Source organism: Ascidiella aspersa, chromosome 8 (genome assembly GCF_963924565.1).
Source record: "Ascidiella aspersa chromosome 8, kaAscAspe10.2, whole genome shotgun sequence".
In the NCBI taxonomy this organism is placed as follows: Eukaryota; Metazoa; Chordata; class Ascidiacea; order Phlebobranchia; family Ascidiidae; genus Ascidiella; species Ascidiella aspersa.
In genome coordinates, this window is record NC_139454.1 from 21,332,230 (window position 1) to 21,452,139 (window position 119,910).

The following is a 119,910-nucleotide window of genomic DNA, read 5'->3' on the forward strand; positions in this document are numbered from 1 at the left end:
ATGAATTCCATAATTTTAAAACTTATGTTGCCTTCTGTCTATGGTTCCTCTTATCCCGGATTTCTCACTCCTAGGAAACTGGATTAAAAAATGAAAATTTCCGGAATCCCGACAAAAAAATTGTACCTAATTATGTCATTAAGTAGTTTAAAGTTATTTTATATTAGCTCCAAACATTTATTTAAGCTCAATATGTTCTGTAAAATTGCTTCAGCAATCATACAAGACCTTCCATTATTAAAGGCCCAGGTTAGAAAGTAAGGCCTGTACGGGGGATAAATCCCGATAAATCCCCCACGCAGTTTCCGGTCAGCCACGGTCATAGTCGCGCATTTTCAGTAAAATCAACGTAAAATACGGTCAGCCGTGAAAAAACACGAAAAACTTACGTCGCGCTAACGGTTTTCAGTATAGTACTCCATTTTCAGCTGTGAAAATTGTACAAATAATGTTATCACAGCCGAGCAAATTTCTGCCAAAACGTAATTACAGCCGCGCAATTTTAAGCGGCAAAATCGTCTCCCCCCCCCGCAAAATCTAAAGTTTCCAATCTGGTTAAAGGCTACACCCTTATTTGTTTTTGTTTAAAAAAAACACATGCAGAAATTGCGGGGCGCATTTTTATTGGTAGAATAAATTTACTCAAGGTATTCCGCTGGTAAGCGAAAATAATGCAACTCAGGCAACGAAGTTTGCTAATATTTTTCCTTTTTTAAAGCTGTCTATGATATTTTTGATGTTGTCTATTATCGATCAAAATTATATTTCAGAGGTGTGTTGCCCATTTTTAGCTCTGTTGGTGTGCCGCAACTTAAAAAAGGCCCCACATTGCCCACTACAAACCTAAAGTGTGAATTCTATGGCAGGTGCACACACAAGATTTTTTTAAATCAATTTGTATGCACACTTGTATAAGTGCCTTTTGCCCACCAAAATTCCAGAAAAGTTTGATTTGTTTTACATTTCTGAACTTAAACTTGATTGCACACATGCACTCCTCAAAATTTGGTGAGCTGTACACCAGAGATTGTGGTGTGCACTGCCATGAAATGCAGACTGGAGCCAACCTACTGTTTAACCGAAAAAAATATATATTCAACTGTATTAATGATAACTATGTTTTTTTAGCACATTAAATATGTTAAACCACAAAATGAGGAAAAAAACTAGCAGCAGTGTATTAAGCTAGCCTTAAAACAATTAAGCCCAGATTTAGATTAATAAATTCCAACTTTAAAACCTTCAAAATTGTGTTGAAAAGATGCTAAAGCAGCTTAAAAATGAAAATGTGCTTCAGTAATGATGTAGTAGTTTCTGCTAAAAATTGGTTTGCTTCAAATAAATTTTACTGAAAACTGTAATCAAAGCTTTTTGTGTTCACTGGCCTAAACTTACCCACCTGAAAGAATTTTACATTGTTTCTTCACAAAACTCTTTGTTATATTTAAAAATAATACCTTAAAATATGTTGTGTCAAGCAAACATGGTCAAAGAACTACGCAAATAGACAAACATGCTTACAGTTTTTAGTACACATTTATGTACAGTTGCACAGATTCTAGAAGTAATTTCTCCACAGCCGCACTATTTAAAGCTGCTCATGCGTCTCTTCACGCAATATCCAAAGTTTCCATCATGTCTAGTTTATGTGCCAAAAGTATGAAATATTTTATATGTTGTTTGTGCACACATTGTACTTCTGCATTAATTTTTATTTATTTGAACTTTTTAAAGTATTATGTTTGCAAAATACTATTTTGGTAAAATATATTGTTACTGATAGGATTTTAAAAGCATGTCTTTTAAATTTGTAAAAAAACTACATCCTTGTATATTTAAATAGATGCTAATTATTCTGCCGTATATAGCTTTTTATTGCAATATTTGAGATCTCAATATGGGAAAGCAATCTGTAGCTGCTGTAATCTTTGAGTACATGAAAAGCCAAAACAGACCTTACAGTGCCACGGATGTGTTCTTGAACTTGCACAAGGAGCATGGAAAAACTGCTGTTGTCAATGCAATGGAAAGCCTTGCACTGGAGAAAAAATTGCTGGAAAAAAATTATGGAAAATCAAAAATTTACGTTGTTCATCAGTCTGTGTTTCCAAGTGTTGACGATGCTGAATTAAAAAAGCTAGACAATGATATTGCATCCTTGAACGATAAGCTCACAAATTCACAGTCACAGTTAAAGGTGTGTCAAAAAGAAATAGCTGCATTGCAATCCTCACTGACAACCAGTGCACTAAAAGAGACAGCTGTAAATTTAAAAAAGAAAGTTGAGCTCCTGGAAAAGCAGTTAGAAGTTTCTCAATCTGCTGCCCAAAACTTTGATCCCTCCACAAAGAACAAAGTGGTGGAAAGCCATAAAATAAATGTTACGCACTGGCGCAAAAGAAAAAGAATGGCTTCGGACCTAATAAATGCTGTTTTGGAAGGGTATCCAAAATCAAAAAAGCATTTTTTTGATGAAGTTGGAATTGAAACTGATGAAGACATGTCTGTTAAAATTCCAGAACTAAAATAATGATTCATATATATTTTTTTCTAGTCCTGACACTGCCATGCCAGTTTAACGCACTGATATTTCGTTTTCTAATTTTCTTGTTTTTACGCTTTTTAACTTATTTTTGCTCTTTTAAGAAATGTTTGTTTATGGTATTCTATTTTGAAGGTTACTAGTTTTTTAATGGATGGTCATCAGGACTTGATTCAGCCTCAAGTCAGCAATGCTGGCATTGTTGGCCTGGAAGAGCAAAAGTCCGTCTATAGCGTCCTTGCTACATACTTCAACAATGCAGAAAAGCACGGAATGTATGTGAAAGGTTATGTGGACGGCGAGGACACCTTCGATATGTTCATGAAAGAATATAACGATGTCTGTAAAACTAAGTTCATTATAAGAACATCCTGGCGAAAAAGCGCCTCCAACTTACCTAGACGAACAAGATATGGCAAAAGTGGTATGTTCATGTCTAACCTTATTTAAGATCTATCTGCTTTCTTTAATTGTCATAACGTTTCGGTAATAAGTTATGTCATCATGAAATGTAACTAAAATATAAAAATTTTATTTAGAGATTTCATGTGCATTTATTTAGAGATTTCACGTTCAAGGTGTGTCGTCCGCCCAGCGCAAGTTTTGAGTTTTTATTTTTCAAGTTTTCTCCGTATCGACGCTTGATACAATGCACACGCAAAATAGAATAGTAAATAACGTTACCGGATTTGGGAAAGGATCAGCTTTGAACCACAAGTGGTTATACAAAGAGGCCGACCCTTTCTATTTTAGCAACATATGAGTTTGAATTGGCGAAGAAAAAAAGTTGCGACATACATAGCAATAACATATGTAATGTGTGTTTGGCAATGTTAACCAGAAGGCAAATTTTTAATTTATGTCACGAAATATGACAAAGTTGTCCAAAATGTTTGGTATTTCATTAATGTAAACAGGAGTTTTTTGTTTGAATTTTGAGCTTTTAGCTTTGATTTTTCAAAAACAAATACTAAAATGCCTCAAATGTTAAGATCTGGTAAACTGCCCCATATATGACAAGATAAATCTCCATTAATGTATAACCTAATTTATGTTCAGAGAGAATTTATTGGGAGTACAATTCCGGAAATCTTGAAGTTCCATTTACCGGTGTTCCATTTGTGGTCAGAAGCTGTCTCACCAAGCACTGTCAGTATGGATCACATTACTACAGGACAACTGCTGAAAGAGTAGCAGTAAGTAGAAAAAGTTTTTTGTTGGGTTTTTATTTTTTACTTTGAGGTTATTTGAAACATCATTAAGCAAAGCCATGTTCAATGTTACACACACTTTAGGAAAGGGCTTCCCAAACTGGGGGTCGCGCAATGAGTTTAACAGGTCACTAGTAAGTTGGTATAAATGTTTGAACAAAGTGTTACATCTGTAAAATTGTTATATTTTGTTTGATATGCTAATGGCAAACTTAATGCAAAACAACACCCTTAAAAGTCTACTTCAACAAATGCATGCCAAAGCAGACAACAAGAAACGTTATGTTTTGAACTGTTAAACCCCAGGGTTTGCGGAAAATTTTAATAAACTATAAGGGGTGGTAAACTTGGAAGTTTGGGCAGCCCTGCTTTAGAAGATATGTAATTTTTCTGTACAATTCACTTGAAATTTATTCACAAGGGCATAATTGTTTGCATTTTTTCTGCATGTTAAAAAGTGATATCTGTCTATAATAACTGCATCCTTATTTCAATCATACGAGCTTCTGTTTGTTTATTATTAAGAAACAAATGCATGACTCGCAATTCGATCCGAGCATTGCCCCGCCCGAGATGAAGAAGCGGCGCAACAAGCCGACGAAAAAGCGCGACTGTCCGGCCATCATGCACATCCGCGAGGTGGTCATGTTCCCCGACTACGCACTCGATCTGGAGCGAATGTTCGACACAAAGTACCACGTCCGGCAGGAGAAGACCAACCTCATCGTGAAGCTGAAACAAGCGATAGCGAATGCGTCCGGCGACGCACCCACATCAGGACCTCTCAACGGCCTGCAACGCTTCTATGTCAACCTGCCCCTGCCAGAGGTCCACATTGGCCACCCACAGGTCTGTGGCGGCCTGGGGCCCGACATTCACCCCTCGGTCTCGGGCAAAATCGACGAGCTGGTGTCTCTCGGCATTTACGACGCGCGGCATGTGCGCGTGATCGTGCACGACTTTGTACGCGAAGTGCTATTCAAGCAGCCCGACGCAATGTACAGCTACAACCAGGTGGTCTATCCGAGCGAGCACGAGATCGCTGACTACATCTACATTTCCTCCATCACTGTGAAACCGACCATAATCGTGGAGAACGACGATGATTCGACGTACACGGGCGCTGGAGCCGGCGCCGATACGACCGGTGGTGGTGGTGGCGAGCCGGGGCTTAAGGGCGAAATGGAAGGCAGCATCAACGAACTAATGGGCCTCATACAAAATTGCCAGGACGGCGACGCGCTGCTCAAAGCCAAGGACAGCATGGACCGCATCATCAAGACAGTGAAAAAGAAATCGGACGAGCCGCCGAAGAAGCGAAAACGCGCCGTTGCCGCGAAGCAGCCGCAGGATTCCGAACTCGTTCAGCAAAGCGACGTCGATGCGGGCGCGCAAGCCGACGTCACCGAAGTTGTGATTTATCAAAATAACGAGGCTCCCGAGTTCGAACCCCGGCCGAGCGTGGCGCTGACGTAATTGCGCCAACGGTGCATTTGCTTTTTTGTTTTTTTCGCTATCTATCCCGGCGCCCCTTGCCGTTCGCGTGCTCGTACCTCGAATTGCACAAGTCAGTTGTTGGACGACTAATAAATTAAACTATACGACCGAGCGCTGCCGCCACGCTAATCTACTTTTCTGGAAAAGAGCTCGCTCAGTAAGCGTTGACCTGACCTTAAACTTAGCGAAATATCACAGATGATTGTTTATTTCTATATAACTTTTACACTATTTCACCTTTTAAGGCAAACAAATATTGCCCTGAATTTTTTTGTAACAGCTAGTCGAAGTCAATCACCAAATCGGGTCATTCGATATTATAGCTTGGTAGCGCTGTCTTACATAATTAATTCCGACTGTCAGTAAGCATAATCAACACAGTCATATTTTTTACCAGTGTTATAAACAGGTTATTTTGATGACTTCAGTCCAATCAGGTCATTAGAAAATAACTTGAGTCCAAATCAAGTGTATTCCAAAAAGCTGTGAGTAAAGTCATCAGTTGGTTGTCCAAGTCAAGTCATTATTTGAGCAAGTCAACTTTTTTCATTTTCATAAAAATAAAACGGTAAACTAAACTTTGTTAACTTGCCCATGTATGAACAATATCTTAACTAAAAAAATAATAAAAACGCAACATGTATACGAATTGTTGTACGAGTACAAACTGAGATAAATAACCATGTTTTGTTTAAAAAAAATCGATGTGTCCTATCAAGTAATTTTGATCAAAAGACTTACGCCAAGTCAAAGAAAACAGTAACTTAAGTGCACGTAAATCAAGTTACTGACTTAAGTAATTAAGCTACAACATATCCAAGTTTACGATTCTAAACTTTGTTCGATATCGGATTGCGCAACCTAACTTTATACAGTTTGCAAAGGTTTTTAAAATCCAAATCTAGGTACCGTCACTCCTGATAAATATAATTCCTTTAGATTTAGAACAGGGGTTCTTAACCTTTTTTGTATATTTTACCCTTTGAACAAAGATGAATATCAGATTTACCCCCAATATATAAAATGATTGTATTTTTTTTGCCGCGAAGTAGCAAATTATATTAGTTATGTTGTAACAATAAAGTCACTAAGAGATAAGAATGTTGCCAATTAACTAAAATAGCTATCATCACAAAAAATAACGTTACTGACACTAGATGATAAAGAATTAATAGGCTCATATAGGCTAACTTCGAATTAGCAGTTAATCTGAACTTGGAAAGTAGGCCACCAATACCTATGGCTTGCACACTTTTTCTGTCCTGACAGCTGATGTGGATATTTTGATTGATAGCTCATTTACCCCTTGGGGTAAATTTACCCCAGGTTAAGAAATGCTGATTTAGAATGTCTTAACAAATGTGACGTGAACTTGTTTTCACCTAGCAATAACGAACACCGAAAACATGTATCTGGATTTCCCGTGGGCTTTGTTCACACATAGTTATCGAGCAGCATGATTAGCATTTGTGCAGCAGCTTCGGACCGAATGTTTATTTTAACAATAAGGCAGCGTGATGGTAGGTTGATCTGCAAGTATAGAATTTTAAAATTAGGATTGCCTACTGGTGTAATTATTTGCATATAAAAAGTAAGAAAGCCTAATAGTAATAATTAAAACTACTATTGTTTAATCTTAGGCACGTTCGGTAGTTAGCGAACGCTTACAAATGGGTTTTTAATGTCTTTCAAAGTTAAAACTTTGTTTTTACAAGGTCGTCGACGAAAATGACGAAGCTCGTTGGTTTTTACGCGAAGGACAAGAGATAAATAGCGAAACAAAGATAGTCGGTGATGTTCGACTCTGGCATCTAATCGCCCTGTGTACCAGCGGCACCATGATACTTGGTAAAGAGTTGATAAAGTTTGAAAATTTAGTCCTGAAAGGGTTACCGAAAGTTCGTTTTTGCCTTTACTTAACATTTGCGCGATTCACGCGACCAATCTGCCAACAAAAGGCTGTTTAGTTGTCTACTCATCTGCTATTCTATGCAGACATTGTAGACAAGACTTCATGTTTCACTCATTTGTAAAATTGGGAATAATGCTGACCTCCTGGGTCGGCACTTTAGGTAACCCCAACTTTTTTATCTTGAACATAAGGTGGCCATTTATTGTTAAAAGTGGGAGATGTGATTTTTGCACTGAGCTATCAACGTACCGGTAACCAAAAGCATAAAAGTGTGTCAAAAAACTGAAATTTAACACTTTTCCACCGAGCTTGTTTCCAATGAACTTATTTTACTTCACAGTCATCGCCTGTTGCTGCGTCTGCAAATGCCGCATCCCGAGAACCAGGCAACAAATAGAAGAGGCAAGATTAAAGAAGCTTTCCGCCTACAACCGATTTGCAAGAGCTGGTAGCAACAATAGAAGTGGTGGCTCAGTTCAATCTCAAAGCAGACGTAAGCCTGACTAGTGTTAAACCTTGAAAAACAGTTATCTAACTTTCCCGTTGTGCAAATTCAGGACAGTCTATTCGAGGAAGAGATCTCAGCCGCGAGTCGATCCGTCGCGAATCGATCAGGCGTGTGTCGTTGCCGAAATCCGTCATCGTTTCCTTGTCTGATGACGATCGTACTTACAGCGGTTTATCTTCGATAACAGAAGTTAAAGTCCCCCTTTAAAACAGTTAATCGTCACAAATGCGATTTCCTAATTTTGTTTTTTGAGATAAAAATCATTTATTATTGCTGTTTGTTAGTTTATGGATGTTTACAGAGTAGGATATGACTAGTCTTAAGGTGCCCCCATCTAGTCTAATTTAAAGAACGATTTTAAAGTTACCTGGTTTAGCTATTTTTGTTTTAGGTCATATTTAGACGATTTCAATCTTATTCTGTATTCCCTATTACTGCGTATTTGACTGTATTACGTCGTAGGTCTAAACAATATGGTTTTATAGATTTCTGCTTTAGGTATTGTTGCATTTTAGGTCTTATTGTGTGTTCCCGTTGAACGACCACTAGTGGTGTTTTGTAGTTCAGTCACTCCCTCAATACAGTCCGCTTGAAGCGTACAATTTTTAACACATGTTCTAACACAGACGCTTCAAAGTCCCGAATTATCCTAATACGAGCGCTACAAGCGTCGAAAACAAATCGAATCGAGTGAAACAATAATCGCTTTTTTACGTCTATTTGGGCCGTTATTTTCACCATTAAAACATAAATATTTTCACAAATAACTATACTGTCGACTTAAGGCGCCTATTATAATATTTTGCTGGTTTCATTTCAGTGAGATTAAAGTGCAACATGTTAGTAAGTTTTCAATTTTTAGGGCTGCCCATGCAAAGAAGCACGATACTTGTTTAGGATTATTACCATGGTTCCTTTTTTTTTTTTTTTTTTTTGGTTCGCGAAATCGCAAACATTTCCTTGTTTAATTTTACCTGGGCGTTGTTTGACGAACAAAGCCTTTTTTTCGGAAAAAAATACGTCTACTGAAATATTCTTTTAAGGACAAACTTACTTCAATACATGTGATGTGTAATGTAACTATCAAACGTTAAGCATCAGCATTACTTGTACACCAGAACTTTTTCTGATAAAACACTTTTGAAGCACAGTAGGCTACTTGCCTATGTAAACAAAAGGTTGTAATCTTCTATCAAATCCTCGCAATGACACCTCCATATTATTGTAATGGTCTCCTGGAAGCGACAACCCTAGGCAGCAGTCTTGTAAACAAGTTTTATTTTAAGATAAGTCAAAGCCAGATACTAATTAACTTAAATACAAGTCCATGCCCTAGTCAAGTCATTTGCATCAAAAAGATTTTTTTTCACTTTTGTAAATTAATTACGTCTATAAATAAGGTAATTTGTCCAAAAGACTTAAGCCAAAGTAATTTGAAAACAATGACTTAAGTCATTAGATTAACACTGTATAAATAATTATTACCACGAGCAATTTCATTTTTCGAATACGTATCACTGAGACAACTTGAAACTAGTGAAGTCCAGTCTTAATAGGACGAAGCGCAAACAAATTAAGTTTATTTGGTTTGAACTGAGGCTAAGGTGACATGACGCATCGGACACGTAAAAAAGTGATATTTCACGATATATTGTTTTTTTATCAAGCTGGTGTGACAACATTTTAAAGGCATTGAGTTCTCAGTTGTACGGCTGTATAAAAATCACGTAAAAATCTCGCCTAAAGAGCAAAAACTAAACATTGCGGTAGTTCTGTTTTAAAAGGTCTATAATGGCACACAATGCAATGACCATATTGCAAAAACTTTATGGATTCACGCTAAAATCAAATTAGCCAGGTGTTGCGCCCCCGCCGCGACCTGCGCACTGGGGCCTGACCCCATACAGTTGCCCGGCGGGTCGCAACCGCGTGAGTTCTTGTTGTTTGCAAAGGTTTCTGGTCAGATATGCTACCTGTCATAACCACAACTAAAATTCCAATCAAAAGTATATTGTTACAACGAATTAAAACGTTATCAAATAGCATTAGTGAACGTTATTTTCAAGTTAATGTGAGACAGACAGCCACCGCCTATTGCAGCGACTGTCGGCTAAAACTTCGCAAAAGATTTCTCTAGAGAAAAGCTCGGGAGTAAGAGGTCAGCAAAACAAGTGGCTTGTTTTGCAGAACGTGAGAATATCGCCCACAAGACTGACAGTTATAGATTACGAGATTAAAGGTTACATGTCAAGTTTGAAACGAGGCGAACTAAAGCAGAAAAACTTAGGAATTTTACACACAACAATACAGAAAACTTTACATCATCAAATATGATATTATTTAACTGAAGAACATATTTGGCAAACGAAAGCTGAAACGCGTAATCTAAAACCCTATTTATCACATCGTAAAATCACTTAATGAACTCTAAGATTTGGCTTATGGCAATTAATTAATTTGGGTGTTTAAGTGTTGATAAACACGTAACACAGGCGCCGCCTGTTGTCGTATATAAAAATGGTTTAAAAATACGTGGGAAGGGGAGAATTTTTATGATGGATCTAAGTTGACAAAAACTCTAATTTGAAAACGCCAATAAACTTTCTAAGAAATGTTTATTTTGAATAAACAGAAAACATGCAATGGTATATTCAAAGAGACTTTGTGCGAAAATGTCAACAAAACAGGACAAAACAAAACTATAAAACAAAAAAGCGCAAAGTATTTTTGCAGTTCTTTAATAAAATTGGCAAAAAAAGGTTGATTGAGGGGTGGCATAGTGCCCAACCTCTGTGCAGACTTAGATTTTTATTGTTCTAACAAAACATAGGCCAAAAAAAACAGAGAAACTATTAAAAATTATATACATGAATCATTTATTCAGTTGCCCAACAACACAATTATCACACAATTTTTAATATCTAAAAGCATAGGGCAGCTTAAAATCAGAATTAACACCAAACAAAATATGAAACTAACAAAATCACTATAAAAAGTTCAATATTGTAGAAAGCTCGCGCCCCCCTAAAAATGGTTGACTCCTAAAACTCCTAGACCTAGAATAACCCTTTCTGAGAAATTTTAAAGTAACAGTTTATGTAGCATTGAACTACTTACAGCTTAACCATACAAAAATGTTGCCGTAATTGTCAAAGGTTATAAACTGCGTTCTAAAGTTTGCCGACGTCTGGTATAAAATATTGTTCGTGTAAAAAAATATGCACATTTAGAGCGTTTCAGGCCTAGTCGGCCAAATAATTGGCAAGATTAATCGCGACTTTATTGGCGATATTCTCCGTACAGATTAAATTATTTAAACCTTTCGTGAGTTTTTGGAAATCGCGCAAGGCACGATTTGATTACGTTTCAGAAGATTAAATCTATTTCAGTTGATCCTTCGACCTGCGCAAAACACATATTTGAACTCTTCAATATGCAATCATCGAATCAATTTCAAAATTGTCTTAGTAAGCGATTTCACGTGTTAAAGAAGAGCTTTATTGTAAAGCACTGTTTCGTCGAACCAAGACTCGGCGTAATAAGCAGCCTTGCCCGCCAGAATGCTATTTCGCCAACGGCGCTCTATTTCTATATACAATATAATGGTGGGACAGATTGAATCTTGAAACACACCGGTTTATTGAATAGGCGACAGCTGATGTTTCGGTTTTTGCAACTCTTAAAACATGTCGCGCTTCACACGAGTAGTCGTAAAACCGCCGGTTTACTTTATAACAGTGGTTCTCAAATTATGGGTCGCGCAGGTTCAAATAATGGGTCGCGCTCTATGGTGATTCAATCCTGTGCAAACGAACTTTTTTCACTTCATTTTTCAAATATTTCCAATTCAATCATAACTGTATCATTGCATTATAAGCTTTTCACGTGGCTTCAAATCTGTAACCTGGATTATTGCATCATAAGTGGTTTTATGAACGTTTTGATGGGAGCCAGCTACAGTATATAGCCATATAGCCAACTACAGTAGCTGCTAAAACTAGATAAGCTTTTAGTAACCAAACAAGCCAAGCTGATATTATAAAGGAAAAAAATTAGTTTCACCACTCACTCTAAAATAAATCATTCATTTGTTTGTAATCAATCATTGTTTCATAAAACTGTGTACTACATCTGGTTGTCTGTGTCTTTTTCTATTTCATGCATATCAGAAAAATACCTTTTTTGATGTTTGAGGCTTGGGTCGTGAGATGCTCATAAAACTCAGATTTGGGTCGCGCTCAAAAAAGTTTGAGAACCACTGCTTTATAACAATGAGGTTTTTGACGCGGGGACTAATTAAAAACCTATTATATAGGAAATTTGCCGTTGCTGCATAACATACGTGCGCAAAAATCAAAATATATAGTCGCAGTAAAAATCCTCTATTCACAACGATACGAAATAAACCAGTTTGGTGCAAAGAAATATAAGCAAACTTTAGATTGCACCTTACAACTTTTCGCACGAGATTTAAAAATATTTCGTTTTTATTTACAATAAAATACTGTACTTGGTGCTAAATGTGACGAAGTGCTTTATTGAAGAATATAGTTGGCACAAACTATTAAAACGGCCGAACGTTACGGCACATTCTCTAGACCATCTAAAAGTTAAAAACATTTAGTTTAATTGCCAGAAATGCACGCAAATCGCGTGACTTTAAAAAAGGTAAAACTTGCGAAACTATTGTCAAGTACAGTACAACGCCTAACTTATTTTATGCAATTCACTCACAACTGACCCTACTGTTGTGTTTGTTGAAACCGTCATTGTCGATTTTAGAACCTGGATGCGCGTTTTTTTGTCATAACGTTTTGATTGGGACTCGGCTAGTCTGCAAAGATTTGATTTTACAAGACCCTGTAAAAATGTCTAGGGAAATTTAGTCAAATGGTAGCTTTATTATAACTATTAACGTTGATTTTATACCAAGCATTTGCATTAAATAACAAACAACCTTGAATAATATTAGATCAAACTTAGTAAAACACTAAATTGTTGGTTTATCGCAGTGTTGTAAACCAGTCATGTTAAAATGATTTTAGGAATTTTCAAAAACTAACAAAACAAGTCTTAGTCTAAGTCAAGTAATTTGTCCAAAAGACCTAAGTCAGGTCATTTGAAAACTTGACTTAAGTGCACTTTTTCGTTTTTACAACACTGATAAAAACACTAAATTCAACCAAAGTTATTTGACTCAATGACTTAAGTCCAAATTAAGTTCTTTGTCCAAAATACTTAAGTCAGGTTAAGTAATTTTACCAAAGCGACTTAAGTAATGTCTAATTATTTGAAAACAGTGACTTAAATTCACTTAAGTTCATTGGCTTAAATGATCACAGCATTGAAACACTGGTTTATCGCCACTGCAAGTAAGCTAACCGAGTTGAAAAACAACAATTTCATTTAACTTGCAAATTTTCGTCCCGTGAATCAGCGTGCTGAACAAAACGCAAAATTTGCAAAAAGCACTTGTTTATTTCAACCTGGCGGCGGTCGTCTGCGGTTGATAATAAACGTGCGTAGGCAAAATATCTGATTTATGCCTACTGGACGAATGTCGCTTAATGGAAAACGCCAAAATCAGCAATTCGAGTTTCACGAGTGGTTTTATCCGGAAAAACTTGGCCGGCTCCTATTGGACGAGCCGAGGGCTGGTTAACTATAAAGAGTGGCGGAAAAATGGAATTCGTTACCATTTTCTTTTCGGAGGAAACAAGACAAGTGAGGAAAAATGATGAAGTTTTTTTGTTTTGTGGCGTTTGCTGCAACATTTCTATTGTCGGCGTCAGGTAACGATTGTATTTTTTTAGTGCAGGGGTTCTTAAACGTTTTCTGCCGCGGACCACTAATTGTGTTTTTGCTTTGCGTGGACCACTGTAGGTCAAAAAAAAAAATCAAAAATGACCTCATAAATTGACGTCACAATACAAATAGACTTCAGAAATCTGCCAGTTTCGGTCCAAACATGTGAAAGTGTAATGAATTCTACATTCAGTGGAAAACCGTTTTAATTTTAATCAAAGTTATTTTAAAAATTGTTTACTTTCTGAATATACACTACTATTTCTTTTGGGCATTCATGGACCCCCTAAAACTAGTTGAACGACCCCAATGGGCCCATGGACACCAGTTTAAGAACCCCTGGTTTAGTGTTTTGCACGAGTTGAACCAACTAACGGCATTACAAAGATAATTGACTTAACATTTAACCAAGTTTATCTTGCGTAAACGTTAAAAAAAATAAATTTATCCATTTACTTAAAAATATAAAACTACTTTGCCGCTTTCATCCGAATGCCAAAAAACAGGCGTATTTGACGTACATTTTTTTATTTTAGCTTTAAAATGCTTGACGTGCATCAATGCGAAGACCAATGAAGAGTGCAACACACAAGGTGAACTGAAAAACTGTCTGGCCAATGAGGTAGGTCCTCTTGATATAAACTTTTAGTTTAAAGCTTTAACGACAATGTATTTTATCACGCGTTTGAGCAAAGATTTTGGATTTCTTGTAAAATATAAAAATAGGTCTTAGTCGCCACAGAGACAATAATCAAACCATATATATTTTTGCAGCAAGCATGCCAGAGCGAGCTTAGGACCGTCGGCATACAAAACTTCCTTATTACCAAGAATTGCAAGCAGGCTGAAGCTTGTGACAATAACTTCAAACAGGCAAGTTTTGCAAGAAATCGCCCAAAAAGGGTCCTCTTTAAAATCTCCTATCTTAATCGCTGTCCATAATAATCGACTGAAAACTTTTAAAGACAAACTTTTAACAGAACACATTTCCCATAGTCGCAAGACATCACAGGTTTATAACCCCGTTGGGAACTTTTTGACAAAGAAATTATGTGTAACTTTGGGTATTGATCTTCAGCAATTCTGTAGACCCTAACAAATGATTTTGTAAATTTAAGCACGTAGCTTGTATGCACAAATGCACGGGAAAATTTTGGCAGAAACTTGAAAAACAAATTGCCCATCCGTCGGTGCTATAGATGCACAACTTAACTATAAGTTTAACTGTACAGTCGAGCAACCGATATGTCGTCCATGCGTATTCATTAAAAACGTTTTTATCTGCAGAACATGCGCCCTGCTTGGTATCCAACCCAGTGTAACATCAAAAGCCCAAGCTCAGTGTGCCGATGTTGCTGCAACACGGATGGGTGCAACGCTCCGATGCTGGGTTGCCTTGGCAGTAAGTGACAAGTAACTGTGTTGTACTGGGTTTAAACCGGAACAAGTCTAACCTTAGCGAAATGAGTCTAGTTTTTAACTATAGACGATAAATTAAATGGTAAAATGACACATCGATACATTTTGCTGTAAACGTGCAATAACATTCCAGTTAAGTTGGCAACTTTAACCTGAGTAGATTGTGTGAACTTATGCGGTAGGTGCGAGCTAATTGATTCTGTATTATAAATACAGTGTAATGCGTATTATTACGTCTATGAAGGCATAGATTAACAAAACCGACAGCGTTAAAATAATAAAAATAAGTTCTTCTGGTATACATTTGTTAAACCAACGTGAAAGCTTTCCGAACCGAAACGTTGGTTTAACAAATATATACCAGAAGAACTTATTTTTATTATACTATGCCTGGTAGCAACAGCATATTTAACGCTAAAATAATTAGGGCTAATGAAACTATTCAAGACTGATACCCTAAAGCAGTATAGTTCTTAACCTTTCATGAGTCCTATTCCTTTTGTAGTTCCCCAATCATAGTATAACCAACGATATAATAAAGCCAAATACGCAGTAATATAATCAAGTCCTAATTCCATCGGAATAAGGCCCAGAATTTGGCATAGTTACATAGATCGGAATAAGGACCGGATTGTTTGCCCCTGTTTGCGCTTAGGGTTATGGGTGAGGTTAGAAATTGGGTTTAGGATTTAAGTTATTAGGAGATGAAAAGTTCGTAAGGGCCTTATTCTGCTTGTATAGGAATTAATGACAGTATAATATGCACCACTTAGATATTTGCATACTAGTTCTGTAATCACGCGGTTTATTTGCAGTTTTATTGAATAATAAATGGCATACCTGAACGCTGCTCTTAATACCACAAACGCCTCTGGGTTGATCGTAAAGCCTTAGCTTATAGTCGAATATGCACAACCGTTTTCTCTTTAAAAATTACAAACTTTGTGTTATGTTTGAAACAACAATGCTTCGTTAATAAGCTTCTAGGCTTACAACTTGAAAAAAAAAAACAATTTTTTGATCTCTAATAATTCGCTAAGGTAAATTAGAAGTTTATTGAGGTGAATTGCGAGAAAATAGAATTTTCAGTTTTGTGGTATGGTGACGTTAAACTTTAAACGATCATCAGTGACTGGCAGTAACATCCCAGTTACGTTCGCGTTTAGGTTCGCTTGCTACTCAAGTTCGCCAAAAGTATCACAAAATATAGGTTAAACTTTTTCAGCAATTTACTGATATTTACAAAAACGTGTCCATTTAATGCTACCAAAACGTGAGTTAAACAAGCAACTTTGCAATGCTAAAATTTCCGATTTAAACCTATCCTGCGTTGTCAACTCCTGCAGGGCTGGCCGGCGCGGGTCACAACCGGTTCTGCAATGAACAAGCTATTCCCTGTCTACAATACCTTTTTTTGTCACTTTAAACACAGTTTGTTGAGACAACTATAATAATTAAAACGCGATCCCACAAAAACAAGACAACCGGGTGACTTCAAAATCTCCAACAGTGCCAAGCACGGCTCACGTTCTAAATTACTTTTCGTATTATTTGCGTAAATTTTATCCCAACCCTTCTTTGATATCAGCGCACCCCCCAAAAAGAACACCTTATTCATTAAAAAAACATACTTTGGCCACTTCAAAGGCGTTTGCAAATATTAGCATTATTTAAGCCAACCAGTGTTTACAGAATTCACAACAACTTTTTGAGATTATTGTTCAGTGCGCAGGACTTCACAGTATATTGTTCCTAGGTTGCTGTGTGCCATGAGCGCACCTAGAAAAAAATGAAAAGAAACAACTTTCGTGACTTCAAAGGCGTTTGTGACTAATAGCCGCATTTAGGCCAACACGTGCTTTACAGAATAGACAACAACTTTTTTAAAAGAGATTATTGTTCAGTGCACAGGACTTTACAGTATATTGTTCATAGGTTGCTGTGTGCCATGAGCGCACCTAGAAAAAAATACCGCATTCACTTAAAACAAACAACTTTGGTGACTTCAAAATCGTTTGTAACGATTAGCCGCATTTTGACCAACACGTGCTTTACAGAATAAACAACAATTTTTTTCATAGAGAATAGGCTATTTTTCTGTGCACTTACAGTATTTTGTTTACAGGTTGCTCCGCGCGTGTTAATCCCATGCACGGGCGAGTGGTGTGCTCGGATGGAAACAACGACTTGAGCTCCTGTACTTACTCCTGCTCGCCTGGCTATTTGCTCGTGGGAGAAATCAGTTCGACGTGCAATGTGATCGACGACGTGGCCTCGTGGAGTGCCCCTCCTCCGATTTGTCAATGTGAGTAAATAAAGTTATTTTTCTTGCGTTTCGATTCGATGCTAAAGCTTCTGGACGCTTTGATGCGAGTTTTATATTCAGGGTGTCCAACACAAACATGCCGGCCGCCGGCGTGCCAATTTTTATCCTATAACTTCTTCCCGTGCCAAAGTTTAGTAACTAATTCTTTCTAATAATAAAAGTTTTTTTTTTTTAAAATAATAAAAACGTGTAGTAGCGGTGCGCATTATTGCATCAAAATGTCCGTCGGTAATCTGACTTTTGCTTCTTGTTTTTTTTCACACCAAACTTAATAGTTGTGTGAATGCTATAGTCTCCACTACAATATAATGTTATAGTATCAGAAGTAATTGTTAGTTGTCGTGATTGCCGCGATTGTTTTATATTCTGACTAAAGAATGACAATTTACTTTATAAAAAATTTGGTATTTTTTTACAATTGGCTGAATAACAAATTAAGTATTTTAGGGGCTTGCGTGCCATGTTTTATTAGGTCGCTTGACACATTTGGCACGCGTGCCGCTTGTTGAACACCCCTCGTATATATGAATTGATCAGTTGTATTTTTACCCTTGTCGTTTTACAATCAATAACAGCCAGCTGATTTGTTTATTGGAAGAAATAGACTGCGACCAAGTAGGATATTCAAAGCCCCCACAGAATGTTAACGTTATAAACACGGCCTTTCATATTCCCCCTTCGTCTAACTAAATCCTTCAACTATTAAAGTCCAAAAACAGTTTTCGTCAACTTTTAAAAACTTGGCCGAGTGACTTAGGAAAGTTTTGTTCTTGTTAGATAGAATGAGACGGGTTGTCCGACTAACTTATAGTATAAGTAGCACTATCAACCCCCCCACAGAATGGTAATGTTATAAATACGGGCTTTCATATTCTGAATTTGTCTAACTAAGTTCTCCAACAAATAATTTCCAATATGTGTTCTCGTTAACTTTTGTGACTTTAAGTTAAACAAAATACCATACTCAAGCAGATAGTATATAATCATTTTTGTAATATTTAGGCGAAGTACCCTTTTTCGTGCAAAATTACCAATACATTTTTAATGTTTAGCGACGCCGTATTGCCCGCCGCAAATACCACCAACGAATGGAGGAGTTTCTTGCACGAACGGAGACGACGTTGGAAGCACTTGCACTTACACATGTGATCCATCATACGTCATGATCGGACCAGACACCACAATTTGCCGTGAGCGCTAATTATATAAGAGTTTGGTTTGCGAATCGTTCGTCTTATGCGCCGTGCCTTACCAGGCCTACATAACAGGACAAGTCGCCACGCCAAGAAAAATACTATCTGACTATACTGTCGCAATACATCGCAAAAAATATCATTAGCGCCATAAAAAGCAGTGTTGTAAAGACTTAAGTCAAGTCATGTCGCTGTTTTCAAATGACTTGACTTGACTGGTTTTCGTAAAAAGACTTGATTTCAGACTTTGGGACGAAATTGACTTGGACTGAAATCATAGAGTCAAATAACTTTGAAATTAAGTATTTTCGTTTAAGATTTTGTTATCAAATTGAGCTATTTATATCAATTTCAACACGTAAAACGATTATATTGCTTCTTGTTAAATATGCTGTTGCTACCAGCCAATCCGGAAAGCCTTCGTCAGGGACTAACACACACAGCTAATAGGGCGCAAAGTAAAATCACACAAAGAAAAAAAAGAGATAAAAAGGTGCGAGACGCGTTTGTGTGGTTTTACTTTGCGCCCAGTTGGTTTTGTGTGTTAGTCCCTGACGAAGGCTTTCCGGATAGTAAGCCCAAACGTTGGTTAAAGAAATATATGCCAAAAGAACCTATTTTAAATATTGCTACATGTTGCTTTTTTTGCTATTTTTAGTTAAGTTATATCTCATAATAATCGGACGACATAATCGGACGAGATAATTTTAATTGTTGATTGTTTTATCTTTATATCAGTCACTCATATTGAAGTTGACTTGCTCTAATAATAACTTCTTGGACTTGACTCAGCAACTGACGACTTACTAGTTAAAAAAACTGATGACTTATTAGACTAGAACTAGTTATCTTTTGTATTTTTTTCACTTGACTTGGACTTGAGTTATTCCACAAATGACTTGACTAGGGCTCAAGTTATTTCACAATTGACTTAACTGGGAGTTAAGTCATTTAAAAATGACTTGTTTACAACACTAATGAAATTAAAAAAAAATTACCGACACATGCAAATCTTCGTAACTTTCACAGAGGACGACCTGACTTGGAGTAACCCGGTGCCAACGTGTCTTCTTGTCGTCTGTCTTCCACCGCAAGAGAACTCCTTGGTCAACGGCAATGTTGACTGCTCCGATGGCGATTTTCTAAGCAGCGTTTGCAGGTGAAAAAGGAATACTACAACTTCCATCAACGCTTTGGGGATACGACAATTATCATGTCACTTGCAAATATAAAGATAGGATGTGATTCCTAGTATCCCGATAACACGAAATATAAAATGGTTGATCAACTTTGTTTTTTTAGAAAGCCCTCTGTACAAGTAAGATTTTTCGATTAAATTGGATCAGAGACGATACCCGATAAGTATTATGGGTACTTCTGGCCGTCAAGTTGATACAGATTAATAAATTAGATCTATAATTCATAGAGATGCTACGTGCAGAAGTATAGGCTGTTTGGTTATCAAACATTTGGCCAACATTGAGTCGCAATTATCTTTCCTAATTTCAAAAAGCACGTTTTATGAAGCGATCAGTGTGACGTTCATTATTCCATAGAGGTCAAAAAGTAGAAAAATTGTTATTACAACATTCTTCTTGTATGATAGTTATTTCTGCATCGACGGGTACAACCTTGTGGGCAACATTACGCGAACATGCCAGGCCAACTCGACCGGGTTTGCTGGAGAGTGGACAGGCACTAGTCCGGAATGCGTTCGTGAGTATTTACTTGGTTAGCCACGAAGAGGCCTGCGCCAATCCAAAAGGTCAGCTAAGGCTCTCTAAACTGTAGTTTAACCAGACCAAGGGGGCCCTGCGTATTATAGCACATTCGAAAATAATTGTTGGGAAAAATTAAACCATATAAAGGCGTTGCTTCCGCCTTACGCGAAATCTTTGAAATGTAGCGTTTGTATTGAAAGCAGCAACCCTCGAACTTTAATATAAACGATCTGTGCGGTCTTCTTAGGGTTATTTCTTAATAACGTCACATTTACATGTAACTTGCAACGCAACGTTTCATTGTAACTTTATGCATTACGCTATGACGTAAATGTGTGACGTCATTCCTGATTTTTGCCAATGCCCGTCCACAAACAAAAGTCCTAGTTTTTTTAGCTAAAAAAAGCTAATTTTTAGCTAGAGCGGCCAGGTTAAAAATGTACCCTTTAGTTGGTTGTAACAAGAGGATTTATTTTTCCTATTTCATCGCAGCCGATGTTTGTCTACCACCGCTGGAGGCGCCAGACAACGGAGACGTAGTTTGTACAGATTCGAACCTCTACCTCAGCGAGTGCACTTTTACATGTGCTGATGGTTACGGTCTGTCTTCTCCTGGAGTATTGCGATGTCGCTATTTCGAAGGAGCAGTGGATTGGGCGCCGCAAACAGTGCCAACTTGCATCCGTGAGAATACGCTGCAAAACTTAAGCGTGGAAACTATGGCCAAATAAATATTTCATCTATAGGGAACGCAGTTGAAAACAGAAATCATGCAACTTTTTAGCAAAATTGAATAACGGGATTGAAACAGAATTATTAAACCCCAATTAAATCAAATAATTTGTTTAAAATAAGTTTGGTAATTTCTTTCAAGGCAACGTATTTGTGAAATTCGTTCGTCAATAAATCTTCTAAATTTCATAGAACCAATAAACAAAACCAGTTGCCTATAAGATAGAAAAAGAGAAATGGTATATTGTGACAATTATGTAGTTTGCTAAAGACAGCATTTTGTTCGTTTTCCAGGCATCACTTGTGAACCACCCGCACCGGAACCAGCGGATGGATCTGTGGTTTGCACCAACGAGAACTTTGAAAACAGCGTTTGCACTTATTCGTGCAACGACGGGTACGTTGTACAAGGTGGTTCAGAGGTCACCTGCTTGTTTACTACGAGTACAAGTACTCTGGGAAGATGGGATCGCGCTTTCCCAACTTGTGCACGTAAGTATACGCCAAACAAGTTTAAGCCACATGGTTTAAAACTTATCTTTTAACATGTTGCGGCATCTTTAACTGATCAACCTTATGGAGCGGCTAGCCGACAACTTGCTCTCGTAAGATAAGGCACCTAATATACAGTAAGGTAATGACTTAAGTCAATGACTTGACTTAAGTGCGGTTAAGTCACTGTTTTCAAATGGACAAAAGGCTTGACATAATTAGGTTGACCTCTTTTAAAGAATAACAGTGTTGCAACAAATAATTACGACATGACTGTAAACCAGTCAGGATATTTGCAAAATGACTTAAGCCCCAATCAAACACTTGCACATTAAATTAAGTACAAATCAAGGCGTTTTCAACAAATGGCAAGACAAGTCCCAGTCTAAGTCATGTATTTTTATGAAAATGGGTTATATATCTTAATTTTTCTGCATAAAACAAAAAGCTTTGCTAAACTTTTTTTCAGTGCGCAAGGCAATGTCAAGTAACAGCATTAGCATAAAAAATAATATTGAACTTCTCAAAATGGTGAACACGTTCCATTCTGATTAAAATCAAACAGCAAGTTGACATCTTTTTAATTTAACAATCGGCCTAATTAACCTAATTTTACTAAAAATATTTAATTAAAGCACCTTAATATCTGTCTTTTTTGTAAATGGCTAAAGTATAAGTTAAGTTAATTGTACAAATAACTCCAGTGAAGTGAAGTCATTCTACCCAAAACGACTTAAGTCAAGTCAAGTCATTTAAAAACAGTGACTTAACGCACTTGAATCAAGTCATTGACTTAAGTCGTTTCAACACTGAGCAATAATTAGTTCTTTTCGTTTCAGGGTGCATAGATTATAGTGAATGGAAAAAACAGGTTACACGTATTATTCTGGACACCAACTGAACGAACACTTTTAGTTTAAACTTATTTACCTTGATTAATACCCGAAATGAATAGGCCTAAAATAAGAGGGGTGAATGTAATAAGGACGACAAGGTGCTATGTCTTAAACGCCATTTGCCGAATACTGTTATGACTTGGCATATGTGGTTTGCTGCAGAATCAAAACGTAACCTTCGTCTCGCGTTTACTAAGCTAAAGTGTTAAAGTAGTGATAATAATTTACGCTTTACAGCCATTACTTGTCAACCCGAACAAGAGGCACCAGCCAACGGCACACACGTTTGCACTAACAGCAACTTCCTGGACAGCGTTTGCACCTTCACGTGCAATCTTGCACACGCTCTGGTTGGCTCGCCAGCAACAACCTGCATTTCAGCAGGCGACGATCAACCGATTGGAATCTGGTCCGGCAACACGCCACGGACCTGCGTCGGTAGGCATAAGTTCCAATAGTTTGTTTACACCAGAAGAGAGACTTATATTATTGGTATTATTTTTTTAATATAACATAGTCTTTTTTATATACTTTTTCAGTATATAACCTGGCTAGCGCATTCTCGTTTTTAACCCTGGTGAGGTTAGCTGGTATCTGCTGCCGAAACGTCGGTTTATACTTCGTTTACCCAGAAAAGCGATTACAATCTATTGATACTATTATTTTAATCTAACATAGTCTTTTATTTCATACTTTTTCAATATATAACCTGGCTAACGCATTCTCTTTTAATTATTATTAACCCTGGTGAGGTCAGCTGGTATCTGCTGCCAAAACGTAGGTTTATAACTTACTTTACCCCGGAAGAGCGATTTCGCTATACTGATATGATGCCTGCCGGAGCAAATTCCATATTAACACTTAAAATACATTACGACGCTAAAACCTATAGGGGCAGTGCCCTTAAAATCTGATTGTGTAGTACAGTATTTATTAGGTCATCAAGCGAAAGCCATGTTTCTGATTTGGCTTACGTTAGACTGCGCTTTTCGTCAGACTGATTCAATGACTTACTATGCTAAGATGGTTGGTGACACAATCCAAGCTTATAGGTGTACTACTACCATAAGACCGAAATAAGAACAACATTAATGTCGGAAAAACCTACTTCGGAATCAGGTCGGAATGGCCAGAAACAGCCTTATACAACATTTTACCTAGCCCAAAACACCCCACCTAAGTACAGCACCAACTGCCCTAATAAATAGTTTGTTTACATTTTGCGGCACCCCCACTAGAATTTTCGTTGAGTGATTTACTGAAATGTCACTACAAATGGAACTGGAACAAAACAATCAACTTAAAATTTTAAGGAAAATGTCATTTGATATAATGATCTCTAATCGTACACAAATAGTCGTATCAAAAAGCTTACCAATTGAGCAAAAATCAGATTCCTAAAAATTCTCAAATACCTATCGGCACCCTTGAGCACTAGAAATGTCACACCAGGGCGCCGCGGCACCCCGGTTGAGAACCACTGCTTTACCTGACCAAACGCCTTTGTTTTGCTTGGCTCAGCTATCAGGTGCAACCCCGAGCAAGTGGCGCCGGCGAACGGCAGCGTTCAATGCTCAAACGGCAACTACCTGGGAAGTGCGTGCGAGTTTTCTTGCAACGCCGGTTACAGTCCCAACGGAATCACGACCACGGTTTGCGAGGACGACGGCAACAGCGAAGCGTTGGGTGAATGGTCGAGCCCCAATCCCCCCACCTGCGACGGTTAGTTATTTATTACAAATTGTTAAACATTATAAAAAACTTTCTAATAATTTTATATTACGAAATCGCAAAATTGTTAACTATTTTATACCTGAAAGGTCAAACAATCTCTGGAGGGTGAGATTACTTGGCGGCCTGCTTCAAAAAATGAGCCACAAAAATACTGTGATACGTTTTGGAACCAAAAAATAGCTGGCATCAATTTCTCAATGTTGTTTTTTCCCTATTGCTGTCAATTAAACGTACTAAACCGCACAGGCAAAAATATGTTTCTTGGTTGGACATCATTACTATCACCTTTCAAAAAAATTGCACTTGGTACTCAAGTTAAGTGAGTGGCGTGTTGTTTGCCCTTATAGTATTTTATTGTGTTTTCAAATTAAAGGCGCCTATCATGTTTCCACATTTTCTCACAGCCATGAGCCATGCATCAACTGAGATGCAACCTCTGCCAATTAAGTTATTATAGTTTATGTATTTTAAGCGGTTTGCACAAATGTAACGTCTTTGTAATATGGCGACCGTATCGTGAGTTACACCAATATCAAACTTTTAAAACAAGTTATAAACCCATTGTATGTTTTATTGCGCTTGTGAAGATTTTAACGTGGTTTCGGTCTATGAAGCTCTTATACATCATGTACTCATATTTGGCAAACCTCCTTCTAACATACCGTAACATTCGGCAATCTTTTACCAATGAAAGCAAAATTGTGGCGCTTCGAGCACTTAAACTGATTCAGTTGCATATTTGCAACTCGACCACGAACTCGCTTCCAGCAACTGTGAAATTCATGACCAGGATCAAACCACAGTTGCCCGAACAAATTTTCACTCTTTATTTTGCAGCAATCGTGTGCGTGCCGCCGCAGTCAGACCCAACCAACGGTGACGTGTCTTGCACAAATGAGAACTTCCTCGACAGCGCTTGCACTTTCAGTTGCAACCCAGGCTATATATTAGATGGGCTCGACACAACAACTTGCGTCCTGGTCGGAGATAACCCTCTATGGGACAGACCGGCGCCAAGTTGCATCGGTATATTTATTTTTTTAATATGGTTGTCTTCATATTTACCAATGGGGATTTGAAAATGGCAAATGTGAACTTTATTTTACAGTAGTTCTGATATAAAGAGAGAGCTATGCTGATTAAGCATACATACTATACTCAAATCTCAACACCCAATAGTTTGACCCGAATAACATATAACGTTGAACAAACATTGCCAACTATATTGTCAATGTCATATAAGACATCTTTAAGTATTGACCGAAAATATGTGTGAACTTCGTCAGCCTGGACTGATAAAGCGCATGCTTTACAAACATGATACAAAAACCAAATAATAAACTAAAAAAAAATTGGATGTTTTTGAGGTGTTTATTGCAAATTGAAAACCAATCAGTAACCGGGCAATATAGAGATTATAGACTAAAGCTTAAATCGAAACATATGGCATGGCGTCTTTTTTTTGATAAAATAATCTATAACAATTTATCATCCTACTCAACCTTACTGTGAACCTGCAAATAATTTCAACGTACCCCTTTCTTTTAAAACGGTCAGCAATTGAATTTTCGTTTAAGTTGAGACGTGTTTCGTGATTGCGAACCCGCAAAACGGGGTGGTGACCTGCACGAATGCGAACAACGACTTGAGCGTGTGTGACTTCGAGTGCGATCCCGGATACATTTTGATCGGAAACACTCAAACAGTCTGCCGTGACTTTGGGGGAACTGGGCGATGGGATGCGCCGTTGCCGATATGCGAAGGTACATTTTCCTTTCCTATTTTAATTTTTTCATATATACATGTAACCTGTCAGTTTATTGATATACATCAGGGGTGGCCAATACTTTAAACTCCATCGATCAGTCCATAGACATGAATAAACTCAGGCAGCACAAGTAGTGATGTTAAAGTATGTGTTGGTCCGTATAGGGTACCAGCTTGTATCAATATGCATTATCCTACCGGTTACCTGACGGCTTTGGCATGTCGAAAAATACTGGTCACGTTATTATAATAACTGTTGTACACCTGAGAAACAATGCAATTGTTGTTGGTGGCCAAGCGTATTATGACTTAACAAATTTAACTTCATCGCTGGCTTGGAATGTAGGCTAACAGAAGTTTGTCCTTTTACGCAGCAATTTTGTAAAGGTTGATTATTTTTCGTTTTAAAAGTGCAAAATAAGTCACAGAAAAAAGGGTGCACCGTAATGTTTGTTCCTGTGACTTTTTGAAGTCTTTAGTTTTTTTTCTTTCAGTAGATCGCAATCAAACGTAAGTTGGCCACCCTTGATATACAAATTCCATAAAATAATTTTACTGCTAAATATCTTTTTTACAGGTAGTTTTTGTTTGGTTAGTGACCTTGTTGAAATATTGTTCTAAAAAGAGCAACCATTCATATTTGTTTAAAGTTATCTTGTTTTCATGAGTTAAAAACTCCACTGATTCTATCCCACGCTAAACTTGTTTAATCTTGGCTTTTCAGCGCTTTTTTGTCCAGCACAAGAGGCTCCTGAAAATGGAGGAGTTTCCTGCACAGACGACAACAATGTCGGCAGCCTTTGTAGTTTTTCGTGCTTACCTGGTTACAGCATGACCGGAGATAATAGCACAACCTGTCGTAAGTAGGCCTTCACAACACATAGCGTGACTAAACTAAAAAGCAAAACCGGACACTGTTATTTCGAAAAAATCTTTACAAAAAGAAATCTTATAGGCGCAAAAAAAAACGTATGAAAACATGTGAAACGTTGCAAAATTGTGCTTTTAAGTTAACGACTCTGGTCAAACTCTAACCCAGTGGTTCCCAAACTTTTTGGGCGCACAGCACACTAAAATTTTTTTAACTTTTCGCGGCACACTTTTAACAGAACAACAATAGAGAAATTAACACACACGACAAACTATATTTGAATGTCTTTAAACTGAAAATTCGTATTAAATCATGCGTAATTAGTTCGAAAATGCTTGCGTGTATGCCTATTGGGAATACAAACACTCTCTTTTCCAAAATTACAAAAAAGTTTCGCGGCACACTTGACAATCTCTCGAGGCACACTACTGTGCCGCGGCACACAGTTTGGGAACCACTGCTCTAACCTGATGAAACACGGTTGTACGAAATTTCGGTCAACTTAATAATACTTTGTCAACTGTACTACATGTTTTTATTACTTAAATAAGACTAAACTGACTTTTAACCAAGATTGGTAAAAATATGTATTATTCTCTGTTGTGTTTCTAACCTTTCTTTGCCTTGCCGGTAAAACAACAGAGCCCAAAGTAGGAAAATGTTTAATTCGAATGGAGATAAGACAAGAAGGGCACGAGCATTTATAGGCGAGTAGTCGCGTAATTCACATTGCGATACGATCAACGCGCAACACAGAATAATTAGAAACACGTGTCGGAAAACCTCTCGCAGTAGAACCACAAGTTCACTCGGTGACATTGTCATAAAAACAAGTCGAATGATCGACAAAAAAGATTTACTTGCACACAGAGATTGACGAAACTTGGAGCAACCCTCGCCCGACCTGCCATGCAATCGTTTGTCTCCCAGCACAAGGAGCTATTCTAAACGGCAATGTAAGCTGCTCCGACGGAAACGGACTGACCAGCGTGTGCAGGTGAACATTTTCTTGACATAGCTTGGACTAACGATTACAGTCTTACGATGACACCTTCTTTAAAAACAGTGTTTTTTTTTGTTTTTTTTTTAAGTGTCGTTTTAGGTTAGTACAGAACATTCAAATGGTAAAAATTTCTGTCGGCGGGATCACACATATAATTACTTTAATACATTTTTATTTTGGAAATAAATGAAAGGTAAAAATGTTACGTCGCCAGAGCGTAACTCTTCGACCGGGTATACTAGACTTTTTCCGGTTTCGCGCGAACGCCTTCCCTCACTGAATATATTTCGTCTCGATTTCTTCAGCACACGTGCATACGAGTTTGCCGAAAACTGGAAGTTCTCAAGGTTTTTTGTTTTGTGGCGTCAGGCTGTGTATAAAGATGTGACGACATCTCCCATTTTTTTTTCATGTCTCCCTCTACTTGTAGGGTATACGAAATATTAAAAACTTGTAACACAACGGGGAAATAGGTTAAAGAGAAATGTGCTAAGAAACAAAAATTTCATAAAGACAACATTCAATTTAATCAGCGTGTATTGAGGTCCACACAATTAGTAGAATTTAAGTAACGAAAAAGTTCTAACTTACGATAACTAACAATTAACCATACGGTAAATAAATATGAAAAAACAAATGATTTTCTGTTTGTATGAGGTTGCATACTTTTTGTTTTCGCACCGATTTATAACAAAAAAAATTATAACCTAAACCAAAAAATGTCATAGCTTAAAGGCCCGTTTACACTACAGCTGCCCTGAGCTGAGCAAAGCGTAATTTGCATTTAAATTCTATTGTGGCGAGCGTTTCACGCTTTGCTAAACTCAAGCCCCGTGCTGCTATAGAAAAACGTTACGTTTGGAGCGATTTTTACGCCCAGCTCGGCTCAGTGCAGCTGTAGTGTAAACGGGCCTTAAATATCGTTATGCGCTGTTCAGCTTTATAACAAAATATGTAAGTCGTTCGTTTGTTTTAGTTTCTCGTGCGTGGACGGCTACGTTTTGGTAGGAGACAGCACCCGGGAATGTGAGTTATCTGATGGCGGCGATATTGCAGAATGGACTGGCGAAAGACCAACATGTGAACGTAGGTTTGAAGTTACGCAGTTGTAGGTTACAACTTTTTTAGGTGATTTTTCGTTTTGGAATTTAACTCAATTGCAGATATAGCAGCACCTGGTGTTTAGCGGATCAGGAAAGATTTTAAAATAACGTGATGTTCTTAAACTGTTCTTTTAAACACTAATACACTGTTGTTTGAGTTGCAATACTTTTTTGTGATCTGCACCATCTTTTTTTTCTTTTTTGACTTGAGCCGTTGTTTTTAAAGCATCCAGATTAGCCTATATATTATTTTTTGTTTGAAATCCATTTTATGTAAGAGAGTCTTTTTGCAACTCAACTTTAAGCTTTTTCGTTTTCCAGGCATCATTTGTGAACCGCCCCCACCGACTCCAGCGGACGGATCTGTGAATTGCACCAACGAGAACTTTGAAAACAGCGTTTGCACGTATTCTTGCAACGACGGGTACGTTGTGCAAGGTAGTTCGGAGGTCACCTGCTTGTTTACCACGAGTACAAGTACTCTTGGAAGATGGGATCGCGCATTCCCAACTTGTGCACGTAAGTATACAGGCCAAACGAGTTCCGTTTGCTCTTGGTTGCAAATGTAATAAGGAGGACATGCTTTTGTTTCTGAAATACTAAGAATTGCCGAATACTGTCACGACTTCCCCTTTTGCTGGTTTGTTGCAGGTATAAACGCAACATTCGTCTTGTGCTCACGCATAGATAAAGTTTTAAATCAGTGATAATTTAGACATTTTACAGCCATTAACTGAAACCTGCGACGGTTCGTTGCCGTTTTTGTGCTCTTTAAATTGACTGCCTTTGTAAAACTTGTCCTTTTTTATTTTAAGTGTTGATGTTTACTTAGTTGAAGCTACAATTAAAGCAAATGTTAAATGGTAATAATTCAGTTATACTTATCTAAAAAAAAACAATCCTTAACGCATTTTGTTTATAACAACGACAGAATCACAGAATGCCAAAGTAGTTCCTTTTGAATGGTAAAACTCATTATTTGTTTCATCTGTACTTAGACATGAAGGATGATACCTGGAGTTTGAAGTTAGACTTTCCAACATGTTTGCGCTACCCTGATTCATAAATACACACACACACACACTCAGCAACGTAACAAATCATGCATAGATAAACACATGACAAGTATTCCACGCGAATCTTTTTATTGTGGCGGTGACTGACATCCTAGAGTTCTACTTCAAACAAAACTGCTTACATCAAATCAGGTGCTATTTTTGTGGGCGGTAAAAATATTGGTAACTATGGTTAAAATTGAGCACCAAACATCCGTTCAAACTGTATGGTAATTGATCAAGAAAAATCTATCAGTATGTCAAGGTATACTAAATACCAAATTAGTGAAAACGTCTTTGTCAACGCTAAACTAACAATATGCTTAAGGCCTTAAGGTGCCGTTCATAAATAAATACTACTGGATAATTCTACAATAGCGAGTGCACTTTTACATGTGCTGACGGTTACGGTCTGTCTTCTCCTGGAGTATTGCGATGCCGCTATTTTGAAGGAGCAGTTGATTGGGCGCCGCAAACAGTGCCAACTTGCATGCGTGAGATATTTCTGTGGAAACCTGCTTTATTTTAGACTTTGTACTCACACTTAACAAAATACCAGCGCATTTTATACAAGACTAGGCTTTTTTAGAAGCCGCGATTTATCTTATAGATCGAGGAGCGAGATGCCCAGAGCCACATTTCTTACTTGGTTAATCGCAAAGAGCCTTCAAAAGTGGTACTAATAATAATACAATGGCCTGAGGCAAACCGCCTAAGTCGAAACCAGCAATAATTCATAACTTAACCAAACGAAATCGAAACATTTTAAAAACTAAGTGCAACATGGACGTAAGAGCCGCTTTAAACTGTGTAAAGAGCCGTATGTGGCTCGCGAGCCGCGTGTCGGCCACCCCTGTTATAGATTATTCAATTTAGGTATTTTATTCGTTTTCCAGGCGTCACTTGTGAACCGCCCGCACCGACTCCAGCGGATGGATCTAGGGTTTGCACCAACGAGAACTTTGAAAACAGCGTTTGCACGTATTCTTGCAACGACGGGTACGTTGTGCAAGGTGGTTCGGAGGTCACCTGTTTGTCTACCACGAGTACAAGTACTCTGGGAAGATGGGATCGCGCTTTCCCAACGTGTGCACGTAAGTACAGGCCAAACGAATTTAAGCGATCTGTTTCGAACATGCTCTGAGTTAAAAGCGAATTTCTAAACATGCGAAAAATGCTATGCTTTATAACTATATATATATATCCATTTGTCAAGTAACCCACAATCAGCATGAACTTAAAAGTCAATGAAAAATGTTATGACTGATTTAAAATTAATGTACTTCATATATATCATAAATATTGACAACAACCTACATAAACGCTTCTTATTTGTATTTGAACAATAATCCACTGGTCATTGTTATGTTTCTGTATTACAAACGACCGTTTAAAGTTTAAAAACTACTTTTCAGCTGTAGCAATAATAGTGCTAACTACCAGGACACTTTTCACCCAAATAAAATTTTGTACGTGATGTTTCTCTCTGAATAACCCTTGATCATAACTGTCTGACATTTTTTTTACGTGATAATAAGTTACACGGCGGAAGAAGACCCACGAGAGATAAAAGATAGCGATATACGTTTAAAGATGACATTTTTTTACGTGATAATAAGTTACACGGCGGAAGAAGAAGACCCGCGAGAGATAAAATATAGCGATATACGTTTAAAGACTGGCCCATTCAACTCGAAACGCTGCGAGATTTTTTCCTAGCGCAACAAGGTATTTTGATTTTTTTACTGTTTTAACCATTATTAGAGAAGGCAAAGTTTTGGCGTATTGATATCAATAAATCACAAAGCGAGCACAAATCAGCAAACAGTTTAGCAAATCATTTTCATTTACACCTGTGTGACATCTTGCAGAAATTGAATGCGAGCCAAAGCAAGTTGCACCGTTGAACGGCGGTATGTCCTGCACGAGAGACAACAAAAAGGGCAGCGTTTGCACGTTCGCGTGCGATCACGCCTTTGCAGTTAGCGGGGCAAAGGTGATCACCTGTGACGAAGACAAAGACAATTTTCCGACTTACGGAACCTGGAGTGATGACTCACCCACTTGCACAGGTATATATTTCAAAAGTCTTGTAATGACTTAAGTCAGTGGTTCTCAAACTGGGGTCCGCGGTCCTTTTGGGATCCGCGAGACAATTTTCTGGGACCGCGAAGCACTTAACAAAATATCAACACGACGCTACTGAAGAAGAATATTTTTTTGTGCAATAAAATTTTCAGGCAACTTACTTTTCCAAGCCAAGCTGATTATTATCATTAGTTGTTCATTCACGTTATTGCACGCTTCAAGTTGAATTGTCCATTGTGACGTCATAGAGTTGCGTTGTGCTAATCAAGTCAAGTAATTGAAAAACAGCGACTTAACGCACTTGAATCAAGTCATTGACTTAAGTCGTTACAACACTGAGCAATAATTAGTTCGTTTCGTTTTTAAGGGTGCATGGATTATAGTGAAAAAAAAAACAGGTTACACGTATTATTCTGGACACCAACTGAACGAACACCTTTAGTTTAACTTATTTACCTTGATTAACACCGGAAATGAATAGGCTTAAAATAAGTGGGGTGAATGTAATAAGGACGGGTGCTATGTCTTAAACGCCTTGGCATATGTGGTTTGCTGCGGATCCCAACATAACCTTCGTCTCGCGTTTACCGAGCTAAAGTGTTAATACAGTGATAATCTACGCTTTACAGCCATTACTTGTCAACCCAAACAAGAGGCACCAGCCAGCGGCTCACACCATTGCACTAACAGCAACTTTATGAACAGCGTTTGCACCTTCACGTGCGATTCTACGCATGCTATTGACGGCTCGCCAGCAACAACCTGCATTTCAGCAGGCGATGATCAATCGATTGGAATTTGGTCCGGCAACACGCCACGGACCTGCAACGGTAGGGATAAGTTCCAATAGTTTGTTTACACCAGAAGAGAGACTTATATTATTGGTATTATTTTTTTAATATAACATAGTCTTTTTTATATACTTTTTCACTATATAACCTGGCTAGCGCATTCTCGTTTTTAACCCTGGTGAGGTTAGCTGGTATCTGCTGCCGAAACGTCGGTTTATAACTTACTTTACCCCGGAAAATGATTTCGCTATACTGCTATGATGCCTGCCGGAGAAAATTCCATATTGACACTTAAAATACATTACGACGCTAAAACCTTATAGGTGCCGTTATCTCAAAATCTGATTGTTGTACAGTATTTATTAGGTCATCAAGCGAAAGCCATTTTTCTGGCTTGGCTTACGTTAGACTGCGCTTTTCGTCAGACTAATTTACTACACTAGGAAGCTTGTTGACACAATCCAAGCTTAGGTGTACTACAACCATAAGACCGAAATAAGAACAACATTAATGTCGGAAAAACCTACTTCGGAATCAGGTCGGAATGAGATCTAAATGGCCAGAATAAGGCCTATACAACATTTTACCTAACCACAAACACCCCACCTAAGTACAGCACCAACTGCCCTAATAAATAGTTTGTTTACATTTTGCGGCATCCCCACTAGAATTTTAGTTAAGTATTTTGCTGAAATGTCACTATAAATGGAACTGGAACAACACAATCAACTTAAAATATAAAGGAAAATGTCATTTGGTATATTAATCTCTAATCGTACACAAATAGTCGTATCAAAAAGCCTTGAGCATTAGAAATGTCACACCAGGGCGCCGCGGCACCCTGAAAACTGATTTACCTGATCAAACGCCTTTGTTTTGCTTGGCTCAGCTATCAGGTGCAACCCCCAGCAAGTGGCGCCGGCGAACGGCAGCTTTGAATGCTCTAACGACAACCTTCGGGGAAGTACGTGCAAGTTTTCCTGCAACGCCGGTTACAATCCCAACGGACTCACGACCACGGTTTGCGAGGATGACGGCAACAGCGAAGAGTTGGGTGAATGGTCGAGCCCCAATCCTCCCACCTGCGACGGTTAGTTATTTATTATAAACTATTAAAACATTAAAAAAAAACTTTCTGATGATTTTATTTGGCAAAATCGCAAAATTTTTAACTATTTTATACCTGAAAGGTCAAACAATCTCTGGAGGGTGAGATTACTTGTTTGTTAAAATCTTGATGCTTCATGTTGGGTATTTTACAAAATATTTGTGCCAAACAATTTAACTTTGATGCAGGCAAATGGTATTTCACAAATATTTCGTGCTCTATTTTAAATGCCCGCAAAGGCGATGGCTTGTGTGCCGGCTCGGCCACCTGCTTCAAAAAATGAGCCACAAAAATACTGTGATACGTTTTGGAACCAAAAAATAGCTGGCATCAATTTCTCAATGTTGTTTTTTCTTTTTTTCCCTATTGCGGTCAATTAAACGTACAAAACCACACAGGCAAAAATATGTTTCTCGGTTGGACACCATTACTACCACCTTTCAAAAATATTGCACTTGGTACTCGAGTTAAGTGAGTGGCGTGTTGTTCGCCCTTATAGTACGCAATTGTGTTTTCAAATTAAAGGCGCCTATCATGTTTCCACATTTTTGTTTGTGTCCCTATAACAGATATGAACCCTGCATGAACTCAGATACAAGCCAAGTTACTATAGTTAATGTATTTTAAGCGGTTTGCACAAGATATAAACCCATTTGTATGTTTTGTTGCGCTTGTGTAGATTTTAACGTGGTTTCGGTCTACAAAGCTCTTATACATCGACTTATCTACTCTTTTTGGCAAACCTCCTTCTAACGTACCGTAACATTCTGCAATATTTTATCAATGAAAGCAAAGTTGTGGCGCTTTGAGCGATTAAACTGACTCAGTTGCATATTTGCAACCCGACCGAGGTTCGCTTCCAGCAACTGTGAAATTCTTGACCAGGATCAAAGTTGCCCGAACAAATTTGCGCTCTTTATTTTGCAGCAATCGTGTGTGAGTCGCCACAGTTAGACCGAGCCAACGGCGACGTGTCCTGCACAAATGGGAACTTCCTCGACAGCGTCTGCACTTTCAGTTGCAACCCAGGCTATATATTAAATGCGTTCGAGACAACAACAACTTGCATCCAGATCGGAGATAAACCTCACTGGAACAAACCGACGCCAAGTTGTATCGGTATTTTTATTTTTTGAATATGTTCGTCTTCATATTTACCAATGTGGGTTTGAAAAGGGCAAATGTGAATTTTATTTTACAGTTGTTCTGATATAAATCGAGAGCTGTGTTACTTAAGCATACATACTATGCTTAAATGTCAACACCCAATAGTTTGACCCGAATAAAACTGCATTATGTTACGATATCAATATAAACAGCGCTTCGGACAAAGGTGCGCTTAAATGTTCAACTGTGCAATTATGATTTTTTTTTAAATTATCTCTCTTGTAACGCATACACCCACAAATCTTGTTTTGAAAATATCCCACCATATGCTATTCTACTTTTGATGGTCAAATTTATAGTTTGCGGCCTTGTCTGTTTTGAAGGGAGTTCTGCACATGCACATTCCGGACTATAGACTCGGGTAGACTAGCGTGGTCCCCGAGCAGTATGGCGGCACAAGTTTAATTTTAAACACTGTCGGTAAATACGAATTGGTTTTGAATGTGGCAAAGAGACGATTAGTCGGGTTTACAGATGGTTTATTCTAACGATCAAAATTATCCTAATAAAAAGAAACAAAACAAACAGTATAAGAAGTACTGTCAATAATGTGAAACACGCGTATGAGCTTTACGCATTTCGGCGTATAGTTAACTATAATTAATCAGAAAACTTAGTAGACGGATAGGCTATTCTGTGTGAAAAATGTTAGGATTAACTTATTGGCGTCTTATCCATTTTTGTTAGTATATATACAGCACAGCGATATAACTGGGTTGCCTGGTTTTAAGTCGGTGAGGTAACTGGTGCCAATATGTATTTCGGTTTCGCAAGTTTAAAAAACTGCCGACGCTTGCAATGAGATACTACCCTCCGGCAAACACACTCATGACGTCAGTTGTCTTGCAAATTACCCGGCAAGTTTATTTGAACTATTTGGTTTTGGGTCGGCACCGATTCAACCCTATAGTATCGGACGAGTAGCGATACCACCACTTGACATCGAACATCCAGTTCGATCCAATATTATCAGACATCCTTACACTATTTAGTTAAAATAAATGCTGTCTTTATAAGGTTTATTTGACCATAGTCTTATAAGCTCTACTTTTAACAAAAGCATTTGTTTTCTAGGAATCCTAGATACGTCGCTTTAGCAATTATTGTTAACTTTGCAAGGCTATATGCTTCCACCATCTGGAAACCTTCTGGAATCGAAGAAAGCTAACTCTATATGTAGCAACAAACTATATCTCATCGAGCAGCTTCATTGTAATTCTATTGTACTTAACAATTAAATTTTATAGTTAACGCTGTAAAACTATCTTTATCTAGTCTAGCGCAAAACATTTGTTACGTGCCTCGATCGGTTCCCGTTCGAAGAAACTAACCGGCTTTTGCGCTTGCGAATAAACAATTCTAACATGCAATTAAGTCTCTTGGTGATGTGCGAGCAGCCACTTTTCGTTCAATATAAAGAAAGCTACAGAATACAGCAAAAACAGCCAAAGCAGAAGAAGTGGTTAAAAATCACGTTAGAAAAGTAATTCCAATGGGTAACAAAGTGGGTCTGCAGGGACGATTTATGATATAAATAAGACTATTGTTAATCTATAAATGAACTTTTTATTGTTTTTTTTGTTTTATTCTTATACATAAATTGCCATTTTGATGAATTCATGTGAGAACATACAATAAGAAATTTATAGAGCAACAGTATCTTACAATGACTATTTCTATTACAGATAATTATTAAGAAAAGCGACATTAATCATAAACTGTTTGTTAAGAAACTACTAAACTCACTAAAATCTAACCTTGCACACTACTTGTCACGATTTGTGGTCGCGAGATGTTCAGAAAACTGACCGCCAATCCAATAAAAAATATTTTTTACACGTACGCCGGGCCACAATTTCCTTTCATACCAATTCTTGAATGCATTTTAACTAAGATTACAGTTGTATATTTTGTGCATAACAACGAACGATAACGCCAGGTTACTTGTTTTGGACATCCCGGTATTGCGCAACATTATGACGTCCCCTCTCATCATTTTCATGCGTTCCTGTAAGAATATTTTTATCGTTGCAAAAAGAAAGTTATTCTACTTTCACCCTATACACTGCGTTAGAAATACCTTTACAGCTACCACTAAGGTGCTAGAAGATTAGCATTAATGTGGTAACGTTTGTCATGGATTTCAAGCTTTATATACATTAAACGTGTGTTAGACAAATCTACAGTGCTTTTATTTTGTATTTCGTTTGGTACCTAATGATTAATACATCTTACGTTATTAAATATATATAGGCCGCAGTGCGCAACTATATAGCACTAAATAGTTTGTTTTTGGCGTTCTAAATATCGTTTCTACGCGGTTCGCAGCTTATTGTGTTTAAAAGGAATAGGTTGACTAAAAACGTTTAACGAAATTCTATATTTTTATGAAAATAGACAACCGAATTCTATATTCTATTAGCTATGCATAAACTGCTATGAATATTCTCACGTAAATTATTAACTGACAAAGTAGCCCAAACTGTTCCGAGCAGTATGGCGGCACAAGTTTAATTTTAAACACTGTCGGTAAATACGAATTGGTTTAGAATGTGGCAAAGAGACGATTAGTCGGGTTTACAGATGGTTTATTCTAACGATCAAAATTATCCTAATAAAAAGAAACAAAACAAACACTATAAGAAAGACTGTCAATAATGTGAAACACGCGTATGAGCTTTACGCAATTCGGCGTATGATTAACTATAATTAATCAGAAAACTTAGTAGACGGATAGGCTATTCTGTGTGAAAAATGTTAGGATTAACTTATTGGCGTTTTATCCATTTTTGTTAGTATATATACAGCACAGCGATATAACTGGGTTGCCTGGTTTTAAGTCGGTGAGGTAACTGGTGCTAATATGTATTTCGGTTTCGCAAGTTTGCAGTTTAAAAACTGCCGACGCTTGCAACTCCGGTAAACGCACTCATGACGTCAGGTGTCTTGCAAAAATAACAATGTCTCGTAATAAGTGGAATAAAACTGATCAGTAAGTTGTCAATTACGACAATATTCAAACAAACATTTTACATTTGGCATTTAATGAGCTAGTTTTTGTTAATATTTATTGCACTTTCAATTATACCTGAAGTTATGTAAATTGCTTATACGGTTGAAAACAGATTTTTTCTAGTCGTAAGATGATAATAAAAAATGTGAATAGAAAAGTCCTAACGATTTGTACGTCGGCTACTCGAACTGTGCGTTTGTCAGAAGGTTTAATCTCAGCACAATCAATTTGTGTTTAAATATAGACTATATGGAAATCTCATAAAAAATTAAATTAATTTTATTCTTATTATTAACTATTATAGAACGTGATACAAAAATTAATGAAGTAAAATAAATAAGATCGAACGCGTTATTTTGAACCTTTTCAACTTTTAGTAAAATTAACAATCTGTTTTATAACGTTTTATAAGTCCATTATCCTGGCTGAAGCTCCTTCGTAGCGGAAATGTTATTATAGCAAAGTGACATCAAAACAATACCTTTCCCAGTCAAGCGAAAATTTTAGATACATTAAGCAAAATAAGCACTTGTTTAGAGCACCAAGAGATGGGGACACCACAGAAACTTTCATAGCCAAATTTCCGAAGGTGCCACAGTGTTTAATGAAATATTTTGAGTTGATCAGACGACTCAGAGCTTAATAATGGCCCGGTTGAAATACATTTTTTGCAAGTATTATATTAAACCTCTCTATATCTTCGATGTATAATATCATATTTGGTTTATTGTGTTTATATGTTGAAGGACACGTACTAGGGAATCAAAGTTTTACGTGATTAAGTCCTTTAAGTCTAGAAGGTATGATCCGGCCCAAAGACAACAGCGTGCAAACTTATAACAATGACGTTTTGCGCGTTCTAAGAGGTTTGACACGCTTCTGTAATGTACAAACGTCGTATGGACAGTACACTACTGTTACGATTGTATAATTTATATTTTATCCTGTACAGCTCTATCCTGTGTGGAAATAACAACGTGCCAAAGAAACGAAGTAAATCAGCCTCAACTTTGTCAACAAATTTAAAGGCTAACCGGCAAAATCATCTAAAATAGATCATAACTTGTAATTGATGTGAAAGTTCAACCATATTTAAACCAGTGAGAGATACACACATGTATGTGTTCATACACTGTGATCTAACGGTTTCTAAACCCTGTGAAGCTTTTGTTGTACTATGATACGAAAGCTGTAATCTAAAACTAGGTCTAAAACTAGATTTCGAGGTGCAAGATCACTGTGGTAACCACATATGTGTGTGTTTTATCATTGAATGGTATGGTTATGTAGATCCCCTCGATGTGAGCTTGTTTGTACTAACAGAATGTAGCAAGCATATAGGCGTCATTATTGATTTTGACCCGCTCCCCTCTAAGACTCTGTAGCCTATAGTTGGTAGGGCGACGGTGCCGGTATGCATGGAGGTCGTAAGTTCGCACCTCGTGGCAGATTATAGTTGTTTTTCTAACCTGCCTTGCTTGCATCGTTGATCGACAGATTCGTTAAGTCTGCGATGTCATTCGGTGTATATTTAAACCACTGTTGTAAAGTAATTAAATGGATAAGTTGCATCACAAACGCCGTGTGGTGCAGAGTTGGATCAATTGTAAGTGATGTAATTAATTACAGGTTTTAATCTAATTGTAATTGTAATGTAATTGAAACATTTAAGGAAGTAATTGTAATTGTAGTTGAACTGAATTAATGTTATTGATCCAACTCTGGTGTGGTGCTACGATGAATACTAAAAAAAGTTTTTTTTACACACAGCGAGCGTGTGAAAACGATTTGAGAAGAAACGGTAAAGAATTCAGTATCACTAAACGCTGCAAGCAAGCAACCGCGTGTGACAACAATTATGTACAGGTAAGTTTCAAACAGTAAAATCGGGATCACCAAGCTGTCGAAACATCGAAGGCAAAATTACTAATGTCGATTTACGGTGAGTTATTGTTAAACCAAGAACTTGCAAGTAAAATTAATTATTATTTTCAATGTCACGAACAGTTTGCTCACTGTAGCCGCTATTTAGCCGGTAATTGTGGTTTAGTAGCTGTTTTAGAGTTGGGAACCAATGATAAAAAATCGAACAAATTTAAAATGCAAGTATATACGTGGACTGATTTATAGGTATTTTTTTAAAACTGTGTTTTTAACTCATATTTTACTAGAGCTACCTTATTTGCAGAACATACGACCAGCCTGGTGGCCGACCCAGTGTAACTTCGATCATCCTTACAGTACCGTGTGCCGATGTTGCTGCAACACTGATAAATGCAACGCTCCTTTGCTGAGGTGTCTTAGAGCAGGTAAATGTATAACGCTCCAACGAGTAAAATGAAAGCTATATCGAGACCATTAAATGGTCGATTTGGTCTTCAAAATCGGAGCTTCCAAATGCTCCGAGTAGAAAAGTATGTAGATAGGAACTTTATATTATGCCTTAGGCTTATTACACAAAACTATCACAAGGAGTGGAACTTCCAAGACCATTGAGCCGTGATTGCTAATTTATTCATATAGTTTTAGAATGAAAATAAATACGAGAGATCTGATTTTTTGAATATACAGCCACCGGCGTCGATTAACAATACGATAATCACTAAGCGCCACTTATTTTGAATAAACATAAAACATGCAATGGTATATTCAAAGAGACGTTGTGCTAAAATGTCAACAAAACAGTATATAGTAAAAAAAAAAGAGAAACTATTAAAAAAGAAAACTATTAAAAATGATATACATGAATCATTTATTCAGTTGCCCAACAACACAATTATCACACATGTGTAATTTTAATACCTAAAGCATAGGGCAGCTTGAAATCAGAATTAACACCAAACGTAATATGAAACTAACAAAATCACTATAAAAAGTTCAATATTTTAGAAAGCTTGCGCCCCCCTAAAAATAGTTGACTCCTAAAACTCGAACAAACCCTTTGTGAGAAATTATAAAGTAACAGGTTATGTAGCATTGAACTATCTACCGCTTAATTATACAAAAATGTTGTCATAATAAGTCATTAACAGTTAGTCAAAGGTTATAAACTGCGTTTTAAAGGTTAACGACGTCTGTTATAAAATGTATATTCTGCAAACAAATATGTACCTTTAGAACAGGGGTTCTTAATCTGGGGTCCATGAAGGTCCGTGAACTAACTTTAGAGGGTCCGCGAAGGCCAATTTGAATTATTAGTGTCTATCTAAGACAGTGGTTCTCAACCCTTGTTCTTTCGTAGCCATTTACGCTGCAAAAAAATCCGGGACCCAATAGAATTTTTATGAAAGAAAAAACTTTAAAATAGGTGTAGAACAAAACACAGCAGAACATATTTCAAAACAGAATATTTATTCAACCGTGCATTAGTGAGATACTTGCGACTAAACAATAAATTTACATTCCTTTTTAATTCCTCCCCAAGCCATTATTCCTGTAAAATTATATATAATGACATAAATGAAACTAAAGCTAGCTTTTTTAAATTGGTCTGTGGCCCACCTCAAATGTTCTTATGGCCCAGCAGTGAGCCATGGCCCACTGGTTGAGAACCGCTGATCTAAGAAGGATTCAATTTCCGCGATACAAAAAGTTTAATAACCCCTGCTTTAGAACGTTGAAGGCCTTATCGGCAAGCGAATTGGCAAGATTATTCGCAAATTTGTTGGCGATATTCACCATACTAATTAAATTATTAAAACATGTAATAAGTTTTTGGAAATCGCGCAAGGCATGACTTGATTCCCTTTCAGAAAAAAAGTTTTGATTAAATCCATTTCAGTTTATCCTTCGCCCTGCGCAAAACACTTATTTGGAACTATTGGAAGATTTTACGTCGTGTGCAAAATCGCGCTAAAAATACAGGTGAGAGTTGAAAAACACTTCCGCGAAGTTAGAAAATGTCACATATCCGGCGGCAAACCAATTAAAGAAGAGCTTTTATTAGGAAGAAAGAGCTTTATTTTTTAGTTCACTTGCTTCCCGCAACTGCCTCTATCATATTTGCTTATTCTGATACCAGGAACTTTCTAGTTCACTTGCTTCCAGCAACTGCCTCTATCATATTGCTTATTCTGATACCAGGAACTTTCTAGTTCACTTGCTTCCCGCAACTGCCTCTATCATATTGCTTATTCTGATACCAGGAACTTTCTAGTTCACTTGCTTCCCGCAACTTTTGTCGAACCAAGACTCGGCGTAATAAGCAGCCTTGCCCGTCAGAATGCTATTTAGCCAACGGCGCTCTATTTCTACATAGAGTTCAATTAGTGGTGGGACAGATTCAATCTTGAAACACACCGGTTTATTAAATAGGCGACAGCTGGTGTTACGGTGTTTGCAACTCACAAAACATGTCGCGCTTAACACGATTCAGTAGTCGTAAAATAACCGCTTTACTTTATAACAATGAGGTTTTTGACGCGGGGACTAATTAAAAACCTATTATATAGGAAATTTGCCGTCGCTGCATAACATACGTGCGCAAAAATTCAAAATATATAGTCGCAGTAAAAATCCTCCATTCACAACCAAATACAATTAACCAGTTTGGTTCAATGAACTATAAGCAAACTTTATATTGCACCTTTCAACTTTTCGCACGAGATTTAAAAATATTTCGTTTTTATTTACAATAAAATTATAAACTTGGAAAAATACAAAACCAGTTTTCAACAAATTTTGCTTGTAAGCTCTATCGTAATGCGGAAGCCTAATAAAACAAATAAAAATAAAAATAAAAAAAATAAAAATAAAAAAAAATAAAAAAGCGAATGTCCGTCACTTGATATTTCATTCCGACACAATTGCACAACATTTTGAACAAAAAGTATAGGACCGTAAAAGCCGATCAAAAATACGTCATTACTCTATGATTATTTTTACTGTATCTTGGTGTTAAATGTGACGAAGTGCTTTTTAAAAGAATACATTTGGCACAAACTATTAAAACGGCCGAACGTTACGGCACATTCTCTGGACCATCTAAAAGTTAAAAACATTTACTTCAAATGCCAGAAATGCAAGCAAATCGCGTGACTTTGAAAAAGGTAAATCTTGCGAAACCATTGTCAAGTACTGTATAACGCCTTACTTATTTTATGCAATTCACTCACAACCGACCCTACTGTTGTGTTTGTTGAAACCGTCATTGTCGATTTTAGAACCTGGATGCGCGTTTTTTTGTCATAGCGTTTTGATTGGGACTCAGCTAGTCTGCAAAGATTTGATTTTACATGACCCTGTAAAAATGCCTAGATAACTTTAGTCAAATGGTAGCTTTATTATAATTATTAACGTTGATTTGATAGCAAATATTGGCATTAAATAACAAACAACCTTGATAATATTGATCAAACTTGGTAAAACACTAACTTGTTGATTAAGCGCAGTGTTGGAAACCAGTCATGTTAAAATAATTTTAGTCCCAATGAAGTATTTTCAAAAACTAACAAAACAAATCTCAGTCTAAGTCAAGTAATTTGTCCGAAAGACCCAAGTCAATCATTTTGGTAAAAGGATGTAAGTCAAGTCAAGTCATTTAAAAACTTGACTTAAGTGCACTTTTTGTTTTTACAACACTGATAAAAACACTAAATTCAACACAAGTTATTTGACTCAATGACTTAAGTCCAAGACAAGTTCTTTATCCAAAATACTTAAGTCAGGTCAAGTAATTTTGCCAAAGCGACTTAAGCAATGTCAAATCATTTTAAAACAGTTACTTAAGTGCACTTACGTTCACAAAATATCGGGTTTATGCCTACTGGAAATAACCAACCTACAACAAACACGCGAAATAAACGTCGCTTAATGGAACTTGCGCAAAAAGCAGCAATTCGAGTTTCACAAGTGGTTTCATCCCGAAAAACTTGGCCGGCTCCTATTGGGCGAGCCGAGGGCTGGTTAACTATAAAGAGTGGCGAAAAAATGGAATTCTTTACCATTTTCTTTTCGGAGGAAACAAGACAAGTGAGGAAAAATGATAAAGTTTTTTTGTTTTATGGCGTTAGCTGCAACATTTCTATTGTCGGCGTCAGGTAACGATTGCATTTTGTTTGGTTTAGTGCAGGGATCCTTTTTCTATCGCGGACCCTTAATTTTTTTTGCTTTGCGTGGGCCACGGCAGGTTTTCTGGTTCTGTGTTTTGAAGTAGTTAAAAATATAAACTACTTTGGGCGCTTTCATTTGAGTGCAAAAAAAACAGGCGTTTTTGACTTAGATTTTTTTATTTTAGCTTTGAAATGCTGGACGTGCGTCAATGCGACGACCAATGAAGAGTGCAACACGCAAGGTGTACTGAAAAACTGTCGGGCAAATGAGGTAGGTCCTCTTGATATAAACTTTTATTTTAAAGGTTTAACGACAATGTATTTTAACATGCGTTTGAGCAAGGAATTTTTGACTTGTTGTAAAATATAAAAATAAGCCTTAGTCGCCACAGAGACAATAATCAAACCATGTATATTTTTGCAGCAAGCATGCCAGAACGAGGTTAGGACCGTCGGCTTACAAAACTTCCTTATTACCAAGAATTGCAAGCAGGCTGAAGCTTGTGACAATGACTTCAAACAGACAAGTTTTGCAAGAAATCGTCTAAAAAGGGTCCTCTTTAAAATCTCCTATCTTAATCGCTGTCCATAATAATCGACTGAAAACTTTTGAAGACAAACTTTTACCAGAAATTATTTCCTATACTCGCGAGACAACAAAAGTTTATAACCCCGCTGCGAACTTTTTGGGACGTTTCTCTTAAAAAACAAATTAGGCGTGACTTTGGTTATTGATTTTCTACATTTCTGTAAAGATCCCAACAAATGATTTTGTAAATTTAAGCACGTAGCTTGTATGCACAAATGCACAGGAAACTTTTGGCAGAAACTTGAAAAACAAATTGCCATCCGTCGGTGCTAGATGTACGACTTAACTATAAGTTAAAGTGTAGAGTCGAGCAACCAATATGTCGTCAATGCGTATTCATTAAAAACGTTTTTATGTGCAGAACACGCGCCCTGCTTGGTTTTCGACCCAGTGTAACATCAAAAGCCCAAGCACAGTTTGCCGATGTTGCTGTAGTACGGATGGATGCAACGCTCCGATGCTGGGTTGCTTTGGCCGTAAGTGACAAGTAAATGTGTTGTACTGGGTTTGACCTTGGCGAAATGAGTCGACCTTGGCGAAATGAGTAAGTGTTTAAGCTATAGACGATGGATTAAATGGTTAATTGCCACATGGATACATTTTGCTGTAAACTTCCAAGTTAAGTTAATAACAACCAAGTTAAGTTCGCAACTTGAACAGTAATTGAATTCAAGTCGTAATTTCATCGGAATAAGGCCTGCAATAAGGCATAACGTTTGCTGAAAATTAAACTTATATTTTGTCATATTTTTTTGGCGAACTTCAGAGGTTAGCGTAAGCCTAGATAACCTTGGTTAACGAGGCATTTGTTGTTTTAAAATAACGCTAAGTTTGTAATTTTTAACAAGAAAACAGTTCATATTCGTCCAGATATGCCATTTAAAACTGCAAATAAACCGCGTGATTACAGAACTAGTATGCAAATATCGAAGTCATGCGTGGCTGACCGCCCCGCGTCACAACTGCCAACACTGATTAAACCGGTTTCGCAATGAACAAGCTATTCTCTGTCTAAGATACCGTTTCTTTTGTCACTTTAAGCATAGTTTGTGAAGACAACTATAATAATTAAAACGCGATCCCACAAGGCAACCGGGTGACTTCAAAATCTCCAACAGTGCTAAGCACGGCTCAGTCGGCTAACGTTCCAATTTTTTTTCGTATTATTTGCGTAAATTTTATCCCAACCCTTCTTGACATCAGGGCAACCCCCAAAAAGAATACCTCATTCATTTAAAACAAACACCCGATTCGATTTGTTTTCAACGCTTGTAGCGTTCGTATTAGGATAATTCGGGGCTTTGAAGCGTCTGTGTAAGAACATGTGTTAGAAATTAGACGCTTTAAGCGGACCGTATAAGAACAGGATACAGGCGAACAGCGAATGCGCAGACTAATCATGCATAACGAAACGTTGCCAAGCGATGCAGACTACAGATTTTTTTATCTTGTACAGTTTTGACCACAATCATCCTGCCAGGATTTTTTTCATTTTTTGTCTTTTTCAAAATGATTTTTTCGTTTAAATGTTTCCAAATATTTTTGAAAAAATTAAACATGATGTAAAATAAACAATAAAAATATTTTACTTGTAAACCAATTTAATGATGCACTACATAGAATTTTCAACCTTTTGGAATTTCTAAAATAAATTTTATTTATTGGAACGACAAAGTCTAAAAAGTGACCCCATACCTGGTAACCCCAACATAATAAACTGTTCGTGGCCTATTTCCGCTTTTTTCATATTACGAGTTTTGGACGTAAAAAGAAGGCAATTTTTAAAAACTTTCCGAACAACAGATTTTTTTCAAACTTTCGGCATTTCTAGAAAAAATGTTCCTTATTCAAACGACAAAGTCAAAAAAGTGACCCATACCTGGTTACCCCAACATAACGATTTACAAGCGGCCTATTTCCGCTTTTTTCATATTACGAGTTTTAAGGGTAAAAAGAAGGCAATTTTTTTTAAATTATAAAACTCTATGGACTGGAAAGTTCTTAAAACCGTCGTTGATTTGACCCTCTAAGACGCTGTTTTGAAAAGTGATAAAACAGGCCAAGCTTAAATCGTTCAGCTGGGCGTTCTAGCTATGGGGTCATCAAAATGATTATCCAGCATTGTCGACTAAGATGTATTCTGACAATACTGAATAATTAAAAAAAATCTATTGCCCGGAAAGTTATTAAAAATCGCTTTGATTTTGACGAAAATTTCCCAAAAAATAAAACGACATATCTTGAAGTGTGTAATACTCCAAAACTAGTTTTGGCGTCAGTTTTTAAATTGTTCGCTGTTATTTTTTAAGTTTGATTATTACTATGCTGAAAAAATTATAAAACTCTATGGACTGCAAAGTTCTTAAAACCGTCGTTGATTTGACCCTCTAAAACGCTGTTTTGAAAAGTGATAAAACAGGCCAAGCTTAAATCGTTCGGTTAGACGTTCTAGCTATGGGGTCATCAAAATGATTATATCCAGCATTGTCGACTAAGATGTATTCTAGCAATCCTAAAAAGTTAAAAACAATCTATTGTACGGAAAACTATTTTATTTGTCTTTACTTTTATGCTGCAGAACCAAGTTATGCCAAAAAATATTATTTTAAATCACAGAAAAATCCTTCCTCGTCTTCCCCTGTAAATATAACTATTACTACAACCGAACATTAAATTCTGGCCGTGCTGCTTTTGAGCAAACAAATAACTTAACTTCAAATGAACTATGCTGATCTGCGTCGGTGACGTTGAATAACAATACAAGCCGCGTAATGCGAGCGGTGGTTACCCCTATGACAAAGCGTCTCGGCGGCGTGTGGCCCAGCGGGATATGCGCATAGAAAATGTCTAGCGAAGCGCCTTGTTGCATTCCTTCAACAATGTAGAACTAAGTTTCGCCAATTTATAAAATAGGCCACACTTAGACCGTTCAGCTGGGCGTTCTAGGTATGGGGTCATCAAAAGGACTTTACAGCATTGTCGACTAAGATGTATTCTAGCAATACTGAATAATTGAGCGGTGGTTACTCCTATGACAAAGCGTCGCGGCGGCGTGTTGACCAGCGGGATATGCGCACAGAAAATGACTAGTGAAGCGCCTTGTTGCATTCCTTCAACAATGTAGAACTAAGTTTCGCCAACTTATAAAATAGGCCACACTTAGACCGTTCAGCTGGGCGTTCTAGGTATGGGGTCATCAAAATGACTTTACAGCATTGTCGACTAAGATGTATTCTAGTGTGTTAAGAATAAAACCAAAGAAAAATAATAAAACATAAAAACTTGCATCAGGCAACCTATCAATCAATCACTATCGCTACCATGGTGTAAACGAAGTTATAAATCGTCTGTTCGGCTGTAATATTGCATCAGCACCTAATCACTAAAAATATTGAAAACCAGCATACGTTAACCAACTTATATAATTGTGAAATAGTTAAATGAAAAAGACTTTGGATTAGAGATGGAAACAATTGTTGCTGAAGTATAAGATAATCTGTGGCGCGACGGGCCATCCGGTTAATTTCGAACAATAGGGTTTTATCAGTCAGCAACAGCGACGTGTAGATAGCCGGAAACGACGAACCCTTTTTGTAAAAGTGCGGTTTTAGGGTTCTAGGAGTTAACAATTATCCCAGTTAATTCCGTGTCGAAGTACAAGCGCATGCTCTGGCAGAGTCGACCTGCTAAAACCTTCACTATTACTTTTTCTTCAAAACCTGTTATGTAGAGAATAACAACCAGATGTTAACGTGATCCTTTGGTTGTTATACCGCTTGGATGGCCTGTTGGTGTTAATTTAAATAACTAATCAGTTTTCCGTTTTCCTAAACCGTTTTAGAAAACCACAAAATTTAGATTACTTCAAGATGTTATCACAAATTACATTTTTAAAGTTAAGTTTATTGTTCAATTTTGGCACCCTTTGCAAAAAAAGAGTTTTCGGCGACATATTTTATCATGCTGGTAAATTATTCAATAAGTTTGAAGCCAAAAAATTAAATAATATTAGATATAAGCTGAAGAAAAGAGATATTTTGTTTTCTTTATATAAAAATAAAAATTGCTCGTTAAGTAATAAAGGTTTTATAATGGGTGGGTGGAATAAAATAAAACAAACCAAAATAAGGAATAAAAATAGAAATATTTTTTTCTTAAAAAAAATGCCTATAAACACTTTATGTGGTATGCGCATCAAAAATCAATTTAAAAATAGGCAAAATTTGAGCGGAATAAATTCCAAAAAAATCCTGCCAGAATGACAATGGTCAGTTTTGGATATTAGAAATGCAAAAGAAAGTTAATGCGATGTTTATAATTTTACCCAGTAAATAGAAGGTTGAAAGCTTTTATTGTTGCTAAAGCCTACCTTAGCGAACATTATTTGGGTTAGGGTGTGGGTTAGCGTGTCGGTTTGGGTATAAGTTAAAAGCAATACTGTTTCACGCTTTCCTAAACTCAAGCCCCGTGCAGCAGCTGCAGCTAGCTTAAAGTTACGCTTTGCTAAACTCAAGCCCAGTGCAGCTATAGAAAAACATTACGTTTTGTCGCGATTTTTACGCCCAGCGCAACTCACTGCAGCTGTAGTGAAAACAATTCCACGCCCAGTGCAGCTCAGCTTCGCTCAGTGCAGCTGTAGTGTAAACGGGCCTTAAAACTGCACATGGTAAAATAAACAGATTTGGAAAATCATATCCAAAATGGCCCATTGATTGAGTTATAGTTCCTAACAGGCCGTTTAAAATACCCGGAATGCGATAATTTATTGAAAGATTTTATCGACTACGTATGCTACATTTATTACGCACCACATTGTGCAATTTTGGAAAAACATATTAACAGTTTCCTGCTTTAGTACACTCTGATTATGTTTTTGTGCCTTGTTTTTAGCTATTAGTGCTTTAAATGTGAGTTTAATAAAATAGAAAACAACGGTTATGTGTTCCAGTGTTGGTTGACTACAAAAATAAGTCCACTTACAAATAACAGTATTTTTGTTAGCTGATTTTTACGCATTTTGCGTTTCGTCCTTAGTATTAAAAAAAGAGGCCGAAAAGTGTATTAAAATAAATAATTTTATTAATTACTACATTCAAATTATGTCCGTGTTGGGTCGTTCCTAGTTCTACAATTGACGATTAAAAATCAAGCAATATATCCACCGCACAACGCAGTAAATCAAAACGTGAATTGAGCACACATTTTTGTAGTGGTTTATCGTGATATTTATTGATTCGATCTATATTTGCCCCTATGATTTCGTTGTATCTGGTAGGACTCCAATGGTCCAGCCACAAGATCAAAATATATATTTCGGAATAAAACAAAAATCGGACTAGGACCTTATAATCGTAATAACGTATAAGCGGAATACGTCGGAATAAGACTTAACTTGTAAGAACCAAGCTTACACAAAATTTCACCTAACCCCGCCCGTAGGTACATCACAAACCCTTCTAATAATTTCAACTCTGAAAACAATTTTCTAACCCTAAACAGGGCCTAAAATCAATGCCAAAACAGCGGAGCCTTAACGGCGCCGCTCCATCTAGGGTGCCCAAGCGTCGATACCAAAACAGCCGATGGCCCCTGATCGTCCCATACCCTCTCCCTACAGTTTCAGACGTTATTTTGGCCATCAAACGCCCTGTTTTAATGAATTTAGGACTTTCCGGCGGGTATGTGTGTTATTTAGGCGATTTAGATCTTATTCTGTCGTGGAAATTAGGCCTACTGCGTATTTGGCTTTATTATGTCGTTGGTCTTCATACTATGGTATTATAGATTTTTGTGCTTAATGTATTTTTACTTTGTAGTTATTATTGTATGTTCCCATCTGATTCCTATAAAACTGTCTTAAATGGTGCCAAGGTGTAATAACTGCTAGCGATGGATACAATCGTGTTTATACTTTTAATAGCTTACGTTACAACATGTTGGTCACCTCGGACAAACTTCCAACGTCAACCTGGTTTTAAAATGGCCATATGTCTGAAAAAATCCATCTCTTTAGGTTTTAATACTGTTAGCACTGCTGTATTGAGGCATTGTTTTAAATACGTGTGACGAAACCAAACTAAACAATTATGGTTTGTTCAATGAGAACATATTATTGACTTGCGTCGAAAAGTTGTTCACAATATTTGTCAAAAGTTAAAAAGCTTAGAACTAATGCACATTTTAACATACTAAACCATGCCTATTAAAGATTTTCATCCTGGCAGCTGCACAGCCGACAATTGTCTGCGAGAGCCTGTGGCTGTTTTAATTCTCATGTACACGTCTTGAGTATACCAGTACCCAAAGTGTACTTCGGTTAAAAATGAGTAACTTTTACAATTGTAGAAGAAAACTGTTTGTTTACATTTCGTACCTTGTCCGTAATTTTAATTTTGCGCTGACTGTTGCAAAGCTAACTTTCCCACGGTTGTACCTTTTAAATGCCTTTGATCCGCGCTAAGTACAGAAAAGTTTTTCAAGTTGGAAAATTAAAATAACACATTTGTGGGAGAAATATAAACTGAGATGTTTGGTAAAACAACTGTTCGTTTAACTCTTTTCGTTTGGCAGTAATTTGATTGCGCGTTAAAGTACGCTAGGCTGACTTTTCACACAGGGTCGTGGCTTATAAATGCTTATGAAGCGCGCTTAGTACAGAATCATTTTTCAAGTTGGAAAATTAAAAATTACACATTTGTAAAATACATATAAACTGAGATGTTTCGTAAAACAACTGTTCGTTTAACTCTTTTCGTTTGGCAGTAATTTGATTGCATGTTAAAGTTCGCAAAGCTGACTTTTCGCACAGGGTCGTGCTTTATAAATGCTTATGAAGCGCGCTTAGTACAGAAGCATTTTTCAGGTTGGCAAATTAAAAATTACACATTTGTGGGAGACATATCAAATGAGATGTTTGGTAAAACAACTGTTCGTTTAACTCTTTTCGTTTGGCAGTAATTTGATTGCGCGTTGAAGGTCGCAAAGCTGACTTTTCGCACATAGTAGTGGATTATAAACGCTTATGATGCGCGCTTTGTACAGGAGAATTTTTCAAGTTGGAATATCAAAACTTACACATTTGTGGGAGACATATCAAATGAGATGTTTGGTAAAACAACTGTTCGTTTAACTCTTTTCGTTTGGCAGTAATTTGATTACGCGTTAAAGTTCGCAAAGCTGACTTTTCGCACAGGGTCGTGCTTTATAAATGCTTATGAAGCGCGCTTAGTACAGAAGCATTTTTCAGGTTGGCAAATTAAAAATTACACATTTGTGGGAGACATATCAAATGAGATGTTTGGTAAAACAACTGTTCGTTTAACTCTTTTCGTTTGGCAGTAATTTGATTGCGCGTTGAAGGTCGCAAAGCTGACTTTTCGCACATAGTAGTGGATTATAAACGCTTATGATGCGCGCTTTGTACAGGAGAATTTTTCAAGTTGGAATATCAAAACTTACACATTTGTGGGAGACATATCAAATGAGATGTTTGGTAAAACAACTGTTCGTTTAACTCTTTTCGTTTGGCAGTAATTTGATTACGCGTTAAAGTTCGCAAAGCTGACTTTTCGCACAGGGTCGTGCTTTATAAATGCTTATGAAGCGCGCTTAGTACAGAAGCATTTTTCAGGTTGGCAAATTAAAAATTACACATTTGTGGGAGACATATCAAATGAGATGTTTGGTAAAACAACTGTTCGTTTAACTCTTTTCGTTTGGCAGTAATTTGATTGCGCGTTGAAGGTCGCAAAGCTGACTTTTCGCACATAGTAGTGGATTATAAACGCTTATGATGCGCGCTTTGTACAGGAGAATTTTTCAAGTTGGAATATCAAAACTTACACATTTGTGGGAGACATATCAAATGAGATGTTTGGTAAAACAACTGTTCGTTTAACTCTTTTCGTTTGGCAGTAATTTGATTACGCGTTAAAGTTCGCAAAGCTGACTTTTCGCACAGGGTCGTGCTTTATAAATGCTTATGAAGCGCGCTTAGTACAGAAGCATTTTTCAGGTTGGCAAATTAAAAATTACACATTTGTGGGAGACATATCAAATGAGATGTTTGGTAAAACAACTGTTCGTTTAACTCTTTTCGTTTGGCAGTAATTTGATTGCGCGTTGAAGGTCGCAAAGCTGACTTTTCGCACATAGTAGTGGATTATAAACGCTTATGATGCGCGCTTTGTACAGGAGAATTTTTCAAGTTGGAATATCAAAACTTACACATTTGTGGGAGACATATCAAATGAGATGTTTGGTAAAACAACTGTTCGTTTAACTCTTTTCGTTTGGCAGTAATTTGATTACGCGTTAAAGTTCGCAAAGCTGACTTTTCGCACAGGGTCGTGCTTTATAAATGCTTATGAAGCGCGCTTAGTACAGAAGCATTTTTCAGGTTGGCAAATTAAAAATTACACATTTGTGGGAGACATATCAAATGAGATGTTTGGTAAAACAACTGTTCGTTTAACTCTTTTCGTTTGGCAGTAATTTGATTGCGCGTTGAAGGTCGCAAAGCTGACTTTTCGCACATAGTAGTGGATTATAAACGCTTATGATGCGCGCTTTGTACAGGAGAATTTTTCAAGTTGGAATATCAAAACTTACACATTTGTGGGAGACATATCAAATGAGATGTTTGGTAAAACAACTGTTCGTTTAACTCTTTTCGTTTGGCAGTAATTTGATTACGCGTTAAAGTTCGCAAAGCTGACTTTTCGCACAGGGTCGTGCTTTATAAATGCTTATGAAGCGCGCTTAGTACAGAAGCATTTTTCAGGTTGGCAAATTAAAAATTACACATTTGTGGGAGACATATCAAATGAGATGTTTGGTAAAACAACTGTTCGTTTAACTCTTTTCGTTTGGCAGTAATTTGATTGCGCGTTGAAGGTCGCAAAGCTGACTTTTCGCACATAGTAGTGGATTATAAACGCTTATGATGCGCGCTTTGTACAGGAGAATTTTTCAAGTTGGAATATCAAAACTTACACATTTGTGGGAGACATATCAAATGAGATGTTTGGTAAAACAACTGTTCGTTTAACTCTTTTCGTTTGGCAGTAATTTGATTACGCGTTAAAGTTCGCAAAGCTGACTTTTCGCACAGGGTCGTGCGTTATAAATGCTTATGAAGCGCGCTTAGTACAGAAGCATTTTTCAGGTTGGCAAATTAAAAATTACACATTTGTGGGAGACATATCAAATGAGATGTTTGGTAAAACAACTGTTCGTTTAACTCTTTTCGTTTGGCAGTAATTTGATTGCGCGTTGAAGGTCGCAAAGCTGACTTTTCGCACATAGTAGTGGATTATAAACGCTTATGATGCGCGCTTTGTACAGGAGAATTTTTCAAGTTGGAATATCAAAACTTACACATTTGTGGGAGACATATCAAATGAGATGTTTGGTAAAACAACTGTTCGTTTAACTCTTTTCGTTTGGCAGTAATTTGATTACGCGTTAAAGTTCGCAAAGCTGACTTTTCGCACAGGGTCGTGCGTTATAAATGCTTATGAAGCGCGCTTAGTACAGAAGCATTTTTCAAGTTGGAAAATTAAAAATTACACATTTGTAAAAGACGTATAAACTGAGATGTTTCGTAAAACAACTGTTCGTTTAACTCTTTTCGTTTGGCAGTAATTTGATTGCATGTTAAAGTTCCTAAAGCTGACTTTTCGCACAGGGTCGTGACACCCCTGGTATATATGAATTGATCAGTTGTATTTTTACCCGTGTCGTTCTACAATCAATAACAGCCAGCTGATTTGTTTATTGGAAGAAATAGACTGCGACCAAATAGGATGATCAAAGCCCCTACAAGATGGTAACGTTATAAACACGAGCTTTCATATTCCTATTTCTCCAACTAAATCCTCCAACCATTAAAGTCCAAAAACATATTTTGTCAACTTTTAAAAACTTGGCCGAGTGAATTAGGAAGGCCGTTTGAATTGTTGTCGAATGTGACGAGTTGCCCGGCTAACTTACAGTATAAGTAGCACTATCAAATCCCCCACAGAATGTTAACGTTATAAATACGGGCTTTCATATTCTCAATTTGTCTAACTAAGTTCTCCAACATATAATTTCCAATATGTGTTCTCGTTAACTTTTGTGACTTAGAAAAGCCATTTGTCTTGTTATTGTATGCGACGAGTTGCCTTGCTAACTTATATAGTGTAAGTTAAACAAAAGACCATACTCAAGCAGTTAGTGTATAATCATTTTTTTTTGTAATATTTAGGCAAAGTACCCTTTTTCGTGCAAAATTACCAATACATTTTTAATGTTTAGCGGCGCAATGCCCGCCGCAAATACCGCCAACGAATGGAGGAGTTTCTTGCACGAACGGAGACGACGTTGAAAGCACTTGCACTTACACATGTGATCCATCATACATCATTAACGGACCCGACACCACATTATGCCGTGAGCGCTAATTATATAAAAGTTTGGTTTGCGAATCGTTCGTTTTATGCGCCGTGCCTTTCCAGGCCTATATAACAGAACAAGTCGCGACGCCCAGAAAAATACTATCTGACTATACTGTCGCAATGCATCGCAAAAAATATTATTAGCGCCATCAAAAGCAGTGTTGTAAAGACTTAAGTCAAGTCATGTCGCTGTTTTCAAATGACTTGACTTGACTTGACTTGACTAGTTTTGTAAAAGACTTGACTTGATTTCAGTCTTTGGGACGAAATTGACTTGGACTGAAATCATAAAGTCAAATCATTTTGAAATTAAGCATTTTCGTTTTAGATTGTGTTATCAAATTGAGCTAATTATTTTAATTTCTACACGTAAAACGATTAGATTGCTTCATGTTGTTGTTCTTTGCTATTTTCAGTTAAGTTATATCTCATAATAATCGGACGACATAATCGGACGAGAGAATTTTAATTGTTTATTGCTTTATCTTTATATCAGTCACTCATATTGAAGTTGACTTGCTCTAATAATAACTTCTGGGGCTTGACTCGGCAACAGACGACTTACTTGTTAAAAAAACTGATGACTTATTAGACTAGAACTAGTTATTTTTTGTATTAGTTTTTCACTTGACTTGGACTTGAGTTATTCCACAAATGACTTGACTAGGGCACAAGTTATTTCAAAATTGACTTAACTGGGAGTTGAGTCAATTAAAAATGACTTGTTTACAACACTAATGAAATTTAAAAAAAACTACCGACACAAGCAAAACTTCGTAACTTTCACAGAGGACGACCTGACTTGGAGTAACCCAGTGGCAACGTGTATTCTTGTCGTCTGTCTTCCACCGCAAGAGGACTCCTTGGTCAACGGCAATGTTGACTGCTCCGATGGCGATTTGCTAAGCAGCGTTTGCAGGTGACAAAGGAATACTACAACTTCATTGAACGCTTTGGGGATACGACAATTATCATGTCACTTGCAAATATAAAGATAGGATGTGATTCCTAGTATCCCGATAACACGAAATTTAAAATGGTTGATTAACTTTTTTTTTTAGAAAGCTCTCTGTACAAATAAGATTTTTCGATCAAATTGGATCAGAGACGATTCCCGATAAGTATTATGGGTACTTCTGGCCGTAAAGTTGATACAGATTAATAAATTTGATCTATAATCCATAGAGATGCTTCGTGCAGAAGTATAGGCTGTTTGGTTATCAAACATTTGGCCAACATTGAGTCGCAATTATCTATCCTAATTGCAAAAAACACGTTTTATGAAGCGATCAGTCTGACGTTCACTATTCCAGTGAGGGCAAAAAGTAGAAAAATGGTTATTACAACATTCTTCTTGTACGATAGTTATTCCTGCATCGACGGGTACAACCTTGTGGGCGACATTACGCGAACATGCGAGGCCGACTCAACCGGGATTAATGGAGAGTGGACAGGCACTAGCCCGGAATGCGTCCGTGAGTATTTACTTGGTTAGCCACGAAGAGGCCTGCGCCAATCCAAAAGGTCAGCTAAGGCTCCCTAAACTGTAGTTTAACCAGACCAAAGGCGCCCTGCGTATTATAGCACATTCGCAAATATTTTTTTGGGAAAATTAAACCATATAAAGGTTTGTTTTCGCTTTAAGCGAAATCTTAAAAATGTAGCTTTTATATTAAAGCAGCAACCCTTGAGCTTTAAACATAAACGATCTGTGCGGTCTTCTTAGGGTTATTTCTTAATAACGTCACGTTTAGATGTAACTTGCAACGCAACTTTTCAATGTTACTTCATGCATCACACTATGACGTAAATGTGTGACGTCATTCCTGATTTTTTCCAATGCCCGTTCGCAAACAATATTTCTAGTTTTTTAGCTAAAGAAGCTAATTTTTAGCTAGAGCGGCCAGGTTAAAAATGTACCCTTTAGTTGGTTGTAACAAGAGGATTTATTTTTCCTATTTCATCGCAGCCGATGTTTGTCTACCACCACTGGAGGCGCCAGACAACGGAGACGTAGTTTGTACAGATTCGAACAACTACCTCAGCGAGTGCACTTTCACATGTGCTGATGGTTACGGGCTGTCTTCTCCTGGAGTATTGCGATGTCGCTATTTCGAAGGAGTTGTCGATTGGGCGCCGCAAACAGTGCCAACTTGCATACGTGAGATTACGCTTTTAAACTTAAGCGTGGAAACTATAGCCAAATAAATATTTCATCTACAGGGAAAGCAGTTGAAAACAGAAATCATGCAACTTTTTAGCAAAATTGAATAACGGGATTGAAACAGAAGTATTAAGCCCCAATTAAATCAAATAATTTGTTTAAAATAAGTTTGGTAATTTGTTTCAAAGCAACGTATTTGTGAAATTCGTTCGTCAATAAATCTTCTAAATTTCATAGAACCAATAAACAAAACCAGTTGCCTATAAGATAGAAAAAGAGAAATGGTATATTTTGACAATTATGTAGTTTACTAAAGACAACATTTTGTTCGTTTTCCAGGCATCACTTGTGAACCGCCCGCACCGGCACCAGCGGATGGATCTGTGGTTTGCACCAACGATAACTTTGAAAACAGCGTTTGCACTTATTCTTGCAACGACGGGTACGTTGTGCAAGGTGGTTCGGAGGTCATCTGCTTGTTTACCACGAATACAAGTACTCTGGGAAGATGGGATCGCGCTTTCCCAACGTGTGCACGTAAGTATACGCCAAACAAGTTTAAGCGACATGGTTTAAAACTTATCTTCTAACATGTTGCGGCCTCTTTAAATGATCAACCTTATGGAGCGGCCAGCCGACAACTTGCTCTCGTAAGTTAAAGCACCTATACAGTGAGGTAATGACTTAAGTCAATAACTTGACTTAAGTCCGCTTAAATCACTGTTTTCAAATGGCTTGACTTGACTTAAGTAATTTGGAAAAAAATGACTTGACTTGACGTAACTAAAGTATTTTGGTAATATGACTTGACTTGACTTAAGTCATTTGGGAAAAAGGCTTGACATAATTAAAGTCTTTTGGTAAAATGATTTGACTTTACTTTACTTAAGTCTGGACAAATGACTTGGGTTAAAATAAAGTGTTTTTTTATGAAAATGGGTTATATATCATAATTTTTCTGCATAAAACTTTTTTTCAGTGCGCAAGGCAATGTTAAGTTGCAGCATTAGCATAAAAAATAATATTTAGTTCTTTTCGTTTCAGGGTGCATGGATTATAGTAAAAAAACAGGTTACACGTATTATTCTGGACACCAACTGAACGAACACTTTTAGTTTAAACTTATTTACCTTAATTAACACCGGAAATGAATAGGCTTAAAATAAGAGGGGTGAATGTAATAAGGACGACAAGGTGCTATGTCTTAAACGCCATTTGCCGAATACTGTTATGACTTGGCATATGTGGTTTGCTGCAGAATCAAAACGTAACCTTCGTCTCGCGTTACCGAGCTAAACCGTTAAAGTAGTGATAATAATTTACGCTTTACAGCCATTACTTGTCAACCCGAACAAGAGGCACCAGCCAACGGCACAGTCGATTGCACTAACAGCAACTTCCTGGACAGCGTTTGCACCTTCACGTGCAATCTTGCACACGCTCTGGTTGGCTCGCCAGCAACAACCTGCATTTCAGCAGGCGACGATCAACCGATTGGAATCTGGTCCGGCAACACGCCACGGACCTGCGTCGGTAGGCATAAGTTCCAATAGTTTGTTTACACCAGACAAAAGACTTCTATTATTGATAGTATTATTAAAATTTAACATACAGTCTTTAATTTTGTATTTCTTTTCCGTATATAACCTCGCTAACGCATTCTCGTTTTAATTATTAACCCTGGTGAGGTCAGCTGGTATCTGCTGCCGAAACGTCGGTTTTGCTTCGTATACACCAGAAGGGCGATTTCGATCTATTTATATTAATATTTTAATCTAACATAGGCTTTCATTATATACTTTTTCAATATATAACCTCGCTAACGCGTTATCGTTTTAATTATTATTAACCCTGATGAGGTCAGCTGGTATCTGCTGCCGAAACGTCGGTTTATAACTTACTTTATCCCGGAAGAGCGATTTCGCTATACTGATATGATGCCTGCCGGAGCAAATTCCATATTAAGACTTCGAATACATTACGACGCTAAAACCTATAGGGGCAGTTTGCTTAAAATCTGATTGTAGCACAGTATTTATTAGGTCATCAAGCGAAAGCCATTTTTCTGATTTGGCTTACGTTAGACTGCGCTTTTCGTCAGACTAATTTAATGACTTACTGCTCTAGGAAGCTTGTTGACACAATCCAAGCTAAGGTGTACTACATACATAAGGAAAAACATTCTTCGAAATAAGATCTAAATGGCCAGAAACAGGCCTATACAACATTTTACCTAACCACAAACAACCCACCTAAGTACAGCACCAACTGCCCTAATAAATAGTTTGTTTACATTTTGCGGCACCCCTACTAGCTTACCAATCGAGCAAACATCAGATTCCTAAAAAAACTTCAAATACCTATCGGCATCCTTGAGCACTAGAAATGGCACACTAGGGCACCTCTCACCCCGGTTGAGAACCACTGCTTTACCTGACCAAACGCCTTTGTTTTGCTTGGCTCAGCTATCAGGTGCAACCCAGAGCAAGTGGCGCCGGCGAACGGCAGCGTTCAATGCTCCAACGGCAACTACCTGGGAAGTGCGTGCGAGTTTTCTTGCAACGCCGGTTACAGTCCCAACGGAATCACGACCATGGTTTGCGAGGATGACGGCAACAGCGACCCGTTGGGTGAATGGTCGAGCCCCAATCCTCCCGCCTGCGACGGTTAGTTGTTTATTATAAATTATTAAAACATTAAAAACAAAAACTTTCTATGATTTTGTTTGGCAAAATCGCCAAATTGTCAACTATTTTATGCCTGAAAGGTCAAACAATCTCTGGAGGGTGAGATTACTTGCTTGTTAAAATCTTGATGCTTCATGTTGGGTATTTTGCACAATATTTGTGCTAAACAGTTTAACTTTGATGCAGGCAAATGGTATTTCACAAATATTTCGTGCTCTTTTTTAAATGCCCGCAAAGGCGATGGCTTGTGTGCCGGCTCGGCCACCTGCTTCAAAAAATGAGCCACAAAAATTCTGTGATACGTTTTGGAACCAAAAAATAGCTGGCATCAATTTCTCAATGTTGTTTTTTCCCTATTGCTGTCAATTAAACGTACTAAACCGCACAGGCAAATATGTTTCTCGACACCATTACTATCACCTTTCAAAAAAATTGCACTTGTTACTCAAGTTAAGTGAGTGGCGTGTTGTTTGCCCTTATAGTATGCAATTGTGTTTTCAAATTAAAGGCGCCTATCATGTTTCCACATTTTTGTTAGTGTCCACACTCACAGCCATGAGCCCTGCATCAACTTAGATGCAACCTCTGCCAATTAAGTTACTAGTTAATTTATTGTTTATACGGTTTGCACAAATGTTACGTCTTTGTAATATGGCGATCGTATCGTGGGTGGCACCAATATCAAACTTTTAAAATAAGCTATCAACCCATTGTATGTTTTGTTGCGCTTGTGTAGATTTTAACGTGGTTTAGGTCTATGAAGCTCTTATACATCGAGTTATGTACTCATATTTTGCAAACCTCCTTCTAACATACCGTAACATTCTGCAATCTTTTATCAATGAAATCAAAGTTGTGGCGCTTCGAGCGCTTAAACTGACTCAGTTGCATATTTGCAACCCAACCGAGGTTCGCTTCCAGCAACTGTGAAATTCATGACCCGGATCAAAGTTGACCGAACAAATTTTCACTCTTCATTTTGCAGCAATCGTGTGCGTGCCGCCGCAGTCAGACCCAACCAACGGCGACGTGTCTTGCACCAATGGGAACTTTCTCGACAGCGCTTGCACTTTCAGTTGCAACCCAGGCTATATATTAGATGGGCTCGACACAACAACTTGCGTCCTGGTCGGAGATAACTCCCTATGGGACAGACCGGCGCCAAGTTGTATCGGTATATTTATTTTTCGAATACGTTCGTCTTCATATTTACCAATGTGGGTTTGAAAAGGGCTAATGTGAACTTAATTATACAGTTGTTCTAATTTCAAACGAGAGCTGTATTACTTAAGCATACATACTAATCTCGATACAGCAATACCCAAAATTTGACCCGAATAACATAAAACGTTGAACAAACATTGCCAACTATATTGTCAATGTCATATAAGACATCTATACCCAAAGTATTGATCGAAAATATGTGTAAACTTCGTCAGCCTGGACTGATAAAGCGCATGCTTTACAAACATGATACAAACCAAGTAATAAACTAAAAAAAAAAATTGGATTTTATTTAGGTGTTTATTACAAATTGAAAACCAATCAGTAACCGGACTATGCAGATTAGATTTGAAGCTTTAATCGAAACATCAGGCATGTCGTATTTTTTTTAATATAATAATCTATAACAATTTCTCATCCTACTCAACCTTACTGTGAACCTGCAAATAATTTCAACGTTCCTCTTTCTTTTAAAACGGTCAGCAATTGAATTTTCGTTTAAGTTGAGACGTGTTTCGTAATTGCGAACCCGCAAAACGGAGTGGTGACCTGCACGAATGCGAACAACGACTTGAGCGTGTGTGACTTCGAGTGCGATCCCGGGCACATTTTGGTCGGAAACTCTCAAATAGTTTGCCGTAACTTCGGGGGAACCGGGCGATGGGATGCAGCGTTTCCGACATGCGAAGGTACATTTTCTTTATATATTTTTTTCATGTACAGAACCTAGCAATTTATTATTATGCATCAGACCCAAGGGTGGCCAAAACGTTGATCGCGATCGATCAGCCCATAAACTTAAATGAACTCAAGCAGCACATGTAGGCCTAGCGGGGATCATAGTATATGTTGGTCCGTAGGATACCAGCTGGTATCACTATGTTTTATCATACCGGTTACCTTACGTTTTACGGCTTTGTTAGGTGGAAAAATACTTATCATAGTAACTTTTCTACACATGAGAAACATTAAAATTGTTGTAGGTGACCAAACCTAATGAAGCGTATTATGACTAAACAAATTTAACTTTCATCGCTAACAGATGTTTGTCGTTATACGAAGCAATTCGTAAATGTTGATTGGTTTCGTGTATTTTCTAAGTGCAAAATTAGTTACACAAAAACGGGTGCACCGTGACGTTTGTTCCTGTGACTTTTAGACTCTTTTAATTTTTTTGCAGTCAATCGCAATCAAACATAAGTGCCACCCTTGATATACAAATTCCATGAAATAATTTTACTGCTAAATATCTTTGTAGCGTTTGTTTAGTTAGTGACCTTGTTGAAATATTGTTCTAAAAAGAGCAACCATTCATATTTGTTTAAAGTTATCTTGTTTTGATGAGTTAAAAACTCCACTGAATCTATCCCACACTTAACCTGTTTAATCTTGGCTTTTCAGCGCTTTTTTGTCCAGCACAAGAGGCTCCTGAAAATGGAGGATTTTCCTGCACAGACGACCACATTGTCGGCAGCGTTTGTAGTTTTTCGTGCTTACCTGGTTACAGCATGACCGGAGATAGTAGCACAACCTGTCGTAAGTATACAACACATTGCGTTACTGAACTAAAAAGCAAAACTGGACACTGTTATTTCGAAAAAATTTTACAAAAAGAAAGTATGTGTCAAAAAATGTATGAAAACAAGTGAAACGTTGAAAAATTGTGCTTTTAAGTTGACGACTCTGGTCAGACTCTAACCTGATGAAACATGGTTGTGCGAATTTTTGCCAACTTCATTATACCATTTTTCAACCGCGCCACTTCTTTTCAGTATTTGAATAAGACAAATCTGACTTAAAAATGTATTATTTGCTCTTGTGTTTCTAACCTTCGTTTGCCTTGCCGGTAAAACAACAGAGCCCAAAGTAGGAAAATGTTTAATTCGAATGGAGATAAGACAAGAAGGGCACGAGCATTTATAGGCGAGTAATCGCGTAATTCACATTGCGATATCAACGCGCAACACAGAATGATTAGAAACACGTGTCCATAGAGCACGTGGGTCATGGGCCGCGGAAAACCTCTCGCAGTAGAACCACAAGTTCACTCGGTGACATTGTCATAAAAACAAGTCGAATGATCGACAAAAAAGATTTACTTGCACACAGAGATTGACCAAACTTGGAGCAACCCCCGCCCAACCTGCGATGCAATTGTTTGTCTTCCGGCACAAGAAGCTATTCCAAACGGCAATGTAAGCTGTTCCGACGGAAACGGACTGACCAGCGTGTGCAGGTGAACATTTTCTGTGACATAACTAACGATTATAGTCTTACGACGAGACCTTGTAACAATTTTAAAAAGAGCGCGACCAAACATATAATTCCTTTAATACACATTTCTTTTAATAATAAGTACAAGTTAAAAAAACGTGACTATACGCTCGGGCAGTGGTCTTCAACCGGATCTACTGTATACTCAATACCTTTTAGCCTTAAAGCACTATATTCTTTAATAATGTTTAATCCAATTTAAGAAACACAATTATTTCGCGCTCCGCACGTATATTTCACGTCTTTACATCCGTATTTCAAATCACATCTATTGATCACTTGGACTACATAAAAAACACGATATCGCGTTTCTGAACGTTTTTATTGCACATTTTAGATATAATTATAGTTAAGACTTAACACTTCAAATTCACGTATATTAATCTCATCAATGCGTTATTAACACTTCTACAACGTCAATATTTAAGTTAAACGCATTTTATTTTGCACTGCGAGTAAACCTTATATGATCAATATGCGAGGTCTCCTCTTAATAAAAAAAAGAAATTTTAAAACTAATAAAAGCAATTTTTACCCTCATTGAATGTATTTTGTCTCGATTTCTTCAAGGCATTAGCGTACGAGTTTGCCGAGGACAGCAAGTTCTCAAGGGTTTTTGTCTTTTGTTGGGCAACGTTATGGTGTTAAAGTGTGACAACATGTTACATTTTTTTTCATGTTTCCCTCTACTCGTAGGGTATACGAAATATTAAAAGCTTGTAACACAACGGGGAAAAAGGTTAAAAAAACTGTGCTAGAGATGCCAATTTTATAAAGCCACATTCAATTTAATCAACCTATATTAAGGTTCAGATAATTAGTAGGATTGTTATAACAAAAAATCCTAAATTTCGATAACTAACAATTAATCACAAGGTAAAAATATCAAAAAAACAAATGATTCTCTGTTTGTATGTGGTTGTTTACTTTTTGTTTTCGCACCGATTTATAACGAAAAGATTACAACGTAAACCAAAAACAAGTCGTATAGCTAAAATGTCGTCATGTGCTGTTCAACTTTCTGACAAAGTATGCATGGCCGTTTGTTTGTTTTAGTTTCTCGTGCGTGGACGGCTACGTTTTGGTAGGAGACAGCACCCGGGAATGTGAGTTATCTGATGGCGGCGATATTGGGGAATGGACTGGCGAAAGACCAACATGTGAACGTAGGTTTGAAGTTACGCAGTTGTAGGTTACAACTTTTTTAGGTGATTTTTCGTTTTGGAATTTAACTCAATTGCAGATATAGCAGCACCTGGTTTTTAGCGGATCAGAAACGTTTTATTTTGAAATAACATGATGCTCTTAAGGTGTTCTTTTAAACAGTAATACACAGTCGTTTAAGTCGCAATAAATTTTTGTGATCTGCACCAATTTTTTTTTTCTTTTTTGACTTGAGCCGTTGTTTTTATAGCATCCAGATTGGCCTATATATTATTTTTTGTTTGAAATCCGTTTTATGTAGGAGAGTCTATTTGCAACTTAACTTAAGACATTTTATTAGGCTACATAGTTTGCTGCAAGATAAAAAAACAAAACAGTGAAAAATAAATGAAATGATGCGAAGGTAATTCGACACCATCACCACAGACTCTTCGAAGTGAGCGTTCTCCTTACGTTACACGATTTACCAAATTGCCGAAAGGTGTCTGTACTGTGTTTACAATCAAACCGTTCACGGGTTGACCTCTTTAAAAAAAAGCATTAGTTCGTTTTAGGGTGCAGGTCAAACTAAAGGCGTTTGGTTGGTTTCATTGGTATAAAGCTACAATCAAATACCTTTCTACAAAACTGATATGTCGCCCATTTTAGTTTACAACGACAGGATCACAAAATTCCAAAATAGTTTCTTTCGACTTGAAAAACTCATAATTTGTTTCATCTATACTTCGATATGAAGGATGATACCCGGAGTTTGAAGTTAGACTTTCCAACATATTTGCGCCACATTAATTTATAAATGCACACGCACACTCACCAACGTAACAAACCATGCATGGATAAACACATAATAAGTATTTCACAGGCAAATATTTTCATTGTGGTGGTGGAATCCTTGAAATCAACCTTAAAACAAAAACTATGCTTAAGGCAATAAGGGGCCGTTTACAAATAAATTATACTGAATAAAAAGCGTAAAGGTAACTTACATTTTGTCGCCTGAACAAACCAAAGTACACATTTATTAAGCTTTGCCTAAAAACGCTTTACAAAATATTGATTGCAAAAATTTGTTTTATTGCAGCCGACGTCTGTCTACCACCGCTGGAGGCGCCAGACAAGGGAAACGTAGATTGTTCAAATTCGAACTTCTACAATAGCGAGTGCACTTTCACATGTGCTGATGGTTACGGTCTGTCTTCTCCTGGAGTATTGCGATGCCGCTATTTCGAGGGAGCAGTCGATTGGGCGCCGCAAACAGTGCCAACTTGCATACGTGAGATATTTCAGTGGAAACCTGCTTTATTTTAGACTTTGCACTCACACTCAACAAAATACCAGCGCATTCTATACAAGACTAGGCTTTTTTAGAAGCCGCGATTTATCTTATAGATCAGGGGAGTAGACAGCCAGCGAGATGCCCAGAGCCACATTTTTACTTGGTTAATCGCAAAGAGCCTTCAAAAGTGGTACTAATAATACAATGGCCTGAGGCAAACCGCCTGAGTCGAAACCAGCAATAGATGAGGTACTTTATTCGTTTTCCAGGCATCACTTGCGAACCGCCCGCACCGGCACCAGCGAATGGATCTGTGGTTTGCACCAACGAGAACTTTGAAAACAGCGTTTGCACTTATTCGTGCAACAACGGGTACGTTGTGCAAGGTGGTTCGGAGGTCACCTGCTTGTTTACCACGAGTACAAGTACTCTGGGAAGATGGGATGGCGAATTCCCAACGTGTGCACGTAAGTATAGGCCAAACGAATTTAAGCGATCTGTTTCGAACATGCTCTGAGTTAAAAACGAATTTCTAAACATGCGAAAAATGCTATGCTTTATAACTACATATATATCCATTTGTAAAGTAACCCACAATCAGCATGAACTTAAAACCAACAAAATATGTTCTGACTGATTTAACTTCATATATATCATAAATATTGGCAACAACCTACACGTTTCTTACTTGTATTTGAACAATAATCCACTGGTTATTGTTATGTTTCTGTATTACAAACGACTGTTTAAACACTACCTTTTAGCTGTAGCAATAATAGTGCTAACTTCCAGGACACTTTTCACCCAAATAAGATTTTGTACGTGATGTTTCTCTGTGAATAACCCTGGATCATAACTGTCTGACATTTTTTATTTATTTCGTGATAATAAGTTACACGGCGGAAGAAGAAGACCCACGAGAGATAAAATATAGTACATAGTAAGAAGCGACAGATATACGTTTAAAAACTGGCCCATTCAACTTGAAATGCTGCGAGATTTTTTCCTAGCGCAATATGGTATTCTGATGTTTTCACTGTTTTTACCATGTTCTTGAACATTACTAGAGAAGGCAAAGTTTTGGCGTATTTACATCAATAAATCACAAAGCGAGCACAAATCAGCAAACACTTTAGCAAATCATTTTCATTTACACCTGTATGACAACTTGCAGAAATTGAATGCCAACCAGAGCAAGTTGCACCGTTGAACGGCGGTGTGTCCTGCACGAACTCGAACTACAACAGCAGCGTTTGTACCTTCGGGTGCGATCGCGGCTTTGCAGTTATCGGTTCAAGTGTGCTCACCTGTGACGAAGACAGCACTAATGTTCCGACTTACGGAACCTGAGCTACAATCAAATACTTTCTACAAAACTGATATGTCGCCCATTTTAGTTTACAACGACAGGATCACAAAATTCCAAAATAGTTTCTTTTGACCTAAAAAACTCATAATTTGTTTCATCTATACTTCGATATGAAGGATGATACCCGGAGTTTGAAGTTAGACTTTCCAACATATTTGCGCCACATTAATTTATAAATACACACGCACACTTACTAACGTAACAAATCATGCATGGATAAACACATGATGAGTATTTCAGGCAAATCTTTGCATTGTGGTGGTGGAATCCTTGAAATCAACCTTAAAACAAAAACTATGCTTAAGGCAATAAGGGGCCGTTTACAAATAAATTATACTGAATAAAAAGCGTAAAGGTAACTTACATTTTGTTGCCTGAACAAACACAAGTACACATTTATTAAGCTTTGCCTAAAAACGCTTTACAAAATATTGATTGCAAAAATTTGTTTTATTGCAGCCGACGTCTGTCTACCACCGCTGGAGGCGCCAGACAACGGAAACGTAGATTGTTCAAATTCGAACTTCTACAATAGCGAGTGCACTTTCACATGTGCTGATGGTTACGGACTGTCTTCTCCTGGAGTATTGCGATGCCGCTATTTCGAGGGAGCAGTCGATTGGGTGCCGCAAACAGTGCCAACTTGCATACGTGAGATATTTCAGTGGAAACCTGCTTTATTTTAGACTTTGCACTCACACTCAACAAAATACCAGCGCATTCTATACAAGACTAGGCTTTTTTAGAAGCCGCGATTTATCTTATAGATCAGGGGAGTAGATAGCCAGCGAGATGCCCAGAGCCACATTTTTTACTTGGTTAATCGCAAAGAGCCTTCAAAAGTGGTACTAATAATACAATGGCCTGAGGCAAACCGCCTGAGTCGAAACCAGCAATAGATTTAGGTACTTTATTCGTTTTCCAGGCATCACTTGCGAACCGCCCGCACCGGCACCAGCGAATGGATCTGTGGTTTGCACAAACGAGAACTTTGAAAACAGCGTTTGCACTTATTCTTGCAACGACGGGTACGTTGTACAAGGTGGTTCGGAGGTCACCTGTTTGTTTACCACGAGTACAAGTACTCTGGGAAGATGGGATGGCGAATTCCCAACGTGTGCACGTAAGTATAGGCCAAACGAATTTAAGCGATCTGTTTCGAACATGCTCTGAGTTAAAAGCGAATTTCTAAACATGCGAAAAATGCTTTATAACTATATACAGATCCATTTGTCAAGCAACCCACAATCAGCATGATCTTAAAAACCAACAAAAAATGTTATGACTGATTTAAAATTAGTGTACTTCATATATATCATAAATATTGGCAACACTCTACATAAACGTTTCTTATTTGTATTTGAACAATAATCCACTGGTTATTGTTATGTTTCTGTATTACAAACGACTGTTTTGTTTGAATACTACTTTTTAGCTGTAGCAATAATAGTGCTAACTTCCAGGACACTTTTCACCCAAATAAAATTTTGTACGTGATGTTTGTCTGTGAATAACCCTGGATCATAACTGTCTGACATTTTTTTTATTTCGTGTTAATAAGTTACACGGCGGAAAAAGACCCACGAGAGATAAAAGATAGTAACACCTATAGTAAGAAGCGACAGATATACGTTTAAAGAATGGCCCATTCAACTTGAAATGCTGCGAGATTTTTTCCTAGCGCAATATGGTATTCTGATTTTTTCACTGTTTTTACCATGTTCTTGAACATTATTAGAGAAGGCAAAGTTTTGGCGTATTTACATCAATAAATCACAAAGCGAGCACAAATCAGCAAACACTTTAGCAAATCATTTTCATTTACACCTGTATGACAACTTGCAGAAATTAACTGCCAACCAGAGCAAGTTGCGCCGTTGAACGGCGGTGTGTCCTGCACGAACTCGAACTACAACGGCAGCGTTTGCACGTTCGGGTGCAATCGCGGCTTTGCAGTTATCGGGGCAAGTGTGCTCACCTGTGACGAAGACAGCACTAATGTTCCGACTTACGGAACCTGGAGTGATGACTCGCCCACTTGCACAGGTATATATATTAAAGTGTTGTAATGACTTAAGTCAGTGGTTCTCAGACTGGGGTCCGCGGTCCTTCTGGGGTCCGCAAGAGAATTTTCTGGCACCTAGAAGCACCTAACAAAAAATCAACACGACGCTCCTGAAGAAGTTGAATTGTCCATGGTGACGTCATAGAGTTGCGTTGGGCTAATGAGAATTACGTTTTTACAGTTTGCTGACTTTATCTAAGTGCACTCAAGTCACTATTTTCAAATGATTTGACTTGACTTAAGTCGTTTTGGTAAAATGAATTGTCTTGACTCAAGTCGTTTGGACAGATGACTTGAGTTGAACTTAAATCTTCGAGTCAATGAACTTGGGTTGAAATTGAGCGTTGTCGCTCAACATTTTATAATAACCTATTTATCTCAATGCTTGCAAGTAAAACGATTTAATTGCTATTTAATTGTTTTTTCGTTTTAGTTGAGGCATTGCTCATATTTCGGAGGTTCGCCACCACGTTTTCAAATGTCTCTATAGTTGCACCCTGATGTATAAAATGTTAGGGAACACTCGGTTAGGATAAAGAAGGCTTTCCGTGCAGGGACGGATCCAGAACGTTAGGTTGGGGTCGGGTTTCCTAAACTTTTGGCCCCACCCTCCTTTAACAATATATCGAAACTCTGGCCCACCCCTCACCGAATAAAATGTTTCATACAACAAAGCCGATGTGTTTACAGTCTGCATCATGCAGACCGTGTTACGATATCAATATAAACAGCGCTTAGGACAAATGCGCGCTTAAAATGTTCAGCTGTGCAATTATATTTTTTTTATAATTAGCAAAACGTTAATTACGGAATGTAACGCCTTAAAAATTTTGGCAATTCAAACGCTTTAAGTTATTCGATATGAAATAACTTAGCGTCTCCTTATTTTTATATTTGCGAATCGTCCGCAGATACAAGTAATACAAAATCCCTATACCTGTAAAATGCTTTTCGAAGGGATTACGTGGAATAAAACTGGGCAAAATGACGTATTTTGCTTTTCAAGTTGAAGCTTTTAAGGCTATGGGTCATCCCTTACCATTCTTTTTTTTGTTTCCTGTGCAGCCATCACATGTATACCAGAACAACAAGATCCGGCAAACGGGACTGTATTCTGCACAAACGACAACCTGATGTATAGCGTTTGTTCATTTTCCTGCGTCGCAACACATGCTCTCGTGGGTCCATCTGCCACCATCTGCAATCCAAATGAAAACGCAGGGCCGATCGGGGTGTGGTCAAATCCAGAACCACCAGTATGTCGCCGTAAGTATACTTTTACTCAAGCCTGCCTTTAGTCATTTTTTTCGAACTAGCTTCGACTCTACAGCATGGTTTTAACACATTTACCTAACTTGCATATACAGAAATACGTTGAAAGGTATAGGGTCATATATTTCATCAACCCACAATTCTTGTTTGGAAAATATTCCGCCATATGCTATTCTATCTTCACAGGAAGAAATCACAGTTTGCGGCCTTGTCGTTTTTGAATTTAGTTATACGCATGCGCACTTTTGCCCCAAAGTCATACGTATAGTTTGTCTCGAGTCCAACTCGAGCGAAATAAACCGACTTCATCGAATCCTGAGTCCCGAAACCAGCTTCAAATCAACAGCATCCAATCAACCGATTTACTTAACTTGCATGCACAGGAATCCACTAAAAGGAAGGGTTATGTACACTATCTACCCACAATTATTATTTGGAAAATATCCAGCCATATATGCTATTCCATCTTTACAATTCCTAGTTTCGAAATTTTGGCCTTCGCAATGCGCATGCGTATACCGCAAGGTCGGAACTCGGGTAGTCTTATACGTGGTCTTACTCGAGTTCCGAATCGGACCCCAGCGAAATAAACCGACTTTGTCGAATCCTAAGCCCCGGGTCAGACTTCACCGCCCTAAAAGTAACTGAGATAAGTTCTTCTGATACAATATTTAGTAAAAGCGACTAAAAACATAAACCACTTTTTCTTCGTTTTTTGCAGCTATTTTCTGCCAACCACCACAGGAGAACCCGGTGAATGGTGAAGTGACATGCACGAACGGCAATCTGATCTTCAGCACATGCGAATATTCCTGCAATGCAGGATTTGGATTGGTCGGCGAATCAACGACTGTTTGCATATACGATGGCAACAGTGATTTGATCGGAATTTGGTCCAATCCCACTCCACCAACTTGCGAAGTTGTATAAACTTCGTAAAGAGAAACTAAGAGTACAGGTCCGTCGCATATAGCTTTAACTGTGCCAACGCGTCATCTATTTTTTGCAAGTATAACAGCTAGAGCCGATTTTGAGTTGTATGTTTTTACTAGTAATGTCAGATACTTGACATTTGTTCCGACCCCGATACCTGATATTTTGGATAATAAATTCTTGCGATCAGATTTGAGATTAAAAGACGCCACTACTATTATAAAAACAAACAAAATAAACAAAATGTAAACTGTGGATAATTTTATCCATGTCATTAGGCCAGAATTTGCTTAACCTTTTATAATTTTAGATGTGTTCAGTTGTTTACTTAACCTTTTCTGAAAAATTTTGAAAATTTATTTTTGCATAGTATAAATCGCTGTGTAGAATTGCAAAACTTGCTTAAAATTATTTTAACTATTCGGATTCGGGTCGGCACCGATATAACCCTATAGTATCGAACGAGTAGCGATAATACCACTTGACATCCAGCATTCGGCCCAATCCAATGTTATCAGACAACCTTGTACTATTTAGTAAAAATGCATGCTGTCTTTATAAGATTTATATTACCTTAGTCTTATAAGCTCTGCTTTTAACAAAAGCAATTTGTTTTTTCTTGAATTCGTCGCTTCAGCAATTATTGTTAACTTTGCAAGGCTATATGCTTCCTGACCTTCTGGAACCGAAGAAGCTAACTCTATATGTAGCAACAAACTATATCTGACAGACTATTTTATTTCTATTATATTTAGCAATTAAATTTTATAGTGAACGCTGTGAAATTATCTTTATCAAGTCTATCGCAAAACATTTGTTACATTTCTCGATCATTTTCCGGTCGAAGAAACTAACTGGCTTTTGCGCTTGTTAATAAACAATTCTAACATGCAATGATGCCTCTTGGTGATGTGCGAGCAGCCACTTTTCGTTCAATATAAAGAAAGCTACAGAATACAGCAAAAGCAGCCAAAGCAGAAGAAGTGGTTAAAAATCACGGTAGAGAAGTAATTCCAATGGGGAAACAAATTAGGTCTGCAGGGACGATTCATGATATAAATGAAACTAATGTAAATTTATAAATGGAATTTTCTTAGATATAAATAGCCATTCTGGAGGAATTAAACAGTAAGACTTTTATAAAGCAACAACATCTTACAATGACTAATTGTATTAAAAGTAATTATTAAGAAAAGCGACATAAATCAAATACGCAATATTATCTGCCATACTGGACATGACCTTGTAGTAGCCACTTCGTCATATTGTGTTTACACAGAGAATTTTTGTTTTTAATCGATGTGTCGTAACGGAAAATTTTCAGTAAAAATCTATGGCCTAAATTCTTTGCAACCACATTGTAATGTTTGCGTTACTCCTTGCAGCCAATGTGCAAACGATAAGCGGAAAGTTTTCGGTAAAATTCCGTTACGTAGATTTCTTGCAACCACATTGTAATGTTTGCGATATATTTGCAGCGAATTTGCAAAAATTCAAATTGCTGACACCAATTTTTATGCGTCAAGGTATTTACATCCGTTTTTTTGTATGTTTCAAAACACCGCGGTCTGAACATTAGTCGGTTTCCCCGGTCGTGTGATTTTCAAACTGTTGACATTTAACTGGAGTCAGAGGCTGTTTCGCAATCGCATTTTGACGTAAAATTTGTATGTTTCGCGTCAGAAATAAGTGTGAAAAAGGTTTAGACCACGCCTTGTTATCACGTGATATTTTGTTAAGTATTATAAGAATTAATGACGTAAATCTTTCTTCGTTTGCAGAAATTTTCTTAACTGATTCTCGTCTATAAATAGCGTGTTCAATCAATATAAAATAGAGAGGCTTTTACAGCTTTGACTGAAGACAGCAAAAATTGACTGTTCATATATCTGAACTAAAGAAAAGAACAGGACCTGAATGGCCTCACGAAGACAGGCCATCTCAAATCTTGTAGGAGTGTGGTCGATTCATCTTGGCAATTATATAAATGAAGACTCATTAATCGGACCCATACCCTACAAATTGATGCCCACGTGTGACGAACGAAGCTCAAGTAAAAGTTGGACCTCAAATCGAACAAATACTTTGCAATCGACGACGCGGACCACCTACAAGCGACCGCCTAAAAACTGTCATGTTTGGAACTTGCAAGAAGCCAGCTTTAGAAGAAATTAATCTCATCGAAAGATACGTGAAGAGACGCTCCATAGCGTCAGCAAAGCATTTGCTTGGAATTCGAAACACGAAATACAAACAAGCGTTGCCGATAAAGAAATCACCACCGTTTGGAATCATGGAAAACGAAACGGAATTATGGATTTCACAATAACTGATTCTGCCTAGTTTATCAGGTGAAAAATCTATTATACATTTAAAAACAAAATTATATATATAATAAGTAAAAATATCGACTGAAAGGTCTGTAAATTGTTTTAATGCGACTTTTTATTAAACCATTATGTATCGCATTTCGCAAATTATGTATAGTCTATATCTATGAAGTCTAAGATTAAACATCGATCGCACGATATTTTGATAAATGTTAAAAGAGATTAATTTTGTGCTTGGAGCTCAATAGTTTGAAATCAACGCGTTAAACTTGTGAATCACGACTTAATTTTGTTGTGCACGAAATAATTTTGTGTTAAATTTCCGAATTCTTTTAAACATTTGGTACGGTTTTGGGTTTTAGTTTAGGGAACTCTCGTCATACGCAGCCGCGTTTAGTTAGGTAGTTAAAAAACAAACACGAGTCTAAATACCTCGAAGAAAAGCATAATGATTTTTCCACACGCGAAATATATGCTTCAAAATCGTGTAAGTCTATAAACACGAATTAGGGATAAGCCCATTACCTGCCTTTGTTAAAATTAATAGTGAAAAAGCAGCAATTTCAAGGCGTATTTTCTTGTGATGCGTCGTTATTTTAAAACTTACATTGAACGAATTGTGCAAACTAAAAAATGCAAATTTTTAAGGAAATGTTGCTCGATGTTAAAAATCAATAGAATTTAATTTTGTATTGATTCGCAAAAGATGTAACGTGAGTAATTACATATTGCAGTAATTAATTGTCTCAAACTTTAAAAATCATCTAAAGCGCCTATATGTATAAATATAAATATGTGTGTCTATAACCAAAATAGAAATAACTTGAATACTGAGTGTTGCTATAGATAATTTCGAACACACATCTGCCGGAAAAATATTTTGAAATTTCAGAAAACAAACACAACAAGCGTTGGACAAAGCGATAGATCGAGATGCAACGCGCAAAACAACGGCTTCCTGGTGACGTCAGAATTGCAACGCACCGCGCAGGGATTTTCTCCTGCAAGCCGCACAGATTTCCTGAAAAGCAAAAAGCCACAGCAAACTGCTCTGGCGTGTCGATGAAACACATTTCAAGCAACCAGCGAACGCTGACATCAAAATCCTCGTTGCCAGTTCAGGCACAAACGAAAATTTTCTCGAGGAATCAGGAATTGAACCAAAAACAATTGCGCAAATGCGTTAAATGATCGGACAATTTCGCGTCCACGTGTCCACACACATTTCACAAACAAATAACCAGCTTTTAATATGCAAGCTGTTCCAAAATCTAGCGTGGGAATATTTGTAGTAGCCACTTCGTCATATTGTGTTTACACAGAGAATTTTTGTTTTTAATCGATGTGTCGTAACGGAAAATTTTCAGTAAAAATCTATGGCCTAAATTCTTTGCAACCACATTGTAATGTTTGCGTTACTCCTTGCAGCCAATGTGCAAACGATAAGCGGAAAGTTTTCGGTAAAATTCCGTTACGTAGATTTCTTGCAACCACATTGTAATGTTTGCGATATATTTGCAGCGAATTTGCAAAAATTCAAATTGCTGACACCAATTTTTATGCGTCAAGGTATTTACATCCGTTTTTTTGTATGTTTCAAAACACCGCGGTCTGAACATTAGTCGGTTTCCCCGGTCGTGTGATTTTCAAACTGTTGACATTTAACTGGAGTCAGAGGCTGTTTCGCAATCGCATTTTGACGTAAAATTTGTATGTTTCGCGTCAGAAATAAGTGTGAAAAAGGTTTAGACCACGCCTTGTTATCACGTGATATTTTGTTAAGTATTATAAGAATTAATGACGTAAATCTTTCTTCGTTTGCAGAAATTTTCTTAACTGATTCTCGTCTATAAATAGCGTGTTCAATCAATATAAAATAGAGAGGCTTTTACAGCTTTGACTGAAGACAGCAAAAATTGACTGTTCATGTATCTGAACTAAAGGAAAGAACAGGACCTGAATGGCCTCACGAAGACAGGTCATCTCAAATCTTGTAGGAGTGTGGTCGATTCATCTTGGCAATTATATAAATGAAGACTCATTAATCGGACCCATACCCTACAACCTAAACTCGTGGGGATAGAGTAGGACTAAACCTGTCACAATAAATACGAAGCTAAACCATCGGTATACGATCTAAATAGCGCCATACCTTCATAAAACTGTGTAGGGAGAGTACTTGTTTATTGCGATTGGGCGCCGCAACTCAGGCATAGACGACAGACGTCTATAGTTTGAACGGTGCCATTTGGTCACCGGTCTTCGCCAGTGTTGTAGTGACTTAAGTCTATTGACTCAAAGTATACTTATTGTGTTTAAAAGGGGTTTGTTGGCTACAACGGTTTAACGAAACTCTATACATTTGACTCAATTGATTTAAGACTTTATTGTCCACTTCCTAAGACGCATTCATAAGAACAGAGGCGGGCAACTTCACCAGACGGCTTTCTGGATATTGTAAAATAAAGTAATTGCCGGGCCGTATTCCTGAAACGATACATTGGTCGTGTATTGACCCACCTATACAAGGAATAAATCGTATTTTGTTGTAATCTTTAAACACGGCAACACTTTAATTGCACAGCAAACATACTGTTCTTTGCCGAATTGAGTGACAATGTATTTTTAGGCATCCAAACCTTAAAGTTTGCGGCACTCCTTTAAGTTTCTTGGCAAAGTCCATGGCAAAATATTAATTGTAAATTCTAAATCTATAGTTAACTCAAAACAAAGAAACTTAAAACACAAAGAAAACAAAGAACTAAAGAATAACTAACAGTCACTGTTTTTGACGTGGTAAGCAAGTAGTGGGGGATTACGGCAGACTGTGGACGCGGGCCGCATTATCATGTAAGACCACAAACTGTCTGCGATCCCGGCGCGGGCCGTATATTGCCCGCCCCTGCATGAGAACGTTTTCAAGGTTCGATTGACTTAAGTCCTCTTGATCACTGTTTCCAAATGACTTGTGTTAAGGTCTTCTTGGTATATGACTCGACTTGACTAAGGTATAGTTGGGTTTTAGTAAGTTAAGGGTGGGGTTTGGGGTTACGTAAAATGTTGTTCAGATTGTATTTAGGTCGCTTAGTTCTTATTCTGATGGGCTTAAAGTAAATCCGATTTAGACTTTACTACGACTATTCTTATAAGTTAAGTCCATTCATGTCAAACGCTTTGTTAAATCATGTGGTAGTTTACGAAACTACCTTGAAGCTAAACAGCTCGGTAAAAAGGCCAGTGAAATAAAACGCCAATCACATTTATTATAAATTGTTTGTTAAAAATCTGCCAAATTTACTGAAATCCAACATTACATACTACACACATTTTCGGGTCGCAAAATGTTCACAAAAAAAAACAGATTATTGAGGGTCACACTTGAAAAATTGAGAACCGTGAGTGGTAAAAGTTATCCTGAAATCTTCGGGCCGGCATTCCGATAAAAAGTTTAAAAGGAATGGGTTGACTAGAAACATTTAACAAAACTCTAAATTTGTATAAAGATAGAGAACTGAATTCTATATTCTATTAGCTATTTCATATAATTAAATAACTGGTAAACCAAAAGTAAAACTTATCGTGGTTCGTGACCCGTGTGAAAGCGAGAATTAAAGGAATGCCGTTTATGAGTCTTACCCCATGGTCATTCGCTATAGGACTGCTATGAACATTCTCACGTCAATGATTGAACTGGTTAAGTACCGGTAGCCCAAACTGTTCCGAGCAGTGTGACAGCAAAAGTTTAAGTTTAAACAAATGTTTGTAAATTCAAATAGCTTGACGGTTTATGTTAACAATCAAAATTACTCTACTGAAAACGAACAAAACAAACAGTATAAGAAAGAGGATCAATAATGTGAAACACGTCTACGGCTTCCGACGCTTGCAATGAAATATTCCCCTCCGGCAATTGCACTCATGTCGTCAGGTGTCTTGCAAATTGCCCGGATAGTTTATTTGAGCTGGGTTCAAGTACGAACCGGAAAAACGGCTTTTTTACTTGAAAAAATGTTTATGGTTAAAACGTGCAGCTTCACAATTGGACAATATAAATTTACCAAGCTTTAAGACCATTTCGATCGACGTACTCGTCATCCACTCCTGTCAGAACCACAATACAGTATCAGTATCAGGCACCTCAGAAATGAAGATATTCGTTTGCATTGCGGTAGCGGCCTCCATTGCCGTTTCGGCTTCAGGTATGTAGTTTTTGTGTTTTAATTTGATTTTACTTCTGCAAAACATTTCCGATGAGTTTACCTACTTTTGGTGCAACTTAATTGAAAGAACATCTTAAAACAACTTAAAAAAAAACAATGTCTTATAATAAGTGGAATAAAACTGATCAGTAAGTTTTCAATTACGACAATATTCAAACAAATATTTTACATTTGGCATTTAATGAGCTAGTTTTTGTTAATATTTATTGCACTTTCAATTATACCTGAAGTTAGGTAAATTGATTATACGGTTGAAAACAGATTTTTTTTAGTCGTAAGATGCTAATAAAAAAATGTGAATAGAAAAGTCCTAACGATTTGTACGTCGGCTACTCGAACTGTGAGTTTGTCAGAAGGTTTAATCTCAGCACAATCAATTTGTGTTTAAATATAGACTATGGAAATCTCATAAAATGATAAATTAAATTAAATTTATATTTTATTATTATTTATAGAACGTCATACAAAAATTAATGAAGTAAAAAAAATAGGATCGTGCTGGTTATTTTGAACATTTTCGACTTTTAGCAAAATTACCAATCTGTTTTATAACGCTTTGTAAGTCCATTACTATCCATGCTGAAGATTCTTCGTAGCACAAATGCTTTTATAGAAAAGTGACATCAAAGCAACAACTTTTTTTAAGTGAAAATTTTGCACACATTAAGCAAAATAAGCACTTGCGTAGGGCACCAAGGGAGGGGGACACCACAGAAACTTTCATAGCCAAATTTCCGAAGGTGCCACACTGTTTAATGAAATAATTCGAGTTGATCAGACGACTCAGAGCTTAATAATGGCCCGGTTGAAATACATTTTTGCGTATTATCTTAAACCTCTCTATATCTTCGATGTATAATATCATATTTGGTTTATTGTGCTTATATGTTGAAGGACACATACTAGGGAATCAAAGTTTTACGTGATTAAGTCCTTTAAGTCTAAAAGGTATGATCCGGCCCTGAAGGCAACTGCATGTAAACTTATAACAATGACGTTTTGCGCGTTCGAAGAGGTTTGACACGCTTCTGTAATGTACAAACGTCGTATGGACAGTACGCTGCTGTTACGATTGTCTTATTTATATTTTATCCTGTACAGCTCTATCCTGTGTGACCTGCCAAAATGCCAAAAAAATGAAGATTGTACGGAAATAACAACGTGCCAAAGAAACGAAGTAAATCTAGCCTCAACATTGTCAACAAATTGGCTAACCGGCAAAATCATCTAAAATAGATCATAACTTGTAATTGATGTGAAAGTTCAAGCATATTTAAACCAGCGAGAGATACACACATGTATGTGTTTATACACTGTGATCTAACGGTTTCTAAACCCTGTGAAGCTTTCGTTGTACTATGACGAAAGCTGTAATCTAAAACTAGGTCTAAAACTAGATTTCGAGGTGCAAGATCACTGTGGTAAACACATATGTGTGTGCTTTATCATTGAATGGTATGGTTATGTAGATCCCCTCGATGTGAACTTGCTTGTAATAACAGAATGGAGCAAGAATGGGTGTCATTATTGATTTTGAGTCTTTGGCCCGCTCCCCTCTGAGACTCTGTAGCCTATAGTTGGTAGGGCGACGGTCCCGGTATGAATGGAGGTCGTAAGTTCGAACCTCGTGGCAGATTATAGTTGTTATGGTTGTTGAATTTTAACTATTTTAATCTTAGTATTTGAAGCTAAATACGTCATTTTAAAGCGAATTATAGTGCTTATTTTATTTTATTTTTTACGACTAGCTCGTTAACACGGTTTTCTCTACATACGTAAATAGAAATATTTTCTCTTTTTTTGGAATAAAACATAAATATATACGGATGTGTTCATAAGTTTAATGGTGAAAATAACGGCCCAAATAGACGTAAAAAACAATCACCCGATTCGATTTGTTTTCAACGCTTGTAGCGCTCGTATTGGGATAATTCGGGGCTTTGAAGCGTCTGTATTAGAACAACTGTTTCGGTCGCTTTACTCGTTTCCCGTGGAGGTCCACTGATCCACTGGTGGGGTATGTTTACTGCTTTATGCGGATAGCTTATTCCACTCGCTCAAAGCAGTCACGAATCTCCGTGAATGAGATTTACTGGCAAGCGGCTATAGAGAAAAGCAACATTTTGTTTTTTTATTACACTAAGGTAACGATTTAACCCGAAAATTATGAAAAAATAAACTACTCAAGTAATAACGCATAAAAACAGCAAAAAATATCTTTAGTTAACGAATAACTAGGAATCCTCCCTGATCACAACAATAAAATGGGGATTTCCCCTGTGATGTTTTTTGCAAGAAATAAAATTTATGTAAGGTTGTCTTCAATTATATAAAGTTGTGGAAAATACTTTAGCCAAATGTTGAGTCCAAGGCAATATAAGGTTTGACGTAATGCATAAATTATAATGCAGCTACCCTAGGAGAAACCAAAGGGAAGTAAGCAGCTCGAAATTCTTTGCGCAATATCTCCGGAAGTAAACAAGATATCGATTAGAAATGTTTACACATTACTCAAAGCAACCTAAGTAAGCTAGCAATCAGACTTTTTAAAAAATATAATAATTTGATTATTTACGAATATTAATATTCATATTTAGGAATATTAATATTCAGTCATATTCGGCCCTAAAATTAAAATGTGCCCTAAGTGACTTACATAGGGTGATAGCTTAAGCTACGAGTCTATACTCTTCAAAATGAGATATGACTCGACTGCCAATTATTCGGGGATAAGTTATTAATATTTATTCAAAAATTCAGAAATGTCGATCATTTTTTAGGAGAATAAATGTAATAATAACAATGACCCACCCGAAGTGTCCATCAGTTATTTTCCCCAGCTTGTCGGGTTAATTGCCTCTTTCAGTAACAAATCATGCAGTAATACCTTGAAAAAAAAACTACTTGTTGCCTATAAATAATAACAGTCTTTAATTTTTATGCTTGTTTTGTCCCTTTTCAAAGCTCATGTTTAATATGTGGTGGTAAAACAATTTATGATGAAAACTCAAAACAACTTTTGACAGTAATCTAAATTTTTCGAACCTGTGAGCTATACATAAGTTAATGCACTATAATGGAGCAGCAAAAAATGAGCAAAGCTGAGATTGAGGCAAATGAAAGCGCCATTAAACAGGTTTCAACAATGTTGCAAAGGCCTGATCAGCTTGACAAAGTGGAGCAATTTCGACGCAGAGTTGCCCGAAAGAAGGTATTTATTAATTTTTAATTAATATTTTTGATTATACTGAACTTTGTGGCATAACACGTATGTTACTTATATGACGTTTTTGTGGGCCATTTTCTCTAAACAAGTGGTTTCCAAATTGGAATCTGAAAAGGTATAAAGGGGCCCATATAATAACATCTTTTATTTTATAGGATGATAAGTTAAATTAGGCTTGAGTGTATGTTTTGTAATGAATTTTAATAATAAAAAATGTTTTGTTTTACAGTACCATGATTTCAAACTATTATTGTACCGTAATAATTTCAATTTTCTCTGTTTTACACATTAAGGCAGGGGTTCCCAACCTGTGGTACGCAAAGGTTTTTCAGGTGGTACGCGAGTAGCCTTCCGTTTTTTGCACAAAACCCTGGATTTAAACTTTATATTTTGTTTGTCTGGTTTTGTTTGCTTTAAAAAAATCATCCCCCCCCACGAAGCCCATTATTATTGTTACGAAACAATGCGATCTTCAAAATACAGGCCATGTCAATTGTCAACAAGGAGCACAGTTGATTTGAAAAGCGTAGAATGGCGCTGTTGGACAAGTGGGCGTTAATTCTGTCAAATGATTGCTCTTGAAGATATAATTTACTGTTTCATAGCTTTAAAACTACAAATAGCGTTAAATAATGCTAGTTGTAAGCATAAAATACATAAAAATAAGATTCGATCAAGTTATAGTTGTTCTGCAAGAAGTGGTACACGTGACACCACAGAGCGTCCCAAGTGGTCGCAAAACATTTGTTACGTGCCTCGATCGGTTCCCGTTTGAAGAAACTAACTGGCTTTTGCGCTTGCGAATAAACAATTCTAACATGCAATGAAGCCTCTTGGTGATGTGCGAGCAGCCACTTTTCGTTCAATATAAAGAAAGCTACAGAATAAAGCAAAAACAGCCAAAGCAGAAGAAGTGGTTAAAAATCACGTTAGAAAAGTAATTCCAATGGGTAACAAAGTGGGTCTGCAGGGACAAATCATGATAGAAATAAGACTATTGTAAATCTATAAATGAACTTGTAGTTTTTTTTATTTTATTCTTATACATAAATTGCCATTTTGATAAATTCAAGTGAGAACATACAATAAGAAATTTATAGAGCAACAGTATCTTACAATGACTATTTCTATTACAGATAATTATTAAGAAAAGCGACATTAATCAAATACGCAATGATATCTACTATCAGAACAACCTAAACTCGTACGGATAAGCTAGAATCAAACCTGTCAGAATAAATACGAAGCTAAACCATCGGCATAAGATTCAAATAGCGTCATAGCTACCTAAAACTATATAAAGAAAGTGTTTGTGGCGATTGGGCGCCACCATTCAGACAGAGACGTTTAGTTTGAACGGCGCCATTTGATCGCCGCTGTTTGCCAGTGTTGTAATGACTTGGGTCAACTGACTCCAATTATGCTTATTGTGTATAGAATGGGTGGGTTGGCTACAACCCTTTAACGTAACTCTTTACATTTCACTCAGTTGACTTAAGACTTTATTGTCCACTTCTTAAGACTCATTTTTAAGAAGGTTCTAAGATTTTATTGACTTGAGTTCACTTGATCTCTGTTTCCAAATGACTTGCGTTGAAGTCTTGTTGATAAAATAACTCGACTTGAGTATTTTGGGGTATTAATAAGTTAAGTGTGGGGTTTGCGGTTACGTAAAATATTGTTCAGATCGAATTCAGGTCGTTTAGTTCTTATTCCGATGGGTTTAGGTTGAGATCTTTGCCGATTCAAACTTTACTACCACTTTTCTTATGGGTTAAGTTCATTTAAGTCACTTCCTTTGTTAAATCATGTGGTAGTTCGAAGTTAAATATCAGTTTATTGCGAGGCTATATTGAAGCTGAACAGCTCGGTAAATAGGCAAGTGAAACAAAACGCCAATCATCTGTTTGTATAAACTGTTTGTTAAGAAACTACTAAACTCACTAAAATCTAACCTTGCACACTACTTGTCACGATTTGTGGTCGCGAGATGTTCAGAAAACTGACCGCCAATCAGATAAAAAATATTTTTTACAGGTACGCCGGGCCGCAATTTTCTTTCATACCAGTCCATGTACGTCTTTCAACAGGCGTTTTCGCTATTTCCTTGAATGCATTTTAACTAAGATTACAGTTGTATATTTTGTGCATAACAACGAACGATAACCTCAGGTTACTTGTTTTGGACATCCCGGTATGACGCAACCTTTCATTTTGTATTTCGTGTGGTACCTAATAATTAATACATCTTACGTTATTAAATATATTGGCCGCAGTGCGCAACTATATAGCACTAAATACAGGGGTGTGCGGTTTTTGTATATTTTGCCAGGGGGGTATAGCGCGGTTCTACTATATTATACCATGGGGGCATAGCGCGGTTCTACTATATTATACCAGGGGTTATAGCGCGGTTTCACTATCCTTTACCAGGGTGTTATTCCTTAGTTATTCTATATTCTTTCAACGGGTCTTATTTGTCAGTGTCCATATACTCCCAATGTTGTGCTTCCAGTTTCGGTGCTTTAGCAGGCAAAAGCGGATGTGGCCCGAAGTTGAGTGTTATAGGTTGGACATGGTGCACTTTTACAAGATTGATTGCCAGTGGTCTTAATATAAATTTTGTTGCGAAGCAAACCTATAACTTGTAATTATAATTAAAAAATATTTGACATTTTTTTCTTGCACGCCTATACGCCTCTAATTGGGAACAAACGTCAATAGTGTGACGTATTCGATTTAGTTCTTTACAGCTATCTACTCCAATCTAGCGGCAGAAAACCTTCAATCCAGAATTCGTTTATATCGCTTGCTTTATTCTGTCCGCGAAGCGGCTGGCTCCCTGCTGTGCTTTTTTGTCCAGCGCGTGCAAAATTCATTGTACAAAGTGTCTCGTCTCAGTGTAACGCAAGCGCGTGCGACTTGCCTTTTAGAAAGAGGCTTCTCTTAGTAAATTATCTTATTGCTTTTACAAAACAACATATTTTACCGCCACAAGTTTAAATGAAAAATCTGCCAGGAAGTGTACACCACTCTGTTTGCAATTTTTATTCCATCAAAAAATCACTTTAATTTCTATATTTTGGTTAATTATTTTCCCCCATGGGTTAATTATTTTGAGTTGAAGGTTAATTTTGCTGTGAAGTCTCTATAATTTGTCTTTATAATTGAAAACTATTTAACAATGTTTTCTTTAGTTTTTAGACACCTTTAAACACGGCCGAATTTTAATTTTGCCCCCACCCCCCAAAATACTCCCCTTTTTTCGAGAGGTAAAATGTTTATTTTAATCCAATCTTTAAATGGTTCTCTAACATTTGTGAAATTTTCAGATTTTTATGTCATTTCCTTCTAGTGTAAATATATCATTGAAATTTCCTAAAGTGTTTTGCATTTTGACCCCCCCGGATAAACAGTTCAGGGGTAATGTTAAAAAATTTGTTACTTAGCATTGTACATGATATGTATCCATCATCCATAAATATATCAGATTTTTTTATATTTTTTATCTCTGTTTGTTTTTGACGTTCTTAATATTGTTCCTGCTCATTGTATTTAAAAGGGATAGGTTGACTAAAAACGTTTAACGAAATTCTATATTTTTAGGAAAATAGAGAACCAAATTCTATATTCTATTAGCTATGCGTATAACTATAACTGCTATGAATATTCTCACGTAAATAATTAACTGACTAAGTAGCCCAAACTGTTCCGAGCAGTATGGCGGCACAAGTTTAATTTTAAACACTGTCGGTAAATACGAATTGGTTTAGAATGTGGCAAAGAGACGATTAGTCGGGTTTACAGATGGTTTATTCTAACGATCAAAATTATCCTAATAAAAATAAACAAAACAAACAGTATAAGAAAGACTGTCAATAATGTGAAACACGCGTATGAGCTTTACGCAATTCGGCGTATGGTTAACTATTATTGATCGGAAAATTTAGACGGATAGGCTATTCTGTGTGAAAAATGGTAGGATTAACTTATTGGCGTTTTATCCATTTTTGTTAGTATATATACAGCACAGCGATATAACTGGGTTGCCTGGTTTTAAGTCGGTGAGGTAACTGGTGACAATATGTATTTCGGTTTCGCAAGTTTGCAGTTTGAAAACTGCCGACGCTTGCAACTCCGGCAAACGCACTCATGACGTCAGTTGTCTTGCAAATTGCCCGGATAGTTTATTTGAGCTGAGTTCAGGATAAACAATGTTAGATAAGGGAAAGTTCTCCTTTACTAAAACGAACGGAATTCTGTCCTAACATCTAATCTAAGAAGACGGCACTTGGCTTTGATAAGTCCGGGGTTGCGAATACTCTACGTTGCAGGTCGTTTTGGTTAAAAAATTCTGATTATAAGGCTATGTACGATCCGGAAAAACGGCTTTTTTACCTGAAAAAATGTTTATGGTTAAAACGTGCAGCTCCGCAATTGGACAATATAAACTTACCAATCCTCAAGTAACATTTTCATTGAAGTACTCGTCATCCACCACTGTCAGAAGCACAATACAGTATCAGACACCTCAGAAATGAAGATATTCGTTTGCGTTGCGGTAGCGGCCACCATTGCCGTTTCGGCTTCAGGTATGTAGTTGTTTTGTTTTAATTTGATTTTACTTCTGCAAAACATTACCGATGAGTACTTTAGGTCTACTTTAGGTGTAACTTCATTCAAAGAACATCTTAAAACAACTTAATTCAAAATAACAATGTCTCGTAATAAGTGGAATAAAACTGATCAGTAAGTTGTCAATTACGACAATATTCAAACAAATATTTTACATTTGGCATTTAATGAGCTAGTTTTTGTTAATATTTATTGCACTTTCAATTATACCTGAAGTTATGTAAATTGATTATACGGTTGAAAACAGATTTTTTCTAGTCGTAAGATGATAATAAAAAATGTGAATAGAAAAGTCCTAACGATTTGTACGTCGGCTACTCGAACTGTGCGTTTGTCAGAAGGTTTAATCTCAGCACAATCAATTTGTGTTTAAATATAGACTATATGGAAATCTCATAAAAAAAAATTAAATTAATTTTATTCTTATTATTAACTATTATAGAACGTGATACAAAAATTAATGAAGTAAAATAAATAAGATCGTACGCGTTATTTTGAACCTTTTCAACTTTTAGTAAAATTAACAATCTGTTTTATAACGTTTTATAAGTCCATTATCCTGGCTGAAGCTCCTTCGTAGCGGAAATGTTATTATAGCAAAGTGACATCAAAGCAATACCTTTCCCAGTCAAGCGAAAATTTTAGATACATTAAGCAAAATAAGCACTTGCTTAGAGCACCAAGGGAGGGGGACACCACAGAAACTTTCATAGCCAAATTTCCAAAGGTGCCACAGTGTTTAATGAAATATTTCGAGTTGATCAGACGACTCAGAGCTTAATAATGGTCCGGTTGAAATAATTTTTTGCAAGTATTATCTTAAACCTCTCTATATCTTCGATGTATAATATCATATTTGGTTTATTGTGTTTATATGTTGAAGGACACATACTAGGGAATCAAAGTTTTACGTGATTAAGTCCTTTAAGTCTAAAAGGTATGATCCGGCCCTGAAGGCAACTGCATGTAAACTTATAACAATGACGTTTTGCGCGTTCTAAGAGGTTTGACACGCTTCTGTAATGTACAAACGTCGTATGGACAGTACACTGCTGTTACGATTGTACAATTTATATTTTACCCTGTACAGCTCTATCCTGTGTGGAAATAACAACGTGCCAAAGAAACGAAGTAAATCAGCCTCAACGTTGTCAACAAATTTAAAGGCTAACCGGCAAAATCATCTAAATTAGATCATAACTTATACACACATGTATGTGTTTATACACTGTGATCTAACGGTTTCTAAACCCTGTGAAGCTTTCGTTGTACTATGATACGAAAGCTGTAATCTAAAACTAGGTCTAAAACTAGATTTCGAGGTGCAAGATCACTGTGGTAACCAAATATGTGTGTGTTTTATCATTGAATGGTATGGTTCCCCTCGATGTGAGCTTGCTTGTACTAACAGAAGCAAGCATATAGGCGTCATTATTGATTTTGACCCGCTCCCCTCTGAGACTCTGTAGCCTATAGTTGGTAGGGCGACGGCCGGTATGCATGGAGGTCGTAAGTTCGCACCTCGTGGCAGATTATAGTTGTTTTTCTAACCTGCCTTGCTTGCATCGTTGATCGACAGATTCGTTAAGTCTGGGATGTCATTCGGTGTATATCCAAACCAGTGTTGTAAAGTAATTAAATGGATAAGTTGCATCACAAACGCCGTGTGGTGCAGAGTTGGATCAATTGTAAGTGATGTAATTAATTACAGGTTTTAATCTAATTGTAATTGTAATGTAATTGAAACATTTAAGGAAGTAATTGTAATTGTAGTTGAACTGAATGAATGTTATTGATCCAACTCTGGTGTGGTGCTACGATGAATACTCAAAAAAGTTTTTTTTACACACAGCGAGCGTGTGAAAACGATTTGAGAAGAAACGGTAAAGAATTCAGTATCACTAAACGCTGCAAGCAAGCAACCGCGTGTGACAACAATTATGAACAGGTAAGTTTCAAACAGTAAAATCGGGATCACCAAGCTGTCGAAACATCGAAGGCAAAATTACTAATGTCGATTTACGGTGAGTTATTGTTCAAACAAGAACTTGCAAGTAAAATTAATTATTATTTTCAATGTCACGAACAGTTTGCTCACTGTAGCCGCTATTTAACCGGTAATTGTGGTTTAGTGGCTGTTTTAGAGTTGGGAACCAATGATAAAAAATCGAACAAATTTAAAATGCAAGTATATACGTGGACTGATTTATAGGTATTTTTTTTACACTGTGTTTTTAACTCATATTTTACTAGGGTTACCTTATTTGCAGAACATACGACCAGCCTGGTGGCCGACCCAGTGTAACTTCGATCATCCTTACAGTACCGTGTGCCGATGTTGCTGCAACACTGATAAATGCAACTCTCCTTTGCTGAGGTGTCTTAGAGCAGGTAAATGTGTAACGGTCCAATGAGTAAAATAACAGCTATATCGAGACCATTAAATGGTCGATTTGGTCTTCAAAATCGGAGCTTCCAAATGCTCCCAGTAGAAAAATATGTAGATAGGAACTTTATGTTATGCCTTAGGCTTATTACACAAAACTATCACAAGTAGTGGAACTTCCAAGACCATTGAGCCGTGATTGCTAATTTATTCATATAGTTTTAGAATGAAAATAAATACGAGAGATCTGATTTTTTGAATATACAGCCACCGGCGTCGATTAACAATACGATAATCACTAAGCGCCACTTATTTTGAATAAAAATAAAACATGCAATGGTATATTCAAAGAGACGTTGTGCTAAAATGTCAACAAAACAGTATATAGTAAAAAAAAGAGAAACTATTAAAAAAGAAAACTATTAAAAATGATATACATGAATCATTTATTCAGTTGCCCAACCACACAATTATCACACATGTGTAATTTTAATACCTAAAGCATAGGGCAGCTTGAAATCAGAATTAACACCAAACGTAATATGAAACTAACAAAATCACTATAAAAAGTTTAATATTTTAGAAAGCTTGCGCCCCCCTAAAAATAGTTGACTCCTAAAACTCGAACAAACCCTTTGTGAGAGATTATAAAGTAACAGGTTATGTAGCATTGAACTATCTACTGCTTAATTATACAAAAATGTTGTCATAATAAGTCATTAACAGTTAGTCAAAGGTTATAAACTGCGTTTTAAAGGTTAACGACGTCTGTTATAAAATATATATTCTGCAAACAAATATGTACCTTTAGAACAGGGGTTCTTAATCTGGGGTCCATGAAGGTCCGTGAACTAACTTTAGAGGGTCCGCGAAGGCCAATTTGAATTATTAGTGTCTATCTAAGACAGTGGTTCTCAACCCTTGTTCTTTCGTAGCCATTTACGCTGCAAAAAAATTCGGGACCCAATAGAATTTTTATGAAAGAAAAAACTTTAAAATAGGTGTAGAACAAAACACAGCAGAACATATTTCAAAACAGAATATTTATTCAACCGTGTATTAGTGAGATGCTTGCGACTAAACAATAAATTTACATTCCTTTTTAATTCCTCCCCAAGCCATTATTCCTGTAAAATTATATATAATGACATAAATGAAACTAAAGCTAGCTTTTTTAAATTGGTCTGTGGCCCACCTCAAATGTTCTTATGGCCCAGCAGTGAGCCATGGCCCACTGGTTGAGAACCGCTGATCAAAGAAGGATTCAATTTCCGCGGTACAAACAGTTTAAGAACCCCTGCTTTAGAACGTTGAAGGCCTTATCGGCAAGCGGATTGGCAAGATTATTCGCAAATTTGTTGGCGATATTCACCATACTAATTAAATTATTAAAACATGTAATAAGTTTTTGGAAATCGCGCAAGGCATGACTTGATTCCCTTTCAGAAAAAAAGTTTTGATTAAATCCATTTCAGTTTATCCTTCGTCCTGCGCAAAACACTTATTGGAACTCTTTAATATGCAATCATCGAATCTATTTCAAAATTTGCTTAGTAAGCGATTTCACGTGTGCAAAATCGCGCTAAAAATACAGGTGAGAGTTGAAAAACACTTCCGCGAAGTTAGAAAATGTCACATATCTGGCGGCAAACCAATTAAAGAAGAGCTTTTAGTAGGAAGAAAGAGCTTTATTTTTTAGTTCACTTGCTTCCCGCAACTGCCTCGATCATATTTGCTTATTCTGATACCAGGAACTTTCTAGTTCACTTGCTTCCCGCAACTGCCTCTATCATATTGCTTATTCTGATACCAGGAACTTTCTAGTTCACTTGCTTCCCGCAACTGCCTCTATCATATTGCTTATTCTGATACCAGGAACTTTCTAGTTCACTTGCTTCCCGCAACTTTTGTCGAACCAAGACTCGGCGTAATAAGCAGCCTTGCCCGTCAGAATGCTATTTAGCCAACGGCGCTCTATTTCTACATAGAGTTCAATTAGTGGTGGGACAGATTCAATCTTGAAACACACCGGTTTATTAAATAGGCGACAGCTGGTGTTACGGTGTTTGCAACTCACAAAACATGTCGCGCTTAACACGATTCAGTAGTCGTAAAATAACCGCTTTACTTTATAACAATGAGGTTTTTGACGCGGGGACTAATTAAAAACCTATTATATAGGAAATTTGCCGTCGCTGCATAACATACGTGCGCAAAAATTCAAAATATATAGTCGCAGTAAAAATCCTCCATTCACAACCAAATACAATTAACCAGTTTGGTTCAATGAACTATAAGCAAACTTTATATTGCACCTTTCAACTTTTCGCACGAGATTTAAAAATATTTCGTTTTTATTTACAATAAAATTATAAACTTGGAAAAATACAAAACCAGTTTTCAACAAATTTTGCTTGTAAGCTCTATCGTAATGCGGAAGCCTAATAAAACAAGTAAAAATAAAAATAAAAAAAATAAAAAAATAAAAAAAAATAAAAAAGCAAATGTCCGTCACTTGATATTTCATTCCGACGCAATTGCACAACATTTTGAACAAAAAGTATAGGACCGTACAAGCCGATAAAAAATATGTCATTACTCTATGATTATTTTTACTGTATCTTGGTCTTAAATGTGACGAAGTGCTTTTCAAAAGAATACATTTGGCACAAACTATTAAAACGGCCGAACGTTACGGCACATTCTCTGGACCATCTAAAAGTTTAAAACATTTAGTTCAAATGCCAGAAATGCAAGCAAATCGCGTTACTTTAAAAAAGGTAAAACTTGCGAAAGCATTGTCAAGTACAGTACAACGCCTAACTTATTTTATGCAATTCACTCACAACCGACCCTACTGTTGTGTTTGTTGAAACCGTCATTGTCGATTTTAGAACCTGGATGCGCGTTTTTTTTGTCATAGCGTTTTGATTGGGACTCAGCTAGTCTGCAAAGATTTGATTTTACAAGACCCTGTAAAAATGTCTAGATAACTTTAGTCAAATGGTAGCTTTATTATAACTATTAACGTTGATTTGATAGCAAATATTTGCATTAAATAACAAACAACCTTGCATAATATTAGATCAAACTTAGTAAAACACTAACTTGTTGATTAAGCGCAGTGTTGTAAACCAGTCATGTTAAAATAATTTTAGTCCCAGTCAATTATTTTCAAAAACTAACAAAACAAATCTCAGTCTAAGTCAAGTCATTTGTCCGAAAGACCCAAGTCAAATCATTTTGGTCAAAAGACGTAAGTCAAGTCAAGTCATTTGAAAACTTGACTTAAGTGCACTTTTTGTTTTTACAACACTGATAAAAACACTAAATTCAACCCAAGTTATTTGACTCAATGACTTTAGTCCAAGACAAGTTCTTTATCCAAAATACTTAAGTCAGGTCAAGTAATTTTACCAAAGCGACTTAAGTAATGTCAAATCATTTTAAAACAGTGACTTTAGTGCACTTACGTTCACAAAATATCGGGTTTATGCCTACTGGAAATAACCAACCAACAACAAACACGCGAAATAAACGTCGCTTAATGGAACTTGTGCAAAAAGCAGCAATTCGAGTTTCACAAGTGGTTTCATCCCGAAAAACTTGGCCGGCTCCTATTGGACGAGCCGAGGGCTGGTTAACTATAAAGAGTGGCGAAAAAATGGAATTCTTTACCATTTTCCTTTTCGGAGGAAACAAGACAACTGAGGAAAAATGATGAAGTTTTTTTGTTTTGTGGCGTTAGCTGCAACATTTCTATTGTCGGCGTCAGGTAACGATTGCATTTTGTTTGGTTTAGTGCAGGGATCCTTTTTCTATCGCGGACCCTTAATTTTTTTTGCTTTGCGTGGAACACGGCAGGTTTTCTGGTTCTGTGTTTTGAAATAGTTAAAAATATAAACTACTTTGGGCGCTTTTATTTGAGTGCAAAAAAAATCAGGCGTTTTTGACTTAGATTTTTTTATTTTAGCTTTAAAATGCTGGACGTGCACCAATGCGAAGACCAATGAAGAGTGCAACATACAAGGTGTACTGAAAAACTGTCGGGCAAATGAGGTAGGTCCTCTTTGATAAAAACTTTTAGTTTAAAGCTTTAACGACAATGTATTTTAACATGCGTTTGAGCAAGGAATTTTTGACTTCTTGTAAAATATAAAAATAAGCCTTAGTCGCCACAGAGACAATAATCAAACAATGTATATTTTTGCAGCAAGCATGCCAGAACGAGGTTAGGACCGTCGGCTTACAAAACTTCCTTATTACCAAGAATTGCAAGCAGGCTGAAGCTTGTGACAATGACTTCAAACAGACAAGTTTTGCAAGAAATCGTCTAAAAAGGGTCCTCTTTAAAATCTCCTATCTTAATCGCTGTCCATAATAATCGACTGAAAACTTTTGAAGACAAACTTTTACCAGAAATTATTTGCTATAATCGCGAGACAACAAAAGTTTATAACCCCGCTGCGAACTTTTTGGGACGTTTCTCTTAAAAACTTTGGTTATTGATTTTCTACATTTCTGTAAAGATCCCAACAAATGATTTTGTAAATTTAAGCACGTAGCTTGTATGCACAAATGCACAGGAAACTTTTGGCAGAAACTTGAAAAACAAATTGCCATCCGTCGGTGCTAGATGCACGACTTAACTATAAGTTTAACTGTAGAGTCGAGCAACCGATATGTCGTCAATGCGTATTCATCAAAAAACGTTTTTATGTGCAGAACATGCGCCCTGCTTGGTTTTCGACCCAGTGTAACATCAAAAGCCCAAGCACAGTTTGCCGATGTTGCTGCAACACGGATGGATGCAACGCTCCGATGCTGGGTTGTCTTGGCAGTAAGTGACAAGTAACTGTGTTGTACTGGGTTTGACCTTGGCGAAATGCGTCGACCTTGGCGAAATAAGTCAGTGTTTAAGCTATAGACGATGGATTAAATGGTTAATTGCCACATGGATACATTTTGCTGTAAACTTCCAAGTTAAGTTAATAACAACCAAGTTAAGTTCGCAACTTGAACAGTAATTGAATTCAAGTCGTAATTTCATCGGAATAAGGCCTGCAATAAGGCATAACGTTTGCTGAAAATTAAACTTATATTTTGTCATATTTTTTTGGCGAACTTCAGAGGTTAACGTAAGCCTAGATAACCTTGGTTAACGAAGCATTTGTTGTTTTAAAATAACGCTAAGTTTGTAATTTTTAACAAGAAATACAGTTGTGCATATTCGTCCAGATATGCCATTTAAAACTGCAAATAAACCGCGTGATCACAGAACTAGTATGCAAATATCGAAGTCCTGTGGGGCTGGCCGCCGCGCGTCACAACTGCCAACACTGATTAAACCGGTTTCGCAATGAACAAGCTATTCTCTGTCTAAGATACCGTTTCTTTTGTCCCTTTAAGCATAGTTTGTGAAGACAACTATAACAATTAAAACGCGATCCCACAAGGCAACCGGGTGACTTCAAAATCTGCAACAGTGCTAAGCACGGCTCAGTCGGCAAACGTTCCAATTTTTTTTTCGTATTATTTGCGTAAATTTTATCCCAACCCTTCTTGACATCAGGGCAACCCCCAAAAAGAATACCTCATTCATTTAAAACAAACACCCGATTCGATTTGTTTTCAACGCTTGTAGCGTTCGTATTAGGATAATTCGGAGCTTTGAAGCGTCTGTGTTAGAACATGTGTTAGAAATTAGACGCTTTAAGCGGACCGTATAAGAACAGGATACAGACGAACAGCGAATGCGCAGACTAATCATGCATAACGAAACGTTGCCAAGCGATGCAGACTACAGATTTTTTTATCTTGTACAGTTTTGACCACAATCATCCTGCCAGGATTTTTTTCATTTTTTGTCTTTTTCAAAATGAGTTTTTCGTTTAAATGTTTCCAAATATTTTTGAAAAAATTAAACATGATGTAAAATAAACAATAAAAATATTTTACTTGTAAACCAATTTAATGATGCACTACATAGAATTTTCAACCTTTTGGAATATCTAAAAGAAATTTTATTTATTGGAACGACAAAGTCTAAAAAGTGACCCCATACCTGGTAACCCCAACATAATAAACTGTTCGTGGCCTATTTCCGCTTTTTTTATATTACGAGTTTTAAGGGTAAAAAGAAGGCAATTTTTAAAAACTTTCCTAACAACAGATTTTTTTCAAACTTTCGGCATTTCTAGAAAAAATGTTCCTTATTCAAACGACAAAGTCAAAAAAGTGACCCATACCTGGTTACCCCAACATAACGATTTACAAGCGGCCTATTTCCGCTCTTTTCATATTACGAGTTTTAAAGGTAAAAACAAGGCAATTTTTTTTAAATTATAAAACTCTATGGACTGCAAAGTTCTTAAAACCGTCGTTGATTTGACCCTCTAAGACGCTGTTTTGAAAAGTGATAAAACAGGCCAAGCTTAAATCGTTCAGCTGGGCGTTCTAGCTATGGGGTCATCAAAATGATTATCCAGCATTGTCGACTAAGATGTATTCTGACAATACTGAATAATTAAAAAAAATCTATTGCCCGGAAAGTTATTAAAAATCGCTTTGATTTTGACGAAAATTCCCAAAAAAATAAAACGACATATCTTGAAGTGTGTAATACTCCAAAACTAGTTTTGGCGTCAGTTTTTAAATTGTTCGTTGTTATTTTTTAAGTTTGATTCTTACGATGCTGAAAAAATTATAAAACTCTATGGACTGCAAAGTTCTTAAAACCGTCGTTGATTTGACCCTCTAAAACGCTGTTTTGAAAAGTGATAAAACAGGCCAAGCTTAAATCGTTCAGTTAGACGTTCTAGCTATGGGGTCATCAAAATGATTATATCCAGCATTGTCGACTAAGATGTATTCTAGCAATCCTAAAAAGTTAAAAACAATCTATTGTACGGAAAACTATTTTATTTGTCTTTACTTTTATGCTGCAGAACCAAGTTATGCCAAAAAATATTATTTTAAATCACAGAAAAATCCTTCCTCGTCTTCCCCTGTAAATATAACTATTACTACAACCGAACATTAAATTCTGGCCGTGCTGCTTTTGAGCAAACAAATAACTTAACTTCAAATAAACTATGCTGATCTACGTCGATGACGTTGAAGAACAATACAAGCCGCGTAATGCGAGCGGTGGTTACCCCTATGACAAAGCGTCTCGGCGGCGTGTGGCCCAGCGGGATATGCGCATAGAAAATGTCTAGCGAAGCGCCTTGTTGCATTCCTTCAACAATGTAGAACTAAGTTTCGCCAATTTATAAAATAGGCCACACTTAGACCGTTCAGCTGGGCGTTCTAGGTATGGGGTCATCAAAATGACTTTACAGCATTGTCGACTAAGATGTATTCTAGTGTGTTAAGAATAAACCCAAAGAAAAATAATAAAACATAAAAACTTGCATCAGGCAACCTATCAATCAATCACTATCGCTACCATGGTGTAAACGAAGTTATAAATCGTCTGTTCGGCTGTAATATTGCATCAGCACCTAATCACTAAAAATATTGAAAACCAGCATACGTTAACCAACTTATATAATTGTGAAATAGTTAAATGAAAAAGACTTTGGATTAGAGATGGAAACAATTGTTGCTGAAGTATAAGATAATCTGTGGCGCGACGGGCCATCCGGTTAATTTCGAACAATAGGGTTTTATCAGTCAGCAACAGCGACGTGTAGATAGCCGGAAACGACGAACCCTTTTTGTAAAAGTGCGGTTTTAGGGTTCTAGGAGTTAACAATTATCCCAGTTAATTCCGTGTCGAAGTACAAGCGCATGCTCTGGCAGAGTCGACCTGCTAAAACCTTCACTATTACTTTTTCTTCAAAACCTGTTATGTAGAGAATAACAGCCAGATGTTAACGTGATCCTTCGGTTGTTATACCGCTTGGATGGCCTGTTGGTGTTAATTTAAATAACTAATCAGTTTTCCTGAACCGTTTTAGAAAACCACAAAATTTAGATTACTTCAGGATGTTATCACAAATTACATTTTTAAAGTTAAGTTTATTGTTCAATTTTGGCACCCTTTGCAAAAAAAGAGTTTTCGGCGACATATTTTATCATGCTGGTAAATTATTCAATAAGTTTGAAGCCAAAAAATTAAATAATATTAGATATAAGCTGAAGAAAAGAGATATTTTGTTTTCTTTATATAAAAATAAAAATTGCTCGTTAAGTAATAAAGGTTTTATAATGGGTGGGTGGAATAAAATAAAACAAACCAAAATAACGAATAAAAATAGAAATATTTTTTTCTTAAAAAAAATGCCTATAAACACTTTATGTGGTATGCGCATCAAAAATCAATTTAAAAATAGGCAAAATTTGAGCGGAATAAATTCCAAAAAAATCCTGCCAGAATGACAATGGTCAGTTTTGGATATTAGAAATGCAAAAGAAAGTTAATGCGATGTTTATAATTTTACCCAGTAAATAGAAGGTTGAAAGCTTTTATTGTTGCTAAAGCCTACCTTAGCGAACATTATTTGGGTTAGGGTGTGGGTTAGCGTGTCGGTTTGGGTATAAGTTAAAAGCAATACTGTTTCACGCTTTCCTAAACTCAAGCCCCGTGCAGCAGCTGCAGCTAGCTTAAAGTTACGCTTTGCTAAACTCAAGCCCAGTGCAGCTATAGAAAAACATTACGTTTTGTCGCGATTTTTACGCCCAGCGCAACTCACTGCAGCTGTAGTGAAAACAATTCCACGCCCAGTGCAGCTCAGCTTCGCTCAGTGCAGCTGTAGTGTAAACGGGCCTTAAAACTGCACATGGTAAAATAAACAGATTTGGAAAATCATATCCAAAATGGCCCATTGATTGAGTTATAGTTCCTAACAGGCCGTTTAAAATACCCGGAATGCGATAATTTATTGAAAGATTTTATCGACTACGTATGCTACATTTATTACGCACCACATTGTGCAATTTTGGAAAAACATATTAATAGTTTCCTGCTTTAGTACACTCTGATTATGTTTTTGTGCCTTGTTTTTAGCTATTAGTGCTTTAAATGTGAGTTTAATAAAATAGAAAACAACGGTTATGTGTTCCAGTGTTGGTTGACTACAAAAATAAGTCCACTTACAAATAACAGTATTTTTGTTAGCTGATTTTTACGCATTTTGCGTTTCGTCCTTAGTATTAAAAAAGAGGCCGAAAAGTGTATTAAAATAAATAATTTTATTAATTACTACATTCAAATTATGTCCGTGTTGGGTCGTTCCTTGTTCTACAATTGACGATTAAAAATCAAGCAATATATCCAACGCACAACGCAGTAAATCAAAACGTGAATTGAGCACACATTTTTGTAGTGGTTTATCGTGATATTTATTGATTCGACCTATATTTGCCCCTATGATTTCGTTGTATCTGGTAGGACTCCAATGGTCCAGCCACAAGATCAAAATATATATTTCGGAATAAAACAAAAATCGGACTAGGACCTTATAATCGTAATAACGTATAAGCGGAATACGTCGGAACAAGACTTAACTTGTAAGAACCAAGCTTACACAAAATTTCACCTAACCCCGCCCGTAGGTACATCACAAACCCTTCTAATAATTTCAACTCTGAAAACAATTTTCTAACCCTAAACAGGGCCTAAAATCGATGCCAAAACAGCGGAGCCTTAACGGCGCCGTTCCATCTAGGGTGCCCAAGCGTCGATACCAAAACAGCCGATGGCCCCTGATCGTCCCATACCCTCTCCCTACAGTTTCAGATGTTATTTTGGCCATCAAACGCCCTGTTTTAATGAATTTAGGACTTTCCGGTGGGTATGTGTGTTATTTAGGCGATTTAGATCTTATTCTGTCGTGGAAATTAGGCCTACTGCGTATTTGGCTTTATTATGTCGTTGGTCTTCATACTATGGTATTATAGATTTTTGTGCTTAATGTATTTCTGCTTTGTAGTTATTATTGTATGTTCCCATCTGTTTCCTATAAAACTGTCTTAAATGGTGCCAAGGTGTAATAACTGCTAGCGATGGATACAATCGTGTTTATACTTTTAATAGCTTACGTTACAACATGTTGGTCACCTCGGACAAACTTTTTTTTTTCATCCTGGCAGCTGCACAGCCGACAATTGTCTGTGAGAGCCTGTGGCTGTTTTAATTCTCATGTACACGTTTTGAGTATACCAGTACCCAAAGTGTACTTCGGTTAAAAATGAGTAACTTTTACAATTGTAGAAGAAAACTGTTTGTTTACATTTCGTACCTTGTCCGTAATTTTAATTTTGCGCTGACTGTTGCAAAGCTAACTTTCCCACGGTTGTACCTTTTAAATGCCTTTGATCCGCGCTAAGTACAGAAAAGTTTTTCAAGTTGGAAAATTAAAATAACACATTTGTGGGAGAAATATAAACTGAGATATTTGGTAAAACAACTGTTCGTTTAACTCTTTTCATTTGACAGTAATTTGACTGCGCGTTAAAGTTCGCTAGGCTGACTTTTCGCACAGGGTCGTGCCTTATAAATGCTTATGAAGCGCGCTTAGTACAGAATCATTTTTCAAGTTGGAAAATTAAAAATTCCACATTTGTAAAATACATATAAACTGAGATGTTTCGTAAAACAACTGTTCGTTTAACTCTTTTCGTTTGGCAGTAATTTGATTGCATGTTAAAGTTCCTAAAGCTGACTTTTCGCACAGGGTCGTGACACCCCTGGTATATATGAATTGATCAGTTGTATTTTTACCCGTGTCGTTTTACAATCAATAACAGCCAGCTGATTTGTTTATTGGAAGAAATAGACTGCGACCAAATAGGAAGATCAAAGCCCCTACAAGATGGTAACGTTAAAAACACGAGCTTTCATATTCCTATTTCTCCTAACTAAATCCTCCACCATTAAAGTCCAAAAACATATTTTGTCAACTTTTAAAAACTTGGCCGAGTGACTTAGGAAGGCCGTTTGAATTGTTATCGAATGTGACGAGTTGCCCGGCTAACTTATAGTATAAGTAGCACTATTAAAGCCCCCACAGAATGTTAACGTTATAAATACGGGCTTTCATATTCTGAATTTGTCTAACTAAGTTCTCCAACATATAATTTCCAATATGTGTTCTCGTTAACTTTTGTGACTTAGAAAAGCCATTTGTCTTGTTATTGTATGCGACGAGTTGCCTTGCTAACTTATATAGTGTAAGTTAAACAAAAGACCATACTCAAGCAGTTAGTGTATAATCATTTTTTTTGTAATATTTAGGAAAAGTACCCTTTTTCGTGCAAAATTACCAATACATTTTTAATGTTTAGAGGCGCAATGCCCGCCGCAAATACCACCAACGAATGGCGGAGTTTCTTGCACGAACGGAGACGACGTTGGAAGCACTTGCACTTACACATGTGATCCATCATACATCATTAACGGAACCGACACCACATTATGCCGTGAGCGCTAATTATATAAGAGTTTTGTTTTCGAATCGTTCGTCTTATGCGCCGTGCCTTACCAGGCCTATATAACAGGACAAGTCGCCACGCCAAGAAAAATACTATCTGACTATACTGTCGCAATGCATCGCAAAAATTATCATTAGCGCCATAAAAAGCAGTGTTGTAAAGACTTAAGTCAAGTCATGTCGCTGTTTTCAAATGACTTGACTTGACTTGACTGGTTTTCGTAAAAAGACTTGACTTGATTTCAGTCTTTGGGACGAAATTGACTTGGACTGAAATCATAAAGTCAAATAACTTTGAAATTAAGTATTTTCGTTTTAGATTGTGTTATCAAATTGAGCTAATTATCTTAATTTCTACGCGTAAACCGATTAGATTGCTTCATGTTGTTGTTCTTTGCTATTTTTAGTTAAGTTATATCTCATAATAATCGGACGACTAAATCGGACGAGAGAATTTCAATTGTTTATTGTTTTATCTGTATATCAGTCACTCATATTAAAGTTGACTTGCTCTAATAATAACTTCTGGGGCTTGACTCGGCAACTGACGACTTACTTGTTAAAAAAACTGATGACTTATTAAATTAGAACTAGTTATTTTTTATATTAGGTTTTCACTTGACTTGGACTTGAGTTATTCCACAAATGACTTGACTAGGGCACAAGTTATTTCACAATTGACTTAACTGGGAGTTGAGTCATTTAAAAATGACTTGTTTACAACACTAATGAAATTTAAAAAAAACTACCGACACCTCCAAAACTTCGTAACTTTCGCAGAGGACGACCTGACTTGGAGTAACCCAGTGGCAACGTGTATTCTTGTCGTCTGTCTTCCACCGCAAGAGGACTCCTTGGTCAACGGCAATGTTGACTGCTCCGATGGCGATTTGCTAAGCAGCGTTTGCAGGTGACGAAGGAATACTACAACTTCAATGAACGCTTTGGGGATACGACAATTATCATGTCACTTGCAAATATAAAGATAGAATGTGATTCCTAGTATCCCGATAACACGAAATTTAAAATGGTTGATCAACTTTGTTTTTTAGAAAGCTCTCTGTACAAATAAGATTTTTCGATCAAATTGGATCAGAGACGATACCCGATAAGTATTATGGGTACTTCTGGCCGTAAAGTTGATACAGATTAATAAATTTGATCTATAATTCATACAGATGCTTCGTGCAGAAGTATAGGCTGTTTGGTTATCAAACATTGTGCCAACATTGAGTCGCAATTATCTATCCTAATTGCAAAAAACACGTTTTATGAAGCGATCAGTGTGACGTTCACTATTCCAGTGAGGGCAAAAAGTAGGAAAATTGTTATTTCAACATTCTTCTTGTACGATAGTTATTCCTGCATCGACGGGTACAACCTTGTGGGCAACATTACGCGAACATGCGAGGCCGACTCAACCGGGTTTGTTGGAAAGTGGACAGGCACTAGTCCGAAATGCGTTCGTGAGTATTTACTTGGTTAGCCACGAAGAGGCCTGCGCCAATCCAAAGGTCAGCTAAGGCTCTCTAAACTGTAGTTTAACCAGACCAAGGGCGCCCTGCGTATTATAGCACATTCGCAAATATTTTTTTTGGGAAAATTAAACCATATAAAGGCTTGTTTTCGCTTTAAGCGAAATCTTAAAAATGTAGCTTTTATATTAAAGCAGCACCCCTTGAGCTTTAAACATAAACGATCTGTGCGGTCTTCTTATTTCTTAATAACGTCACGTTTAGATGTAACTTGCAACGCAACTTTTCAAAGTTATTTCATGCATCACGCTATGACGTAAATATGTGACGTCATTCCTGATTTTTTCCAATGCCCGTTCACAAACAATATTACTAGTTTTTTAGCTAAAGAAGCTAATTTTTAACTAGAGCGACCAGGTTAAAATGTACCCTTTAGTTGGTTGTAACAAGAAGATTTATTTTTCCTATTTCATCGCAGCCGATGTTTGTCTACCACCGCTGGAGGCGCCAGAAAACGGAGACGTAGTTTGTACAGATTCCAACCACTACCTCAGCGAGTGCAATTTCACATGTGCTGATGGTTACGGTCTGTCTTCTCCTGGAGTATTGCGATGTCGCTATTTCGAAGGAGCAGTCGATTGGGCGCCGCAAACAGTGCCAACTTGCATACGTGAGATTACGCTTTTAAACTTAAGCGTGGAAACTATAGCCAAATAAATATTTCATCTACAGGGAAAGCAGTTGAAAACAGAAATCATGCAACTTTTTAGCAAAATTGAATAACGGGATTGAAACAGAATTATTAAGCCCCAATTAAATCAAATAATTTGTTTAAAAATAAGTTTGGTAATTTGTTTCAAAGCAACGTATTTGTGAAACTCGTTCTTCATTAAATCTTCTAAATTTCATAGAACCAATAAACAAAACCAGTTGCCTATAAGATGGAAAAAGAGAAATGGTATATTTTGACAATTATGTAGTTTGCTAAAGACAACATTTTGTTCGTTTTCCAGGCATCACTTGTGAACCGCCCGCACCGGAACCAGCGGATGGATCTGTGGTTTGCACAAACGAGAACTTTGAAAACAGCGTTTGCACTTATTCTTGCAACGACGGGTACGTTGTGCAAGGTGGTTCGGAGGTCACCTGCTTGTCTACCACGAGTACAAGTACTCTGGGAAGATGGGATCGCGAATTCCCAACGTGTGCACGTAAGTACAGGCCAAATAAGGTTAAGCGACATGGTTTAAAACTTATCTTTTAACATGTTGCGGCCTCTTTAACTGATCAACCTTATGGAGCGGCCAGCCGACAACTTGCTCTCGTAAGTTAAAGCATCTAATATACAGTGAGGTAATGACTTAAGTCAATAACTTGACTTAAGTGCGCTTAAGTCACTGTTTTCAAATGGCTTGACTTGACTTAAGTCATTTGGAAAAAAATGACTTGACTTGACGTAATTAAAGTCTTTTGGTAATATAACTTGACTTGACTTAAGTCATTTGGGAAAAAGGCTTGACATAATTAAAGTCTTTTAGTAAAATAATTTGACTTTACTTTACTTAAGTCTGGACAAATGACTTGGGTTAAAATAAAGTGTTTCATTAAGCATGTTTTTTATGAAAATGGGTTATATATCTTAATTTTTCTGCATTAAACAAAAAGCTTTGCTAAACTTTTTTTCAGTGCGCAAGGCAATGTCAAGTTACAGCATTAGCATAAAAATAATATTGAACTTCTCAAAATGGTGAACACGTTCCATTCTGATAAAAATCAAACAGCAAGTTGACATCTTTTTAATTTAACAATCGGCCTAATTAACCTAATTTTACTAAAAATATTTAATTAAAGCACCTTGATATCTGTCTTATTTCTAAATGGCTAAAGTATAAGTCAAGTTAATTGCATGAATAACTCAAGTCAAGTAAAGTCATTCTACCCAAAAGTCTTAAGTCAAGTCAAGTCATTTAAAAACAGTGACTTAACGCTCTTGAATCAAGACATTGACTTAAGTCGTTTCAACACTGAGCAATAATTAGTTCGTTTCGTTTCGTTTCAGGGTGCATGGATTATAGTGAAAAAAAACAGGTTACACGTATTATTCTGGACACCAACTGAACGAACACTTTTAGTTTAAACTTATTTACCTTGATTAACACCGGAAATGAATAGGCTTAAAATAAGAGGGGTGAATGTAATAAGGACGATAAGGTGCTATGTCTTAAACGCCATTTGCCGAATACTGTTATGACTTGGCATATGTGGTTTGCTGCAGAATCAAAACATAACCTTCGTCTCGTGTTTACTAAGCTAAAGCGTTAAAGTAGTGATAATAATTTACGCTTTACAGCCATTACCTGTCAACCCGAACAAGAGGCACCAGCCAACGGCACTGTCGATTGCACTAACAGCAACTTCATGGACAGCGTTTGCACTTTCACGTGCAATCTTGCACACGCTCTGGTTGGCTCGCCAGCAACAACCTGCATTTCAGCAGGCGACGATCAATCGATTGGAATTTGGTCCGGCAACACGCCACGGACCTGCGTCGGTATATGCACAAGTTCCAATAATTTGTTTACACCAGACGAAAAACTTCTATTATTGATAGTATTATGTAAATCTAACATACAGTCTTTAATTTTGTATTTCTTTTCCGTACTTATATAACCTCGCTAACGCATTCTCGTTTTTAACCCTGGTGAGGTTAGCCGTTTACGCCAGAAGAGCGATTTCTTTCTATTGATATTATTATTTTAATCTAACATAGTCTTTTATTTTGTACATTTTCAATATATAACCTGGCTAACGCGTTCTCGTTTTAATTATTATTAACCCTGGTGAGGTCAGGTGGTATCTGCTGCCAAAACGTTGGTTTATAACTTACTTTACCCCGGAAGAGCGATTTCGCTATACTGATATGATGCCTGCCGGAGCAAATTCCATATTAAGACTTCGAATACATTACGAGGCTAAAACCTTATAGGGGCAGTTATCTTAAAATCTGATTGTAGTACAGTATTTATTAGGTCATCAAGCGAAAGCCATTTTTCTGGTTTGGCTTACGTTAGACTGCGCTTTTCGTCAGCTTGATTTAATGACTTACTACACTAGGAAGTTGTTGAAACAATCCAAGCTAAGGTGTACTACAACCATAAGACCGAAATATAAACAACATTAATGTCGGAAAAACCTACTTCGGAATCAGGTCGGAATGGCCAGAAACAGGCTTATACAACATTTTACCTAACCACAAACACCCCACCTAAGTACAGCACCAACTGCCCTAATAAATAGTTTGTTTACATTTTGCGGCATCCCCACTAGAATTTTCGTTGAGTGTTTTACTGAAATGTCACTATAAATGGAACTGGAACAACACAATCAACTTAAAATATAAAGGAAAATTTAATTTGATATAATGGCCTCTAGTCGTATACACAAATAGTCTTATCAAGAAGCTTACCAATTGAGCAAAAATCAGATTCCTAAAAATTCTCAAATACCTATCGTCACCCTTGAGCACTAGAAATGGCACACCAGGGCGCCGCGGCACCCTGAAAACTGCTTTACCTGACCAAACGCCTTTGTTTTGCTTGGCTCAGCTATCAGGTGCAACCCCGAGCAAGTGGCGCCGGCGAACGGCAGCGTTCAATGCTCCAACGGCAACTACCTGGCCAGCGCGTGCGAGTTTTCCTGCAACGCCGGTTACAGTCCCAACGGAATCACGACCATGGTTTGCGAGGATGACGGCAACAGCGACGCGTTGGGTGAATGGTCGAGCCCCAATCCTCCCACCTGCGACGGTTAATTATTTATTATAAATTATTAAAACATTAAAAAAAAAACTTTGTAATGATTTTATTTGGCAAAATCGCAAAATTTTCAACTATTTTATGCCTGAAAGGTAAAACAATCTCTGGAGGGTGAGATTACTTGCTTGTTAAAATCTTGATGCTTCGTGTTGGGTATTTTGCAAAATATTTGTGCCAAACAGTTTAACTTTGATGCAGGCAAATGGTATTTCACAAATATTTCGTGCTCTTTTTCAAATGCCCGCAAAGGCTTTTTTCAAATGCCCCGCAAATTTTTTCCCTATTGCTGTCAATTAAACGTGCTAAACCGCAAATGCAAATGTGTTTCTCGGCTGGACACCATTACTATCACCTTTCAAAAAAATTGCACTTGTTACTCAAGTTAAGTGAGTGGCGTGTTGTTTGCCCTTATAGTACGCAATTGTGTTTTCAAATTAAAGGCGCCTATCATGTTTCCACATTTTTGTTAGTGTCCACACTCACAGCCATGAGCCCTGCATCAACTCAGATGCAACCTCTGCCAATTAAGTTACTAGTTAATTTATTGTTTGTACGGTTTGCACAAATGTTACGTCTTTGTAATATGGCGATCGTATCGTGGGTGGCACCAATATCAAACTTTTAAAATAAACTATAAACCCATTGTATGTTTTGTTGCGCTTGTGTAGATTTTAACGTGGTTTAGGTCTATGAAGCTCTTATACATCGAGTTATGTACTCATATTTGGCAAACCTCCTTCTAACGTACCGTAACATTCTGCAATCTTTTATCAATGAAAGCAAAGTTGTGGCGCTTCGAGCGCTTAAACTGACTCAGTTGAATATTTGCAACTCGACCACGAACTCGCTTCCAGCAACTGTGAAATTCTTGACCAGGATCAAAGTTGCCCGAACAAACTTGCACTGTTTATTTTGCAGCAATCGTGTGCGTGCCGCCGCAGTCAGACCCAGCCAACGGCGACGTGTCTTGCACCAATGAGAACTTCCTCGACAGCGCTTGCACTTTCAGTTGCAACCCAGGCTATATGTTAGATGGGCTCGACACAACAACTTGCGTCCTGGTCGGAGATACCCCTCTGTGGGACATACCGGCGCCAAGTTGTATCGGTATATTTATTTTTTGAATACCTTCGTCTTCTTATTCACCAATGTGGGTTTGAAAAGGGCACATGTGAACTTTATTTTACAGTAGTTCTGATTTCAAGCGAGAGCTATACTAATTAAGCATTTATACTAATCTCGGTACAGCAATACCCAAAGCCATCTATATTGTGAATGTCATATGAGACATTTATACCCAAAGTATTGATCGAAAATATGTGTAAACTTGGTCATTCTGGACTGATAAAGCGCATGCTTTACAAACATGGAACAAAGTAATACACTCAGAAATAAAAAATTGGATGTTATTTAGGTGTTTATTACAAATTGAAAACCAATCAGTAACCGGACTATGCATTAGAGATTAGACCAGCGGTTCTCAACCAGTGGGCCATGGCTCACTGGTGAGCGATAAGAACATTTAAGGTGGGCCACAGACCAATTAAAAAAAATAGATTTAGTTTAATTTGTGTCACTATATTTAGTTTTACAGGAGTAATGGCTTGGAGAGGAATTAATAAGGAATGAAAATGCATTGTTCAACCGCAAGTATCTCACTAATGCACGGTTGAATAAATAATCTGTTTTGAAATATGTTCTGCTGTGTTCTAAATCTATTTTACAGTTTTTCCTTTTATAAAATTATTAGGCCACAGATAATCCTTTTCCAACGTAAATGGGCCACGGAAGAAAAAAGGTTGAGAACCACTGGATTAGACTGAAGCTTTAATCGCAACATATGGCATGGCGTCTTTTTTTTTGATATAATAATCTATAACAATTTCTCATCCTACTCAACCTTACTGTGAACCTGCAAATAACTTCAACGTTCCTCTTTCTTTTAAAACGATCAGCAATTGAATTTTCGTTTAAGTTGAGACGTGTTTCGTGATTGCGAACCCGCAAAACGGGGTGGTGACCTGCACGAATGCGAACAACGACTTGAGCGTGTGCGACTTCGAGTGCGATCCCGGGCACATTTTGGTCGGAAACTCTCAAACAGTTTGCCGTGACTTCAGGGGAACCGGGCGATGGGATGCAGCGTTTCCGATATGCGAAGGTACATTTTCCTTTTCATTCCTATTTTAATTTTTTTCATATATACATGTAACCTGTCAGTTTATTGATATACATCAGGGGTGGCCAATACTTTAATCTCCATCGATCAGTCCAAAACAAGAATAAACTCAGGCAGCACAAGTAGTGAAGTTATAGTATGTGTTGGTCCGTATAGGGTACCAGCTTGTATCAATATGCTTTAACATACCGGTTACCTGACGGCTTTGGCATGTCGAAAAATACTGGTCACGTTATTATAGTAACTGTTGTACACCTGAGAAACAATGCAATTGTTGTGGGTGGCCAAGCGTATTATGACTTAACAAATTTAACTTCATCGCTGGCTTGGAATGTAGGCTAACAGAAGTTTGTCCTTTTACGCAGCAATTTTGTAAAGGTTGATTATTTTTCGTTTTAAAAGTGCAAAATAAGTCACAGAAAAAAGGGTGCACCGTAATGTTTGTTCCTGTGACTTTTTGGAGTCTTTAGTCTTTTTTTTCTTTCAGTCGATCGCAATCAAACAGAAGTTGGCAACCCTTGATAAACAAATTCCATAAAATAATTTTACTGCTGAATATCTTTGTTAAAGGTAGTTTTTGTTTGGTTAGTGACCTTGTTGAAATATTGTTCTAAAAAGAGCAACCTTTCATATTTGTTTAAAGTTATCTTGTTTTCATGAGTTAAAAACTCTACTGATTCTATCCCACGCTAAACTTGTTTAATCTTGGCTTTTCAGCGCTTTTTTGTCCAGCACAAGAGGCTCCTGAAAATGGAGGATTTTCCTGCACAGACGACAACAATGTCGGCAGCGTTTGTAGTTTTTCGTGCATACCTGGTTACAGCATGACCGGAGCTAGTAGCACAACCTGTCGTAAGTATACAACACATAGCGTTACTGAACTAAAAAGCAAAACCGGACACTGTTATTTCGAAAAAATCTTTACAAAAAGAAATGTTGTAGGCGTAAAAAAACGTATGAAAACAAGTGAAACGCTGAAAAATTGTGTTTTTAAGTTAACGACTCTGGTCAGACTCTAACGTGATGAAACACGGTTGTGCGAAATTTCCCCAACTTAATACTACCATCTTTTTCAACCGTGCCAATTGCTTTCAGCATTTAAGTATGAAACATCCGACTTTTAACCAAGATTGGTAAAAAAAAATATATTATTTTTACCTTTGTTTGCCTTGCCAGTATAACAATGGAGCCCAAAGTAGGCAAACGGTTTAATTCCAATAGTATGAGCATGTATTGGCGAGTAGTCGCGTAATATGCATTACGACCATGCGCAACACAATAATGTTTAGAAACTCGAGACTAGAGCAGACTTGGACAACTAGATTTATTTTAGCTTTTAACAATTAAATTAGAATTAAAATTAAAGCATTTTAGTTTTTCTAAATTAGATTAAAATTAGAATTAGGTCGTTTTAAGTTTTCTCAAATTAGATTAGAATTAGACATCGAATTCCTAAAATATGAAGTTTTAACTAGAATTTGAACTAGAATCACATTTAATTATTTAAAAACAATTTAATTTAATCGCAATTTATTCTTAAAAGAACGTGAAATGGAAGTTATGTGTGTGCTAATTTTTTACGCCTTTTTGTGTTTTTTAGACTGTAAAAATGCATACGAGACGTTTCAACCAAAAAATTATAATTGAAATTCTGTGTTTAAGCTGAGAAACTAAAAATGCTGTTGGACAAAGTAGCATTTTTGGTAAAATCCGAATTAGATTAGAATTAGAATTAGCCGCATTTTGCTAATGAATTAACAAGCTAGAAGTTGTCAAAGTCTGGACTAGAGCACGACTGAGGGGCCGCGGGCAATCTTTGGCAGTAGAACCGCGTGATCACTTCATGTTATTATCATTAAAGCAAATCGCATGATCGACAAAAAGATTTACTTGCACACAGAGAATGACCAAACTTGGAGCAACCCTCACCCGACCTGCCATGCAATCGTTTGTCTCCCAGCACAAGGAGCTATCCTAAACGGCAATGTAAGCTGCTCCGACGGAAACGGACTGACCAGCGTGTGCAGGTGAAAATTTCCTTGACATATCTCGGACTAACGATTACAATCTTACGATGACACCTACTTTAAAAACAGTGTTTTTTTAAAGTGTCGTATTAGGTTAGTTCAGAAAATTCAAATGGTAAAAAATTATGTCGGCGGGATCACACATATAATTACTTTAATACACTTTTATTTTACAAATAAATAAAAGTTAAAAATGTTACGTCGCCCGAGCTTAACTCTTCAACCGGGTATACTCTATTCTATACCTAAGCGTATCCCAGGATTTTGAGCCCAAAGCGCTGAATTGAAAAATTGCAATTTAAACCTAATAAAAGCAGACTTTTTCCGGTTTCGCGCGAACGCCTTCCCTCACTGAATGTAATTCGTCTCGATTTCTTCAGCATACGTGCATACGAGTTTGCCGAAAACTGCAAGTTCTCAAGGTTTTTTTTTTTGTGGCGTCAGGTTGTGATATAAAGATGTGACGACATCTCCCATTTTTTTTTCATGTCTCCCTCTACTTGTAGGGTATACGAAATATTAAAAGCTTGTAACACAACGGGGAAAAGGGTTAAGAGAACTGAGCTAAGAAACAAAAATTTCATAAAGACAACATTCAATTTAATCAGCGTGTATTAAGGTTTAGATAATTAGTAGGATTGTTATAAAAAAAATCCTAAATTTCAATAACTAACAATTAATCACAAGGTAAATATATGAAAAAAACAAATATTTCTCTGTTTGTATGAGGTTGTTTACTTTTTGTTTTCGCACTTATTTATAACAAAAAAGGTTATAACGTAAATGAAAAAATGTCATAGCTTAAAGGCTCGTTATGCGCTGTTCAGCTTTCTGAAAAAAGATGCATGGCCGTTTGTTTGTTTTAGTTTCTCGTGCGTGGACGGCTACGTTTTGGTAGGAGACAGCACCCGGGAATGTGAGTTGTCTGATGGTGGCGATATTGGGGAATGGACTGGCGAAAGACCAACATGTGAACGTAGGTTTGACCTTACGCAGTTGTAGGTTACAACTTTTTTAGGTGATTTTTCGTTTTGGAATTTAACTCAATTGCAGATATAGCAGCACCTGGTGTTTAGCAGATCAGAAAAGTTTTATTTTAAAACAACATGATGCTGTTAAACTGTTCTTTTAAACACTAATACACTGTTGTTTGAGTTGCAATACTTTTTTGTGATCTGCACCAATTTTTTTTATTTTTTTTTACTTGAGCCATTGTTTTTAAAGCATCCAGATTAGCCTATATATTCTTTTTGGTTTGAAATCCGTTTTATGTAGGAGAGTCTATTTGCAACTCAACTTGACCCAATTTATTATGCCACATAGTTTGCTGCAAGATAAAAAAACAAAACAGTGAAAAATAAATGAAATGATGCGAAGGTAATTCGACACCATCACCACAGACTCTTCAAAGTGAGCGTTCTCCTTACGTTACACGACTTACCAAATTGCCGAAAGGTGTCTGTACTGTGTTTACAATCAAAGCGTTCCCGGGTTGACCTCTTTAAAAAAAAGCATTAGTTCGTTTTAGGGCGCAGGTCAAACTAAAGGCGTTTGGTTGGTTACCTCGGTAGAAAGCTACAATCAAATACTTTTCTACAAAACTGATATGTCGCACATTTTAGTTTACAACGACAGGATCACAAAATTCCAAAATAGTTTCTTTTGACCTAAAAAACTCATAATTTGTTACATCTATACTTCGATATGAAGGATGATACCCGGAGTTTGAAGTTAGACTTTCCAACATATTTGCGCCACATTAATTTATAAATGCACACGCACACACACCAACGTAACAAATCATGCATGGATAAACACATGATGAGTATTTCAGGCAAATCTTTTCATTGTGGTGGTGGAATCCTTGAAATCAACCTTAAAACAAAAACTATGCTTAAGGCAATAAGGGGCCTTTTACAAATAAATTATACTGAATAAAAAGCGTAAAGGTAACTTACATTTTGTTGCTTAACAAACCAAAGTACACATTTATTAAGCTTTGCCTAAAAATGCTTTACAAAATATTGATTGCAAAAAATTGTTTTATTGCAGCCGAAGTCTGTCTACCACCGCTGGAGGCGCCAGACAACGGAAACGTAAATTGTTCAAATTCGAACTTCTACAATAGCGAGTGCACTTTCACATGTGCTGATGGTTACGGTCTGTCTTCTCCTGGAGTATTGCGATGCCGCTATTTCGAGGGAGCAGTCGATTGGGCGCCGCAAACAGTGCCAACATGCACACGTGAGATATTTCAGTGGAAACCTGCTTTATTTTAGACTTTGTACTCACACTCAACAAAATACCAGCGCATTCTATACAAGACTAGGCTTTTTTAAAAGCCGTGATTTATCTTGTAGAACAGGGGAGTAGACAGCCAGCCAGATGCCCAGGGCCACATTTTTTACTTGGTTAATCGCAAAGAGCCTTCAAAAGTGGTACTAATAATACAATTGCCTGAGGCAAACCGCCTGAGTCGAAACCAGCAATAAATTTAGGTACTTTATTCGTTTTCCAGGCATCACTTGTGAACCGCCCGCTTCGGCACCAGCGGATGGATCTGTGGATTGCACCAACGAGAACTTTGAAAACAGCGTTTGCACGTATTCTTGCAACGACGGGTACGATGTGCTAGGTGGTTCGGAGGTCACCTGCTTGTTTACCACGAGTACAAGTACTCTGGGAAGATGGGACCGCGAATTCCCAACATGTGCACGTAAGTATAGGCCAAACGAATTTAAGCGATCTGTTTCGAACATGCTCTGAGTTAAAATCGAATTTCTAAACATGCGAAAAATGCTTTATAACTATATACAGATCCATTTGTCAAGCAACCCACAATCAGCATGATCTTAAAAACCAACAAAAAATGTTATGACTGATTTAAAATTAGTGTACTTCATATATATCATAAATATTGGCAACACTCTACATAAACGTTTCTTATTTGTATGTGAACAATAATCCACTGGTCATTGTTATGTTCTGTATTACAAACGACCGTTTAAAGTTTAAACACTACTTTTTAGCTGTAGCAATAATGGTGCTAACTATACCAGGACACTTTTTACCCAAATAAAATTTTGTACGTGATGTTTCTCTGTGAATAAACCCTGGATCATAACTGTCTGACATTTTTTTATTTCGTGTTAATAAGTTACACGGCGGAAGAAGACCCACGAGAGATAAAATATAGTACATAGTAAGAAGCGACAGATACACGTTTAAAGACTGGCCCATTCATCTTGAAATGCTGCGATATTTTTTCCTAGCGCAATATGGTATTCTGATTTTTTCACTGTTTTTACCATGTTCTTGAACATTATTAGAGAAGGCAAAGTTTTGGCGTATTTACATCAATAAATCACAAAGCGAGCACAAATAAGCAAACAGTTTAGCAAAATCATTTTCATTTACACCTGTATGACAACTTGCAGAAATTAGTTGCCAACCAGAGCAAGTTGCACCGTTGAACGGCGGTGTGTCCTGCACGAACTTGAACAACAACGGCAGCGTTTGCACGTTCGGATGCAATCGCGGCTTTGCAGTTATCGGTTCAAGTGTGCTCACCTGTGACGAAGACAGCACTAATGTTCCGACTTACGGAACCTGGAGTGATGACTCGCCCACTTGCACAGGTATATATATTAAAGTGTTGTAATGACTTAAGTCAGTGGTTCTCAGACTGGGGTCCGCGGTCCTTCTGGGGTCCGCGAGAGAATTTTCTGGCACCTAGAAGCACCTAACAAAAAATCAACACGACGCTCCTGAAGAAGTTGAATTGTCCGTGGTGACGTCATAGAGTTGCGTTGGGCTAATGAGAATTACGTTTTTACAGTTTGCTGACTTTATCTAAGTGCACTCAAGTCACTATTTTCGAATGATTTGACTTGACTTAAGTCGTTTTGGTAAAATGAATTGTCTTGACTCAAGTCGTTTGGACAGATGACTTGAGTTGAACTTAAATCTTCGATTCAATGAACTTGGGTTGAAATTGAGCGTTGTCGCTCAACATTTTATAATAACCTACTTATTTCAATGCTCGCAAGTAAAACGATTTAATTGCTATTTAATTGTTTTTTCGTTTTAGTTGAGGCATTGCTCATATTTCGGAGGTTCGCCACCACATTTTCAAATGTCTCTATAGTTGCACCCTGATGTATAAAATGTTAGGGAACACTCGGTTAGGATAAAGAAGGCTTTCCGTGCAGGGACAGATCCAGAACGTTAGGTTGGGGTCGGGTTTCCTAAACTTTTGGCCCCAACTCCTTTTAACAATTTATCGAAACTCTGACCCACCCCTCACCGAATAAAATGTTTCATACAACAAAGCCGATGTGTTTACAGTCTGCATCATGCAGACCGTGTTACGATATCAATATAAACAGCGCTTAGGACAAATGTGCGCTTAAAATGTTCAGCTGTGCAATTATATTTTTTTTTATAATTAGCAAAACGTTAATTACGGAATGTAATGCCTTAAAAATTTTGTCAATGCAAACGCTTTAAGTTATTCGATATGAAATAACTAAGCGTCTCCTTATTTTTATATTTGCGAATCGTCCGCAGATACAAGTGGTACAAAATCCCTATACCTGTAAAATGCTTTCCAAAGGGATTACGTGGAATAAAACTGTGCAAAATGACGTATTTCGCTTTTAAAGTTAAAGCTTTTAAGGGCGTGGGATCCCTTACCATTCTTTTTTTTGTTTCCTGTGCAGCCATCACATGTATACCAGAACAACAAGATCCGGCAAACGGGACTGTATTCTGCACAAACGACAACCTGATGGTTAGCGTTTGTTCATTTTCCTGCGTCGCAACACATGCTCTCGTGGGTCCACCTGCCACCTTCTGCAATCCAAATGAAAACGCAGGGCCGATCGGGGTGTGGTCAAATCCAGAACCACCAGTATGCCTCCGTAAGTATACTTTTACTCAAGGCTGCCTATAGTCATTTTTTTCGAACTAGCTTCGACTCTACAGCATGGTTTTAACACATTTACCTAACTTGCATATACAGAAATACATTGAAAGGTATAGGGTCATATATTTCATCAACCCACAATTCTTGTTTGGAAAATATTCCACCATATGCTATTCTATCTTCACAGGAAGAAATCACAGTTTGCGGCCTTGTCGTTTTTGAATTTAGTTATACGCATGCGCACTTTTGCCCTAAAGTCATCTCGAGTCCAACTCGAGCGAAATAGACCGACTTCATCGAATCCTGAGTCCCGAAACCAGCTTCAAATCAACAGCATCCAATCAACCGATTTACTTAACTTGCATGCACAGGAATCCACTAAAAGGAAGGGTTATGTACACTATCTACCCACAATTATTATTTGGAAAATATCCAGCCATATATGCTTTTCCATCTTTACAATTCCTAGTTTCGCAATTTTGGCCTTCGCAACGCGCATGCGTATACCTCAAGCTCGGAACTCGGGTAGTCTTATAAGTGGTCTTAAGGCCCGTTTACACTACAGCTGCACTGAGTTGAGCAAAGCGTAATTTGCATTTAAATTCTATTGTGGCGAGCGTTTCAAGCTTTGCTAAACTCAAGCCCCGTGCAGCAGCTGCAGCTAGCTTAAAGTTACGCTTTGGAGCGATTTTCACGCTTTGCTAAACTCAAGCCCGCAGTGCAGCTATTGAAACATGTTACGTTTTGGGGCGATTTTTACGCCCAGCGCAGCTCACTGCAGCTGTAGTGAAAATAATTTCACGCCCAGTGCAGCTCAGCTCCGCTCAGTGCAGCTGTAGTGTAAATGGGCCTTTACTCGAGTTCCGAATCGGACCCCAGCGAAATAAATCGACTTTGTCGAATCCTAAGCCCCGAGTCAGACTTCACCGCCCTAAAAGTAACTGAGATAAGTTCTTCTGATACAATATTTAGTAAAAGCGACTAAAAACATAAACCACTTTTTCTTCGCTTTTGCAGCTATTTTCTGCCAACCACCACAGGAGAACCCGGTGAATGGTGAAGTGACATGCACGAACGGCAATCTGATCTTCAGCACATGCGAATATTCCTGCAGTGCAGGCTTTGGCTTGGTCGGCGAATCGACAACTGTTTGCATATACGATGGCAACAGTGAATTGATCGGATTTTGGTCCAACCTCACTCCACCAACTTGCGAAGTTGTATAAACCTCGTAAAAAGAAACTAAGAGTACAGGTCCATCGCATATAGCTTTAGCTGTGTCAGCGCGCCATGTATTTGTTGCAAGTATAACAGCTTTAGCCAATTTGGAGCAGTATGTTCTAAGCAGTAATGATCGAATCTTAACATTTCGATACCGATACCTTCTATTTTGGATTAAAAAGTATCACGGTAAGATCCGAGATCAAAATACATCACTACTATTATAAAAACAAACAAAATAAACAAACTGTTAACTGTGGATAATTTTATTAATGTCATTAGGCCAGAATTTACTTAACCGTTTATAATTTTAGATGTGTTCAGTTGTTTACTTAACTTTTTCTGAAAAATTTTGAAAATTTATTTTTGCATAGTATAAATCGCTGTGTAGAATCGCAAAACTTGCTTAAAATTATTTTAACTATTCGGATTCGGGTCGGCACCGATTCAACCCTATAGTATCGGACGAGTAGCGATAATACCACTTGACATCCAGCATTCGGCCCAATCCAATGTTATCAGACAACCTTGTACTATTTAGTAAAAATGCATGCTGTCTTTATAAGATTTATATTACCTTAGTCTTATAAGCTCTGCTTTTAACAAAAGCAATTTGTTTTTTCTTGAATTCGTCGCTTCAGCAATTATTGTTAACTTTGCAAGGCTATATGCTTCCTGACCTTCTGGAACCGAAGAAGCTAACTCTATATATAGCAACAAACTATATCTGACAGACTATTTTATTTCTATTATATTTAGCAATTAAATTTTATAGTGAACGCTGTGAAATTATCTTTATCAAGTCTATCGCAAAACATTTGTTACATTTCTCGATCATTTTCCGGTCGAAGAAACTAACTGGCTTTTTCGCTTGTTAATAAACAATTCTAACATGCAATGAAGCCTCTTGGTGATGTACGAGCAGCCACTTTTCGTTCAATATAAAGAAAGCTACAGAATACAGCAAAAACAGCCAAAGCAGAAGAAGTGGTTAAAAATCACGGTAGAGAAGTAATTCCAATGGGGAAACAAATTAGGTCTGCAGGGACGATTCATAATATAAATGAAACTAATGTAAATTTATAAATGGAATTTTCTTAGATATAAATAGCCATTCTGGAGGAATTAAACAGTAAGACTTTTATAAAGCAACAACATCTTACAATGACTAATTGTATTAAAAGTAATTATTAAGAAAAGCGACATAAATCAAATACGCAATATTATCTGCCATACTGGACATGACCTAAACTCGTGGGGATAGAGTAGGACTAAACCTGTCACAATAAATACGAAGCTAAACCATCGGTATACGATCTAAATAGCGCCATACCTTCATAAAACTGTGTAGGGAGAGTATACTTGTTTATTGCGATTGGGCGCCGCAACTCAGGCATAGACGACAGACGTCTATAGTTTGAACGGTGCCATTTGGTCACCGGTCTTCGCCAGTGTTGTAGTGACTTAAGTCTATTGACTCAAAGTATACTTATTGTGTTAAAAAGGGGTTTGTTGGCTACAACGGTTTAACGAAACTCTATACATTTGACTCAATTGATTTAAGACTTTATTGTCCACTTCCTAAGACGCATTCATAAGAACAGAGGCGGGCAACTTCACCAGACGGCGTTCTGGATATTGTAAAATAAAGTAATTGCCGGGCCGTATTCCTGAAACGATACATTGGTCGTGTATTCATCCACCTATACAAGGAATATATCGTATTTTGTTGTACCCTTTAAACACGGCAACACTTTAATTGCACAGCAAACATACTGTTCTTTGCCGAATTGAGTGACAATGTATTTTTAGGCATCCAAACCTTAAAGTTTGCGGCACTCCTTTAAGTTTCTTGGCAAAGTCCATGGCAAAATATTAATTGTAAATTCTAAATCTATAGTTAACTCAAAACAAAGAAACTTAAAACACAAAGAAAACAAAGAACTAAAGAATAACTAACAGTCACTGTTTTGACGTGGTAAGCAAGTAGTGGGGGATTACGGCAGACTGTGGACGCGGGCCGCATTATCATGTAAGACCACAAACTGTCTACGATCCCGGCGCGGGCCGTATATTGCCCGCCCCTGCATGAGAACGTTTTCAAGGTTCGATTGACTTAAGTCCTCTTGATCACTGTTTCCAAATGACTTGTGTTAAGGTCTTCTTGGTATATGACTCGACTTGACTAAGGTATAGTTGGGTTTTAGTAAGTTAAGGGTGGGGTTTGGGGTTACGTAAAATGTTGTTCAGATTGTATTTAGGTCGCTTAGTTCTTATTCTGATGGGCTTAAAGTAAATCCGATTTAGACTTTACTACGACTATTCTTATAAGTTAAGTCCATTCATGTCAAACGCTTTGTTAAATCATGTGGTAGTTTACGAAACTACCTTGAAGCTAAACAGCTCGGTAAAAAGGCCAGTGAAATAAAACGCCAATCACATTTATTATAAATTGTTTGTTAAAAATCTGCCAAATTTACTGAAATCCAACATTACATACTACACACATTTTCGGGTCGCAAAATGTTCACAAAAAAAAACAGATTATTGAGGGTCACACTTGAAAAATTGAGAACCGTGAGTGGTAAAAGTTATCCTGAAATCTTCGGGCCGGCATTCCGATAAAAAGTTTAAAAGGAATGGGTTGACTAGAAACATTTAACAAAACTCTAAATTTGTATAAAGATAGAGAACTGAATTCTATATTCTATTAGCTATTTCATATAATTAAATAATTGGTAAACCAAAAGTAAAACTTATCGTGGTTCGTGACCCGTGTGAAAGCGAGAATTAAAGGAATGCCGTTTATGAGTCTTACCCCATGGTCATTCGCTATAGGACTGCTATGAACATTCTCACGTCAATGATTGAACTGGTTAAGTACCGGTAGCCCAAACTGTTCCGAGCAGTGTGACAGCAAAAGTTTAAGTTTAAACAAATGTTTGTAAATTCAAATAGCTTGACGGTTTATGTTAACAATCAAAATTACTCTACTGAAAACGAACAAAACAAACAGTATAAGAAAGAGGATCAATAATGTGAAACACGTCTACGGCTTCCGACGCTTGCAATGAAATATTCCCCTCCGGCAATTGCACTCATGTCGTCAGGTGTCTTGCAAATTGCCCGGATAGTTTATTTGAGCTGGGTTCAAGTACGAACCGGAAAAACGGCTTTTTTACTTGAAAAAATGTTTATGGTTAAAACGTGCAGCTTCACAATTGGACAATATAAATTTACCAAGCTTTAAGACCATTTCGATCGACGTACTCGTCATCCACTCCTGTCAGAACCACAATACAGTATCAGTATCAGGCACCTCAGAAATGAAGATATTCGTTTGCATTGCGGTAGCGGCCTCCATTGCCGTTTCGGCTTCAGGTATGTAGTTTTTGTGTTTTAATTTGATTTTACTTCTGCAAAACATTTCCGATGAGTTTACCTACTTTTGGTGCAACTTAATTGAAAGAACATCTTAAAACAACTTAAAAAAAAACAATGTCTTATAATAAGTGGAATAAAACTGATCAGTAAGTTTTCAATTACGACAATATTCAAACAAATATTTTACATTTGGCATTTAATGAGCTAGTTTTTGTTAATATTTATTGCACTTTCAATTATACCTGAAGTTAGGTAAATTGATTATACGGTTGAAAACAGATTTTTTTTAGTCGTAAGATGCTAATAAAAAAATGTGAATAGAAAAGTCCTAACGATTTGTACGTCGGCTACTCGAACTGTGAGTTTGTCAGAAGGTTTAATCTCAGCACAATCAATTTGTGTTTAAATATAGACTATGGAAATCTCATAAAATGATAAATTAAATTAAATTTATATTTTATTATTATTTATAGAACGTCATACAAAAATTAATGAAGTAAAAAAAATAGGATCGTGCTGGTTATTTTGAACATTTTCGACTTTTAGCAAAATTACCAATCTGTTTTATAACGCTTTGTAAGTCCATTACTATCCATGCTGAAGATTCTTCGTAGCACAAATGCTTTTATAGAAAAGTGACATCAAAGCAACAACTTTTTTTAAGTGAAAATTTTGCACACATTAAGCAAAATAAGCACTTGCGTAGGGCACCAAGGGAGGGGGACACCACAGAAACTTTCATAGCCAAATTTCCGAAGGTGCCACAGTGTTTAATGAAATAATTCGAGTTGATCAGACGACTCAGAGCTTAATAATGGCCCGGTTGAAATACATTTTTGCGTATTATCTTAAACCTCTCTATATCTTCGATGTATAATATCATATTTGGTTTATTGTGCTTATATGTTGAAGGACACATACTAGGGAATCAAAGTTTTACGTGATTAAGTCCTTTAAGTCTAAAAGGTATGATCCGGCCCTGAAGGCAACTGCATGTAAACTTATAACAATGACGTTTTGCGCGTTCGAAGAGGTTTGACACGCTTCTGTAATGTACAAACGTCGTATGGACAGTACGCTGCTGTTACGATTGTCTTATTTATATTTTATCCTGTACAGCTCTATCCTGTGTGACCTGCCAAAATGCCAAAAAAATGAAGATTGTACGGAAATAACAACGTGCCAAA

The 119,910-nt window shown here is 37.1% G+C and overlaps 5 protein-coding genes across 5 annotated transcripts; all 5 read left to right on the forward strand.

Moving 5' to 3' along the window:
• The first annotated feature begins 1,851 nt into the window (after window positions 1-1,851).
• LOC146136836 (homologous-pairing protein 2 homolog) lies at window positions 1,852-2,686 on the forward strand. Its single transcript, XM_083395373.1, has one exon. The coding sequence runs from the start codon at window positions 1,898-1,900 to the stop codon at window positions 2,528-2,530; it is 633 nt and encodes a 210-aa protein (XP_083251499.1). The 5' UTR covers window positions 1,852-1,897; the 3' UTR covers window positions 2,531-2,686.
• Window positions 2,580-5,364, forward strand: LOC146136837 (calcium-responsive transcription factor-like). Its single transcript, XM_083395372.1, has 3 exons — window positions 2,580-2,966; window positions 3,602-3,738; window positions 4,279-5,364. Exons 1-3 carry the CDS (start codon window positions 2,693-2,695, stop codon window positions 5,227-5,229), a joined length of 1,362 nt encoding a protein of 453 aa, XP_083251498.1. The 5' UTR covers window positions 2,580-2,692; the 3' UTR covers window positions 5,230-5,364.
• A 1,930-nt stretch (window positions 5,365-7,294) lies between these two features.
• Window positions 7,295-34,527, forward strand: LOC146136838 (sushi, von Willebrand factor type A, EGF and pentraxin domain-containing protein 1-like). The gene is made up of 25 exons (XM_083396266.1): window positions 7,295-7,322; window positions 7,503-7,655; window positions 7,720-7,827; window positions 14,012-14,097; window positions 14,250-14,348; window positions 14,763-14,877; window positions 17,020-17,199; window positions 18,273-18,410; window positions 19,443-19,572; window positions 20,020-20,129; window positions 20,627-20,818; window positions 21,161-21,358; window positions 22,492-22,692; window positions 23,776-23,976; window positions 24,826-25,014; window positions 25,566-25,751; window positions 26,480-26,614; window positions 27,497-27,623; window positions 28,606-28,715; window positions 29,054-29,251; window positions 30,684-30,881; window positions 31,659-31,859; window positions 32,505-32,705; window positions 33,556-33,756; window positions 34,454-34,527. Exons 1-25 carry the CDS (start codon window positions 7,295-7,297, stop codon window positions 34,525-34,527), a joined length of 3,759 nt encoding a protein of 1,252 aa, XP_083252392.1.
• A 1,538-nt stretch (window positions 34,528-36,065) lies between these two features.
• On the forward strand, window positions 36,066-71,457 carry LOC146136839 (sushi, von Willebrand factor type A, EGF and pentraxin domain-containing protein 1-like). Its single transcript, XM_083396267.1, has 20 exons — window positions 36,066-36,153; window positions 54,893-55,027; window positions 55,822-55,951; window positions 56,398-56,507; window positions 57,002-57,193; window positions 57,536-57,733; window positions 58,529-58,729; window positions 59,662-59,862; window positions 60,869-61,057; window positions 61,611-61,796; window positions 62,509-62,643; window positions 63,217-63,343; window positions 64,438-64,547; window positions 65,627-65,818; window positions 66,091-66,288; window positions 66,996-67,118; window positions 67,650-67,841; window positions 68,116-68,313; window positions 69,036-69,236; window positions 71,249-71,457. Exons 1-20 carry the CDS (start codon window positions 36,066-36,068, stop codon window positions 71,455-71,457), a joined length of 3,315 nt encoding a protein of 1,104 aa, XP_083252393.1.
• Window positions 71,458-91,951: 20,494 nt separating this feature from the next.
• Window positions 91,952-116,175, forward strand: LOC146136840 (P-selectin-like). Its single transcript, XM_083396268.1, has 21 exons — window positions 91,952-92,032; window positions 92,231-92,316; window positions 92,471-92,562; window positions 92,976-93,097; window positions 99,550-99,684; window positions 100,476-100,605; window positions 101,052-101,161; window positions 101,649-101,840; window positions 102,184-102,381; window positions 103,521-103,721; window positions 104,776-104,976; window positions 105,904-106,092; window positions 106,961-107,146; window positions 107,882-108,016; window positions 109,065-109,191; window positions 110,058-110,167; window positions 111,244-111,435; window positions 111,710-111,907; window positions 112,629-112,829; window positions 113,913-114,113; window positions 115,136-116,175. The coding sequence occupies exons 1-21, from the start codon at window positions 91,975-91,977 to the stop codon at window positions 115,342-115,344; spliced, it is 3,273 nt and encodes a 1,090-aa protein (XP_083252394.1). The 5' UTR covers window positions 91,952-91,974; the 3' UTR covers window positions 115,345-116,175.
• Window positions 116,176-119,910: the final 3,735 nt, after the last annotated feature.

Coding starts and splice junctions, on each gene's coding strand:
- LOC146136836 (XM_083395373.1), top strand. CDS start 1,898: ATGGGAAAGCAATCTGTAGCTGCTGTAATCTTTGAGTACATGAAAAGC.
- LOC146136837 (XM_083395372.1), top strand. CDS start 2,693: ATGGATGGTCATCAGGACTTGATTCAGCCTCAAGTCAGCAATGCTGGC. Junction 2,967..3,601: donor AACAAGATATGGCAAAAGTG/GTATGTTCATGT, acceptor ATTTATGTTCAG/AGAGAATTTATTGGGAGTAC. Junction 3,739..4,278: donor CAACTGCTGAAAGAGTAGCA/GTAAGTAGAAAA, acceptor TTTATTATTAAG/AAACAAATGCATGACTCGCA.
- LOC146136838 (XM_083396266.1), top strand. CDS start 7,295: ATGCTGACCTCCTGGGTCGGCACTTTAG. Junction 25,015..25,565: donor ACCGGCGCCAAGTTGCATCG/GTATATTTATTT, acceptor TTTTCGTTTAAG/TTGAGACGTGTTTCGTGATT. Junction 30,882..31,658: donor CGCTTTCCCAACGTGTGCAC/GTAAGTACAGGC, acceptor GACATCTTGCAG/AAATTGAATGCGAGCCAAAG.
- LOC146136839 (XM_083396267.1), top strand. CDS start 36,066: ATGCTTCCACCATCTGGAAACCTTCTGGAATCGAAGAAAGCTAACTCT. Junction 57,194..57,535: donor AACAGTGCCAACTTGCATAC/GTGAGATTACGC, acceptor TTCGTTTTCCAG/GCATCACTTGTGAACCGCCC. Junction 61,797..62,508: donor AGCGTTTCCGACATGCGAAG/GTACATTTTCTT, acceptor TTGGCTTTTCAG/CGCTTTTTTGTCCAGCACAA.
- LOC146136840 (XM_083396268.1), top strand. CDS start 91,975: ATGATGAAGTTTTTTTGTTTTGTGGCGTTAGCTGCAACATTTCTATTG. Junction 102,382..103,520: donor CGAATTCCCAACGTGTGCAC/GTAAGTACAGGC, acceptor TACGCTTTACAG/CCATTACCTGTCAACCCGAA. Junction 110,168..111,243: donor CGAAAGACCAACATGTGAAC/GTAGGTTTGACC, acceptor GTTTTATTGCAG/CCGAAGTCTGTCTACCACCG.